Source organism: Medicago sativa, chromosome 7, assembly GCF_051527215.1.
Source record: "Medicago sativa cultivar Bolivia chromosome 7, Bolivia_mono, whole genome shotgun sequence".
In the NCBI taxonomy this organism is placed as follows: domain Eukaryota; kingdom Viridiplantae; phylum Streptophyta; class Magnoliopsida; order Fabales; family Fabaceae; genus Medicago; species Medicago sativa.
In genome coordinates, this window is record NC_140755.1 from 61707005 (window position 1) to 61851183 (window position 144179).

The window sequence follows — 144179 nt, forward strand, 5'->3', positions numbered from 1 at the left end:
CTTCTTGGCAAGTACATATATATATATGAAGCTTTGAATTGTTGTATCCTACCACACACATTTATTTATATGTTATATAATGTTCTAGCCTACTTATTAGCTATTTAAGTCTTTGAAATTACATAAATAAACCACAATTAATTAAGTGAGTACCGTAAACCTATAGTGTTTATTCATATATTATAAATTTATTCTATCGGTCCGATTGTTATGATGAAAAATTTGTTACAAGGTGTGTTGGGGCATTGTATTTCGTGGTGTAAACTAAATGGCACCTTTCATCTAATCACTTTTGCTCAAAAATACTAATATTCTGTTGTTAATATTTTTAACAAACAACTATACATTTCTATTACTTTCTATTACTCCTAACACCACGAAATTTTTCTATTCCTTTATATTTCTATCACTTTTTTATATAATCATAATAAAAAACTATAAAAAGTTGTATTCTTGATGTGTCATATTAACTATTGTACGTTGTTAACTAATGTCATCTCATCAGGTCATTATATGAAACTAAATTCATTGTGGTTGAAAAATCTCCTATTACATTATTTCATTATAAGTAGTTTTCCAAATCAATTATATTAACCACGAAACGTACGTGAACAACATGTGCTATCATCAAGTTATATATCAAACTAAATTAATTGCTGTTCATGAGTCTCTAATTACATTATTTAATTCTAAACAAATTAAGGGCTTCAAACGTGACTACTTATATTTAGTCTCATTATTCTAATATTCTAATTTAGTATTGACTAATATATTATTTATAGAATACACTACTTGCTGTTTGACATGACTTTTGGGGTTTGGAAGATGTACTGTATCTGTCATGCATTAAATGAACAAATAGTGCTTTTTGTATATCAACTGCACGCTTCTACAACACAGCCTACTTCTTTCTATCATGTTCTTTCATATGTCAGTATGAGACTTTCTTTTTCTTCAAGTCTAATTGTTTTGTACTTACACACCTTAAAACACTATAATTTATTATTAATTTCATTTTAAACCTTCTGTTACCTTTTTAGTTTATATCCAACAGGAATCCAACCAGGAAACTACAAAAAGCTTTTTTAAAGTTATTAGACCTCTATCACCATTGCCTAAGTTTCGATATTGGTTTTTATCATAAGGTTGTCATGTTTGTTTCTAAATTAATATTTCATTTGTCAATGAACAAATAACCAAAACATTACTGCAAAGCTTTCATTCGCTTGCAAAACTTACCATCATATTGTGGTGTCTGGTGCAACTTCATCTATTCAATATACTTTGTTGAGTGAGATTACACACCAGGTAATATCAAACTACATTCAGAACCATATTTAGTTTAGTAAATTTACATGCATTATGATGAGTGTTAGGTATTAGTAGTCTGTTTGCCATTATAATATTCCAATTGCCACTTTTGAGAGTTATTGAACATCTTACCAGCAATCTGGAATGTTATATGCCATAGTTACATTGCCTCATGAAAACAGCGGTAAATATGATTCTTTCTGTTCCAGTGACAGTCTCCAAATTTTGTAAATCCATTCTGCTTCATTACAGGAAGTCATTATATTTTTTTTAATGGGAATCATTCTAGACAAAGCATGAATGATATTATTTTGAGCTTCATAACAAACCCTCAACTGTATAATATATGTATATGCAGGAAATGGATAAACAAACCTTATCACCTACCACTAAGTCTGCAGAAGCTAGACAAAAGAGGAAGTTAAGTTGCAATAACAAAAAACATGTTCCAAAAAGGAGCACTGGATCAAAACCACTTGCTGATATAACCTCATCCACACTTAACACCCAGAGTAATACTTCAACACATAATTCTACTCATATATCATCTGTTGTCAATCATACCCAGTTTTCACAACTTCAAAATAATATCAGAAACGCCCCTACATATGGAAGAAGATGTGTACCTGGGTTAAATCTTCTTCACAAGTTCGATGCAAGTATGCAACCTGAACCAACTGGTGACCAATCTGCTAATGTTGCCAATAATCCCAACACACCTGCTATACCTAATGTTCATAACTTATCTTCTTCGTCCAGCTCAGTTATTAATAAGACGATGCTCTCCAACTCAGTAACATTGATAACTTCATCAAACCCTCTTGCTGATATCACCTCATCCAAGGTTAACACCCAGATTCATCCAAGTTCAAGACTCAATTCAACTGATATATCATATGTTAGCAATCATAACCAGTTTTCACAACTACAACAAAATATCCAAACCCCCCATGCCTATGGTAGAAGATATGTACCTGGATTAAATCTTCTGCACAAGTTTGATGCGACTCTGCAGCCTGGAACAAGTGTTTCCCAATCTACTCATGTTGGCATTAAGCGCAAAACACCTGAGATCTCTAATGTGATGAAAATCACTTCTGCTTCCAGTACACACATCAGCAAGAGGATACTTCCCACATCACTAACTAATTCTTCAAAGACACAAGCTACTAAGTTTGATTCTACTATGCAACCTGGAGCAAATGGTTCCCAATATGATAATGTTGGCAATAAGCGCAATATACATGATGTCCCTAATGTGATTAACTTCTCTTCTCCATCCAGTGGACATCTCAGCAAGAGGATACTTCCCACATCACTAACTAACTCTTCAAAGACTCATGCTACTCTGTTTGATTCAACTATGCAACCTGGAGAAAGATGTTCACAATCTCACAATGTTGGCAATAAGCCCAAGACATCTGATATCCCCCATGTGATGAATTTATCTTCTGCATCCACTACACATATCACCAAGAGGATACTTCCCACATCACTAACTAAGTCTTCAAATGCGCGTGTTACTCTTAACAAATCCCCCAGATTGTCACAACGTCAAACACGTAAATCTTCAACTTCTAATGTTGGAACAATCCCCAAACCTGCTTCATCAAACACTGATTGCTTCACAAAAGGTTTCTTATGTAGAAACAACAGAAGTGCCCAAGCATCAGACAGTAATCCTACTTCTAAGACAGTACATCAATTCAGTGGATCAATGGTGGATTACTCTTCAACAACATTCACAGCTGCGAACAACACCAAAAACCTCCCAATTGCAAATACAACTAGAGGTTCAAAATCGGTGCATACTAATACATATAATGCTAGAATACCCAACTCTGATTTACGGCATCATAGTCAATCTTCCAATTTTCATGTCGGAGAAAGTTCTAATTCAACTGCTCAAGTTCCATCTAGGAGAACAATTATTGCCAATGATGCAGAATACTTCAATAGGATGTCTGTTCATTGTAACACTGCAACACAAACAAATGATAATGGTAATGATACATCATCTGAATCTGATTCAGATCAAAGTGACCACAGCAGTAGCTCAGGAAATAGTACAGATGAAGAATTTGAGAATGAACCAGAAATTGATGTTGAAGGTATGTTATAATCTCCAAACTTAAAATCATTTAGATATAGAAAAGACTGAACATTTTGTTATCAATAATTCATTAAACATCATCTTCATATGCTTTCTATCCAAACAGGGTACTATGATATAGGTGATCCAGTTTGGGAGTGTCAATTTTGTGGTTCTTTAATGTGGTATCAAGAGAGGAAAGATAAATCAAGAAACACAACACAACCAAAATTTACCTTATGTTGTGGAAGTGGTAATGTTCAACTACCACTACTGGAACAACCTCTTCTTATACTTCAATATCTGTTATTTGATCGTCATAGCAGAGACAGTAAGAATTATCAGGCAAATGCAAGAGTATACAATGTTATGTTTTCTTTTACTTCACCTGGTATGAGTATGGACACGGACCTTCGAAAAGCCCACCCACCTTGAGACTGCATGGACAGACATGTCATAGAATTGGCAGCATGTTACCCTTGGCGGGAAAAAGACCAAAATTTGCACAGCTATATATCTATGATACAGATAATGAAATTAGTAACAGAATCCCCACTTTCAAGTTAGTACAAATGAAAATGTCAATATAGTTTTACAATTTACATATGAATATTGTACAAATCATATCTTACCAAATATTTGGACAAATAAAGTATGTTATGTTTTTGATGACAGGAACAACAAAGAGCTTGACCCCAACATTGTGCAACAATTGAAGACAATGCTAGATCAGAATAATGTACATGCTAAAGCTTTTCGAATGGCAAGAGATATACTCAAAGATGGCCCTGTTCAAGATGTTAAGTTGAAACTCATTTCTGAAAGGAAGAGTGATGGTCGGGTGTATAACAAATCAACTGTTTCAGAGGTGGCAGCACTGATTCTTGGTGACATTGATTCAGCTGCAAAGAGAGACATTATAATGCAAGGTCAAGGTGGGAATCTACAAAGAATTTATGAGTTTCATGCAAGCTATCTAGGTTTTCAATATCCACTTATTTTCCCTTATGGTGAAGATGGATACCGTCCAGAAATCTTGCTAAGGTACAAAGATGATACAGTTGTGACCGGAAGGAATCGACTAACTATTAAAGGATGACTCTCATATCGTATCATGGTGAGGAAATTTGATGCACATACTTTAATATGTTCTAAAAGACTTTTCCAGTAATTTTTGGTTGATGGTTACACAATGATGGAAACTGAAAGACTTACTTGGTTAAGAAAAAACCAAACCAAATTAAGAGTAGGTAAATACAGGAAACTGACTGAATCCACTAGTGCTGGCAATCAAGGCACCAAAACAATCAAATGAACAAGAGTAATATTGCCATCAACCTTTGTAGGAAGCAAGAGATACATGATTCAGCTGTATTTTGATGGGATTGCTATTTCAAGTATGGTTGGATTCCCAGACTTTTTTATTACATTTACATGTAACCCTAATTGGCCTGAGATTACTAGAGAACTTGAAAAATTCAATTTGAAGCCTCCGGATCGTCCTGATATCATTGCTAGGGTATTCAAAATCAAGTTTGATGAGCTGATGAAAGACCTGTGATAAGTGCTAAAAAGTGTTAATTTCATGTTATATTTTAAGCACTTTTTGTTGCTTGCTTTGCAAGTAATTGAAGGAAAAGCCGAGAAATAAGCGTTAAATGCCTTATTACGCTTTACTTATCATTATTCTATCCTTTTGTGCAGGAATTAGCCCAAGACATTGATCAAAGAAGCAAAATCATGAAAAAGTACTATTTGGGCAGAAGCTGTCCCTGGAAGCAAGCAGCTCGCACCCAAACTCGCATCTGCGAGTTCCAAATGCGAGTAACTCGCAACTGCGAGTTCCCTAACTCGCAACTGCGAGTTAGGGCGGTTTGATCCCTTCATTTATGACGTGGCAGCTTATTATTGGGCCAGAGAAGCAACTCGCATCTGCGAGTGGTGTAGCTCGCATCTGCGAGTTGAGGCAGGGCAGAAGTCTTTATATAGCCTCTTGCTACTCTTTGGAGAGGATCTTATCATATCTTAGCTTGATATTTTCTTAGCTTCTCTTAGGTTTTAGTTTAGATATTTTCATAGGGAGAAGTAAGGTAGTTCTTCATTGAGTAAGATTGGTTTTGGAAGTTGGATCTTAATACTTTGTTGAGACATCACAAGTGTAATGAATCCTTCCTTTTCAATCCATCCTTGCATGGCTTCCATGATGATGAGTAGCTAAATACCCTTTGTTGGGATGAGAGGTACTTGATCTTGCTAAACATGTAATCCTTTTTATCTTGCAATATATGGTTCTAGCAATTTATATTCAATATTGTTGTTATTCTTGTGTTAATGCTTTCAATGAGATTCAAGATGCTTTGGACACAAACTCTTGAATCTTGAGCTAGAGTAGCAATATATCTTAGGTTAACTTACTTGACATCTTTGTTAATCTTGTGATAATCACCATAATCAAGAGTGAAATGCTTTCGGATACTTAATCAGGCTGGACACGGTCGATTAAGTCATCCGATCGACTTTGTTATCGTTTAAGGAATTTGGACACGAATGTTTAAACGATAACTTAGAAATAATTATATCACTTTGGACACGAAGGATAGTTTAGAATTGATTGTGATAATGTTGTTTATAAAGCTAGAATTCGTATGGATCATTAGGTTACGTGTGACGCTTGGTTAAGGAACGCTACTCCTAACAAGTTTCAATCCTTATTTATCTCAACTTTTACTTTTTGCAATTAGTTTAGCTAGATACATTTCAATTCAAACAAACAAGTACTCTTAATACTTTGAATGATAATCGATGTTAAACTGTCATTGATAACGCACTATTCCCTGTGGAGACGATACACAAATACTTACCTCGTTTGATGCGAAATATACTTTCATCAAAATGGCGCCGTTGCCGGGGAATGGTGTTTAGTTATCATAGATAGTACGATTGATTTATCGTTTTAAGTATTTGTATATAATCCGTAAATAGTTTTCTTTATTTGATCGTTGTTTGTGCTAACCCCTTGTTGATAAACAAAGAAAAGTTTCTTGTTAGTTGTTTCCGTTTTAGGATCACCACCTAGCCAAAATCATGGCTGATCATGGTTACTTCAACTTCTATACTCCACCCGAGTATGAATCCTATCCTCAGTATCAGCAACATTCTTATGAAGATGAGAGATACAAGGTGATTGAAAATACTTTGAATGTCTTCATGCAACAATCCATGATAAACATGCAAGATACCAACCAAAGATTGAAGACTTTATCACTTCAAATTGGGTTGATTCAAGCACAAATCATGGATAATCAAGCCAACAATCAATCCACTCTTAGAGAACAAGAAAATAATCCAAACATGTTAGAGAGAGTCGGAGAGATTGTTGAAGAAATTGTTGTTCACAATGAGGTAGTTACAGCTGTTGATATTGAAGAAGCAATGGTGGTTGAGAAAAAGGAACGGTTACTAATCAAGGAAGATTTAATGGTAACAAGAGGGAAGAAGATGAACAAGGTTGAAATCGATCGAATCATTGATGAAATTAACGCCTTGTTCAAACAAAAGCTAGGGAGGTCATGGACTCCAAATCATTTGTTCCTAAAGTTCATGGAATTCCTACCAAAACGTAGGGTGTCGAAAGATGATGTGCTATCCGTTTCATTTTGGCCACCCTAACGAAAAAGGTGTCGAGCTAACGACGTTAAACAAGCGCTTGTTGGGAGGCAACCCAATTTTGTAAGTCCATTTAGTGTTTTAATGCATAATTAGATATTAGAGTCATGTGCATGCATTACACCATCCAAAAACAGAATTCAAACAGAGAGCAAAAGTTTGAACCAAAAGCACTCGCAACTGCGAGTAAATAGCTCGCAACTGCGAGCTAATGACCTTTGACCATGTTGACTGCCAATTCACGCGCATCTGCGAGTAAGGCTGCTCGCATCTGCGAGTAGCAGCAGTTTTTGGGCAGTTACGAAAATCAATGCCACTAACTCTCCTCACCCACTCATTATCTCCTTCATTTTTCGGTTTTGTTTCTCTCACCACAAAAAAAAAAAAATTCCAAAACTTTCTTCTCTCATCATACACCTTTGGCAACACAAACCCTAAATCATTCAAAGTTTCATTCAAGTCAAAGCAAGTCACATTGTTCTTTTTATTCTTTCTGCACTTGCATCTCAATTCATTCAGGTTTGTGATCCATGTTATTCATTGTTCTTAAAGCTTTATGATATGACTTTTGAATGCATGTGAAACCCTAGGGTAGTTGATTGTTCTATTGATTTTTAATCTGTAAAATTGATACCCACATGAAGGAGAGGAACAAAAATCATGCACAGAATCATTATACTTTCAGTTGCATCCACAATTTTTGATTACCCATTTTGTAAAAATTTTCAAATAAAATTAGGGTTTGTGGACCAATTCGAATTACAAGCTTAATGCATGATTTTTCGCATCTCTCTATCAATTCAAGGGTTGAAAATGCTTAGTTAATGATTAGAACACATTGGTACTGAGAAGAGTTGAAAAAGATGCGTTTTTGCCAAATTCTGGGCAACTCGCATCTGCGAGTAAACCAACTCGCATCTGCGAGTATCTTCATATAGCTCGCAACTGCGAGTGCTTCTGCTCGCATCTGCGAGTTGCAGCAGAACTTGCTGCATGTTTCTGTGATTCAACCTGTAATTTGTGTAATTTTATTCCATACTGGTATTAATTGTATATTCCATTGTGGTGTGGTATTTTTCTGGTTGTTTTGCAGGCATGGCATCTAAGAGAGTTAACTCCGGTAAACGAAAGCAAGGTGAAACATCCGTACCCCAACCCCCACTTAGAAACCAGTCTTATGATCAAGAGAGATTTAGGACTAGGTACCACCAAAATAGGTACAACACCTTGCTTAAACAGTCCTTATGGACTGAAAGAGTTGTTCAAATAAAACCCGAGGGACCTTATGGCCACTTTCACAAACTTTTCCTTGACCAAGGGTGGACTAGACTCCTAAACCCCATAACCAAAATCAACGAAGAGTTGGTTCGTGAGTTCTATGCCAATGCTCTTCCTCAAAACCCCCAAACCGATCCATTCACTTTTCAAACTTTTGTGAGGGGTAGGACAATCAAGTTTGACCGTGATGCCATTAACACATTCCTAGGAAATCCTTTTGACCTAGATGTGGAAACTGAGAATGGGATTGATGACTTTCACAACAAGCAAAACCTAGGTCATTTTCTCCTTGACGAGCAACACGAAGAAATTAAAAAGTTCATTATGCTAGAGGGGGAAAACTATGACAAGAGTGGTGCGGGTAGAGAACACATTGCCCAATATAAAAAGATGACACCGCCAGCCAAACTGATGTTTAGATTTATCCTCCATAATGTCAAGCCTAATAGTCATATGCTTGATTGCACCATTGATGTCTGCCCTTTAATCTTTTACATTCTTAAAGGCATCAAGGTGGATATAGCACGCACTATTGCTTGGCAGCTGAGAAAGGTGGTACTCCAAGGCCATGGGGAACCAAAAACCCGTCTATCATTTCCGGGGTTAATCATGGGGTTGATCAAAGACACCCACATGCGGATGCCCACTGATTATCATGAAATCATAAAAAACCCCATTGATGATGCCTTCATTACCCGTTACATCATGGGTGAATCGAAAAAGGGTAAGGGTAAGAAAGGTACGGGAGCTTCCTCATCATCACACCAACCTCAAGCTCCAACATCAGCTGATGATTTCTCACGCATGGACCCAGCCCAGAGGCAGTGCTTTACTTACACATGGGACTACCTCGATGCTAACAAGAGGGCGATGACTTCATTGCATGATTCTTTGTACCGGATGCAGCTACATGCCGGTTACCCGCAGTTAGCAGACCATCAGGTTCCTTTGCCAGAGGCTTTTCAGGCTTATTGTGCTTGGCCTGGGGACAGGCCATTTGTCTATGGAGGGGGTGGTTCTTCAGATATGCATGTTGATGATCTAGGTGGTGATAATGAGCAGGATGATCCAGAGATGGTCCACAGTGCTACTTCAACCCCCCATGGGTCTGATGATGATGGCATGCAGTCTTGAGGAGGAAGAAAAGACTTGAAAGCTAGTTCTTTTTGAATGATTTTTTTTATATATCAAGCTTTCAGTCAATTCTTGCTGTCTTCCTTAGTTGTTATTTCTTTTCTCTTTTGCTACTTTGTGAACAATATTCTGTTGGTTTTTATTTTAGCACATGTACTCGTATTTTGCTACTTTGTTAAGTATTTCGGTTATTGATGTTTGGTAACTTTTATTTCGTTTTAATTAGTATTATTAAGTTCGTATTTATATTAGTATGGTTTAATTTTATTTTGTAGAATAATAATGTGTTAGCATGTTTCGAGTACTTCATTTGGTTTTAATTTAAAAATTGTGGAAGTTTCTTGCGTATCACTCTTGCTTAATTTCAAATCTCAGATGATTGATAACAATTCATAGTTGTGATTAAAGCGCAAAGCCAAGGTACAAGTTTCCAGTTTTTCTAGGTTTTTACTCGAATATGGAACGAGTACTTTGCACAAATTTCATTTCATTTAGTTCTTTACAATAATTTTTTTGTTTGTGAACCACGTAGTACTAGCCTAAAGTGAGGAAACCTCAAATATTTGTACATATGCAAGGAGACCGGATTCATTGTTTAACTCGATTGTGTTATTTTAAATCCAATAATTGTTTTAAATTGTGTGAAGGCATGGAAGTGATCAAGGCACATTTTTTGTTATTGAGTGAAACTTACTTGACCACAAATAGCCTACCTTGTGAGAAGAGCGAGTATTTGCTAACCCACTTGAGCCAAATGAATCGGAGTCATCAATTATGAACTGTCAATTCATAAGCACAATGCTTGATGAAGTTGCCTTTAAATTTTTCAAAATTCAGTTCATTCTTGACGCACTTTAGGACTCTGATATGTTTTTAATTGTTGAGCCCTTAAATTTCAATGTTATTTGTCCCTTTTGCCTTAGAGTAGAGGAACATTCAATTAGGGTATTTGTTGATTCAAGTTGGGGAGAGAAGGTAGATGTAAATCTTATGTCAAGTACTATGGTGTAAATTTATCTTTGATCAAGACAACATGTTGTTGTAAATACAAAAGAAAAGAAAAACAATGTGTACATGAAAAGAAAAAGAAAAAGAGAAAAAGAAAGAAAAATCCAAAAAGAAAATAAGTTGTCAAGATCAAAGTGCTTCATGTTAAAGCACCAAGGGTTTGTAATGATTGGTAGGAAAAATTGTGAATTTTAATGGTTGATACAAGGAATGCTCCTCTTTGATAGGCTTTTTGATTTCAATTGCCCCACATATGACATTTCTTTTGTAGCCAAGCCAAGTTATAACCATCAAAGACCTTTTGATCCATGTTTTTATGCCTTTTGAAACGATTTTTGGATGGACACATAACTTGATTGGAATGTTAACTTGATTGCCGGATGTGTGTTCATAACCCTCATTCATTTGATTTCAATTGTTTATCTACTTTCATAGAAGTGTGTTAGGTGTGGTCCGTAAATAAATATATTATTGTTTTGAAATGTTTGACATGAACTTTGTACTCAGGACTCATCTCATATTAGTAGTAGAATTTTAGATTAGTTGGAAACTTAGACTTGCCCGCGCATTCACTTTTAAATCATTCATCTGAAGATGTTTTCAAAGCCTTTTGTACTTGTGTCTTATTATTAACTTGTTTGATTTTCAATCTTTTGTTTGAGGACAAACAAAGAGTTAAGTTGGGGAGAGTTTGATAAGTGCTAAAAAGTGTTAATTTCATGTTATATTTTAAGCACTTTTTGTTGCTTGCTTTGCAAGTAATTGAAGGAAAAGCCGAGAAATAAGCGTTAAATGCCTTATTACGCTTTACTTATCATTATTCTATCCTTTTGTGCAGGAATTAGCCCAAGACATTGATCAAAGAAGCAAAATCATGAAAAAGTACTATTTGGGCAGAAGCTGTCCCTGGAAGCAAGCAGCTCGCACCCAAACTCGCATCTGCGAGTTCCAAATGCGAGTAACTCGCAACTGCGAGTTCCCTAACTCGCAACTGCGAGTTAGGGCGGTTTGATCCCTTCATTTATGACGTGGCAGCTTATTATTGGGCCAGAGAAGCAACTCGCATCTGCGAGTGGTGTAGCTCGCATCTGCGAGTTGAGGCAGGGCAGAAGTCTTTATATAGCCTCTTGCTACTCTTTGGAGAGGATCTTATCATATCTTAGCTTGATATTTTCTTAGCTTCTCTTAGGTTTTAGTTTAGATATTTTCATAGGGAGAAGTAAGGTAGTTCTTCATTGAGTAAGATTGGTTTTGGAAGTTGGATCTTAATACTTTGTTGAGACATCACAAGTGTAATGAATCCTTCCTTTTCAATCCATCCTTGCATGGCTTCCATGATGATGAGTAGCTAAATACCCTTTGTTGGGATGAGAGGTACTTGATCTTGCTAAACATGTAATCCTTTTTATCTTGCAATATATGGTTCTAGCAATTTATATTCAATATTGTTGTTATTCTTGTGTTAATGCTTTCAATGAGATTCAAGATGCTTTGGACACAAACTCTTGAATCTTGAGCTAGAGTAGCAATATATCTTAGGTTAACTTACTTGACATCTTTGTTAATCTTGTGATAATCACCATAATCAAGAGTGAAATGCTTTCGGATACTTAATCAGGCTGGACACGGTCGATTAAGTCATCCGATCGACTTTGTTATCGTTTAAGGAATTTGGACACGAATGTTTAAACGATAACTTAGAAATAATTATATCACTTTGGACACGAAGGATAGTTTAGAATTGATTGTGATAATGTTGTTTATAAAGCTAGAATTCGTATGGATCATTAGGTTACGTGTGACGCTTGGTTAAGGAACGCTACTCCTAACAAGTTTCAATCCTTATTTATCTCAACTTTTACTTTTTGCAATTAGTTTAGCTAGATACATTTCAATTCAAACAAACAAGTACTCTTAATACTTTGAATGATAATCGATGTTAAACTGTCATTGATAACGCACTATTCCCTGTGGAGACGATACACAAATACTTACCTCGTTTGATGCGAAATATACTTTCATCAACCTGACAAAGAGACATGTCCTTGGTAAAGTTGTTGCATGTAAGTTAATTACTACAAACATTATTACTTATTTCATTATTATAAAACAATAATAAGTTGTTGTCATCTTAACTTTTTTACCTTCATCTTTGTCATACAGTTATGTACACTATTGAATTCCAAAAAAGAGGTCTGCCACATGTTCACATTCTTCTATTTTTACATCCTTTAAGCAAGTACCCAACACCTGCACATATTGACTCCATCATATCTACCGAGATCCCTGATCCTGAAAAAGATGTCGTTTTGTATAATCTGGTCAAAAGTCACATGATACATGGTCCCTGTGAGAAGGCTAAGTTGACCTCACCGTGTATGAGAAACAACAAAAGTACCAAGTTCTTTCCCAAAAAGTTTACTGAACACACGGTTGTTGATCAAGATGGATACCGTGTATACAAAAGAAGTGAGACAAGTTACACAGTGGTTAAAAATGGTATTACAATGGATAACAGAAATGTTGTGCCATATAATAGAAGATTGTTGCTCAAGTATCAAGCTCATATCAACATGGAATGGTGCAATCAAAGTACATCGATAAAATACTTATTCAAGTATATCCACAAAGGATACGATCGTATTAGAGCTTCAATTGTTCCATCAAAGCAACATCCAAAAACTTCACAGCCTCCGCTGGATGAAATCAAACATTATTTGGATTGTAGATATATCTCACCAAGTGAGGCATGTTGGAGGATTTTCTCATTCAAAATTCATGGCTGGAAACCAATTGTTGAACGTATATTTTTCCATTTGGTAGGAGAAAAGTTCATATACTTTACTGATCATGCAAGAATGGAAAATGTTCTTGAAAAAGCTAGTGTTACCGAATCCATGTTCACTGTTTGGTTACAGGCAAACCAAGTTTTTGTAGCTGCAAGAGAGCTCACATATTCTCAATTTGTATCCAAGTTTGTTTATAGAAAAAAGGACAGAGTCTGGACTCCAAGGAAAAGAGGTTATACTATAGGGAGACTGATATGGGTTCCACCAACAACTGGAGAGTTGTTCCATTTGAGGATGATGTTGACCGTTTGTTTTATCTTGGTTTTTCGGGTGTCAAACATTGATTAAGTTTGAACCTTTTTAACCTTTGATATCTCATTTTTTCTTGGGAAGGGAAAAATAAGAAAAACCCTTGAGAATCGAGGTCCGGGAGTTGTTTTCGTTACAGGAAGGTGTTAGGCACCCATAACGACTATAGTATCCTATAGGAATCGTCTTTACTTTCTACGCGCGCGCTTTATTTTTAAATGCTATTTGAAAAATGATATTTACACCTAAGAGTTTACTAAGTCAAGAATTGGAGGGAGAAGAAGGTGTTTGAATTTTTGTTTTATTGGACTTGGAGAAGTTTTGACTTCTTGCCTACATACCCTTTTAAGGGATCAAACTCCATGTAGTTCTCTTCCAAAAAATATTTTTGTTTTTGTTGGTTGATTTTAATTTTGAAAATGGAATTTTGAAGAATAAGAGAGGGAGGCCTCAAGGGCATAAGATTTGGAAAATGTGAGGTGGAATTAGTTATTTTGCAAAATGAAGTCTAAGTATGATTAAAAATTCATCAAGGTTTTTTGTTTAAGAAAATAAAGGGAAAATTCAATGGGATTTTGATCCCAAGGTTTCTTTAGAAAATTATTTGAGTGAAGTTGTTCATGTTTTTTTGGAAAAGAGAATTTTTCTAAGTATCGTGATTCCTAAGCATACATCTAAAGCATACATTCCCTAGGCATACATCTAAAGTATCCATGTGATGTGTGTGCATGTGTCGGTGCTTGTGTCGGTGTACATCATTAGAGTCCATTGTCCTTTACATATGCCCTAGTTTACATTCTATGGTATTGCAAGAATTTGAAAGCATAAAGAAAATTACACAATCCCTAAGTTTTTACATGCTAAGTCTTAGCAAAATTTAAAGTGCAAGAAACAAAAGCTAAGAATATAAGATGGAGGATGAGATGCTTCTGGATGAATGAAACATGAAATAAAGGGTTAGTAGTATAGGGCATAATAGAATAGAAATTATAGGCAAGAAGAAACACTAAAAAAGCTTTGACAAAAGGTCACAAAATCTTAACATAAAAGTGGCAAAGATATGCCTAAAATTCATCATAAAACCTAAACAAGTATATGACCTATAATTCTCTCATCATAGCACTTTTCTAAAGATCTTATTGCAGCCACAATGTGGGGATTATAGGAACATATCCAAGCCAAGAGTTATGACACACTTTTAGGTACATTTGACACTTTATCTTCACACGCAAATATTTACATGACTTGTAAAACAAGAAACTAACAACATTCATCACAAACAGTACCAAATACCCTAAACTAAGGACAAACACATCACAAAATTTATTCATCAAGTATCAATCATTATGAGACCAAATATTGGAATCAAATCATGCAAAAAACTTCACAAACATTGACAAAAGGCACCAAAACAACACAAGGAAATTCACCTATGTTTTTACCCACTCTTCATCATGTAAAATCATCACAAAACATCACACATACATCAAGAAACACATAGCAATTATTTTTAGCAATTTTCACAAAGTTTTAACAAAAATAGAGAATATTAAACTAACAAGAGACAAAAACATTTTCACATATTTCTCAAGTCAGCATTAACATGTAAAAAGCATTAAAAAACAACTAAAAACATCAAGAAATGCACTGGTAATTTTCTTGGATTTTTTGCATGAAAATTAAACAAAATAGGGGTTCAGATAGCAAGATACAGGTGTACATAGCAAGAAAAATAAAGGAAAACGAAGAAAGAAGCCCAGGCCCAAAGGGAAATGGATCTGGATCATCCAAACGCATCAGGAGCGTTGGATTGATCCAGATCAACCTTAACCTAGATCTAAAGGTGGAAAACGAAGGAGAAGTGAACCGGAAATGAACCAGATCGGTTCAAAGAGCTTATAAAAGGGATGGACTGCCGGTCCAGTTTATTTCCTTGTCTTCTTTCTCTCTCTAACTCTAAAACTCTTTTCCCTCTCTCTAAAACGCCGGTCATCTTCTCCGGCGGGTTTGACCACTGCCGGTGAAGATTCCGGTGTCGGAAACCTAACCGCCACCTTTTTAGTTCAGAAAAATTTGATCTAACCATCTTTCTACTCGTCTCTTTACACTGAACACGAATCCACAACCAAAAAACACAAAGAAACCACAAAACGACGTAGATCTACTCCTAACTTCTTCAGTTTAAACTCTTTTCAAAAGATTTCAATGAAACTCGTAACTAAACGCTTTAAACACTGTAGATCTACATCGTTTCGTGAGGAAATCATACTCATGCGAAGGAAACTGTGAAATAGAGAAGGATTAACGAATTACGTCGTTGTAGTTCGGAGATTCGAGCGAAGAAACGACGAGAAGGATCCTGATGCCTTGCTTTTGCTTCTGGTAAGTGTTTTGGTTCAATCTTCGAAAATAAATCGGAGATTCTTCGTCTTCTTCACAAACCTTCGAACTTTTCTGGTGTTTTTTGAGTCTGTGATGATTCTGTGATGTCGAATTCGATGAGAATTGATGAATCTATGGTGGATTTTGAGGTTTGGTTGTGAAATTGGTTCGGTTAGGGTTTAGACTTGGGGATGAAGTTCTACTTCTTCTTCTCTGGTTTGATTCTTCTTCGTTTTCACTTCGATCCTCTTCTTCTCTCCTCAAAACCCTCTGTGATCGTGCTTGAATTCACCGTTAACAATGGTGAATTTGCACTTGAATTGCAGAGAAGATGATTCGATGATGAAGATTCTTCAATGAATCACTGAGAATCATCACGAATTTGTTGAATTTAGTCTCGAATTTTTGATTCTGGAAATCTAGGGTTTTGAGTTATTCTTCATGTTCTTGGTGTTCTTGGAAAATGGTTACGGTTTTGATCTTTGGGAGAAGAGAGAGAGATGGGAAATGCGTTTGTTGAGTTGGCACACTGTGAATGATTGATTCTGTTGCAGTCAGTGATGTGGCCTTATATAGGCTGCAATGTGTACTTGAGACCCAATGGAATGTTGCCATGTGTTCCTGGACTGTAACTAACTCGGCCTTGGACTAATTTGGACTTTAGGGACCTTTCTGCAATTTTTGGAAATTGAAGGACTGACCTGCAAGATTGGAAAAAAGACAAAAACAAACTTGATACAAAATAAGGACTATTCTGCAATTATTAGAAATAACAGGACTGGACTGCAATTAAGAAAAAGGACTAAAATGCAATTATTAGAAAATTGAAGGACTAAAAAGAAAAATAACAAAAAGGACTAAAAATGAAAATAAAAGAAAAATAGGGACTAAAATGAAAATAATAAGTAAAATTTGGTAAAAAATGTAAATTGAAAATAACGTAAAGTGAAACCAATAAAAAACACAAAAAGGACTAAAATGAACCAACTACATAAATGAGGTACTTCAAAGTAACCTCTCTCTGTCAAAATTTTGTGTGAAATGACCAAAATGCCCCTAGGGACTAAAATGACCCAAAATGACTCAGATGCAATCTTTGGAATGGATTATAACATGGAATTAAAACAAGAGTTTATACAGGCAAATTAAAAAGACTCAGAGCCAATTTTTAGGGATTAAAAGAGTTTTAACACAGGAAATGACTAAAATGCCCTCAGGGACTAAACTGACTCAAAATGACTCAAATGCAATTTTTGAGATGGGTTTTGACATGGAATTGAAACAAGGATTTATACAAACAATCTTGAAATGACTCAGAGACAATTTTCAGGGATTAAAATGAGTTTGAATGCAGGAAATGACTAAAATACCCTTTTTCATGAATTTTGCAAATAACATTGAAATAAAATGCAGAGAAAGATGCAATTGATCAGAGACAATTTCAAATGACTTGGAATGCAAGAAAGACCCTTTGGATGGTTTAAAATGCAGGAAACATAGACAAAGTTACAATTGAAAATGTTTTTAAACATAGACAGTAGAAATATGCAGATAAAGCAGAGTAAAATATCAGTGTAAAACATTGGCAAATTGACAATCTCTCAATAATAATTGACACATATCAAAGAAAAAACATTTTTGAGCAAGTATTTTTAGGTCCAAAATTAGGGTATAACACCGTTGTTAAAGGTCCAAAATCATATGAAGAAATAAGACAAGTAGGGGGAGTTCAATATCTAACTTTTAGAGAAGCATGTTTTGCAATGGGATTCCTTAATGATGATATGGAATTCATTGGAGCTATTAGAGAAGCTAACCAATGGGGTTCAGGTTATTTTTTAAGAAGATTGTTTGTGGTGTTGTTGCTAGCTGGATCCATGAATAGACCACTGCATGTATGGAATAATACTGTACAATGGCTGTCAGATGACATTTTACGCGAACAACGTATATTAGCAACAATCCAGGTATATTTCAATATCATCATACTCTTAAGCATTTCAAACATTTTTACATGATTATATCATTAAGTCTTTATACATGATGTTTTACAGGATTACTTCTTACTGATGATCAGCTGCACAATTTGACTCTGATTGAGATAGAAAAATTATTACAATCAAGTAGAAGATCATTGAAAGAATTTAAGACGTTGCCTTATCCAAATGGTTATATTCTTGAACAATTGGGCAATAGGCTTATTTACGATGAACGTAATTACGATACTCCCACTCTCAAAGCTGAATTCCAACAACTGTTTTCACAACTTACAGGTAGTTTTACAGTTCAAGTCTTTATTGTATTTTATTTACACTTCCGAACAACAGTGCATAATGATACGCTGAACAATACCTATTTTTTCACTCCATTAGATGAACAGAGATCAATATATGACAAAATCATGATGTCAGTTGCAAATCAAAAAGGAGGAGTTTTCTTTTTACATGGTTATGGAGGTACAGGTAAAACTTTCATGTGGCGAACCCTAGCAAGTGCATTACGGTCAAAGCATGATATCGTTTTAACTGTGGCCACCAGTGGTATTGCCTCTCTTCTTCTACCTGGAGGAAGAACTGCACATTCTAAATTCAAAATACCAGTCCCAACGTTTGAGAACTCCACTTGCAAAATTGAACATGATAGTGATATGGCAAACCTTCTTCGTCAAACCAAGTTGATTATATGGGATGAAGCACCAATGGCTCATAGGTATACATTTGAGTGTTTAGATAGAACACTTAGAGATATTATGGGAGACCAGGATAACAAATTTGATAAGATTTTTGGAGGGAAAGTTATAGTGTTTGGAGGTGATTTTAGACAGATACTGCCAGTTATACCAAGGGCTGGCTGATCTGATATTGTCCACGCTACAATTAATGCTTCATATATTTGGGATCATTGTGAGGTCCTCACTTTGACCAAGAACATGAGATTAAAAGTTGGATCTAATTCTCATGAAAATAATGAAATAGAAGAATTTTCAAATTGGTTGTTAAGTGTTGGTGAGGGTAAGGTTTCTGAACCTAATGATGGTTTTGCTGAAATTCCAATTCCGAAGGATATGTTGATATTGGATTTTCAGGATCCACTTCATGCAATTGTGCAGAGTACATATCCTGATTTCCTCCAAAATTATCAGTCCTATGAATACTTGAAGAGTGGAGCAATTTTATCTTCAACAATTGAAGTTGTTGATCAAATTAACGATTATGTTCTAGGATTAATGTCAGGTACATTTTTAATATCCTATACTATTATTGCAAACATGATCCACTATTAATTTGTATGAGAAAAAAGGCCACTAACTCAATTTCTTTACAGGTGATGAAAGAATTTACTATAGTTGCAACTCGGTTGATAGATCTGAAATTCATGACAACAACATTGTTGATGTATTAACACCGGAATTTCTGAGTACGCTGCGTACCTCAGGACTGCCTAACCATCAGATCAAATTAAAGGTTGGTTGTCCCATTATGCTTCTTCGAAATATAGATCAGTCAGAAGGGTTGTGCAATGGGACACGATTGAAAGTAATCAAGTTAGCAAACCATGTGATTGAAGCTAAAATCATGGGTGGCAAACATCATGGAAATATAATTTATATTCCACGTATGGATATGTCACCATCTCAATCTCCATGGCAATTCAAGTTGTGTAGAAGACAGTTTCCAATTGTTGTTTCTTATGCAATGACAATTAACAAGTCACAAGGTCAATCTTTAGACTGGGTTGGTCTTTATTTACCCAAAGATGTTTTTAGTCATGGGCAAATATATGTTGCAATTTCAAGAGTGACAAGCAAAAAAGGTATTAAGATTTTGATACATGATGAAAATAAACAACCAAAGGAAACAACAACAAATGTGGTCTACAAAGAAGTCTTCCAAAATGTTTACTAAGTGAGTATCAGAGTTTTTACATCCATATATACCATATTTGTTGTTCTATATTATGCATATTATAAAAATTCTGCTAATTTACCTTTGATTTTACTTACATCACAGGTCAGAAGAAGAAGTTGGATCAAGCTTAAGATGTCTTCATTAGTCAGATCAAAACACTCCAAAATCACCAGGTTCTTCCTGAAACATTGAACAAGAATTTGTTACAAGTTTTCTCTATGAATTCTACTTCAGTACTTAAATTGTTGATATGTATCTAAGTTTAGATCTTTATCTTTTAACTGTCCATGTCCAAAAACTTCTAGATCTTAGCTCAATTATTTGCATATCATATCCTAAAAAATATGTTCTTGCTGATTTGGTTTAACGGATCATAACTCAATTTCACATACATGCATGAGCTATCATATCATTGATAATAATGCATCATAGGATATCAGTTTGATAATCTAAGTTTTAACTACTTCTACAATATTTAAACAAACCAAATTGGGTAGGCAAAAAAATTCACTTATATTACAGCTTGAAGGGTTTTCATAACATTTGAAACAGTTCAAGTTGAAACTCATCAAAGCAACCAATTTGAGTTAAAGAGAAATTGTAATAATTACCTGCCACACATGTTCGATCTCAAGTTACAAGTTGTACTGTTTTTGGAGGAGTTGTTGTTTGATCGTTTTATCTTTTCTTATAATGCTTTTGCACTACTACTTTTCCTAAATTGTCTTTACATTTTACCATAAGTTATATAAATTTAGTAAAATATATAGTATGAACGAATTTGCATAAATATACACTATGCTTTTTCCAAACAAACTGACCATACTTTAAATGTAAGAGTGAATGTCGTACCTAATTTTTCAAATAATTAAGACACAGTTATTAATGATTCTCTACCTTTATTTAGTCAATAAAGTGGAAAAAGCAAATTATTCCTGCATGCATTTCGGTGATTTCGAATCTTACTATTCAAATTTCAGATCAACTTATTTTTTTATGTAGCACCCATTACAAAATAATTTCGTTTACACATTTTTTATTCACCATTCACCGTTATTAAATAATTTCTGCAATATGGCCCTCTAACTAAATAAATTTATCAAATTGGTCACTTCATATTTTTTAAGTTATACTCTTACTATATCACTAATTGCTTTACTACTTACAAATTTTATTTATGTTTAATTCAATACCATAAAAAATGGCGGAGATTTTAAGAATGAATTTTTCATGACATTAAAAATTAAATTTAATTTTAAATAAACGTTGTACAACTGCACACATGCATGTGTATACCTCATACAGCCAATGCTTTCTTTTCAGTACTTTACACATGGTTTGATTAGTGTTTTGTCCTTTTGCATTTGGATTTTTCCTCTTCTCAATTCATACCAACGTGTAAACACAGTTTACTACACAACACACTGCCAATTGTTCTTTCTTGCGTGACTTATTGCCTAAATTGCATAAATTGCACACTAACAAATACTATTGTCCTTTTTCACATACCTGACATTATTTGTACATTACAATACAGTGGAGATAATCAACGCGTGATTCAACAGTTGTTATTCTGATTTTTTGTAGATGCTTTTAACATGCATCTATGCTTATGTATAATGTATACTATACATGTCAAACATAAATATTTAACTCAACCATGTACTTTATTTGAAATAAATAAATAAATCAATGGATGATTTTATATAAATATATAACAAATTAGGCGTATAAACAACTAATATCTCAAGTTAAATACCTACATATAAGGTATTGGTTAGCAGTATGGCTGTATAAATGACCGCAATTAGTATTTGATAGCGTGTGATCATTTATTATTAGGTGAGATACGATAAAGCAACAATGAATACGATATCAAAATTCTTTATATATCTACCAAGTTGAGGCAAAAATTATAATCTATCTATCTCAACACTCTCAAGTTACCCTACACCAGAATCTATCAATACTTCAAAGTTTATCTAAATGGGTTCAACTCGACCTTATTTCATAACAGTTTGCAAAAAAAATCAGGTACAATCTATTAATTCTTCAAATCTTTCCAACTTTTTCCAAAACTAAAAATTATCCAACATATTAGTTATTTGTATCTTTTGTGTTTAAATTCTTTTTGACAGGTCATTTGCGAATTGGACCCTTTTTTTATTGCGGAGTATTTTTCTGAACTACAACGCAATTGGACCTTGATAGATGGCATCGGCAATCAACATCATGTTGAATTCAACCAAGTTTTAACTTGGCCTCATCTCGGTCCGGGCTGGGGCCAATTGGTTGAATTTTATGAAATTCAAGCAGATGGTCTAATCTCCTTTACATATATAGGGGAAAATGTATTTCAAATCAATATTTTTCATGGACCCATTTCAACTAATGAATTTCCACGCTTCCATACAAAAACAACTTCTATAACAAGAAATCCAGGTTTCCAAGTTACAATGCCGAACAATAGTTGGATGGAGAGAAGGGTGATTAGTTATATTTATTTTCCTTTCATCATTTATTTACACAACTATGGCCATTCTTTGATTAAGGTCTACCTTTTTTTATTTCAGGCCTTGCCTATTGAATTTGGAAAGTTTTTGACAAAGACAGAGCATAAAGAATTAATACTATGTGGCCCATCAAACAATATCACAATTTGCAAAGTAGAGTATCCAGATGATGTAGAACACCAACCATATGTTGTCAAGATTACAAAAGGTTGGAAGAGATTTGTCCATATTAATGATTATCTTCCAAAAGATAAACTACTGTTCAAATGTGACTCAATTATGGCGACCAATGTTGTTATTGTCTTCAAAATTTATTAACCTACCAAATATTATGTCTAACTTTGTTTATTGTAATTATCTGGCACAATGTTGTGAATATTATTACCAACAAATCAGTTATTTATTTTGGACCTTTAAATATAACATGTTGTAATAATCAACTCTTTTATTTAAAACCCACGAAACCATACAACAGAGACAAATTCATTTAGTACTCTAACATCACATATGAAACTTACCACTTCATCTTTTACACAACACTTATACTAATTTCCAGTAACTTTGGATACAATAAGATGTTTTCCATTGTTTTTGACCATCAACTCATATATTTCGCCAACTGTCATATTCTTTGCTGCAACATACTTTTTCCATTCACTTCCAATATATTTTTCACTACAATCCATCTCACCTTCTTCTATCTCACAGCTCGAAGAAAATCCAAGCTCATTATCTATTAACTTAAGAAACCTTTGACTTGGATACAAACATTCATCGACAATGTCGGTTGGAATAATCTGAAAAACATCAATTGTAAGTAACATCAAATTTAATATATTCATATTTTATAATAACTCATCCTATATACCAGGTCAACATATTAAATTATGTTTTAGATTATAACTTACTAGGTTACTATTCCCATTAAGAGTTGATTCATTAATAGTCAACTGCCATGATAAACTCTTCAAATTATACTCATGTTGTCTTGCATAAACAATGCACTCAGGATGACTTTTACAGAAATGCTCTTCAAATTCAGCTGGACTATATGTTGCAAGAAAACTTGCATAATCCGGGTCGATTTCTTCACTGCATTGTTAATATACAATTAATATCAGTTCAATAAATAACCTTTTACACTTTTAATTTTCAATAAAAATTTAAAGTTATACCCTGAATGATACTAACTGACTTTAAGACATAATAACCAACTAACCTTGAAGAAGATGACATATTGGTTTGAGCCTTTGATAGATATTCTATTACACTGACAACAATATGGAAACTAAGTAAATTGTGAGTACCTAAATTACTAATTCTGTCATCGCCTTATATAAGATCATATATTTACCTCAACTGTTATCAAACGGTTAATGTATATTAAATATATATATATATATATATATATATATATATATATATATATCCGCAAAGAAAAACAGTAAATGCAATAAAAGACAAAAAACAACTGTCAAACCCAAAATATATTGATTGTATTATCCATGGTGAGTTACTCTTTTATCAAATCAATGTAGCAATCTTACAATTAAATGGTTTCTAATAACGGCAAATTTAACTATGTATGTTTGTAAATGTTAAAGTTTGCCCGTTTTTAAAAAAGGTTTCTAATATTAGCTTCAATATATTTATAATTATAGTCCCTTTTAATTTTAAAATATATAGTATCCTAAATATTTCAAATACATCATTTTGTTAAGTTTTTTGGCCTTATTATATTTTAAATATACAAATGCCATAAAATAATCCGGGAAGGTTTATATATCAATATTTTCATTTTTACTTAAGCCCAATTACAATTTAACTTAGGCCCAAATTCATTTATGGAGGTCACTGTCTTTGTCTTCTTACCCGATCCATCTTAAACAATACTATTAGGGCAAATTAGACTTTCATCTAAAACAAGTCCCTATCACAGCAACGGCAGCCAAGCTCAAAATGATGGAAGAAATGGTCCCTACCGGAAACCAAGCTAGGTGTGTATCTCTACTTATGCCCATATTCGTTTTGTCCATAGTTTTTTATTGTAAGTCTATCCATTATGTTTCGCATTTTTCTACTATACAATTGTTTAAATTATTCCATTATGATTATATACATGAAATTGGTTCCCTAAATTACTAGATCTGTTAAAAAATCTATACTATATCTATGTTGGTTGTTCCAATGATTCATAAGATTCAAATATCTCAATAAAATATATGTAAGCATGTTGTTTTCTCAACTTTTAGGGCCGACATACACTTTTTTATAGGTGGCATTTCACATGGGAAAGGTCAATCTTTTCCCACCACGGGAAAGTTTTTTTGGACCAATAGATCAAGTAAGGAACATAACATTATCATACTCTCTCAACACTACATTATTTTTACACTATTCCACCACTATTGTCTCTCTTCCATGTTCCCACTCACCCACCAACAATATCAACTACACAAACACAACCAGCACGACCCCCTACTGCATCCACCCTATAAATCTATTATTCAACAATTTGAACCTAATATTACAACAAAACACTAAAAGTTGTCTGATATAATGTCCCCGGCGCCGACATCATGTAAACATACTGATCCCTATCAACGGAAAACCGTCACCGGAGAATTGCTTTTTCGGCCAGTAACTGCGGGATTATGAACTGTTACTGGCGAATTAGAGCGGCCACGGCGTAACCTCTGGTGATGCCATCTCCACTTCTGCGATAGAAACAACCTGCAAACACTGCATCTGCCTCTGAATATCAACCCTCTATGTAACTCATAATTTCATAAACCGGATCTGACATCGGATTCGATTCCAAATAAAAAACAGTTCCATAATAAACAAATCTGACATTGGTGTCATGTAATCTCCCTTAATTGGTTTTGTGGGTTTGAGATTGGAAAGAGAAAGGGGGAAACTAATTAAATGATTTAATTGGTATTTCTTGTTAATTTTTGTTTGAGTGTTATAATTAAATGATGGTAGAATGATGAATCAGATTCATGAATTAAAAAACGATGTATACTTTGTCACTAATGAGGTTCCGGCGGGATTGAGTTTGTTGCAAATGGCTGAAGAAAAATAGAAGAAGAGTAGGATGGTGGTGGAAGATGGTGTGAAAAATTATAGTGTTGAGAGACTATGATAATATTATGTTCCTTATTTAATCTAATGGTCCAAAAAAACTTTCCCATGGTGGGAAAAGATTGGCCTTTCCCATGTGAAATGCCACCTTTTTTATATACGTTCTTTTATTCACCCAGTATTCTGACATTAGTTTCTATTTTTGTGATATTTTCGGTTATCAATTAGTAAAAAACATTTTGTACAAATAACTTTTGTTGGTAAACAACAACTAATTTTCTTAAGTATGTCTCAACTTAGTCTTTTGCAAAATAAATTGGATCATATACTATAACTTATGTTTTGTCCTATCCATTATTTACTTATCATGTTTTCTACTATTATTTGATTAGACCATTCGATAACTTACATACTGATTTAATAATAAACTATAGTCTACACCAAATGTTGATAATCAGCAGTTATTATTTACAACAAAACAGTTCAACTTTAGGTCCACTTTCATGTCCACATTTTTATTTACTTTTCCTTATCGATACTGAACTTCCCAAATGGTTGGTTGGGATAATCATGTAAAGTAGGGGTGGACAAACGGTCGGGTTGGACGGTTTCGGGTCTGAAATCTCCAATCCGAACAATACCGTGGGTGTAGGAACTCAACCCATTCCCGTCCGTAAGTGTCTCTGGTTAGGTCGGTTAACGGTTTAATCGGTGTCGGTTTTGATGGGTGGATTCAAATGGTTAGTGAATCATTCAAAAGCTAGAACTTGAAAGGGAAAAAAATCCAAAGCAAAACTGAAACACTATCAAACCCAGAATAATCACAACAACAACAAACACTTCTTTTATTCTTGATTCTTACAACTATTGCTTTGTAATGGTAAAGATGGGGAAGCGCTTGTGAGAGACAGGAGGTTGAAATAGACAAGGTGAAGAGAAGAACAAGAGGAGATTGAGATTGAGAGATGCATTAGATTGTAGTTTTTAGAGAGGACTTTTGGACTCTGGTGAGAAGAAATGAAAGTAGATCTCAGTAACTTATGAGTTTTAATAGTTAACTAGTAAAAATTAAAATACACAAAGAAAATGGTAAAGAATTGAGATGGGATAGGTGAGTTTATCATCTCACGAAGAAAGAGAATTTGTGACAGCCTGTGTGTTATATATATTTTGTTAATATGATAATTATATATGGATTGGTCGGTCGGCATTGAGTTCCGCTGGGCTTACAAACAAGAACCGAACCAATCCACTCTTGTCCATCTCAATCCAATTCTTTAACCCATATGACCCGCCCAATCCGTTTCACCCGCCCGCTTCGATTTACACTGGGCCGGATTGCTCAGTTTGGATCGGTTACGGTTAATTTGTCCAGCCCTAATGTAAAGCTCATACTTTGATACAACCATTTCAAAGTACAAAATAGTCTATAGGCAATTAATTTCATTCATTCACTACAATAATGACCACATTAAATTTTTTTTCTCTTACATGTAGTTATTATTGAAACAATTACATTAACATTTTATTAACAACTAAATTAACTTCCCTATATTACTTTTCAAACCAAATACTACCTCCGTCCCTAATTATAAGACCCTTTTGAGAATTTTTTTTGTCCCTTTTTATAAGACCCTTTTGCTATTTCTAACTACATTAATTATTTCTTTACATACATGCCCCTATTTATTATACATCTTTTTCTTCAATAAGCAATAAATAACATGTTGAAAACATAAATCAACCCTCTCTCTTAAAGGATAAAATTGTAAAACCAATAGTAATTACAAACATATTTAATACAAATATCCACTATCTTAATTCCCGTTATTTTTTCAAAAGGGTCCTATAATTAGGGACGGAGGTAGTAACATATATAAACAAGAATAAAGTATCAAATCAAGTATTTCTTTAATCTGACAAAGTGCTAAAGTAGAATATTCCTTACACCCTGCTTTTACTGAATTGGAGTTGTTGCTGTTTAAACACGCCATTCTCAATTATATTTAAAATATTATAAATTACATTCTTCTTTTTTTGTACTCAATAATGCCAACCTATGTACAAACAAAACTACACATTAACTAAGACATTGTATTATTAAAATGAATAAAAATTGTAATCATGGTTCCAAATTTACAGTATAAATACATCTTCAACAATTGATACATACACCATCTCCCATTAACTATGGAATCCAGTTCTTCATCAATTAGTGAAATACCGAGAAATCAACGATCGGTGAATTGCAGTGTTGCTCCATTGAATACATCTGAAACTAATAGACTATTTTTCGTAGCTGTTTGCACAGAGGTATTCCTCCATTAAAGATTAGTTTGTTTTCCTTCCATTTTCTTTTGTCATAAAACTAACTTTCTATTAATTGTATTACAGATAATTTGCGAATTCAACCCTCTTATTATTGCTGAAATTTATGATGAACTCCATGAAAAATGGACGTTAATAGATGGTTATGGAAATAACCATGAAGTTGAGTTTAACAAATCTCTACTTATGCCAATACTTACACATGGTTGGCACGAATTAAGAATTTTTTATCATATCACATCAAATCCACTTATGTCGTACACATATTTAGGTAATAGTACATTTCTTTTCAAAATCTTCAATGGTTCTACACCAACAAGTGAATATCCGCGTTACCATCGATTGACTACTTCCAGTCTTAGAGATGTGACATTTGAGGTCAACATGCCAGACAATGATCCAATTTCATCAAAATTGGTACATTTTATCTTATATTTTACATTATACTCTTTCTTAATTTTTTGAATATTATTTTCATAAATAAGTATTTTGCTTACTACTTTTATTACATTTCAGATTCTACCACCTGAACTTGAAATTTTTTTAACCGTTATCAACCATGACAACTTGCGATTATGTGGCATATCAAACACGATAACTGTTTGCAAACTGATATTCAAAAAAGACGCTGAAAGCAACCAAACAACTGTTATAATTGGACGTGGATGGAAATCATTTTGCTTGACCAATCGGATTTATCCAAACAGTCTACTACAGTTTAGGTGCGACTCCATCATGGCAAAAAACATTGCCTCAGTTAGCAAAGTTTCAAGAAGTTATTAATTGCTAATATATTTTTAACATTTTACGATTATGAATCCTTTGTACTATACTCATTCAATTATGTTTCTATCATCTTTATCTTTCCATATGCTTCAAAATATTAGAGATTTATCCTATATACCCGGTAAGGTAAATTTCTAATTATTGTACACTTTTATAACGTTAATGTAATTTATTAAAACTTGCTACCAAAATTATAGACTATATTTCAGAAAGAAACGATTAAGAAAAATCAAATCCTGACTTACACTTTTTGATAAATACAATACCATAAATGTCATTTGGCCTAAATTGGAATATTATAAAATATATATCGAATCTATTTTTTTGTACTATGTCTGCAATATATAGACCTATAAGTACATTTCCATTACAACAAGTTATTCAATTACCACCACATATTTTTGGTTCAATCAACTACTCAATGGTCTGTTGCATGAACGCCAACTGTGTTCATTTTGGTACTATTTTGTACTTTATTAATGACCCCATACTTATTTTATTCTTACATACTTATTTTATTCTTACATATGAAGACTCAAAATTTAGAGAAAATATATATTAACATCTATTTGGTGGTAACTTTTGCAACAATTTCTCTCTCATACTCACATTTTTTTTCTCTATTCATATGGTTTTCGTGCCAATACCAGTTTTTTCTTTCTAAAATATGATTGTTAAATAGAATTTCACCAAATTGGTTGTTCAAATAACACTTCTCCACACTTTATTATCCAATTACTCTTACACCAAACCCCTATATATTTCAATACTTGAGTTTGCTAGATGACAAAACAATTTCATATATACTGCACCGGTACACATTCAATTCATGTATTTTTTCATGTACAAAAAGTAACTAAAACAAGGTTCCATTCTTTCAACTAACTAATTGTTATATTCTCACTACTACAATTATTGAAGATTGCCTTTATACAATACAACATTCATATTAAAAAAATATGGACTGCTAACTATACAGTATACGGTACACATTTTATTTTCAATCCACAAAAATATTATAAATAACAGCAACTTAACAAAAACTTCAACATTATTCCAAACTTAATTTTTACTATATTGCATCAAACAAACAAAACATGTCCATGACAAACATTCAAGCTCACCTCCAAAGAGAACCAATTTGTGATGTTTGTGTCGTCCGATTGCACTATCAGGTAATATATACTATGCTATAATATTACCAACTACAACTATAATTATATCATTTATTTTAATATCTGTTACTTACTAATAAATCTCATTTTTTTACTTTAATAGAACCATGCAGAAATATATCCATCTTTTGTGGAAGAATATGGAAATCGTTTCCAGAATAATTGGAACATTATTAACGAAGATGGAACTATTAACCAAGTATCTATTAGGAAAAATAACTTTAATCCTACAATAACAAATGGTTGGGACCAACTCAAACGCCGATACAACTTTCCTGATACTGCTGAAGTTCACTTTAACTATTTTGGATATAATGTTTTCAAAGTCTTAAACTTTCGAGCAATAGAATGTATTACTACAATTCCTTCATTCCACACAAGAAGTTGTAATCCAAATGAAACTAAATACTTTGACATTCATATCATGAAAAAGGATTTGGAACGTTCGTATATGGTTAGTACCAACTAAAATTTTATAATTATTTTTTTTTTATTATCTTTCTTTATATTATCACTAACTTCAATAATTATTGTTTTAGGATTTGCTCGTAGAACTTGGAAATTGTTTCACCTACAATCTATTTGACAGTGTTCTACTATGTGGAGATTATGGCTATAACCAAAATATCAACATCCTTCATAACAACAATGGTAATGGCAAAGTGCACTTGGGACCTAACTGGAATGTTTTTTGTCGCAGAAATCATTTTACCCCCGGTGGTTACGTCAGATTTAAATTTACCTTAAATGATTATTATGTAGCTCAAGTTTTCAAATTATCCGATACAAATTTTCCTTAAATGTTGTTATTCTAACTACGTTGTAAAAAAAATGTTATGCTTGGTTGTTGTGCTTTTGGATATATTAATGTAACTTTATGTAATATTATGTTCAGTTCCTTTATTCTCTCCAATGTATTGTATAATTAATGTAACTTTATGTAATATTATGTTCTGATCCTTTATTCTCTCCAATGTATTGTATAATTAGTGTGAACTATATTACTTTCATCGTATTTGTAATTTGTAATGTACTGAAATATTTACTCTAATGGTTTAGTTATGTGATTTCTCCCCAACTATTACACATATTAATCCTATATCATGTTTACATTTCATAACTAAATTTAATCATATTTAATAATTATAGCATTTATATTATAATGGTAAACACAACTTATGTGTTTTATTAGTCATAATGAACTTATATGCTTTATTCCTACCTATCAAATGTAAGGTAGTTTTAATATTAAAATCAATTCTCATTCATTTGGATCAGATCCGATATGCCCATGGTTTATAACTTCTTTTATTGCACTGACATCTTTTCTGCTCTACATTACAAACCTTCAACTACATCAACATTTTACTTCATTTTTTTCCAATCCGGCCACAAACATAACCATGGAAAAAATCAGATCTTTGCTTCAAAGAGACCCGCTTGAATATGTCTCAGTTGTCAAGGTTGCAGAGCAGGTTTGTGCACTAAAGTTTGTTCGTTCTTTAAAATTTTAATTTTTTTTTGCTTTCTTCTTAATTTATGTTAAATTAATTACTTTTATATGAAACATTTCTCATTTCTTTAGATGCATCGTGAGATCGAACCAGCTTTTGTGAAGACAAATTTAGCTAATCTATCACGTTCATGGCATCTTCTCAATACAGAAAACACAGGTCACATTTTAACTTTCAACAAAAGCTTGGTTAACCCCATGTTAACACATGGTTGGACTGAGTTTAAGGATTTTAATGATCTTCCTGACAATGTTGAAATTGTTTTTGGTTACTACGGTAATAATATGTTCTCGGTGTATATGTTAAAAACAATATATACACCTCATGACTTACATACATGGCACAGTCGCTGCACAATCTCCAATCACACTGCGTATTTTGATTCTCTCCTTACCGAGGATGACTTTCTCAGCCCAATGAAGGTTTTTTATTTTATTTTCCTTTTTTCACTTCTTTTAAAATATTACCATTCCTTCTTCATTTAACATTTATCCGATTGGTATTGTTTTATACAGCAAGTTGATGACGAATTTAGAATGTATCTCAAGCAATATGGTTTCCAGGATATAAAACTTTGTGCTGATAATGGCAATGAAGAGAAATTTAAGGTGTATTTACTTAATGATGGAAAACTTACAACACAATTTGGAATCCTGTGGGATCATTTCTGCAAGACCAACAACTTCAGAGTTGGCCAAACAATACGCTTCAAATTGATGCTTTAAGATAATGTCATGTGTATAAAGTCAATCCCCCTGCTTCATCTTCTATTGCTTCTGCTTAGTGAAGTCAACTAATATCAAAACTTTATATCTACTTCATGTGCCATATGATAAACTGTATTCGCTCCCCCATCCATGTGTTTTTATTTTTGTATTTTTATTACTGTTGTAGTACTCTGCTACTTATATTTAATGCATTGTTTGTAACATATATACTTTTTAGTTTCCCTTCAATTTTAATTATTTGTTTTATTATTCTATACTCCGTGTATTAAATTATTATATTGTATTAAATTATTATATTGCTTTAACCATTACATTTTTCATTTATTAAACCCAAATTTTATATTTATATTCAATATTGACATATGTTAGTCAATGGCATTAAAATATGTTTTACCATATCCCGTATTCTATTATTTTTAAAAATTACATATTTATTTTTCTATACATCAATATTTTACATTATTATACATTTTTTAACAATGTATTTTTTAACTACATATTAATGTTTTTTATATTCTAATTATTTTATTTTATTAATTTCACATTAACACACCATCCCCAATGTAATTCACTCACCGTCCACCTCTCCGTTTTGGTTCCAAGAGCTGCCACACTCATCTTCAATATTTTGATCTTGTTTGTTCTTTTAGCGGAACAACAAAAATGCGTTCTCTCCTTCCCTCCCACAACCACCACCACCGATTCTCCTCCACCATCTCCGCCGCAATCGCCGCTAACACAACAACCACACCTTCCCTCCCACAGTCCTACAAAATCCAACCACCAATCAAACCCTGGCCCCACCGCCTCAACCCCAAACTCCTCTCATCTCTCATTTCCCGCCAACACGACCCTCATCTCTCCCTTCAAATCTTCCTTCACGCCCAACACCATCACAAACCTCCCTTCTCCCATAACCCCCAAACCTACCAAGCCATCTTCCTTAAACTCTCTAAATTCCGCTGCTTCGGCGAAATTGAGTCCCTCTTATCCAGCCTCCGCAGTTCTCCCCCGCACTGCTGCGGGGAAGAACCACTTGTAACCGTTATTCGCGGTTATGGATTAGCTGGAAAGCCTGTACGGGCTCTCAAGACTTTTTTGAGGATCGAATCGTTTGGGATTCGACCCTCGGTTAGATCAGTTAATGCATTGTTGAATTCTTTGGTTCAGAATAAGCGTTATAGATTGGCTTTTTTGGTGTTTAAGAATTGTGGTGAGAGGTTTAAGGTTTTGCCGAATGTTGTTAGTTGTAATATTTTGCTTAAGGCGTTATGTAAAGGGAATGAGGTTGAGGTTGCTGTTAAGGTTTTGGATGAGATGCCTGGGATGGGTTTGGTTCCTAATGTTGTTAGTTATACTACTGTTTTGGGTGGGTTTGTTTGGAGGGGTGATATGGAAGGTGCTATGAGGGTTTTTCGTGAGGTTTTGGATCGAGGGTGGAGTCCGGATGTGACTAGTTATACTGTTTTGGTGGATGGGTTTTGTAGGTTAGGGAAATTGGTGGATGCGATTAGGGTGATGGATATTATGGAGGATAATGGGGTTGAGCCTAATGAGGTTACTTATGGTGTTATGATTCAGGCTTATTGTAAGGAGAAGAAATCCGGAGAAGCGGTTAACTTGATTGAGGATATGATTGCGAAGGATTTGGTTGTGGGTTCGGAGTTGTGTTGTAAGGTTATTGATGTGTTGTGTGAGGAAGGGAATGTTGAGAAGGCTTGTGAGGTGTGGAGGATGGTTTCGAGGAAGAATTGTGGCCTCAATGGGGCTGTTGTTGTGAGTACGCTTATACATTGGCTTTGCAAGAAGGGGAAGGTGTTAGAAGCAAGGAATGTGTTTGATGAGTTTGGGAAGGGATCGGTTGCGAGTCTGTTGACGTATAATTCATTGATTGCTGGATTGTGTGAGGGAGGAGAGCTTTGTGAGGCGGCGAGGCTGTGGGATGACATGGTGGAAAAGAGTGTTGCTCCTAATGCTTTTACATATAACATGTTGATTAAAGGGTTTTGTAAGGTTGGAAATGCTAAGGAGGGTATCAGAGTTCTGGAGGAGATGTTGGAAAATAGGTGTTTGCCCAACAAATCAACCTACACAATATTGATTGACGGGATTTTGCTTTCAGGCGGACTGAAACAAGAAATCAACAAGGTAGTTTCACTGGCCATGTCCTCTGGAGTTGATGTTGACTTGTGGAATATTTTTGTAAAACCTGTTGTGGTTAATTTAGAGTGCAGCGCAGCTGAACTTGATAGGATTTTGTAGAGAATGCAGTGTGATAAACTGATAATACTATGAGGTATGCTGTTGAATTTTTTTTTAACGGCGTATGCTGTTGAATATGATCTTTGGAAGGTGGTGGCAAAAGGGGATTAAATGTTTGTAACTATCTATCCATTGCCGAGGCATTCTCTTAGCTGGTATACTCTATACTGACCGTTAGTTAACTTGAAAGTTTTTGTCTATTCATTGGGAACCACTTCGTTGTTGGATTTTTTTCATTTTGGTGTTGGCAGGCGAAGACCAAGATATCAAAGATTGGCCAATAGCAGGTTTTTTATAATCTATCTCTTGCTATATCAACTATATACATTTTCAGTGTCAGGAATTGAATTTTCAATTAATAATAACTTGTTCACACTTTCATCAAAAGTTTATAAAAATTACTAAGAGTTAAAGTTTGGAAGTAATGTTCCCAAGGAGTTTTTTGTTTTTCTCTTTTCTAAACAACATAAAGCTAAAGATATAAAGGAATCTTTCCTTGATCAAACAGAAGAAAGATAGTTTATGCTACATTTAGATAAAAAGCACTGTTTCATGAAGCGATTACTTGAAGATGATCACAATGTTGCTAAAGAGTTGGCTATAGCATAGCGGAAGTTTGATAAGTTGTTCTTGTTTCGAGATATGCTATTTAATACAAACATTGTCAAATGGCGGCTATAGTGCCGCTATAGCAGTGTTGCACGGAATTTGAACAAACTCTGCTATTTTCCGTGATCCTCGAATGGCAACAATGAATCAGCATAAATCTTGTACACACTTTTTCACAATTCTGTCAATATGAGGTAGAACTTAAGAGATAGAGGAAAAAAATTCAACGCGGTTGATATAAATTTACTTGTTATGTAGCTTTTCTGATCTTCAAAATGCACAATACGAACTTGATGGCAAAGCATGTGCCGCTGTGGGGCAGAGTAGTCTCATGGCTCTCTATGATATCATGTTTAGTTAGGTGAACTCACAATTAAGTTGCTGATTCAATATGCTGCAAATCTTATATATGTATACATTGCTCTAACACATGAACTATTGTTTTATTAATCTAGCTGATTCCTTCTTATTGTTGTGGTTTTCCTTGATGCAGCTGGATGTGACTTCATCTCAGCTTGATGTGAATAAACTAATTCTATTTAAGTCCTTCATTGTGCAGTCCTTTTAGAACAGTTGATCCCATATTTAAAGCATATTGATAAATAACCGATAATTGATACAACAGCCTACTGTTAAATGATTTTTCCGGTTCCACTTCGTGTTTTCGTAATTCATGCTTTGGGTGATTTGGTTAGTACATAGCTAAACCCCCAATGGCAGTCCAAATCGTGATCCAACTCATAGGATCGTGTGATTTTGAAAGGGCTGAGCAGTCTTGTGCTGGTGAATACTCAGAATTTGGCGGTGACAGTGGGGTAGCCTTGCAAACACAGTGGGATTGTTCTACTTTGATATCTTTGTCTTCAAATCATTCCCCTACGGATTGAGTCTCCTCTGCTTTGCCTTTGGGGCTGAGGAATTTGCTTTCTCTCTTAAAATCCTGTCAAAACCCTCTTGTTTAAAGTGGTTCATGCATACCCTACTCAGATCTATAACATGTGTACGTCTGCTCCACATTTCCAGTTTTTTGTCTAATTTTTTGTGTAAGCATCAACCAAATTGGACAAAAAAAAAAAGCATTTGTTTACTTTTTGTGCGTTTTCTTGTGCATAAAATGCTACTTATTTCTTGCGCTTAGTCTTACGTCCCAGGGGACATTTTCTTTGCCTGCAGATTCGTCTTTTCAAAAGCAGTATCCTAAATTTTGGGACTCTAAAGAGGGCATGTACCAAATTGATGAAAATTTTAGTTTCCATTCAGGGCAGTCATCCTTACTCCTTTGGGGATAGATTTGTGCTTTCATCAGTCATGGACTTCTGTTTGAATAGAATAACAGATCCCAAGCCAAATCTACTGTCATTGAACTGTTTCTCGTTCAATGTATGGTGATGATTAAGAATATTCCAGAATGTAAGGAATACATGCCGAGTCTTACTGGTCGGGTGGTGGATGAAAAAGGAGTTACACTGGAATGTAAGGAATACAAGCCTAGTCTCTTACTGGTCGGATGGTGGATGAAAAAGGAGTTACTTACACTGGAGCAGATGAAGAATATTTCTAGTGCATATGGTGGTGTTAACCACCCTTCTCCCCAATGAGCAGATAGTCCTTTTGTGTAATGTATTAACAAGGTATTCACTTCACAAGCTCTTCTTGGATTGTTTATTTGACCTGCATATGTCTTATTTTCGTAGCCGAGTAAGGTCTAAAGGTGTGCCATATGTTTGTTTATACACAATCGTCAAATTCGAAAGTCTATGAAAGATTGTGAAGGGTCTGTGGACTTGACCTCTGAACACACGAGTTTACCAAAAATAAATAACACACACTTACACATTAGTAATTCAACATTCCTAATATAACTCTAGGATTTGGATCCTCTAAAGTGCATAGTGAGTACATCAAGGGTTTTTATTTGAACAAACCCGTGATTTCTTATGATCTGCCTACAATATCTTGCCTGAAGCTTCAATAACTCATTTTCCTATTTTCATTTCTAATGCAGCATTCGATTCTGGTATAGATTCCTTTTACGAATGCACGGGATACAGTCTTCGGATTGAGGTTTTGCTTATAAGAAATTTCAATTGTTTCAAGAATTGAATCACAGAAACAAAAAATGCTGGGTTTGTCCTTTCGCTCTAGAGTTTGCCACAGATATGGTCCTTCACCCGCTCCCCAAGAGCTTTAACCAATTCATAATGCATTATAACATGAGTTAAATGGCTAGGCATCTTGCTGAGCCAGCTGGCTTGCTCAAGACCGTTGAAAGCAATCTTGGAAAGGGAAAGGCCAAAATGATTGTCCAATCTGGGAAAAGCAAGGGCGAGAAACCTGAATCAAAGAAGATGAACAAAGGCAAGGCTTAGGTCAAGCAAGGTTCTTCAAACCTAAACCCTAAAGAAAGAGTGACAAAGGATGGTAATTGCATCCATTGCGGTATGATCGACCATTGGAGGAGAAATCGCTCAAAATATCTAGAGAGCAAGAAGATGAAGGTGACAGGCTTCCAATTCAGGTATGTTATGAAAATTAATTTGACTATTTCATCGTCACGGGTATTCGATATCGAATGTGGTTCTCACATTTGTAAAAATGTGCAGGCAGTAACTGATAGCAGGGTGTTGACTAAGGGTGAAGTTGACCTACACGTGGGAAATGAAGCAAGAGTTGTTGCATTAGCTGCAGGAACTTCTTTTATTGACTTTTCTAAGTGAGCTTGTATTAGAACTTAAAAATTGTTTTTATGTTCCAGTTATATGTATTGGACAACACAAGTTATAAACAATGACAATCATTTGCAAGTGTATTACGCTAATTTTTATTGGGTGATGAATAAACAAGGTTGTAATTATTTAATTTAGTTTGGAGGTTAAAATATGGTTATCCGTTATATCTCGGTTTGAAAGTGTTGTAGACTTTGTATGAAAGGATAGTAGTACTGGTACTAAGATAATGTAGTGTAATAGTCATTTTGTTTGCTGAAAGTATAATGAATAACCATAATAATTTTTTAATATATAAAAATAGTTTTTGATTAAACATTTTGTTAGTCAATATAAACTCTTACTTTAGAATGCTTCATTAATTTTGTCATGTTAATCTCTTATTTACTTATTTACATTCATACCAATATTCGTCTTTATACTTATTTACTTACTGTCATATTAAGTTCATATATGGAAAAAGTTAATATTAACATTGATGGACTATTTTGACTACTCAAATCTAACTATTTTAAAATTTCGATATATTACAAAACATGGTTACTTACTACATACTCCCTCCGATCCTTTTTATAAAAAAAAATAGACGTGTCAATAAAAATTGATGTGTTTGGTCTATATTTTTATTTTTTTTGTTTATTTTCTAAGACTTGTACATCCCTGCGTTGACGCTCTTAATAAACAGAGACACATAATTATTCACATTTCAATTTTTGCCGAAGCATCCCGCATTATGCCTTTGTCGTCTCACAGTTCCATAACCAACAACCTTCGTCTTCGCAATGTTATAATTTTGTTAAAAAAATGGAGCACAAAGGAATACACAATCGCACTTTTCACCATAATCCTCTTCTTCTCTCTCATTTTCCTCAACCGATTTAATCAATCTCACTCCAACAACTCTCACTCTAACTCCCTCCTCAATCTCATTCCATTCACTCCTCTCACTAACTTCAAACAACTTGGCGCACGTAAGTTCAACTTACTCACAATTCATTCTTCTTAATTTAATACATTAACTCTAATCAATTTCTTTTTGTTCAGTTTGCTTGGATGGCACTGCTCCTGGTTATCATTTCCAAAAAGGTTTTGGATCCGGATCTCGTAATTGGTTACTCCACCTTGAGGGAGGAGGGTGGTGCAATTCAATATCTTCTTGTTCTTATAGAAAAACGACTGCTTTGGGCTCATCTAACTATATGGATACACCCGTTCCTTTTTCAGGGATTCTAAGCTCCGTTCCTTCACAAAATCCTGGTTGGTAAATTTACCTATAATGCTGCCTTCATAATGTTCTACTAACAATCCTTCAATACTTTACTGTTCGCTACTAACTTGGTCTTTGTTCCGATGCTGTACTAGCAATTTACACAATAACTGTGTTTTCAAATCCGGGTCGTTTGTTATTGTATCATTATTACATAAGTTGAGGTGCATTTGGATGACTTTATTTGGATATTGCACAAGTGCTTGTACGATTTTATAAAACTAACTATTGATATGTAGTTTTAATTAAGCTTGATATCCAAACATCCCCCTAGACTCTGTTTGCATAAACAACTTTTTTTTTAAGAAGCTAAATTAGCCCACCCAAATTGGCACCGGTGAGAATCGAACCTGAGACCTTAAGGAGGAGCACACTCCCAGGTCCCAAGCCAATACCACTAGGCCAACCCAAGTGGGTTTTGTTTGCATAAACAGCTTAATTAAGCACTTATCATATAAGTGCTTATGCATAAGATATTTTTATAACAAAAGATAAAATAAAATCAAATTTTTTTATTTAAGTTATAAGATGTTTTTATAAGCTATCCTAGAGAGCTTATGGAAATAAGCTTAAAACAAATTATAGACATGTCATAAGCAGTTTCCATAAGCTATCACAGTCTTACAACTTCACAAGTGTTTATGCCTTTAGATAAGCTCAAATAAGTCAACTCTACATAGTAGATCGTCAGTGGCTTATTTTTGATTGGTCTGGGAAGATATTCTCTCTAACCTGACCAAGATGTTTCGACTTTCAACTTCAAGCTCAACCTTAGATATGCATGGTTTGTGCTGTTGGAATCTGTGTGTGTGTGTGTGTTGAACAAGTAATGTTACTAAGTTGGATCTGCCAAACTTATTCAGATTTCTTTAACTGGAACAAGGTGAAGATACGCTATTGTGATGGTGCATCCTTTGCTGGTCACCCAGAAAGTGAGGTTAGGATTGGTTTCTCTTTGCAATTTTTAAATTTTAGGAGTTTATTTATAATTTTGCATTGGTTGTTGATGGTTCTGTGTGTTGCATATCAAGATTCAAATGAGGAATTCTTCCTTGTTACATCTGGGTTTATTTGATGTGAGTTTTTTTTCTTCTCAAAACACTTATTATGTACAGCCGAAAGGAAGTGGGTTGTTCTTCAGAGGCCAGATCATATGGGAAGCTATTATGAATGAACTCTTATCGATTGGCATGTCGAAAGCAAAACAGGTTATACTTGTACTGCAATCCATCATAACCTATTTTTCTGGTATCTTTATTACTACAAGTACTGCTGATAATATTGCTTCTTAAAATTGATAAAATAATAGCTGGCTGCCAGTTTCCTATTTTACCACTTGCATTGTCATATATGAAGATTAAAACAATTAGCAGGTGATGCATATTAGAAAGTCGTAACATGTCATTAATCTTTTTGTGGTCATAATCCAAGAACTTATCTTTATTTTTATTGTGATTTGAGTTACGTAAAATGACAAAGTGATTCTCCATTACAATGAGTTAATATTACTTAAGCGAAAAGCTAAATAAGTTTCCTTGTTTTTATTATCTTATATCAAACAACAGTTTTAGTAGCCAATAAGCCTTGCATGCGGTAATTGTTTTCGTCTTATATTTGATTTGAGCTAAACTCTTATAGCCAAATTTTTGGTTATAACCATTATTTATATATATATATATGTCAAAAAAAATAAAAAAATAAAAAAAATATATATATGTATAAACCCAAGCATTCTACAACTTTTAATTCTCATAATTTTATTTAGAATTGTGAGGACACAAAGATGCAGAATTCAAAGTTCCAATACCATAACTAGAAGAATAAATAGACACACCACTAATTTTGTATTATAACAAAATTCAATTATGTCCAGGTGGAGCACCGTTGTGTCTCGGGTTATCTCCTGATGGCGGAACACGTTCACCTTTTGCTAACATTTTAAAATTCAAATGTCGATAATCTAGTGGAGATGGAGGAGTAATCGATTTTGGGTTGAATCCTGATGTCGGAACATGCACATCTTTTCGCAACATTTCAAAATTCAAATTTGTGTGATATGCTCGAGCAAGTGGAAGTGAATGTAGAGGAACATTTGGTTTTTTGTTAGGCACTGATGGGGGAGTAGAGACACCTTTTGATAACATTTTAAAGCTATGATCACCCAAAACAAGAGAAAAAAACAAGCAAAACAAAGTGCAAACCCAATAAACCTTTGAAAATTCCATCTCTCCAATTTGAGATTTAGGTGTGGAAAAACATCATATAAATGAAGGTTTATGTTTCAGATCCTTATTATAGTAATATTTTTTTACTGACTTTTAATGTGATGTTTATTTGCATATTAATTTTTTTATTGACTTTTAATGTGATGTTTATTTGCATATTAATTTTTTTATTGACTTTTAATGTGATGTTTATTTGCATATTAATTTTTTTATTGACTTTTAATGTGATGTTTAATGGAGATGCTCTGATATAGAGATAATAATGTAAGAATAATCCAATCCTATCACACGCGATAAATTAATGCTACATCCTCTCAAAGAAAGTTTTTTTTAAATTTTTTTTTAGGGAACCTCTCAAAGAAAGTTAATATTTTACATGAAAAAATAATTACTTTTTTTTTAGGAAAGAAAAAATAATTACATATATTATCTATGTAAATCTTCCCTAATATATATATATATATATATATATATATATATATATATATATATATATATATATATATATATATATATATATATATATATATCTGTGTGTGTAATTTTTTTTGTTGACCCTTGCAAAATTTTGTTGACCTGTGTGTGTGTAAATCTATTATTACTTAAACTGTACCACAAAATATTAATATGAGATTAAATATTTGACGAAGAAATGATTATTCCTCCGTTCAAAAAAAATAAGAAAAAATTATTATTCCCTAAATTTGCATATGGATAATTTTTTAATATAAAGAAGCGCATTGTACAATACCCTAAATTTCTATTTAATTAATTTTATGAGGTTAAATAGGTAGAGTTGTAATTATTATGATTATAATGATGCATGTTGCTTGAGTATTATGTTATGTACGAGGAAATAGAGTTTTGATGATGAATGATGTGCTATGAGGATTAATATGATGAAGAGAAGAATTGATTAAAATAATATACAGGTGAGAGGTGTATAATAGAAGTAATAAATAAGTGGGGGAGGGGAAAGTATAAATAATAGAAGGTGGAGGAGAAGAAAATAATAATAAGTGAATGACTCAAGTATAAATATAAAGTTAAGAATCATAATTGATACTTTTGCTGAACGTAAAAACCGGAGAAAAGAAGAGAAGGAGAAAACCCTAGCTGCGGAGAAGAGAGTCAAAAGTTGTGATTCCAGAGATTCGAGGTAAGGGGGTGAATCCTTTCAGTTTATGATATCTTAAACTATGATAGGGGGTTGTTTAATCTTAAGAAGTCATTGATGTTATGATGCAAATTTTGATGAAAGAATGATGATGAATGGATGTAATGTTGGTCGAAAGATTAAAATTGAGGGAACTTAGTTTAGGGCTTTGAGTTGAGAATTTGACCTTAAAAAAAGAATGCAATCCGGTAGGTTAAGCGAGAATTAGTGTTTGAATGATAAGACAATCATGGGGTGATGATTGGGGTGTTGGAACAAAATGAGTTTAAACAATGTCTCTTAAGTTTTGATGATAACAAGGCATTAAAAGTTTAATTGGATATGTTAATATTGTTAAAGTATGCAGGACCATAGACTGAAATTTTATGTCTTAAAACAAAGTATTGGTTCTGGAGAAACAAATTAGAGCAAATGAATTTTCAAGAGACTGAAATTTTATGTCTTAAAACAAAGTATTGGTTCTGGAGAAACAAATTAGAGCAAATGAATTTTCAAGAGAAGCCAAGTTGCAAGTCAGAGTCTGAGGGTCATCCAGAAGTTGATTGATCATTGTCTGAAGATCACCTAGAGTCTAAAGTTTATCAGAAGCTGAAGTGCAGACCCTGAAGTCTGTTATTATCGTTATTTAAAGACACAAAGATGCAGAAGGGATTAGAAGACTGAAGCAACGATGGTTTTGAAGAATTAGAATGTTTTGGATGCTTATTCTCAGAGAAAAGGATAGGGAAGGACAAATAGTACAATTGTACAACCACTACCTCCACTACTCCAACATTTCCTGCGCATAGTACAAGCTACAATTGTGTCTCTACTGGATTGGAACGGATAATTCCCAATCAAGGAATGGTTTTCAAATTATTCCTTCCTAGGACATCAAACAAATCAAGCAACAATTCAATGTTGATTGATCACGGATCTCTAACAACCATTTGATGCGTTGACACCTCTACAATATCTCTTTCCTACCTCTATATAAAGGAATGAAGACTTGAAGATATGCAGAGACTGCAATATTTTACAAGTGCCAAAACTCTATCAAATTTACTAAGCATCAAAAACTTAGAATTTCTTATAAACTTTCATATCTTAGAAATTCTTAAGTCTTAGAGTCTTAACTGTTTTGTATTATGAATACCACTGATTGTATATCAAGTGTTCAACCAAACAACTATTTCTTTGTAATTTTTGTTGTTTGAAGTCTTTTGCTTGTGTGCTTGAGCATAGGAAGTCTCTTGCTTGTGTGTTTGAGCAATTGTAATCTTGTGTGATTATAGTGAAAAATTTCCTGTAAGTGAAGGGGGACTGGACTACTTCCGGATTGTGGAAGGAACCAGGATAATTGTCTGTGTATCTCTCTCTCTCTCTCTCTCTCTCTCTCTCTCTCTCTCTCTCTCTCTTTATTATCCGCTACACTTAACTTTGAACTCTACTTCAGACTCTGAACTTTATCAGAGGTTGATCATTGGACTTAGTTAAATAGAAGAAAAAGCTAACACAATTTAACCCGTCCTTCTTGTGTTTTTCTCACCTTCATGGGGACGATTTGGGTAAGTTAAAGGTCCAAAAATGGGGGGTTTGGAGCGATTTAAGAATGATCTCGAAGTTGAAAACTCTATTTTCCTGGTCACTGATTCGAATCAAATATATGTGATTCATATCAATCTTCATTTGAGGATTTTTGAATCCTTGAATCGATTCACACATATGTGATTCGAATCTGGTTTAGGTGTCTTGATGAAAGTTGTAGATATGGATGTTAGCTTTCAATTGCCTTTGGTTTGACTTCATTTGGACATTTACAACTTGAGATATGATCAAAATACTGCACATGGATCACATTGCGTTTTCGTGAAATTCCAACACAATATTTTGCGTTGACTAAAAAACCATTTTTGAAAACAATAATGAGGTTAAGAAAGTCATTAGAAGTGAAAAGTAAAAGTAAGGGTCCTAAACTAGTATACCTTGTAAGAATTAAATCATCAAGATCGAGTTATTATATGAAATTAAAACACACTTACTTGGAAACCATGGTGACCGGATTCGCCGAGATTGAAGACAAAGTCTTCCTTTGCCTTTCACATGCTCCAAACTTAGGGTTTTCAATGGGGCAAACCACTAATGAGCAGAATAGTCAGAGTGATGGCAAAGGGGACCTAGCCTCTCTATTTATAACCGTGCAACCCTAGGCATCACCCATCATGGGCCTAGTGTTTGGGCCTACACTATGTTTCTACACAAATCAGATTAAGTGTCCAAAAGCCCATTATTTATTGATCACTTTTATTAGGGCCTAAGCATCATCAAATGGATCACAACATCAGTCCGTTTTTATTAAAACCAAAACCAACAATTGATTGTAGCCCACAAAATATTAGAAGAAATTCTAACATTCTCCCACTTGGGCAAAATCAATTGTGTATTTTAAAAATAAAATAAAAATGAAAATTTAAAAATAATTTTTGAAAACGACTCTCGGACTGATAACAAACTTCCTAACGTGGCCACTACATGATCCCATGATGCAACACTTAATAAAGACTCTGTCCAACTAAGAACTGAATGATATCGAATCATGGCGGTAGTTATATCCTTAATTGATACAACACCTTCCATGGTTACAAATATCACCAATTCCGTCGACTAGTCATCTGTGTAGAGTGTAGCAAGAAATGATATGTCAACGTGATCATCGACCATACTATCATTTTCATTGTCGGTCCTCAATTTCTCTCAATGCCTTAAAGCCAGAGAAATTATGTGATTTCTCTCAAATGCTTAAAGCCAAAGAAATTATGTGATTTCTCTCAAATGTCTTAAAGCCAAAGAAATTATTTGATTTAGATCCCAACGACACTGAGCTCTATTTTTCACACATAATACATCAGCTCCAAAATAATGTTAACAGCCGACATAAAGATCCTGTCAACATTGAGCTCAAATTTTTCACATGTAATGCCTCAGCTCCAAAATAGTGTCGATCACCGGCATAGTGATCCCTTCAACACTGAGCTATAATTTTTCACATTTGATATTTGATATATACAAGAATTCATCTCATCATCAATAATTAAATTGAATGGAAATTCACATCAATATATCAAAGAAAATAAGTCAAAAGAAAAATTCATCATCAAAAATTAATAATGTAAAATTCAAACTCCCACTAACCAAATGCATCAAAAGAATTCACAATATTCATGTTATTCAAAATGACTCTTGAAAACAATGAACCTAAGTCATTTGGTTAAAAGAACAATTAATGTTAAGGTTAGGAAGCCAATAAATGTAATAAATGATTCATTACCATAAATTATAGGAGTTGGGAGCCACTAATTTCATTTTCGACAATTTCAAAGGGTTCAAAAATGCTATGTGTAACCTTTGGTTTTAGTAAATTTGCTTCTAATGCAATCCACACAAGTACCTGGATCATCAAACTTTAAGAAAGGTAGAATATTTACTTTGATTAATTTCTCAGCCCTTTCCCCAATAAATATAATCCAAGTGCTTATGTCATAAAGTAAAGGATGTCTTCCTCAACATTAGACCTTATAGCAACAAAAGTTTTGACAATGAAAGACGAAGCAAGGTTATGTGAAGTCAAAGACAACTTAAATAAACGATCAACAAAAGATCCAGGGAGTCATGAACCATCTACTAGAGACAATTCATATAGATGAATAAAGGATGAAGCAAGGTTATGTGAGTTTACTCTCAAACTTAGTTTTCTACCTCCTAGAGTAAAACTAAAACAAAGTTGCTCCAACAAGAAAACACAAATAGGATTCATCCTAAATGAAGGTTACGTGAAAGATATTTTTCAAAACAAGTTAAAAACTAGAAAACAAGTTAAATCATGGTGACAACTCCCACTGACTTCACAATTACTCCTAGATCATATTAATTTGAAATTAAGTTGACATCTCCCACTGACCAAAAGGTTATTTCAGTTCATGCATGTTCTCCTAGAGGCAACTCCAAATCTTACTTCCATTTCTTACAGTTTGACTTGTTTAACATCTCAATGGAAGCAGAATCACAAAGAAAATCATTGGTTCAAAACATGAATTCATTAAAATATGTCATAAGACAAGATTCAGCTCAAAATAAATAAGCTATCATAACGAGACCAATATAATTGTACAATCACCTTTGGGCAGAATGCACAAACTAAGGTCGAAACCCAAGCCAAAACCTCGATTGAGTTAATCAATGAGGATACATTGAACTTGGGAAATTGTCACCTTTGGGCAGACAAATTCTTTGGTTCAACATATACTCCAATAACTCAATCTTATATAAGTTAATCAATGAGCATGCATAATAAAAGCATAACAATTATCCTTTGAGGAAATATATGAGACAAAACATGAATGCATCAAAATATATCATTTGACAAGATATAGCTCAAAATAAACAAGCTATCACAATGAGGCCAATATAATTGTACAATCACCTTTGGGCAGAATGTACAAACTAAGGTTATAACCCTAGTCAAAACCTCAGGTAAGTTAATCAATGAACATGTATTGAATTCAGAAATTTGTCACCTTTGGGCAGACAAATTCCTTAGTTCAAATCATTCTCCAATAACTTATCCCAAATAAATTTTTAATTGTAAAATGCAATAACCACCTTTGGGCAGGAAACTACATGTTACGATTAAAAACATTCCTCAAGCAACAAAAAGAAATTTCATCAATCAATCAATAAAGGTGGTCCCACTTTGGTGGTAACGACCTATATCAACGCAAGAAATTCTTTTTGCATAGGAATCAACAACTCTTGTCAAAATACGACACAGAAAAAATATGCATTATTTAAATGCATCTAAACTGGTCAATATCGTCTCAATTTGCATTCATCATAATTTTGTTTGATACAATGCGGTAGAAAAGTACGTTAAAAGCACATAAAAGAAAATCAACATGTAATCATGTGCTATCTTTTGGAAGAGTAACTATTACCGCTAAACTCATAATCTCATCAACAAGTAAATATTTAAATCAATTACCAACGCAGCGGAAATATGTGAGACTTAAATTTCACCACCATTGAGGATAAAAGACAAAATAGTCATAAAAAAATATTTAAGAAAAAACTATAATATCCTCAATGTAAGTCTTGATAATAAACAAAAGAGTATTCATCAACAAAGGATGTTTGTTTCTCAATTATATATAATTGACATGTAAGATTCTCCCACTTGATAGAGAATGATAGTTAGATTTTCAATCCAAGACTTTAAAATATTTAAACAAATATTCAGCTATATTCTCTATCACACAATGGTCATGTCAATTAATATTACACCAATAAGATATCCACATCCCTTATATAATAAGGGAACAAGTGTAATCAAAGTGTAATCAAATTCAATAAAAAGAATTTAAATTAACTAAACCTTGACTAACCTCAAAAGGTGTAATGAATTCTCCTTGTATGTAGAGTCATTAAGCTTCGATGACTTAGAGAAAATTCCGCACAATTTGGCATATTGTCATCTCAATTGGTTCATAATTCAACAACAAACCAATATAGCAAAAGAAAGACTCTCATAATACATCAATAAAATACAAGGATAACATTTTTTGATTACCTTCAGAATTGCTCGAAAATTATCTTTTACGATCTTCCACAATTGAGCATTCAAATAAGAACAAGGCAACATATAATTAAATAATTATAAAATCATATACATTGATATTTGGTGCTATGATTGATAAAATTGAGTGTAAATAATTTCACAAATACAATACTTTAATAGAATAATTCACTTCTATAAAAGAGAATTTCACAAATAATATTTTAGACTCATCCATGGGAATATATATCTCACAAAAAAAATTTTTTTTTTACATATTTCACAAAATAAAATTTATTCCCATAAATAAAAATGTGAAAACAATGTTTGGAAATTATTTCCAATCAAATTACTCAATTTTAAAAACAAATCAATCCACCAAAATCAAATCAAATCCTTTTGAAAATGCAAAATTTGATTCATAAAATATTAATCATGGTGTTTCCTTCCGGATTTGAGATAAAATAAAATTATGCATAAAACAAATCAATCCACCAAAATCAAATCAAATCCTTTTGAAAATGCAAAATTTGATTCATAAAATATTAATCATGGTGTTTCCTTCCGGATTTGAGATAAAATAAAATTATGCATGATGGAATATTAATATAATAATCATGCCAATATTTATTCACATTAGATGCACATGCACAATGAATCACAACATGTGAAATTTGTTTCAAAAACCGCAAACCTTATGGCAACAGAAACAAATATAACATCAATTTTTTTTTTAGTGACAAAAACAACATCAAAAGGAGTAGCACAAAAACACATGGTCTTAATTTGAACATGACTACTCAAAATTGTCTCTGGATCCACACATGCAATTGTAATTCAATCATGATAAACATATTTTTAAAGCAACTTCAATCTATGCATAAACCAAATCTCAAATCCACTCAAATAATAGAATAGAAACTATAGTCTTGTATAAAGGAAACTATCCATAAACTTAACAGAAGAAGTAGCCACACAAAATGGATCAATTTACCAATTTCACATGTATTAATACATCTTTGACACATGTAAAAATAATAATAATTAAGCAAACAATTATTAAACTCAAACCATCTTTCATATTGATCAAGAAAATTTTCCAAAATTCCACAAAGAAAACAATCAAAACTCTTGTTCAAGTAATTTCAATGAAAATTGTTTGCATATTCAAAGACCGAGCACATACAACAATAGGAAATATTTTATTTTAGTATGAGTCACATAATTTTGAACATGAAAAACCAAATCTTTCAATTCAAAGCTTCAAACTGAATGCTCAAAACAAGAACAAATTCTTGAAAGCAAAGTTGAACTTTTTAAACAAATATGCAAATTCATCATGAAGTACAGACCATATATAAAAATATATCAGCCCAAAAAATACCAAGGTGAAAAGAATATCAAATTCCAAGATATGACAACGATGTTAGAGAAGAAGAAAAAAAAAATGAGACAAAGTGAAAAGATTTAATTCTAAATCTTTAGAAACAAATCACTCAAAAATTAATCGATATCCATATCCACTTTAAGAACTTGAATTCAATCGCATGATGAGAAGCATATCTTTTCCGGTCCATATTTATATAAACTAAATTAATATCCACAAAAAATATCACTTTTGTAATATATAGATTCAATCCAAAATATGAACATAAATTCTGTCCAAATTAAAACATAAAATTGAAAATGATTATCACTCTGTGGTTCACAAAAATTCCATAAAATTGAATTTGTGTAAAAGCATAAATGCCCCTATCAGTACATAGGCATATGTATACATAGGCATATACACATTGTTTAACTACCTTTGTGAATTAGTGCGGAAATCAAGTAGCAATATCAGGTGCCCTTAACCCTTTATAATTATTGCAACAATTGAAAATAGTTAAGGCAACGGAAACAAAATAAAAAATAAAAAAATATTCGGAAGTCCTTAATTTTGTTGTGAAATAATTTTGCGTTCAAATTGATTCTTTGAGATATCAATTCTCATCCAATAAAATTGCAGAAATCCATGTTCAATAACAATTTTAGATCCGATTCCCACCGAAAAAGATAATAATAATAATATTAATAATAATAATAATAATTCTAGTTCACTTCACTTTGATAATAAAGTGGAACCGAAAGAAAAAATTTGATCAGGATGAATAGTGAGGGAACCCAAAGGATCAAAATTGCCGAAGCCGTAACAAACAATTTAATTTTTTGTTTTCTTTCTCAAAATTAATTGGTGAAGCAATCGACATAACTCACATGATCTCAAAATTAAACCAATTACAGTTTGAAATTGAAACCGTGAGGAAATTTTTAGAAATTAAATGCGAGCCGAAAACATTGAATACTATCTCAATCCCAATAATATTAGGGTTCTAAATCATATAAAATTAGGCTCTGATACCACATGTAAGAATTAAATCATCAAGATCGAGTTATTATATGAAATTAAAACACACTTACTTGGAAACCATGGTGACCGGATTCGCCGAGATTGAAGACAAAGTCTTCCTTTGCCTTTCACATGCTCCAAACTTAGGGTTTTCAATGGGGCAAACCACTAATGAGCAGAATAGTCAGAGTGATGGCAAAGGGGACCTAGCCTCTCTATTTATAACCGTGCAACCCTAGGCATCACCCATCATGGGCCTAGTGTTTGGGCCTACACTATGTTTCTACACAAATCAGATTAAGTGTCCAAAAGCCCATTATTTATTGATCACTTTTATTAGGGCCTAAGCATCATCAAATGGATCACAACATCAGTCCGTTTTTATTAAAACCAAAACCAACAATTGATTGTAGCCCACAAAATATTAGAAGAAATTCTAACATACCTAAATTAGCGGGTGTGTTTAAGCATAATTAGAAGTGATTACCTCAAAATAATAACAAGTCTAAAACATGAACTGGTGATAGTGGCCTATGAGAATAAATGATGTTAAAGATGACTTGGCAATAGGAAGTGAAAAACAATTATAGGAGAAGACATAGAGGAGTTGTTTAAGATAGATGACTATGATAAACATAAGTTCCTCAAATTAGCGATGAGCCAAAAATGTGAAGTAGTTTAAGCAGTAGAAGGTAAAGCCAAGAGAGATCCAGACGTGTAGTTCATGGTGGATTGACAACGACGAGAGTAATCCTTGGAGTAGTTAAAGAGTCTAATGTTGTAAGTTAATTAAGAGGGTATGGATTAGAATAAACCAAGAATACGGTGGTAGTAGTTACAATGATCGATGGTATAAAAAGTGATTGAAAATACGAAGATAGAGCATAAAATATGAATGAGTTAAAGAAGTGAAAAAGATGATGATACGAGGGGATATTGAGTAGGTGTTTTCGGGTAACTGATGAGGTTAAATATAATCTCCTTAAGTCAAAATTTGCTTAGGAAGATTGTTGGGTTGAAAAGTAAAAGAGTCAAGATAAATGGTAATGTTAAAAAAGCGATGAAGCATTCAAGCATATGTAAGCGACGATAAGGAGAGGTGGGTTGAATAAATAGATGTGGTGAGAAATAATCGTGGTAAGGATAAATAGCGAGTTACTTAAGACTAATAAGACGAGACTACAACGGTGTGAATAACGTGGTCACCTTGTGAGTCTAAAAACATAAATTAAGTTGAAAGAGAATAAGACGATTAAAAAAGGGGTTATATAATGATGGGTTGATGAATCAAAGGTAACCAAGTAATTTTCTCAAGGTAATTAAAATAGCCTAAGATGATTGTTAGACATGAATATATAAGGTAACGAAGTAATTTCCCCAAAATATTGTTTGTATTTGTGTTCCTTGTTATTTTCTTGTCATCGTAAGAGTTTTTGGTTTAGGATCTTTATGCATCCGATTGTACAAAATCGATGAGCAACACACTGATCTTTTCAGTTATAAGCTACTCCCTCCGATCATTAATATAAATAAAACTTAACTTTTTAAATACCTTGAATAATCAATGTATCTAACTTATGATAAAGACTAGATACATTAATTATGTCTCCCTCTCCGTTTTGGTTCCAAGAGCTGCCACACTCATCTTCAATATTTTGATCCTGTTTGTTCTTTTAGTTTGTCAACTCGCTTCTTCCTTCTTCGCAAAGGATATTCGCGGAACAACATCAAAAATGCGCTCTCTCCTTCCCTCTCACCACCACCACCGCAACCCATTCTCCACCGCAATCTCCGCCGCCATCGCCGCCAACACAACAACCACACCTTCGCTCCCAGATTCCTACAAAATCCAACCACCAATCAAACCCTGGCCCCACCGCCTCAACCCTAAACTCCTCTCATCTCTCATTTCCCGCCAACACGACCCTCATCTCTCCCTTCAAATCTTCCTCCACGCCCAACACCATCACAAACCTCCCTTCTCTCATAACCCCCAAACCTACCAAGCAATCTTCCTTAAACTCTCTAAATTCCGCTGCTTCGGCGAAATTGAGTCCCTCTTATCCAGCCTCCGCAGTTCTCCCCCGCACTGCTGCGGGGAAGAACCACTTGTAACCGTTATTCGCGGTTATGGATTAGCTGGAAAGCCTGTACGGGCTCTCAAGACTTTTTTGAGGATCGAATCGTTTGGGATTCGACCCTCGGTTAGATCAGTTAATGCATTGTTGAATTCTTTGGTTCAGAATAAGCGTTATAGATTGGCTTTTTTGGTGTTTAAGAATTGTGGTGAGAGGTTTAAGGTTTTGCCGAATGTTGTTAGTTGTAATATTTTGCTTAAGGCGTTATGTAAAGGGAATGAGGTTGAGGGGGCTGTTAAGGTTTTGGATGAGATGCCTGGGATGGGTTTGGTTCCTAATGTTGTTAGTTATACTACTGTTTTGGGTGGGTTTGTTTGGAGGGGTGATATGGAGGGTGCTATGAGGGTTTTTCGTGAGGTTTTGGATCGAGGGTGGAGTCCGGATGTGACTAGTTATACTGTTTTGGTGGATGGGTTTTGTAGGTTAGGGAAATTAGTGGATGCGATTAGGGTGATGGATATTATGGAGGAGAACGGGGTTGAGCCTAATGAGGTTACTTATGGTGTTATGATTCAGGCTTATTGTAAGGAGAAGAAATCCGGAGAAGCGGTTAACTTGATTGAGGATATGATTGCGAAGGATTTGGTTGTGGGTTCGGAGTTGTGTTGTAAGGTTGTTGATGTGTTGTGTGAGGAAGGGAATGTTGAGAAGGCTTGTGAGGTGTGGAGGATGGTTTCGAGAAAGAATTGTGGCCTCAACGGGGCTGTTGTTGTGAGTACGCTTATACATTGGCTTTGCAAGAAGGGGAAGGTGTTGGAAGCAAGGAATGTGTTTGATGAGTTTGGGAAGGGATCGGTTGCGAGTCTGTTGACGTATAATTCATTGATTGCTGGATTGTGTGAGGGAGGAGAGCTTTGTGAGGCGGCGAGGCTGTGGGATGACATGGTGGAAAAGAGTGTTGCTCCTAATGCTTTTACATATAACATGTTGATTAAAGGGTTTTGTAAGGTTGGAAATGCTAAGGAGGGTATCAGAGTTCTGGAGGAGATGTTGGAAAATAGGTGTTTGCCCAACAAATCAACCTACACAATATTGATTGACGGGATTTTGCTTTCAGGCGGACTGAAACAAGAAATCAACAAGGTAGTTTCACTGGCCATGTCCTCTGGAGTTGATGTTGACTTGTGGAATATTTTTGTAAAACCTGTTGTGGTTAATTTAGAGTGCAGCGCAGCTGAACTTGATAGGATTTTGTAGAGAATGCAGTGTGATAAACTGATAATACTATGAGGTATGCTGTTGAATTTTTTTTTAACGGCGTATGCTGTTGAATATGATCTTTGGAAGGTGGTGGCAAAAGGGGATTAAATGTTTGTAACTATCTATCCATTGCCGAGGCATTCTCTTAGCTGGTATACTCTATACTGACCGTTAGTTAACTTGAAAGTTTTTGTCTATTCATTGGGAACCACTTCGTTGTTGGATTTTTTTCATTTTGGTGTTGGCAGGCGAAGACCAAGATATCAAAGATTGGCCAATAGAAGGTTTTTTATAATCTATCTCTTGCTATATCAACTATATACATTTTCAGTGTCAGGAATTGAATTTTCAATTAATAATAACTTGTTCACACTTTCATCAAAAGTTTATAAAAATTACTAAGAGTTAAAGTTTGGAAGTAATGTTCCCAAGGAGTTTTTTGTTTTTCTCTTTTCTAAACAACATAAAGCTAAAGATATAAAGGAATCTTTCCTTGATCAAACAGAAGAAAGATAGTTTATGCTACATTTAGATAAAAAGCACTGTTTCATGAAGCGATTACTTGAAGATGATCACAATGTTGCTAAAGAGTTGGCTATAGCATAGCGGAAGTTTGATAAGTTGTTCTTGTTTCGAGATATGCTATTTAATACAAACATTGTCAAATGGCGGCTATAGTGCCGCTATAGCAGTGTTGCACGGAATTTGAACAAACTCTGCTATTTTCCGTGATCCTCGAATGGCAACAATGAATCAGCATAAATCTTGTACACACTTTTTCACAATTCTGTCAATATGAGGTAGAACTTGAGAGATAGAGGAAAAAAATTCAACGCGGTTGATATAAATTTACTTGTTATGTAGCTTTTCTGATCTTCAAAATGCACAATACGAACTTGATGGCAAAGCATGTGCCGCTGTGGGGCATCAGTCTCATGGCTCTCTATGATATCATGTTTAGTTAGGTGAACTCACAATTAAGTTGCTGATTCAATATGCTGCAAATCTTATATATGTATACATTGCTCTAACACATGAACTATTGTTTTATTAATCTAGCTGATTCCTTCTTATTGTTGTGGTTTTCCTTGATGCAGCTGGATGTGACTTCATCTCAGCTTGATGTGAATAAACTAATTCTATTTAAGTCCTTCATTGTGCAGTCCTTTTAGAACAGTTGATCCCATATTTAAAGCATATTGATAAATAACCGATAATTGATACAACAGCCTACTGTTAAATGATTTTTCCGGTTCCACTTCGTGTTTTCATAATTCATGCTTTGGGTGATTTGGTTAGTACATAGCTAAACCCCCATGGCAGTCCAAATCGTGATCCAACTCATAGGATCGTGTGATTTTGTGATTTTGAAAGGGCTGAGCAGTCTTGTGCTGGTGAATACTCAGAATTTGGCGGTGACAGTAGGGTCGCCTTGCAAACACAGTGGGATTGTTCTACTTTGATATCTTTGTCTTCAAATCATTCCCCTACGGATTGAGTCTCCTCTGCTTTGCCTTTGGGGCTGAGGAATTTGCTTTCTCTCTTAAAATCCTGTCAAAACCCTCTTGTTTAAAGTGGTTCATGCATACCCTACTCAGATCTATAACATGTGTACGTCTGCTCCACATTTCCAGTTTTTTGTCTAATTTTTTGTGTAAGCATCAACCAAATTGGACAAAAAAAAAAGCATTTGTTTACTTTTTGTGCGTTTTCTTGTGCATAAAATGCTACTTATTTCTTGCGCTTAGTCTTACGTCCCAGGGGACATTTTCTTTGCCTGCAGATTCGTCTTTTCAAAAGCAGTATCCTAAATTTTGGGACTCTAAAGAGGGCATGTACCAAATTGATGAAAATTTTAGTTTCCATTCAGGGCAGTCATCCTTACTCCTTTGGGGATAGATTTGTGCTTTCATCAGTCATGGACTTCTGTTTGAATAGAATAACAGATCCCAAGCCAAATCTACTGTCATTGAACTGTTTCTCGTTCAATGTATGGTGATGATTAAGAATATTCCAGAATGTAAGGAATACATGCCGAGTCTTACTGGTCGGGTGGTGGATGAAAAAGGAGTTACACTGGAATGTAAGGAATACAAGCCTAGTCTCTTACTGGTCGGATGGTGGATGAAAAAGGAGTTACTTACACTGGAGCAGATGAAGAATATTTCTAGTGCATATGGTGGTGTTAACCACCCTTCTCCCCAATGAGCAGATAGTCCTTTTGTGTAATGTATTAACAAGGTATTCACTTCACAAGCTCTTCTTGGATTGTTTATTTGACCTGCATATGTCTTATTTTCGTAGCCGAGTAAGGTCTAAAGGTGTGCCATATGTTTGTTTATACACAATCGTCAAATTCGAAAGTCTATGAAAGATTGTGAAGGGTCTGTGGACTTGACCTCTGAACACACGAGTTTACCAAAAATAAATAACACACACTTACACATTAGTAATTCAACATTCCTAATATAACTCTAGGATTTGGATCCTCTAAAGTGCATAGTGAGTACATCAAGGGTTTTTATTTGAACAAACCCGTGATTTCTTATGATCTGCCTACAATATCTTGCCTGAAGCTTCAATAACTCATTTTCCTATTTTCATTTCTAATGCAGCATTCGATTCTGGTATAGATTCCTTTTACGAATGCACGGGATACAGTCTTCGGATTGAGGTTTTGCTTATAAGAAATTTCAATTGTTTCAAGAATTGAATCACAGAAACAAAAAATGCTGGGTTTGTCCTTTCGCTCTAGAGTTTGCCACAGATATGGTCCTTCACCCGCTCCCCAAGAGCTTTAACCAATTCATAATGCATTATAACATGAGTTAAATGGCTAGGCATCTTGCTGAGCCAGCTGGCTTGCTCAAGACCGTTGAAAGCAATCTTGGAAAGGGAAAGGCCAAAATGATTGTCCAATCTGGGAAAAGCAAGGGCGAGAAACCTGAATCAAAGAAGATGAACAAAGGCAAGGCTTAGGTCAAGCAAGGTTCTTCAAACCTAAACCCTAAAGAAAGAGTGACAAAGGATGGTAATTGCATCCATTGCGGTATGATCGACCATTGGAGGAGAAATCGCTCAAAATATCTAGAGAGCAAGAAGATGAAGGTGACAGGCTTCCAATTCAGGTATGTTATGAAAATTAATTTGACTATTTCATCGTCACGGGTATTCGATATCGAATGTGGTTCTCACATTTGTAAAAATGTGCAGGCAGTAACTGATAGCAGGGTGTTGACTAAGGGTGAAGTTGACCTACACGTGGGAAATGAAGCAAGAGTTGTTGCATTAGCTGCAGGAACTTCTTTTATTGACTTTTCTAAGTGAGCTTGTATTAGAACTTAAAAATTGTTTTTATGTTCCAGTTATATGTATTGGACAACACAAGTTATAAACAATGACAATCATTTGCAAGTGTATTACGCTAATTTTTATTGGGTGATGAATAAACAAGGTTGTAATTATTTAATTTAGTTTGGAGGTTAAAATATGGTTATCCGTTATATCTCGGTTTGAAAGTGTTGTAGACTTTGTATGAAAGGATAGTAGTACTGGTACTAAGATAATGTAGTGTAATAGTCATTTTGTTTGCTGAAAGTATAATGAATAACCATAATAATTTTTTAATATATAAAAATAGTTTTTGATTAAACATTTTGTTAGTCAATATAAACTCTTACTTTAGAATGCTTCATTAATTTTGTCATGTTAATCTCTTATTTACTTATTTACATTCATACCAATATTCGTCTTTATACTTATTTACTTACTGTCATATTAAGTTCATATATGGAAAAAGTTAATATTAACATTGATGGACTATTTTGACTACTCAAATCTAACTATTTTAAAATTTCGATATATTACAAAACATGGTTACTTACTACATACTCCCTCCGATCCTTTTTATAAAAAAAAATAGACGTGTCAATAAAAATTGATGTGTTTGGTCTATATTTTTATTTTTTTTGTTTATTTTCTAAGACTTGTACATCCCTGCGTTGACGCTCTTAATAAACAGAGACACATAATTATTCACATTTCAATTTTTGCCGAAGCATCCCGCATTATGCCTTTGTCGTCTCACAGTTCCATAACCAACAACCTTCGTCTTCGCAATGTTATAATTTTGTTAAAAAAATGGAGCACAAAGGAATACACAATCGCACTTTTCACCATAATCCTCTTCTTCTCTCTCATTTTCCTCAACCGATTTAATCAATCTCACTCCAACAACTCTCACTCTAACTCCCTCCTCAATCTCATTCCATTCACTCCTCTCACTAACTTCAAACAACTTGGCGCACGTAAGTTCAACTTACTCACAATTCATTCTTCTTAATTTAATACATTAACTCTACTAATCAATTTCTTTTTCTAAAGTTTGCTTGGATGGCACTGCTCCTGGTTATCATTTCCAAAAAGGTTTTGGATCCGGATCTCGTAATTGGATACTCCATCTTGAGGGAGGAGGGTGGTGCAATTCAATATCTTCATGTTCTTATAGAAAAACGACTGCTTTGGGCTCATCTAACTATATGGATACACCCGTTCCTTTTTCAGGGATTCTAAGCTCTGTTCCTTCTCAAAATCCTGGTGAGTAATTTTACCTATAACATTTACCTATTGCGTCTCTGTTCTCATGTTTTATGCCCACATCACTGTGTTTTTGTATCATCATTATTATTGTACAAGTTGAGGGGGATTTTGATGATCTTATTTGCAATTCGCGTAACTGCTCGAAATTTCACGATCAAATAAGACAATCCAAACAAGCCCTGTATAATATGTTTTAGCTTTCAAGCTCAACCTTAGATATGCATGATTTGTGCTGCTGGAACAAGTGATTTTACTTAGTTGGTTCTGCTAAACTTATTCAGATTTCTTTAACTGGAACAAGGTCAAGATACGCTATTGTGATGGTGCATCATTTGCTGGTCATGCAGAGAGTGAGGTCAGGGTTCGTTTATCTATGCAATTTTTAAACTTTAGGAGTTTATTTAATATTTGGCATTGGTTACTGCTGGTTCTATATTTTGCATATCAAGATTCAAATAGGGAATTCTTCATTTTTACATATGGGTTTATTTTGATGTGAGTTTTGTTTTCCTTTTCCCAAAACAATAATTCTATACAGCAGAAAGGAACTGGGTTGTTCTTTAGAGGTCAGATCATATGGGAAGCTATTATGAATGAACTCTTATCAATTGGCATGTCGAAAGCAAAACAGGTTATACTCTTACTGCAATCCATTATATCCTTTTTTTCTGGTATTTTTATTACTACTAGTACTACCAATAATATTGCTTCTTAAAATTGATAAAATAATATCTGCCAGTTCCTTATTTTACACCACTTGCATTGTCATATTTGAAGATTAAAACGATTTGCAGGTAATGCATAATTTGCATATTAGAAAGTCATAAATGTCATTGATCTTTTTGTAGTCATAATCCAAGAACTTATCTTTATTTTTATTGTGACTTGAGTTGCGTAACATGACAAAGCGATTCTCTGTTAGACTGTTTTGTTAGGTATCGGGTGGTATTGATAGGGTAATTGCTGATGCAGTCAGTTATTTTAATATACGGTTATTTAGGAGCAGTTAACAGTTAGTATCATATGTTGTATTTGTATTGATTATGAGCAGTTAGGCAGTTTATGCAGTTATTTGAATTGATTAGAAGCAGTTACAGACAGTTTATGCCCTTAGTTTGTATAAATAAGGCCATTTGGCCACAGCAGTAGGATGGATTCAAAATCATTCAGTTAGGAACCTTATTGTTTTTGGGCAGAGAGAGAGAAATGTCTCTTCTCTGAGGAGCTTTTGCTCTGGGATTACAGAGGCATAATCTTCTGTAATATTTTCTTTTCAATCTATAATACTATTTCTATTGTTTCTCTTTAATTCGGGTTCCTATCACTGTTGCAATGAGTTAATATTAAGCAAAAAGCTAAAATAGTTTCCTTGTTTTCATCATCTTCATATATCAAACAACAGTTTAAGTAGCAAATTGCATGCAGTAATTTTTTTTTTTGTCTTCAATTTGATTTGATCTGAACTCTGAATATCAAAATTTAGTTCACACAGAAGAGTATGAGCTATCATAACAAACTGCTTATCTGTTATGATGCATTGTCCCTGACCGAAAACTTATTAGAATTTGATGATAGATTAGGCTACTTTTGTAGGCTCTGTTGTCCGGATGTTCTGCTGGAGGATTGGCAACTCTTATACATTGTGATAGCTTCCGACAACTACTTCCGAAGAAGGCCACTGTCAAGTGTCTCGCGGATGCAGGCTTCTTCCTTGATGAGTAGGTTTTCTTAAGCCCTAGATGAATAGGGTTATCTTAACATGTCATTCCCTTTTCCTACTATGATATTTTCTGGCAAAATTTAAACTGAGATTTGCCAGAACTACTTGTTTCTTATTACATTTTGGTGATCCTAGGACAATTTGAGTTTTATTAACTGCTATTGGTATTTGAAAATCCTTGAAACTAGTGCAGTGACTACTGACTATACCTGTATGTTGCATGTTAAGTTGTTAGCTTCAATGCATTATGTTACCAAGTAAATTAAATTGGTATATCCGTGTTACATAAAAATTTCAGGAAGGATATTGTTGGAAATAGCACCATGAAATCTTTCTATCATGATGTTGTCCAGCTCCAGGTAATGCTGTGTTAGCCTATATCTAACACAATCTGTTGAGCGTGATAACTATTTATCTATGAAGTTAAATAAAAATCATAAAAAATGGGTCCGCTAACGTAAGTTGTCTAAATTACACTTATCTTTTTGCCAGGGTGTTGCAAAAAGTTTGCACAAAGAGTGCCTTGCTAAAATGGAACCATCTAAGGCAGGTTTTTAGTTTCTTAAACTTGTTACAGAACCTTTTGGTATATGGTTTGTAACTGTAAATTTGAGTCACATGTTTAAGCTAAGAATAACCAATTGTTGATATGTAATGCAGTGTCTCTTTCCATCAGAAATTCTGAAAAACATAAAGACTCCTGTTTTCCTTGTTCACCCAGCTTATGATTTTTGGCAGGTAAGCTACCTCAGGACACATGCTTCCTTGTTGTAAAACATTTTATTTATCTATGACAAACATATGATGCAATTATATTGTACTTAGATACACAATATTTTGGTACCTGAAGGATCAGATCCCCATCGTCGCTGGAAAAGCTGCAGATTAAACATTCAAAATTGTGATGCTAACATGATTGCTATACTCAACAGTAAGTAAACAGAAAATGTCTTTTTTTTTTTTTTTTTTTTTTTTTTTTTTTTTTTAGTTTTTTGAAGAAGCTAAATTAGCCCACTCAAATTGGCATCAGAGAGAATCGAACCTGAGACCTTGAGAAGGAACACACTCCTAGATCTCAAGCCAATACCACTAGGCCAACCCAAGTGGGTTAAATTTTTTTATTTTAAAAATCAATTAATTTTTGTAACCTCTCAATGTGATTTGGCGTAGCAAAGAAATGATTATTGACATGATACCTGAATTTAGTATCCATGTTGAGGCCTTGATCATCTAGGAAATTATCATTGTCAGGTTTCCGTAGTTCTTTGCTGAAGGCTGTGAACGAGTTCCAGCAACGAAAGGATATTGGAATGTTTATTGATTCCTGCTTTATTCATTGTCAAACTTGGATGGGGGAGACATGGCATTCAACTCATTCTCCAAAAATAAACGATAAGGTAACTGTTATTTTGGCTCTTTTCATATGTAATCTGGATCATATAAACTACTCATGTCATGGCATTAACCGATTTTCATCGTTGTGCTAGCTTAAAAATGATGAAGTTCTATCTCTACTTAACAAATCCATTTTCTTACTTTGAAATTGCAGTGCTAAGATTGTTTATATGCTTACCTTATGTGTTTGGTTTATATGACTGGGGCGTTATAAAAACGACTTTATTGTATTGTATTGTATTGTATTGAATTTTACATGTTTCATATTCTTAACAAATTCCATTTGTTATATATATGCTGAACACTATAAGTTTAAGAAGTTATAATCTTGGAAAGATGTGCATTTAAAAAGTATAATATAACTCCATAAATACTATGACCTATGCTTGTAATCTTCAATGTTAAAGTCTTAAGAAAACTACAATCCATGTTTGTTTTACATTCTAGTTTTCGTACTTCACTGTTATTGTAACTACCCTTTACTATTGTTATCTCTGGAACAGACAATTGCTGAATCTGTTGCTGATTGGTTCTTTGACCGACAAGTGGTAAAGCTCATTGACTGCCCTTATCCATGTAATCCTACTTGCCATAATATGGATTTCACCAGAGTATAGCAAAGCTAAGCATCCCAATTTTCATTGCCTGTTTCATCATGGATCCACATTTGTAAAAAATCATGGACAAATACCTCCACATCTTCATAATTTTTTTAATAGAGACCGAGAGGTAGAAAAGATGGAGATAGATGTAAAATGAAGTGAAGTTCCAAATCCGTCATAGATCTTCCAATTTTTGTCCTTTCTTACCTCCGTTGATTATTGAGTTAGAGAATATGCTGGGTTGTTCACCTTATTCATCTGCATGAAACGGTTTCTACTTTCAGTCAATAGACATTATGTGCAGCATGAAGTTGCTCCTTGATGAAATAACTCCTCTCCACCACTGTTGTAAAACTCAATTCCATAAATGCCAATATCAATTGTATACACTATTTTGTTTTCCCTCTGAATGCTTTATTGATTATTTTTATCATTAATTGTGTTGTAAAGGTTGAGTTGTTTTTGTTTCTGAAATATATATCAATTGCCACACAACTTCAAAGTACAAATAAAAATATTTACAATCTCTGGCCCTGTTGCAAGTTGTCTCCAAATATAATTTCTATATAGTTTTACGTGATACTATTTGGTGTACTCCTGCACGAATATTTGATGGCCAAATAACACTGTCAGTTTTTATTTTGTTAAAAAATCTGCACTATCATTCCTCTACCATTTGATTCACACCAAGGCATAGCCATATACATCAACTCGGATATGCATCTTTGATTATGTCAAGAGTCTAAAATGAATGTATTGTTAACAAATACAACTACCATAATCACAGGTTCACAGCTTATAGCTTCCATGAATTTCCTTTGATGACATTTTTACTTTGCATTAGTCTAATTTTTCTGCACAAAGTTATCAAAAACTCGCTGGTTAAAATTTTACTAGAGCGTATATTCACTATATTGTGTAATTGAAGTTTCTCTCTTCTAGACTGCTTCTTGAATTGTCCTGCATGATTTATACTAGATTTGCTGACTAATTGGCTAATAAACAATTAGAAGATAACATATTGGTTTACTTTCCTCAGAGATTAAATTTTTCAAAATCAAGTAGCTATGTATTCTATCTAAAGAACAAAAACAATTGATTTCCACAATGATGAACTTGAATTAAAAAGGATAAGTCCTTTGACATCAACCTATAATCCAAATCTACATCCCACTCTTTATAAGATTTGACCATGCATTTTAAATTGCTAGTACTTTAAATATCTTGGTCCGCTTTTACTTTTTTATAGTTTGATATTAACAATACAAATCCTTGATGACTTTGGCACACAAAATATTAATCTTTTATCAACTGCATGCCTTTTTTGATATCATTAGAGGATCAAATTTAAGGCTTTGACTTCATAATCAAGTCATGACACAATTTTTAAATTCAAAAGTCACATGGAATATTTCCCTCACAACATGAATATGCCATTAATTGAAAAAAAACAAAATATTGAAGAGCTATCAAAACAGAATTGGTCCTCTCATATTACAATTTTCTAAGTAAATATTAAATTGTATCTCTTGTGTGTCCCTATAAGCCTAATTTTGTATATCATACAAAGTATGGTAAAATGAGATATCAAAAAGAGAAAGCAAATAAAAAAAAGGAAAAAAAGAAAAGAAAAGAAAAGAAGGGAAGTTAGACCACTTTAATTAGTTGTTATATCACACATGGATACATTTACACTAATGAACGCCATATCTTTCCCTCCAAGGATATTATGACAATGGAAATGTCATCATGGTATAGCCTTCTTTCCCCTTGTGGTATATCAAGCAACTCATGGAACTCAATACCTACAAAACAACAATGAAATCAAACTTACAAAGATTGCTTTAACATACGAAGCATTGCACTACAAGAATTTTCCTTATTACTGGTGGAAATAATCCCCCAGTAATGCAAAAAATCCTTCAGTAATACGCATTACTGGCGGATTATATCCCTCAGTAATAATTCGTAGGTTCTTTATTGAAAATACTGACGGATTTATCCGTCAGTAATGTAACTCACTAAATTATTGTGGGATTTTTCCGTCAGTAACTTTATTGAGGGTTTTTTGGATGTTACTGAAGGTTTATTCCGCCAGTAATTACTGAGGGCCTAAATCCCTCAGTAATGCAATTTTGTATTGGTTAGTAGATTGGGGAATTCTTGTAGTGTTGATACGGGCATGGGCACCAGACACAACTGAGAGAATGACACATCCACACTAGTCATAATTTGAAAAAAAGGAAATCTTTGAATGTAACCATGTGTGTCGATGTTGCATCGGTATCAAACACTAACACGTGTCGGGCACCAGACACGCCTTTAATCTGAAGTCTCATTGATATTTGATACATATGTATGCGTTTTTTCACAATATCAAAGATCAATGTAACTGCGCAACTATTTAAACAAATGTTAAAAGTAAGTGCTTTATACCAGCTTTTTCGGCTGCATGACTTAGTGCTTCTTCAGTGAGAAGTTGTGCAGGATTTTTATCTGGAAACATGGTGATGAATGACTCTACTCTGGCCACTGCTTCTTCATTGGTGAAGTATTGGTAAAGTCCATCAGAAGACAGTATAAGAAATTTGTCACTTGAGTTGAGCCTGTGATGATATAGTGAAGGGGAGCATGTGATATATGGAGATTCCCCTATGTAGTTAACTTTGAAAGTTTCCAACATTGCATCATTTTGTTTAGGCTGCAAAATAGACCAAGATGATTATGTTGTTAGCAAATAATTGAAAAACATTGAGAAAATGAAGTAAACTAAACTAAACTGACCTATCAACAAAAAATGTGGGACAAAACACTCCTTGAATTCAATAAAACAGTTAAAAAGCAAGCTTTTTTTGGTAGTAATATAAGCAATTAGGTATAAACTATCACATTACATGCTTAAGGAACCCTGCTCCAAAAGCCCTTGTGACATTTAAGTAACCTTTTACTCGTCCTTTCGTTATTGCAGATGGATCATCCGGATGCTCCTGTCTGATTCTATAAACTTCCTGAGATTCAAGAAAAAATGTATAAGGTATTTAACATGAACATAACAATTTTCATTGAGTAAATACTCACATTAGTCTCTGAAATGTAGAACCGTATCAACTTAGTCCCCACGTCATCAATATTTCAAAATAGATTTAAAATTGCAAAATTTAGATCAAGATCATCCTTTTGTATAGATTTATAATCAATGCATCTCTGATATTATTCACTTAGTGTCTGATTCATTCCTGACATTATCAACTTAATATCATCACAGTGTCCGCAAATATCAATGAAGGAACCAACATAAATAATATTTTACAATTTTCGAGTTTATTTTAGAATTCGGATAACATGGAAGACTAAGTTGGTACAATACAGGTCTTCATTTTCAATGACAAAAAATTAGGTATTAACTCAATTTTAACAAGTTGCAAAAACTACCTCTTTCACATGAGTGCTATGATCCATTGTGAGCTGACGAGAATTCCCAATCTGAGTAGCTAAAACAGCACGACTGTCGCCAACATTCATCAAATAAACATCTTGACCTTTCATCAACATAACCAAAACACAAGATCCCATCATAGCCAAAACAGGATTATGAGTAATCATCTCATCAATTATCTTCAAAAATGCATCCTCAGTTTTCCTCATTATCTCAGAAAGTGCTTCCAACACCTCAGAGTGACTAAAACCTTCTTCACTTTTCACTATATTACAATTTTGTTTACATAGAAACCCTTTAAGCTCATCATGAACGGCATAAAACATATTATGAAGAAGATAATCAGTTGCGTCAGGACCGTTAAATCCATCATAAATTCCAACATAAACCCATCCATGATCTTCACATATCACAATATGCATACGATCTTCACCGCCTTTTCCTTGAGCCATATGAAGATTCTCACATACCATTAACAAATCATCATCATCGTCCAAATAGTTATTATCATGCAATCTCAATTCATCACTCAAACTAGTACTACTACTCACTCTTGCACTTGCATTAGCATTAACATTATCACTTTTCTTAAAAATTGAACCTTTTCCAAAAGATACTGCATTAGAAAAAACCCTACTAAGAATCTTCTTCAAGGTGATCTTATTAGGCTTGTTCATCTTCACTTGTTGTAAACATTTCTCAATGGAATTAGCATTAAACACACGATCGAAAGGACTCGAAGATAACCCTTCTTCAATGGAGGTACACACAGAAGAGCTACGAGGATCATGCTGATTTTGATATTGAGAATGTTGAGGATGCATCATTGGGGAAGTAAATGAACCAAAACTTTCAAAAGAAGCAGATGAATCCAAAATAGTGCTGTGTTGTAGAGAGTCATCAAGGGAAATGGAAGGTGTTGATGAGGAGTTTGCACTAACGGTGGCGCCGGCCACTGATCGGAAAGTCATGAGGGCGGCATCATCGTCCTCAGAGAATGTATCGCCGGAGATTTGAGGTGGGTTCGGTCTGACATAGCTGATGGAGTTGCAAATAGCTTTGTCATGTTTCTTGGACAACAAGTTAAAGGAGTTTTGTAACCTGCCGGAGATATCTCCGGTGCCGGCGGAACAGAGGCACAAATTGCTGATTTTGTTACCCATTGGATAGTGTAATGCAATTCAAAGTTGTTTTGAACTTTATGTGTAACAATGTTGCAATCTTATTCAAAGTTCAAAAATGAATAGAGTTGACTTTTTGCATAGGAGTTGACTATCACTTATTTTAGTAACTGTTGACTATTTTATTTTGTTTTGATTATTGAATTTATATGAATTTAATGAGGATTTCTTCGGCGGGGGGGAATCACGTGTACTCCTAATATCAAAAATAGAAATAGCAATAACTTAATTTTAATACTTTTGACTTTGCTAAGGGGTAAGCATTAAAAACACTATGGGAGGAATTTATGAAGCCTAGTCTTATTTACTATCCTCTATTTCTATACGGTGTAACAATAAATTTTCACCATCAACAAATAACAAACAATTACTAGTACCTCTTTTTTATCATGTTGTAGGTATAAAAGTTTCTATCTTCGTTTGGTGGATGACAATGTCGAAATTGTTAGATTGGATATCTTCATCTGTATTCGAACTCGAAACATCGTAATTTTATTTGAGTTTTAGTTGGTGTTTGTCACTTCTTATACGAAAAAATGAGGAGAGAAGAAGGTTAAGGCAAGAAATCATATTAAAATTAGTATACCACAAAATCATATATACTAATCCCCCTCGCATGGTGTTGCCGTGATCATCTCAAGTTGAATATATAGAAAATAGAGATTTCCTATGTTTTGTCAATTTGTGTATGCTATCAGTATCAATTCTTTTTATATTTCTGTAAGCTTGAACATAAATTTTTTTCTACATTTTGTCAAAGCAATTTATACTTATTATACTCATATATAAAGGTGATGTCTAGTTTTGGTTGGACTTTTTTTTCTTTTAATTTTATAATTTATTTTGACAATTTTATTTATACTTTTATCATTCATTACCTAATCAAATAATTGATTTCTTTCTAAAATAACTGCATAAATTTTGTAACTTCGATTATACTTTAAGTATTTACCACTTAATTAAAAACAATAATATTGGGTGATTAGATATAGTCATAGTAGTTTGTAAGATATATCTCAACCGAAAATGTTGATATTGTTAGATTGCACACTTTCACCCGGTTTTAACTCTGAACCTTGCAGTTATGCATATAAGTTTCAGGTGGTAATTGTCACTCCGTCTAAAAAAAATATAGCCATAATATCCGGAGAGAAGTAAAATATAAGACGAGGAAAAGGAAAAGGAAAAAAGGAAAAAAAAAAGAAGATGAAACAATTAAAGACTGTTTGCAGATGAACATGAACTATAAGATTCCTCAATTTCATGTACACCACCAAAGATAAAACCGAGTTCAATTTAATCTTGTGAAATACAGAATCTATGTACTTGAATTTATTGGTAAGTTGTATCTTTCAGCATGCCATTTTTATGTATGATGACCGGTTGGTGATCCATTTCTATAAGTAGAGAGATATATAATTAAGGTGATCCTAGTTTATATTGTAATAGTTATTTTTTGTTTGACTTAATTTGCAGAGGTAGTTATTAATTCAATGGCAGGCCTTATGATTTTTTAAAGGAAGTATGTCATTAATATATTAATATTTTGTAATGTTTAATTTTTATATATACATTCAACACTTCATTTTTTTCTTTATATATCTTTCTATCACATCACTAACATATCATATCTATCACATCATCCTCTTTATTAATTTATTTTAAGGTGTGGACTAATTAAGTTTTTTTTTTTAATCTATAAAATATTTTCTTTATTATTATAGTTTTTGACACGGGCCAATAGTATTTTGTACCCCATGTATTTTACTTCGATTCCTACAAATGTCGTAAAAGTCAAATTTGTCTCTGAGATTGTTAAGAAACAAAAATCTCCCACCCGAGAAACACTTGTGTGGACCAGGACCAAGAATTTTGGTTTGGTCACACACACAAGTTTTTCCCTTCTCTCTCTTCTCTTCTCTCTTCTCCATTTTCTCTCTCTTCTCTCTTCTCTCTCTTCTCTTTTTTCTCTTTGTGTGACCAAAGACCACTTGTGTGGACCAGGACCACACAAGATTTTCTCCTCCCACCCTCATTGTGTTTTGGCAAAGTTGAATTTGAGTTTCCATTCTCACAAATACAAACTTAGGTTCCAACAAACTTAAAGATTGAGTTTTCCGAAACACAAAAAAGTTGATATATATACTTTTTACAATTAGGAAGAAGAATATTTTAAGTTTGTAAACATTTTCAATTTAGGTCCCGTTTGGTTTGAGCTTATTTTGAGCTTATGAAAAATAGCTTATGTAAATAAATAAGTTTTTATTTTAATTTATAAGCTCTCACTAACGAAAATTGTATCTTCATAAACTACCTTAAAAACTTATAAATAATACATAAAAACTTATTTATTTGCATAAGCTGTTTTACATAAACTCTAAAATAAGCTAATTCAAACGGGCCTTAAATATCCCTTAATCAAACGTTACAAAACGATTATGTGGCAATTAAGTGTATGTTACAAACGTCAACCTTAAAGATCCAATGATGTCATTTAGCCAAAAAAAAAAAAAAGCTTAAACTCATAATTTCAAGATTATAATTCTGTCCTTCCAAAGGAAACCCTAATCTTCCTTCAAAAACAAAAAACGAAACTATAATCTCTTATTCATGCTTCCAGACGCCAGCTAAATTATACACAGTGCTGCTCTAATGAATCTCTTATCAGCGAAGCTGCTGAAGCGTTCTCCTAACTCGGTGTTGGCGCCGATAATCCTTCCTGAAGAACTTATCACAGAACTGCTTTCTTTTCTTCCCGTCAAATCTCTGATGCGATTTAAGTGCTGTTGTAAGTCATGGGAAACCCTATTTTCCGACCCTTCCTTCGTCAAATTGCACCTTCAGAGATCTATAGGAAACCCACAATTTGTACTCGCACGGATATATGAAGATTCACCGTATAAAAACAACACCAGTGTTTTACCTATCTCCTTGAGTCATTTTCTGGAAAGTACGTCGAAGTCGATAACCCATACCAAGGATCCTTACCATTGTTTGAAGGAAAAGGATTGTACTGTTGTTGTTGGTTCTTGCAATGGATTGCTATGTTTGTCCGGTTGTTCTAATAATGAGATGTGGTTCCGTGTCTGGAACCTTGCTACCAGGACAATATCTGATAAATTAGGGCATGCTGACCGAACACAGTTTGGCCTACCGAAGTTTACATTTGGTTATGATAATTCAACTGATACTTATAAGGTAGTGGTTTTAGAAGACGCAGCAGCGAGAGTTTTTAGTTTTGGCGATAATGTTTGGAGAAATATTCATCTTCCCGTCTATTGTTACCTATATAATGGTGTGCATTTGAATGGCAGTGTTAATTTGTTGGCAATTCGTGATTACATAGCTGATGATTATTTGCCCTGGTATATTACTGTTGAGCAAGTTTCAATCATTTCGCTTGATTTGGGTACAGAGACATACAAAGAGTTTATTCCCCCTCGAGGATTTGATCAAAAGCCATATGTCGAGCCATCACTATTTGTGTTGATGGATTGCCTTTGTTTTTCTGAAGTTGTCAAGGAAACCCATTTTGTTATATGGAAAATGACGGATTATGGAGTTGTAGACTCTTGGACTGAATTACTTAAGATTAGTTTTCAAAGTATGAACATTTTAGAGTATGAGTGGTTTCCATGCTTTCCATTGCTGCACCTTTCTAAAAATCACGATACATTGATATTGGAAGGCTATTATGGAAACCGACCAATTGTCTTTAATTTAAGAGATGGCAGTGTAGAGCAAATTAAAATTACTAATGGCCAAAATGATAGACTCTATACGATGAATTATGTTGAAAGCTTAGTTTTGTGTCATTGAAAGTAAGTTCCTCTTTGTCGATTTATTTGAATTTCTGTTTATTCTTCCATGTTGTGTGACTATTTTCTATGGTGGATTTTATTTGATTATATATGTTGGCTATTATAATTGGTAACGGTTTGATAATCCCTCCATGTTATGTAAATCACCCAAAAGAAATTCCTTCTCTTTTGAGTATTGTTGATTGAGTTGGTTATTAGAACTTTAAACAAAGCAAAATAATCAAATGGTCTATCAGTTTGGTTGGAGGATAATATCTAATACTATATGCTAATTTGTTGTGCAAGAATGGTTTAATTTATTAATATTTTTGTTCTTGATTACGATGCTGCTATAGAATCTAGTTTTCAATATACATTCACAGTGTGGAATGTGGTACATCCTCATATTCTTTGTTCTTAGTGGGATATATGGCTGCCTTCCCTTTTGAGCATTGTGCAACATTTTGCTTTTGATTTATTTGTGCATTGCTATTTCACTTTGCAATCTGACACATATAATGTTAAAATATTTTTGAATTGTAGATCTGCAATTTCAACTTCAAAGAGATCCAATGTTGTTGATGGTTCATGGCTGGATGATGAAATGATAGGAACTAGGAAGAAAAAAAGAAAGAAAAGAAGAAAGTGGCTTATGCTAGTTACAATTGCTTCAGTTATAGTACTCATTTTATTTTGTCAGAAGTATTTTATATCCATCTTTTATGTTTCTTTGAGATTATTTATGGTAACTTGAACTTACTGCTTAATAAGCTATGATCTACAACTCTACTCTGTTGAACTTAGTCTACGCTTTTATTCTTACATCTCAAGTACGTCCATTTAAGTGCACTTTATAGAACCATTTGGATAAGAACAAGAAACACTTTTGATCAAAGTGTGTCCGTTGTTCGACACATGTCGGTGTCAAACACTAGCTGTCATATGTGATTACATTCAATATTTTCATTTTACTAAATTATTACCGTTGTCTGTCGACGTGTCAATGTTTTGCGGCATAAGAAGTTGGTGCTCGTGTCTTGGTCAACGCTTCATAAGAAGTTGAAACAAAATTGAGAGGGTGGTCCTTCCTCCTGGTTTACATGTTCTGAGTTTTCTCACGTGTACGATGAGTTTCGCGGTAAGATATAACTATCTGGGTTCAACTTTGTCACCTGTTAATTTGCTTTGGGATTTTGTTATTTTCTTGGTATCTTTTGTAAACTTTGTCACCTCTTGAAAATTACTTACTTCATTCCTTTGGTTTTCATCTTTCCTAAACCTTTTGCTTTCCCCTTACTGGAAAATTCCGACTGATCATTTCATACTTTTTTTCCCCTTGTTTCTTTTATGCGTTTACTCTTGAAGTAGAAACTTTTATCATTTTAAGTTAAGTATATAGCTTTTTGTCTCATTTGTGACGGGAAAATCAAACAGTACATGATTATGAACACACGGAAAGAAGAAGCTAAAGGACTATAAATGTTCCGGAGACATGGTTAAACCTTGGTTGGCCGGTCTAAGGTTACGATCCGTCGGGTTGGTCAAGCAACCAGGATCCTCTTTCCCCCCAAGAGCCCTACCGATTGGATCTCTCACGGAAATGGTGAGGCCAAATAATAAATCTTAACTCAGTGCAAGACAATTAGTACAGCGCAAGACTATGTTAAAAACTTAATACACTCATTCCTCAATTTCATCTAGCATGAACCCAAGGCCAACTATGTTAAAAACAAACAAGTACTAAAATTCAGCACAAGACAATTAGATATGTTAATTAATTTTTCTATAATAAGTCAAAGACTAATTTATTGTCCGTATAAAAATGTTATCGACTAATTTAACTATTACTTTTTCTCAAAAATTAAATTGGACTACGAGAACATCGCGAGGAACGAAATTGGGTCTTTGATTGATTTTCAAATTATAATTTTTTTTAGTTATGAGTGGTGGCCATGCTTTCCATTGCACCTTTCTAAACAATATGATACAATGATATTGGAAGGCGAATATAATGACCTATCAATTGTCAATAATTTGAGAGATGGTAATGTAGAGAGAATTAGAATTATCAACGGCCAATGCTATAGGCTCTATATCAAGAATTATGTTTAAAGCTTGGTTTTGTGTTATAGAAAGCAAGTTCCGATTTGTTTGAATTGCTGTTCATTTTCCTATGTTGTGTGATTATCTTATCTTGGTTATCTATGTATATCTTAGGCATACTGGTGTTTTTGCCTGCACGTGTTTTTTTTTTCATCCTGTTTTGTCTGCATGTTCGTTGCTGTTTTTTATCTTGCAGGGTACATTGAAGATGATTGGTTTGGGTAAATTGCACAATGGACTCTACTATTTGGAGGTTAAAGAATTTGACCACAGAGTTCCTCTATTAGGTATAACTTATAAGTATTGTGCCTTATGTCTAAGGAAAGGAATATTTCTCATTCTTCGTTCGAAGGAAATAGTTCATTACAACCAATTAAATCAAGGCGTTGAGTAATATGACTGAATTATTTTGCCAATTCTCGCAAATTACAAAATGAGTCTGTGTTTGATTTAACAAAAAGTCTTCTAAGATGATAGTTTTTAATCAGTTATAACTCTCAGTTATAAAGTTCAATAATGATTAATTACCATAAAATTATATAAAGTTTAGTACTTGATCGTATATCCGTTTTTTATTGAGGTATTTAAAGGACGTTTCCTAGAATGATGAACCATTGTTTTTTTTCTTTTCTCCTTGGAGAAATCATAATTTGGTTATTAAATCAAGTTGGAGTTCAGGACAAATTTGTCATTGGAGATGCTCTTGATAATAATAATAATAATAAATTTAATTTATTAATATCAACTTCTTTTTTTCTTTTTACCAAAATTGTTTTACTCACTTCACGTTAAATTCATACTCCCTCCGGTCTCAAATATAAGAAAAGATTCTTTTTTTAGGTTCATTGAGTAGTTAATGTATCTGGCCTACATTGTAAAGCAAATACATTAATTATTCAATGAACCTGAAAAAGGAATCTTTTCTTATATTTGAGACCGGAGGGACTAATTTCCAAATTATAATCAACTTCTTTTTATCTTCTTCTTCTCATTCATGCTTCCCGACGGCAGCTAATTTAATTTACACAATTCTTCGTGTATAATCTCTCAATTGTGTTCATTGATCACAAAATTACTCTTTTACGCTTTGCGGTAACATAATTTACCGCTCTCATGAATCTCTCACCACCGAAGTCGCAGCAGTGTTCGTCCAGCTTGGAATCATTGCCGATAATTCTCCCTGATGAGATTATCACAGAACTGCTTTCTTTCCTTCCTATGAAATCTCTGATGCGAATGAAGTGCGTTTGTAAGTCATGGAAAATAATAATATCCGATTCTTCCTTTGTCGAATTGCACCTTCAGCGATCTATGCGAAACCCTCAACTCACAATGGTATATCTCCCAGAAGATACAGATAAGGCATTTGTTTGACCAATCTCCTTGAGTCATTTGTTGGAGAGTCCATCGAAGCCCATAACCCTTACCGACGATCCATACTATCTTTTGAATGATAAGGATTGTCACTCGGTTGCAGGTTCTTGCAATGGATCGCTTTGTTTGTACGGTTATTCTGACGAATCTAGAGAGATGTGGCTCCGTTTCTGGAACCCGGCTACTAGGACAATATCTGATAAATTAGGGCACTCTCCTGATGCTGTCTCAAGTTACCAGATGGAATTTGGGTATGATAATTCAACCGATACTTACAAGGTAGTGTACTTACATAAAGGGGCGAGAGTATTTAGTTTAGGTGATAATGTTTGGAGAAATATTGAAAGTTTTCCTATTAGTTATTACCTAAATAATGGTGTGCATTTGAGAGGTAGTGTTAATTGGTTGGCAATCGACAATTACATGGATGATTATGATTATGATGATGATGATGATGGCGGTGTTTTTTATTATGATGGCGGTGTTTCACTTGATCTTGGTACAGAGACATGCAAAGAGTTGCTTCTCACTCGAGGTTTTGATGAAGTCCCAAGTTTTGAGCCATCTCTATGTATATTGATGAATTTCATTTGTTTTTCTCATCTTGCCAAGAAAACCCATTTGGCTATCTGGCAGATGATGGATTATGGAGTTGAAGAGTCTTGGACTCAATTACTTAAAATTAATCTTCAAATTCTGAAACCAATTGATGAGTGGTCGGCATGGGTGCCATTGCACCTCTCTAAAAATTATGATACACTGATATTGGAAAACAAGGTTGATGATGTAACAGTTGTATATAATTTGAGAGATGGTAGTGTTGAGAAAACTATAATTACCAATGGTGAATGCTCGTGGATCTATATCAAGAAATATGTTGAAAGCTTAGTTTTGTGTCATTGAAAGTAAGTTCCTCTTTAAATTTATTTTATTTTCTGTTAATTCTCGTATGTTATGTGATTATTTTCTATGATGGCTTTTACATGATTATTTCCGCTATTGGTAACGGTTTGACAATCTTTGCATTGAATGAATTTCTTTTGCTTTTATACATAAGCTAAATAATCATATGTTCGTTGAGTTTGGAGGGAGGATGTGAAAGCAAAATTCCGCTTGCAAGTAGAGGTGTTCAAGATAGTCAGTTAATTGAACCAAACAACTAACTGAATTCTATTGAACCATACGTTAACTGCACCGCTTCACACAGTTTTGAACTGAACCACTTTTTTAAAACCGACACTAACAAGCTGGATGTTAAACACAATAGTCAATAGTGGCGCTATAGCTGCCGCGCGTAACTTAGGCCGTAGCGGTGATGAACTCTTCCTCTATGTTCACACGATCCCTTCCTCTCTTCCACTATTCAGATTCATTTTGTTCTCTTCCTCTGTTCTTTCTTTATTTGTTTCTCTGTATTTTGTTTGATGGTTTCTCTGATATTTTTTCCTCGGTTATTTATTTATTCATTTATTCCTCTGTTTTATGGTTTCTCTCTTCTATTTTTCTTTCTCTGTTTTCTTTTGTTTCATGGTTTCTCCTGTTTTATGATTATTATCTTTTTATTTGTTCTTATGTCTTTTGTTTTTTTTGGTGTTTTGATTTATGAATGTTTCATGAGATTTGAGTGATATATTTAATTTTATATTAAATATATGTTTGTTTATAATTTATAGTATCATTCATGAAGATGTCCAAAGAACAATCTACCTCTATACGATATCCCGCTACGCACCGCTATCTGGGATTCACATATGCTATACTTTATAGTATTTTTTATGTTTTACTATTTCACTCTCCAATCTAACAAGAGTCCATTTTGAATTGTAGATCTGCAATACAAACTTCAAAGATGTAAACATTATTGATGGTACATGGCTGGCTGGTATTCTACAACTCTACTCCTTCATCTTGTTTTCCCTTTTATTTGGTTTGTCTGTCATATTAATGTCATATTTTCATGTAAGAATAAGAATAAGAAGTCTTTGTGTTTAATGGGCAAATTTGAGGGGATATTAAATTGTATTTCTTACATGCATCAGGGAATTTGTTATTTTGGTTTGAAAGAGTCTAGTGGAGTTTCTTATACAAAAAGTGAGGAATTGTTGTTTCGAACCCACACCTCAGCATATGAAATGTTGTTGCAGTCTTTTATCATATGACTTGTACTTACGCAACAAACCTTAGGGATATGATTCAACTTTTACATTAATTCTCAAGTTTGAATTTTGGATCTATTTCAAGATCTTTTAGTGCATGTGCTATACATTTATATCTTAGTTTTTCAATTTTATTGTCGATGCGTGGTAGTTTATGGATAAAATCCAACAACCTGACAAAAAATGAAGTTTGACATATGACTGTAACACACATACAGAAGGAAATTTTTGTTGTAGATTCTGAGCAAGAGTAAGTTAAGTAACCCACCTTCTGGAAAAGACATGGACTTATAATTATTTTTTTACCATCTGAATCATTCCTTGCCAATAAAAGTGGAAAGACATCAGACGTTAGGATAATATTTTTTTTTTGGTACATGGACAAAACTACAAAAAAAATGAAAAGAAAAAAAATCTAGGTTACATCCTTAAGAACTGCACTCTAGACGCATCAACAAGGAGTAGATCTTCCAAGTCCGGGAGGGGGTTCTCTAAGCTGCACCAAGAAGAATTGTGATTGGCATCATGCTTACCTAAAAAATTCGCACAAAATTTGCCTCTTTGTAGGGTGTGAGTCAGATGCACATTTCAAAGGAGATTAAGGAGATCGTTGATATTTCTAATGATAGTTGGATAAACATGTCAAGCATTCACAAAAGCTTGAATTAAGTTTATAGCATGTAGGGAATCAGAGTAGCAAATCACAATCCGGTGTCCTTTATCCCATGACAACTTCAAACCATGCATGATAAAAAAAAATAATCATATTATAATATAGAATATATATATATATATATATATATATATATATATATATATATATATATATATATATACATACATATATTATATTTTTCTTTTGAAATAGATATATAGTCTATATATGAGAAATGATAAGTATACAAAAAATATTGACGCAAAAATGACATTAGGGGAAATTTTGTAATTTCCGTCAAAGTTCAATGGCATAATTAAGATTTTAAGCGAAAATGAGGGGTATTTTGGTTAATTTTTCCATCTCTTATCTCTATATCCGAACTACCACCACCATCCACCTTACCACCCTCCCACCATCATCGTCACTACCAGCCATCCGTTCACATAACCCCACCTTCGTCCTCGGTACCACGGTCCTCATCTTCACCACACACCGTCTCCGTTCTACAGCCACCGTCTCCGTTTTCTTCGGCTACAACCACCATTCCATATGTGCAACCACCGCCTACTGAAAATCATATTCTACCGCTGAAGAACAGATTTGAGCGAGCGCGCGCGAGAAAACAATGAGAGAGAGAGAGAGAGTTGTGAGATTAGTAGAGTGACACTGGCGACTGGTCGCCAGTGAGTGGTACAGAAGACGAAGAGGAGAGTGTTTGGAAATGAGAGAGAGAGAGAGAGAGAGAGAGAGAGAGAGAGAGGATTTTTATACGTGAGAGTCTCACAGGAGGAAAAAAATTAGAGTACAAGTGCACAGTAGAAACGGTGGTGTCGTATTTGTGTCTGTTCTTTTTGTGTGAAGTTATCATCTCTCTCTCTCTATATATATATATATATATAGAGAGAGAGAGAAAGAGAGAGAGAGAGAGAGAGAGAGAGTCAGGATCCATTGACATCAGGTGCAAGTCAAAAGACATACACCAAATCTCAACCGTTAAATCTAACAACCAATGGCTTATGATGTTGTGCGTCGTACTTATGATGCACCATTTCTCCTCTTTCACATACGATTAAACAAATTATTGGAGCTAGCGGAAGGTGTGGCCACTTCCATTCTATACTTTGCCGGTCACCGACTCAAGGTCATTAACGACATCTTGTCTTGATTTTGTCGATTAACCCAAAGAACTAAAAATCATCCACGGCTATTGCTAGTGGGTTTTGACTAATAAAATTGGAAAAATTGGATTTTTAAATTTATAAAGTATTGCTTTATCTACCAATTGGCTATGAGAGTAGGTGAATCCTTATGATTCTGTTATCTTAATAAGAGCAATAATCATAACAAAAAATTAGAATAGGAAGAATCGAGAGATTTAAGGTAGGATATGAGACACACCAATGAATTAGGGTGAAGTAAAATTAGAAAAGAGAAAGAAGATGAGATTGTATCCATCACGTTTTTTTTTTAATTTGTCGTGTGGAGTATTATGAACCATTTGATTTATTCGATTTAATGGTTGAGATTTGGTGTGAGACTATATATACTCTCCTTTTTTAAATTGAGAGGTGCTATATGTCGCGAGAAATAATTTCCCAGTAACATCACGAGCGCATGATTTCTCACACACCGCTTGCATTTTAAGTCTGGATTTTACCACACCTATGATGTAGTATTTTTCTATCAATCAAAAGTAAGTATTTTTGTGTATATCGTCTTCACAGGGACTAGCGCGATATTCAAGTCATTCAACAATCAATATTGTTTTAAGTGTATGGATTTAAAATGTGTGTTTGTGTAAACTATATAAACTATTTGACATAAAATAAATAGAGAATGGATAGGACCATTTCGCTCGGGGTCAGAAACACTCAACCAAGCGTAACAACTGCAATCTCACGATCAAATAACAGATTCTAGCTTTTTAAACTATATTATCACAATCACTCGACAATATCATTCGTGTCCAAATGATATCGTTATTTCTAAGGGATCGTTTAAATGTCGATTTCCCAAACATTAAAACAATCACAAAATCGATTGGATCATTTAATCGACGATTTCCCAACCGAGAGAAATGACTCTAAATTAAATACTAAATAAATAAAAATAGAATTAAAACTTAATTAAAAAGACTCTAAATATGTGATATGACGGTCTGTCATCACAACCCCAAACTTGAATCATTCCTTGTCCTCAAGGAATTCACTTGTAATATTGACAATCGACAATAAAATAACAATTATCTAATCAAGCGATAGTACACAAAATTTCATCTCCCTACTAGCTAAAAATGAGCTAGTTTGACTTGCTTGCATCCACCATACACAACTCCACTCAACAATTTGATAAGGGTTCACACACAGTCGACATGCAGGTCTACATATTACCATACACTTGAAAAGTTTCTAAACGTCAATCAAAATCAATGTCATTACACACTTTGAGGTCTTTAAGGGTTATAACGGGGCTTAGGTGAAGGTGGGATAATATTTGGATAAGTAGGCTACACAAAATTTGAGTTAGGGACTCCTACGGAAATTAAAGCAAAGATTCAAGAGCAAATTGCACTTACCTCCCCTCAGGTTTTATCAAAAGACACTCACACCCCATTTAGTTTGGAAAAAACATTAACCTCCCTTAATTGTTTAATGAGTGAGGCACTTTCCCCCTTCCACACTAACCTCTGTCACTCTTCTGTTAGTTTTCACAGTGCCCACCAAAATCTTTCCCTTCATCTTCATTTACGGTTTTTAATTTTTTCCTTCATTTTCATTCTTTCTTAATCAAACAAAAAGGAACGTCCCATTATAAAATGCAGATCGATTTGCAAGTTAATATGTACTCATGACATAGTTTTGTTTATTATCCTCACTAAAAATTCGCAAATTAAAAGGAATGTCCATTTTGTTTGTTATCCTGACTAAAAATTTGGCCAATTTATAGATACTCATGGCATAAATATGTTTGGTACCTGACTAAAAAAATGGCTAATTGAGAGGAATGTCCATTTGGTTAGTTATCGGCATAACAAGCAATTATACAATAGGAATAAGCATGACGAAGTTGCTATCTGTAGAACAAAAGTATTGTAACTAAAGTCATTGATAAAAATTCAAACATATCCAAAACTCATTATCATCATATGTGACTCTACACATTCTTCTAGCTAACTTGATGATATTGGACAGCAAAAAAAAACAAATAGATTTGACTCAAACATATCAACAAACACTTTATGTTCCAAATTCATAAGGAGAAAACGAAAATTGGAGAAGAATATCACAACAAGAAAATAAATGAATTATGAAGTTTCAATACTTAATAAAAGAATTATGTCACCTAAACTTTATAGAGCTTTGAAGAGATGGTGTAGGAAACACGACAAAGAGAGAGGACTACTAAATGGGGAAAACATATAAATGGTTGTGCACTGTGAAAATTGTGAATGAAGATGAAAGGAAAGATTTTGGTGTGCATTGTGAAAACTAAACGTTGGAAAGTGCCTCACTCATTAAACAATTAAAGGAGGTTAATGTTTTTTCCAAACTAGAGGGGGTGTGAGTGTCTTTTACTAAAACCTCAGGGGAGGTTAGTGCAATTTGCTCAAGATTCAATCCCTCATTCCCCGGCAACGGCGCCATTTTGATGTAGTATTTTTGCATCAAACAAGATAAGTATTTATAAATTGTCTCCTCAGGGACTAGTGCGATATCAAGGACCGTTCGACACCAAATATCATTCTAAGTTAAAAGATAAGTTGTTTGGTTGTTTATAAACTAAATTAACTATTTTGCAAATGATAAAATGGAGATTAATAAGGCTTGAAACTTGTTAGGATTAGAGTTCCTTGACCAAGTGTCACATATAACCTAATGTTCATATACAGATTCTAGCTTTTCTTTGATATTATCACATATCCCTCAACAACATCATTCGTGTCCAAACAATATCGTGAGATCTCTTGTATTGTTCAATCGTCGATGTCTCAAACTATTGAACAATCCAAGAGTCATTCTTATCGTTTAATCGATGATTTCTCAATCTATTAAATGATAAGGAAGCATTAAGTTTGGATACAAAAGGTGATTATCAAAACATCCATTCCATGTCTAGAATCTATGTTTTGATAGATGATTATTCTAGATCTAGATTCAAAAGTATTTTTCAATCACTAATAAATCAAATAGAAAGATTAAAGTGCAAGAACAACATCAATATCAAATCAAATGCTAGAACCATATATTTATTGATCAAAAGATTACATGTTAGCTTAAATCAAGTACCTCTAATCCCAACAAAGGAGATTTAGCTACTCATTGTCATGGAAGCCTTGCAAGAATGAATTGAAGAGGAAAGATTCATTACAAATTGTGATCTCTCAACAAATGAGGAAGAATCCACCTTCTATCACTCTCACTCTATATGCTCTAGCCCTATTTCTCTCTCTAAAATGTCTACAAGTAAAAGCTTTGAAAGAACTAAGATAAAAACTCCGATCCCATAATGAAATGATCAAGGGCTATTTATAGAAAACTTCTGTCCTGCATCAACTCACCTCGCGAGTAACTTTACTTGCAACGGCAAGTTGAGGTTGCTTCACCAGTAAGTCTTTGCCACGTCACCTCTGGGGGGTTAGACCGCCCTTACTCGTCTCGCGAGCAAATGAACTCGCCATTGCGAGTTGCTCGCTTTTGCTACTCGCCACTGCGAGTTCAGTGCGAGTGAATGTTGCCTTCTGTTCCAGCTTGCTCGCCATTGCGAGTTGGATGCGAGTGAGTTGGTGCTTCTGCCACTTTTGCACTTTTTCATGATTTTTCTTCTTTGCTCAGTGTCTTGAGGCTAATTCCTGCACACAAGGGTAGGGTAAAATATATAAAGCGTAATAAGGCATTTAACGCTTATCTCTCGGCTTTTCCTTCAATAACTTGCAAAGCAAGCAACAAAAAGTGCCTAAAATACAACATGAATTTAACACTTCTTGGCACTTATCAACCTACCAGGTATATATATCATTAGCCACATTTACACTCAAATGTTTCTTAACTATATATTACAATTGCATCTTTTAGATTCACCTTACGTTTATACATGTGGCTCAATTACAGAGAGACAACTCTTCCATTCCATGATTTGGAGTATATAATTTTTAACAATCATCGTAAGTTTTATTAAAGTGCCTATTAACTTTTTACCAAAAAAAAAAGTGCCTATTAACTTTGTTGATGCACGGAAAAAAAGAGAGAGAAATAATCTATTTTGTTTTTTATAAGTATATACATAGTTTTAAAACTCGGCTCGGTCATCGACTCGGCAGGGGTACTGAGTCACTGCGTTAATGGTCGAACCACTGAGTCGTTGGTTGAACCACAAGACTGAACCGGATTAAACCGGATAACTCGGTAAGATGACTCGGTTTTAAGATTAAATTTTTATAAGTATTTAACTAGATTAAATCGGATTGAACCGATGACTCGGCCACTAAAAAAACTAAAAAACTAACATGTAATATGTGTATTAATACATGTATAGCTATATTTTTTTAAAGAGTATAGCTATATTTTTTTTAAAGAGTACATCTATATTTGTTTGCATAAAATAAATTTTGTTTTGCATATCAATTAATATTAACATAATATATAGATTTTCTAAAATAAACATACAATGTATATTTTTTTTAGTGGAGAGATATTATTATTGTTGTTGTTGTTATATGTTACTGGCACGTGAATATAGAAAGAAAAAGAAGATACATGTGTGCTGGATTAACAAAAGCAAATGGGCTTTTGACTCATGGTTGTATGCTGACCCAAAAACAACAACATGAAGGAGTAGGTCTTGCAGTGTGCCGCCGTCCCTCTCTTCTTCCCATCTCCATCTCACATACTTCTTACTCATTCTTTAAGTTTCTCTCATTAAATTTCTACCCATCTCGTCACCTCTTTAATATTTTCGATTGAGTTGCTTCCATTAAATTTGATGTTATCAAACAAATTCACACAACTGCTTCAGATCTACTGCTGATTTGCTCTTCATTGTCTCCCTTTCTTCTATTTTTTAGATTTTTTTTTTTTAAATCAAGACTGATGCATTGACCCGGTCCGGTTCACCAAACTGGCCGAGTCACCGATTTTGACCGGTTTTGGCCGAGCCGCACCGGTTCTCACCGGGTTAAATGCATGTCCGATCCATCATGTAGCTTGAACCGGCCACACCACCGGTTCACGGTCGGACCAGTTCGACCGGCCGGTCCGGTCCGGTTTTTAAAACTATGAGTATATAATTCTTTTTCATTAAAGTAAAAAAAGTCATGGGTAGTTAACCGCTTTGCCACTTGTGAATGCATAAAAAAGCGCTGCATATCAAAATATCTTCTTTATTGTCATTCGTGAACTTTTCGGAAAAATGCATGTCGCGAGATTAAGCATTTTCCTTTTAAATTTATCAAACTAAATAAAAGAATCTCATTTTAATTTACCATAGTCATTTTTAATTTAAACTATCTTTTTTTGTCCAAAAAAAAAACTTAAACTCATAATTTGATCCATATTATATAATTCTGTCCCTTCCAAAGAAACCCTAATCTTCTTTCAAAAATCAATAATCTCTTATTCATGCTTGCAGCCGCCAGGTAAATTATACACAGCGCTGCTGTCATGAATCTCTTATCAGCGAAGCCGCTGAAGCGTCCTCCCAACTCGGCGTTAGGGCCGATAATCCTTCCTGAAGAACTTATCACAGAACTTCTTTCTTTCCTTCCTGTCAAATCTCTGATGCGATTCAAGTGCTTTGTAAGTCATGGGAACCCCTATTTTCCGACCCTTTCTTCATCAAATTGCACCTTCAGCGATCTACACGAAACCCACAACTTGCACTCGCATGGTTATATAAAAAGAATGAGAGTGTTTTACCAGTCTCCTTGAGTCGTTTCCTGGAATGTCCGTCTAAGTCGATCACCCATACAACTGATCCTTACTATAGTTTGAAGGAAAAGGATTGTACTATGGTTGTTGGTTCTTGCAATGGATTGCTATGTTTGTTCGGTTGTTCTATTATGAATAATGAGATGTGGTTCCGTGTCTGGAATCCTGCTACCAGGACAATATCTGATAAATTAGGGCACGCTAACCTCACTGACCTCATCACACAGTCCCTTTTGAAGTTTACATTTGGTTATGATAATTCAACTGATACTTACAAGGTAGTGGCTTTAGAAAAGGCGGCAGCGAGAGTTTTTAGTTTGGGCGATAATGTTTGGAGAAATATTCATCTTCCGGTCTATTTTTACCTATATAAGGGTGTGCATTTGAATGGTAGCATTAATTTCATGGCAATTCGCGATTACATAGCTGATTATTATGAGCCCGAGTTTACTACGGTTGAGCAAGTTACAATCATTTCGCTAGATCTGGGTAAAGAGACATACAAAGAGTTTATTCCGCCTCGAGAATTTGATCAAAAACCATATGTCGAGCCATCACTATTTGTATTGATGGATTGCCTTTGTTTTTCTGAAGTTGTCAAGGAAACCCATTTTGTTATATGGAAAATGACGGATTATGGAGTTGAAGAGTCTTGGACTCAATTAGTTAAGATTAATTTTCAAATTATGAAAATTTTTGATTATGAGTGGTTGCCATGCTTTCCATTGTACCTTTCTGAAAATCACGATACACTGATATTGGAAAGCTATCTTGGAAAGCAACCAATTGTCTTTAATTTAAGAGATGGTAGCGTAGAGAGAATTCAAATTACTAATCGCCAAAGTGATGGGCTCTATATCAAAAATTATGTTGAAAGCTTGGTTTTGTGTCATTGAAAAGTAAGTTCCTCTACGTCGATTTATTTGAATTTTGTTTATTCTTCCATGTTGTGTGACTATTTTCTATGGTGGCTTTTAATTGGTAACGGCTCCATCAAATGAATTTCTTTTGATTCAATATTATGTACGTCACGCAAAAGAAATTCCTTCTCTCTTGAATATTCTTGAATGAGTTGGTCATTAGAGCTTTAAACAAAGCTAAATAATCAAATGGTCCTTCAATTTGGTTGGAGGATAATATCTAATACTATTTGTTGTGCAAGAATGGTTGAATTTATTAATATTTTTGTTCTTGATAACGATGCTTTTTTATTTCTTTGTTCCTAGTGGGATATATGGCTGCCTTCCCTTTTGAGCATTGTGTAACCTTTTGCTTTTGATTTATTTGTTTATTTCTATTTCACTCTCCATATATGATAAAATCTTTTTGAATTGTAGATCTGCAATTTCAACTTCAAAGATATCAATGTTGTTGATGGTTCATGGATGGATGATGAAATGATAGGAACTAGAAAGAAAGAAAAAAAGAAAGTGGCTTATGCTAGCTACAATTGCTTCAGTTATAGTACTCATTTTATTTTGTCAGAAGAAATTTATAGCCCTTTTTATATTCATCTTAGCTTTTGTGTTTCTTTGAGATTATTTATGGCAGCTTTCATTTACTGCTTAATAACCTATGATCTACAACTCTACTCTGTTGAACTTAGTTTACTCTTTTATAAGTACATCTTAAGTACGTCCATTTAAATGCACTTTATAGAACCATTTGGCTATGAACAAGAACCACTTTTAAGCGAACGTGTGTCCGTTGTTCGACACATGCCGGTGTCAAACACTAGCTGACATATGTGATTTCCTTCAATATTTTCATTTTACTAAATTATTAAAGTTGTTGATGTGTCAATGTTTTGCCTGGTGCCCGTGTCTGGGTCAGTGCTTCATAGGAAGTTGAAACAAAACTGAGATGGTGGTCCTTCCTCCTGGTTTACTTGTTCAAATTGTGTGTTGAAATCCTTTTCCGCATGTAGTTAATAATGTGTTGTAAAAAGTATTGAGCAAGGTTTTCCTTGCTTCTTACATGTAGAAGAATTTGAAAGTGTTTGCATAGTTTATAGGATAGCTTTGTTTTTATAAGCTTAGGCTTTTATGATTATGATATTTTCCAGAGATGAATTGGAATGAAGTAAATTATAATCTTAGGCTTTTAAATACATGAGCCTTTGTTTACCTCTTTTACATGTTTTGGTTCAATTGTCAACAAGAATTTTGAATCGACATTCTTGTTCAAAATCTGTTCTTTCCATTTTATCAAGTTATTAGATTTTTTGAATTTTCTCACGTGTACTATGAATTTTGCGGTTAGATTTAACTATCTGGATTCAATTTTGTCACCTGTTAATTTGCGTTGTGACTGTGTTGTTTTCTTGGCATCATTTGTAAACTTTGTTACGTCTTGAAATTTACTTGCTGCATACCCTTTTTTCCCTGGCTTCTTTTCTCCGTTTATCCATGAAGTGTAAACTTTTATCGCTTTTCCCTCATCTTCATCTATGACGCGAAAATCTGACAATTGAGGGTAATTGTGATTTTTGCTGGATGATTATGCAATCGCACCACCATATTCCTAAAAATATGTTAATCAAACTAGAATCAAGGAATACAATCCGTATAAAAATGTTATGGACTAATTTAACTATTATTTATTGTCGAAATGGGATTCTAGTGCTGAAGGTGGATACTGAATGGGTTTTTAATGTTAATGACTAAGTTAACTACTATTTTTCTTTCTCTGTTTTCTTTTGTTTCATGGTTTCTCCTGTTTTATGATTATTATCTTTTTATTTGTTCTTATGTCTTTTGTTTTTTTTGGTGTTTTGATTTATGAATGTTTCATGAGATTTGAGTGATATATTTAATTTTATATTAAATATATGTTTGTTTATAATTTATAGTATCATTCATGAAGATGTCCAAAGAACAATCTACCTCTATACGATATCCCGCTACGCACCGCTATCTGGGATTCACATATGCTATACTTTATAGTATTTTTTATGTTTTACTATTTCACTCTCCAATCTAACAAGAGTCCATTTTGAATTGTAGATCTGCAATACAAACTTCAAAGATGTAAACATTATTGATGGTACATGGCTGGCTGGTATTCTACAACTCTACTCCTTCATCTTGTTTTCCCTTTTATTTGGTTTGTCTGTCATATTAATGTCATATTTTCATGTAAGAATAAGAATAAGAAGTCTTTGTGTTTAATGGGCAAATTTGAGGGGATATTAAATTGTATTTCTTACATGCATCAGGGAATTTGTTATTTTGGTTTGAAAGAGTCTAGTGGAGTTTCTTATACAAAAAGTGAGGAATTGTTGTTTCGAACCCACACCTCAGCATATGAAATGTTGTTGCAGTCTTTTATCATATGACTTGTACTTACGCAACAAACCTTAGGGATATGATTCAACTTTTACATTAATTCTCAAGTTTGAATTTTGGATCTATTTCAAGATCTTTTAGTGCATGTGCTATACATTTATATCTTAGTTTTTCAATTTTATTGTCGATGCGTGGTAGTTTATGGATAAAATCCAACAACCTGACAAAAAATGAAGTTTGACATATGACTGTAACACACATACAGAAGGAAATTTTTGTTGTAGATTCTGAGCAAGAGTAAGTTAAGTAACCCACCTTCTGGAAAAGACATGGACTTATAATTATTTTTTTACCATCTGAATCATTCCTTGCCAATAAAAGTGGAAAGACATCAGACGTTAGGATAATATTTTTTTTTGGTACATGGACAAAACTACAAAAAAAACGAAAAGAAAAAAAATCTAGGTTACATCCTTAAGAACTGCACTCTAGACGCATCAACAAGGAGTAGATCTTCCAAGTCCGGGAGGGGGTTCTCTAAGCTGCACCAAGAAGAATTGTGATTGGCATCATGCTTAGCTAAAAAATTCGCACAAAATTTGCCTCTTTGTAGGGTGTGAGTCAGATGCACATTTCAAAGGAGATTAAGGAGATCATTGATATTTCTAATGATAGTTGGATAAACATGTCAAGCATTCACAAAAGCTTGAATTAAGTTTATAGCATGTAGGGAATCAGAGTAGCAAATCACAATCCGGTGTCCTTTATCCCATGACAACTTCAAACCATGCATGATAAAAAAAAAATAATAATCATATTATAATATAGAATATATATATATATATATATATATATATATATATATATATATATATATATATATATACACACACACACACACACATATAGGGGAATGCTAATACACACCCACCTTAATTTTAGAAGGTGTGCATTAGCATCCTACACCTATCTACTTTTGACAAAAAATACCCCTTTTCTCTATTTTTATTGTCACTAAAGACATGTCCTTTTAAGTAATTTCTTATCACATTAATAGTTTCTCTCTCTTTCTCTCAAAGATTCCTCTCACGCGCCCACTCCATTGAAGTAACGCACAACACAGGTTCCAAATCTCCAGCTACGCGCCGCCGTTGTCAATGAAATTTTGTGCCGCCGTTGTCCATTTCAGAGCGGTGCTGAAACAGAGGATGGAAGGCCGGAACCGCGTGCCAGCAGAACGAAGTTGTTCCAACCGTTGTTGACGGTGTGGTGGGAGTTTTTGATAATAACATCAGGACCATCATGTTGTTTTGATACAAGAATATGAAGATCTGTTATTGTTAATGATTGATTAAATTTGGAACTTGGTTGGTTTCAATTGCTTAATGTCGGTTTCCATGGCTTATCCACCTTCTTCTCCAACAAACCAATCACGTGAAGTTTTTTTTTTTTTTTTGGGAAAAAGAGAGAAAAAAATATGTGTGGTGAGAAATTACTTAAAAGGGCATATATTTATTGACAGTTAAAAAAATGAAAGGGGTATTTTTTGTCAAAAGTGGATAGGTGTAGGATGCTAATGCACACCTTCTAAAATTAAGGTGGGTGTGTATTAGCATTCCCCATATATATATATATATATATATATTATATTTTTCTTTTGAAATAGATATATAGTCTATATATGAGAAATGATAAGTAAACAAAAAATATTGACGCAAAAATGACATTAGGGGAAATTTTGTAATTTCCGTCAAAGTTCAATGGCATAATTAAGATTTTAAGCGAAAATGAGGGGTATTTTGGTTAATTTTTCCATCTCTTATCTCTATATCCGAACAACCACCACCATCCACCTTACCACCCTCCCACCATCATCGTCACTACCAGCCATCCGTTCACATAACCCCACCTTCGTCCTCGGTACCACGGTCCTCATCTTCACCACACACCGTCTCCGTTCTACAGCCACCGTCTCCGTTTTCTTCGGCTACAACCACCATTCCATATGTGCGACCACCGCCTACTGAAAATCGTATTCTACCGCTGAAGAACAGATTTGAGCGAGCGCGCGCGAGAAAACAATGAGAGAGAGAGAGAGTTGAGAGATTAGTAGAGTGACACTGGCGACTGGTCGCCAGTGAGTGGTACAGAAGACGAAGAGGAGAGTGTTTGGAAATGAGAGAGAGAGTGAGAGGATTTTTATACGTGAGAGTCTCACAGGAGGAAAAAAATTAGAGTACAAGTGCACAGTAAAATACGGTGGTGTCGTATTTGTGTCTGTTCTTTTTGTGTCAAGTTATCATCTCTCTCTCTCTCTCTCTCTCTCTCTCTCTATATATATATATATATATATATATATATATATATATATATATATATATATATATATATATATATATAGTCAGGATCCATTGACATCAAGTGCAAGTCAAAAGACATACACCAAATCTCAACCGTTAAATCTAACAACCAATGGCTTTTGATGTTGTGCGTCGTACCTATGATGCACCATTTCTCCTCTTTCACATACGATTAAACAAATTATTGGAGCCAGCGGAAGGTGTGGCCACTTCCATTCTATACTTTGCCGGTCACCGATTCAAGGTCATTAACGACATCTTGTCTTGATTTTGTCGATTAACCCAAAGAACTAAAAATCATCCACGGCTATTGCTAGTGGGTTTTGACTAATAAAATTGGAAAAATTGGATTTTTAAATTTATAAAGTATTGCTTTATCTACCAATTGGCTATGAGAGTAGGTGAATCCTTATGATTCTATTATCTTAATAAGAGCAATAATCATAACCAAAAATTAGAATAGGAAGAGTCGAGAGATTTAGGGTAGGATATGAGACACACCAATGAATTAGGGTGAAATAAAATTAGAAAAGAGAAAGAAGATGAGATTGTATCCATCACGTTTTTTTTAATTTGTCGTGTGGAGTATTATGAACCATTTGATATATTCGATTTAATGGTTGAGATTTGGTGTGAGACTATATATACTCTCCTTTTTTAAATTGAGAGGTGCTATATGTCGCGAGAAATAATTTCCCAACAACATCACGAGCGCATGATTTCTCACACACCGCTTGCATTTTAAGTCTGGATTTTACCACACCTATGATGTAGTATTTTTCTATCAATCAAAAGTAAGTATTTTTGTGTATATCGTCTTCACAGGGACTAGCGTGATATTCAAGTCATTCAACAATCAATATTGTTCTAAGTGTATGGATTTAAAATGTGTGTTTGTGTAAACTATATAAACTATTTGACATAAAATAAATAGAGAAGGGATAGGACCATTTCGCTCGAGGTCAGAAACACTTAACCAAGCGTAACAACTGCAATCTCACGATCAAATAACAGATTCTAGCTTTTTAAACTATATTATCACAATCACTCGACAATATCATTCGTGTCCAAATGATATCGTTATTTCTAAGGGATCGTTTAAATGTCGATTTCCCAAACATTAAAACAATCACAAAGTCGATTGGATCATTTAATCGACGATTTCCCAACCGATTAAATGACCCAAAAGCATTAAGTTCTAGATTAAAAGTGATTATCAAATATTAACATCTATGTCTAGAGTGATAACGATAGATTGTTATTCTATTTCTTAAATCCAAAAGTATTTGTCAATATCATTTTGAATCTCAATAAAACATTAAACACAAGAATAACAACAATATTGAATAAATAGCTAGAATCGTGTATTAAAAGATCAAGAGTTTACATAATGGCTTGTTTGAATACCTCAAACCCACAAGGGTAGATGTAGCTACATATGTCTATGATAGCTTTGCAAAGGATGAAGAAAAGAGATGAAGATTTCATACCTAGATTCATGATGTCTCAACAAATCTTGGGTAGAATCTACTCCTAACACCTTGCTTTGTGTTTCTCTATGGAATTGCATCTTTCTCTAAGAACCCAAATCTTCAAAAACGGTTTTTAATTTTTTCCTTCATTTTCATTCTTTCTTAATCAAACAAAAAGGAACATCCCATTATAAAATGCAGATCGATTTGCAAGTTAATATGTACTCATGACACAGTTTTGTTTATTATCCTCACTAAAAATTCGCAAATTAAAAGGAACGTCCATTTTGTTTGTTATCCTGACTAAAAATTTGGCCAATTTATAGATACTCATGGCATAAATATGTTTGGTACCTGACTAAAAAAATGGCTAATTGAGAGGAATGTCCATTTGGTTAGTTATCGGCATAACAAGCAATTATACAATAGGAATAAGCATGACGAAGTTGCTATCTGTAGAACAAAAGTATTGTAACTAAAGTCATTGATAAAAATTCAAACATATCCAAAACTCATTATCATCATATGTGACTCTACACATTCTTCTAGCTAACTTGATGATATTGGACAGAAAAAAAAACAAATAGATTTGACTCAAACATATCAACAAACACTTTATGTTCCAAATTCATAAGGAGAAAACGAAAATTGGAGAAGAATATCACAACAAGAAAATAAATGAATTATGAAGTTTCAATACTTAATAAAAGAATTCTGTCACCTAAACTTTATAGAGCTTTGAAGAGATGGTGTAGGAAACACGACAAAGAGAGAGGACTACTAAATGGGGAAAACATATAAATGGTTGTGCACTGTGAAAATTGTGAATGAGATGAAAGGAAAGATTTTGGTGTGCACTGTGAAAACTAAACGTTGGAAAGTGCCTCACTCATTAAACAATTAAGGGAGGTTAATGTTTTTTCCAAACTAGAGGGGGTGTGAGTGTCTTTTACTAAAACCTCAGGGGAGGTTAGTGCAATTTGCTCAAGATTCAATCCCTCATTCCCCGGCAACGGCGCCATTTTGATGTAGTATTTTTGCATCAAACAAGATAAGTATTTATAAATCGTCTCCTCAGGGACTAGTGCGATATCAAGGACCGTTCGACACCAAATATCATTCTAAGTTAAAAGATATGTTTGGTTGTTTATAAACTAAATTAACTATTTTGCAAATGATAAAATGGAGATTAATAAGGCGTGAAACTTGTTAGGATTAGAGTTCCTTGACCAAGCGTCACATATAACCTAATGTTCATATACAGATTCTAGCTTTTCTTTGATATTATCACGTATCCCTCAACAACATCATTCGTGTCCAAACAATATCGTGAAATTTCTTGTATTGTTCAATCGTCGATGTCTCAAACTATTGAACAATCCAAGAGTCGTTCTTATCGTTTAATCGATGATTTCTCAATCTATTAAATGATAAGGAAGCATTAAGTTTGGATACAAAAGGTGATTATCAAAACATCCATTCCATGTCTAGAATCTATGTTTTGATAGATGATTATTCTAGATCTAGATTCAAAAGTATTTTTTGTTGGAACGAAATGTGTTTAACAATGAACCTTAAAGAGTTTTGATGATAACAAGGTATTAAAAATTGTAAATTGGACTAGCTAATATTTGTTCAAGTGTATAGGACCATAATTAAAAAGTTACATCATTTATTGGTTCTGAATGAGCAAATAAAGAGCAAAAGGAATCAACAAAATTGAAGCTTAGACGCTCCTGAAGGCAACTTGCTCCTGAAGAGAAAAAGCGCTCCTGAAGTAAAGCCGCTTCTGAAGAAAGTAAAGTGCTCCTGAAGACAAGAGGTCCAGAAGCGCCACATCATCAGAAGTTGCGTTATCAGAAGCTGCATCATCAGAAGCTGCGATTATCAGAAGGTGCCTCATCAGAAGCCATTTCACCAGAAGCTGAAGATCAACTGAATTTCAGAAATTCAAGGATTCACGAGCCGTGTCATGGATCAAAATTCATCAAAGGACAACAAAAGATCAGTGGAATTTTGCAACGGTCATTTCAAAGGTGTTTGAAGACATGCGCTTGCAATTTTGGAAGAAAGCGTTAACATTGTACTTTGTACGAACTGTACAGCCACCTTCTCCACTACTCTGTTTTATGTCCATGCTACAAGACAAGAAAACAGCTCCAGAATACGGCTTCGCCTGCATAGATGTTCCTTTGGATAAGGAATGGATTTCAAATTGGTTCTTCATAGGACAACAACCAAATCAGGCAAAAGATCATTGGTGAAAGATCAAGCTTCAACAACGACTCTTTGATGTGCTGGCAATTTCACAACGTCTCTTTCACACCTCTATATAAAGGAGTGAAGACTTAGAGATTTGGTAATGCTGAACGAAAGACTCACAACATTTTTACAAGTGCCAAACCTCTGCTGAAATTGTTCTGCATTCACTTAGAATTTCTGTTTCTCAAAGTTTCATCTTAGAAATTCCTAAGTTATTGAGTATGTATCTGATTTGTATTGAGCACCTTTGATTGTATATCAAGTGTTCAACCTTAAACAATTTTCTGTGTAATTTTGTTTAGTTAGAAGTCTCTTGCAGTTGTGCTTGAGCAGGGAAGTCTCTTGATTGTGTTCTTGAGCAAAGGAAGACTCTTGCAAAGTGTGCTTGAGCAAAGGAAGTCTCTTGCAGGTGTGCTTGAGCAATTGTAATCAGATATTACTCTTAGTGAAATCTCCTTGGAAGTGCAAGGGGGACTGGACTACTTCCGGATTGTGGAAGGAACCATTATAATTGCTTTGTGTCGTTCTTCTTCTCTCTCTGTTTTATTCCACTGCGTTCAAATTCTGATTATCACTTCAGAAGCTGTTTCACTTAGCTTCTGATCAGTGTGTTCAGTTTTAGGAGAAACGAAGAATTTTTCAAAACACAATTCAACCCCCCTTCTTGTGTTTTTCTCACCTTCAATTGGTATCTAGAGCCTTGGTTCTGTTGATAACACCTAACAGTGTAACAGTCCAAGATCAGAGAAAAACATGTTTGACGAATCTGTTTCTGGAAATGGATCTGGCAATAACAACAAAAGTGTTGCATATGATTACAATGTTGACAAGAAATCCAGTGTTGGAAAGATTCCAAAGTTCAACGGAGATGCTGAAGAATTTTCTTGGTGGAAAACCAACTTCTATAGTTATATCATGAGCTTAGATGAAGAACTATGGGATATTCTAGAAGATGGTCTTAGTGGCTTAGACCTTGATGAAGAAGGAGCTGCTGTGGATAGAAAGAAACATACTCCTGAGTTGAAGAAACTCTACAAGAAGCATCACATTATCAGAGGAGCTCTTGTCACTGCCATACCCAAAGCAGAGTACATGAAGATGAGTGACAAATCCACTGCTAAAGCTATGTTTGCTTCTCTCTGTTCTAACTATGAAGGCAGCAAGAAGGTCAAAGAAGCTAAAGCTCTCATGCTTGTACATCAGTACGAGTTATTCAAGATGAAGGATGAAGAAACTATTGAGGAGATGTACTCAAGGTTTCAAACTTTAGTCTCTGGGCTACAAATTCTAAAGAAGAGCTATGTTGCTTCTGATCATGTGAGCAAGATACTCAAAAGCTTGCCTGCAAGATGGAGACCAAAGGTGACTGCCATTGAGGAAGCTAAAGATTTAAACACTTTAAGTGTCGAAGATCTTGTTAGTTCTCTCAAAGTTCATGGGTTAAGTCTTAATGAACATGAGTCTACTAAGAAGAGTAAATCAATAGCTCTTCCATCCAAAGGCAAGTCATCAAAAGCTCTCAAAGTGGTTGAATCTGAAGAGGAAGAACAATCAAGTTCAGATTCTGAACCAGATGCTGCTGAAATGGCCATGCTCTCCAACAGACTTCAGTATCTGGCCAAGAAGAACAGAAAGTTTCTAGCCAGAAGGAGTAACTCCAGAAGCTCAAGGAAAGAAGATCAGAAGGGATGCTTCAACTGTAAGAAGCCCGAACACTTCATTGCTGAATGCCCTGATCTTTAGAAGGAAAACTCAAAGGACAAGTCAAAGAAGTCAACGTTCAAACCAAGCAAATTCAAGAAGCAGATCAAGCAGAGTTTAATGGCAACCTGGGATGATTTGGGAAGTGAATCTGGATCTGATAAAGAGGAAGCTGATGAAGATGCAAAGGTAACAGTTGGGTTAGTTGCCACAGCAACTTCAGAGGCTGGATCAGAATCAGATTCTGAAGATGAAAATGAGGTATATTCTAAGATTCCCAGAGATGAACTTGTTGAGTCACTTAAAGAACTTCTTACACATTTTGAAGTAAGAACCAATGAGTTGAAGGATTTAAAAGAAAAATATGCTGATTTGCTAAAACAGCAAAAATCAACTCTATTGGATCTGAAAGCTTCTGAACAAGGACTTAGGGGCTTTGACTTCATGTGTAAAACTTATGAAGATCAACTCAAGTTCTTATGTCAGAAGCTACAAGAAAAGTGTAATGAAAAACCTTTAAGCAACCATGAAATTGCTCTTGAAGATTTTATCATATATGGCATTGACAGAAGCAGAGTGGCTTCTATGATTTATAACATTTACAAGAACAATGGCAGAGAATTGGTTCTCCAGAAGTTAAACTTAAGAAAACCAATCTTAAATCTTGTTGTGAATGCATCAAGGAAGGTCTGAAAACCTTCTTTGTACCTGAAGGTGCTGAGTTGGAAACTGTTGTTCAATCAGAACCTGAAGCTTCTGGCTCTAAGGCTAAGATTACTTCAAAGCCAAAGAACTCTAAGCCAAAGGCTATGATCAAATCTGAATCCAAGACTTCAAAGATCAGGATCCTGAAAAGATCAGAACCTGTTCCTCAGAGTCTGGTGAAACCAAAATCTGAGGTTCTGAATTCTAAGTTTCAAAAGAAGACAGTTACTGCTTCTGAAGTACCAAAACCTAAGGTGATGGTTAATCAGAAGCAATCCAACTCATAACACAAGGTACATGAAGTGAAGAGTAAAGCCTCAAGTACTAACCTTTCAGGACCCATAGGACAATGGGTACCTAAATCTGAAAATGTCAATGATACAGGTATGTTTAAGAGCAGCACCAGAGCAAAAATCATGGTACCTAGACAGCGGTTGGTCAAGACACATGACAGGAGAAAAGTCCAGCTTCCTTAGCCTAACAATGAAGGAAGGAGGAAGTGTGAAATTTGGAGGCAACCAAACTGGCAAGATCATAGGTACAGGAACTATTGGTAATTCCTCTACCTCAATTAATAATGTATGGTTGGTAGATGGTCTTGAACATAACCTTTTGAGCATTAGTCAATTTTGTGATAATGGTTATGATGTGCTTATTGAGAAAACCAACTGTACTGTAATCAACAAGGAAGACAAATCCATTGTGTTCAAGGGAAAGAGAGTTGATAATGTCTACAAAATCAATTTTTCTGAACTGGCTGATCAGAAGGTGATTTGCCTTCTATCAGTGAATGATAAGAAATGGATGTGGCACAGAAGGTTGGGACATGCTAACTGGAGATTAATCTCTAAGCTTAGTAAGTTACAACTTGTCAAAGGGCTACCAGACATTGACTATCATTCAGATGCACTCTGTGGTGCATGTCAGAGAGGGAAAATTGTGAAATCATCTTTTAAAACCAAAGACATTGTTTCAACCTCCAGACCCTTAGAACTACTCTGATTTATTTGGACCAGTAAGTACTGCATTTTTATATGGAAGTAAATATGGATTAGTCATTGTTGATGATTATAGCAGATGGACTTGGGTGAAATTCATAAAGAGTAAAGATGTTGCTTGTGATGTATTCAGTAGTTTCTGCACTCAAATTCAATTTGAAAAAGAATCAAAGATTTTGAAAGTCAGAAGTGATCATGGTGGAGAGTTTGAAAATGAGCCATTTGAAGCTTTTTGTGAAAAACATGGAATTGTCCATGAATTCTCTTCTCCTAGAACTCCACAACAAAATGGGGTTGTAGAGAGAAAGAATAGAACTTTACAAGAAATGGCCAGAACCATGATCCATGAAAACAATTTACCAAAACATTTTTGGGCAGAAGCAGTGAATACAACATGTTATGTCCAGAACAAGATCTATATCAGACCTATTTGGAGAAAACAGCATATGAACTCTTTAAAGGAAAGAAACCCAATATCTCTTACTTTCATCAATTTGGATGTACATGTTACATTCTAAATAACAAGCTCTACCTAAAGAAATTTGATGCCAAGGCCCAAAGAGGAATCTTCCTAGGTTACTCTGAAAGGTCAAAGGCATACAAAGTGTATAATTCAGAGACACTCTGTGTTGAAGAATCTATGCACGTTAAATTTGATGACAAAGAGCTTGAAGATAAAACTTCAAAGCAAGGTGAAAGTGTTGCAGAGATACAGGTTCCTGAAGCTACCCCAGAACCTGATCAGATAGCTGAATCTGAAGAAAGTCCAGAAGCTGAACCCACATCAGAAGCGCAAGATGAAGCAGCTTCTGATGAAGCACAAGATGGCTCACATCAAACAGATCCTCCCAGAAACACATTCAAGCACAAGTCTTCACATCCTGAGGAATTAATCATTGGAAACAAAGATAGTCCAAGAAGAACAAGATCATACTTCAGACAAGAAGAATCAATGATTGGACTGATTTCAATGATTGAACCTACAACAATTGATGAAGCACTTTCAGATGATGGATGGATCTTAGCTATGCAAGAAGAGCTGAATCAATTTCAAAGAAATGATGTGTGGGATCTGGTACCCAAACCTCAGCACAAGAACATTATTGGAACAAAATGGGTATTCAGAAACAAATTGAATGAGCAAGGAGAAGTAACAAAAAACAAAGCCAGACTTGTTGCACAAGGGTATAGTCAACGAGAAGGCATTGATTACACTGAAGCGTTTGCTCCAGTTGCAAGATTGGAAGCAATCAGGTTACTTCTGTCCTATGCAGTTAATCATGGCATAATATTATATCAGATGGATGTCAAGAGTGCATTTCTTAATGGTGTTATTGAAGAAGAAGTGTATGTCAAACAACCTCCTGGATTTGAGGATATTAAATATCCTGACCATGTTTTTAAACTAAAGAAATCACTATATGGCTTGAAAGAAGCTCCCAGAGCTTGGTATGATAGACTGAGTAATTTCTTAATCAAAAATGATTTTAAAAGAGGACAGGTTGATACAACACTCTTCAGAAGGACACTTGGGAAAGATATTCTTGTTGTGCAAATATATGTTGATGATATAATATTTGGTTATACTAATACATCTCTTTGCAAGGAATTTTCTAAGTTAATGCAGGATGAATTTGAAATGAGCATGATGGGAGAGCTGAAGTTTTTCCTGGGCATTCAAATTAATCAATGCAAAGATGGAGTCTATGTTAATCAATCAAAGTATACAAAGGAGCTTCTGAAGAAGTTCAAGCTTGAAGATTGTAAAGTGATGAACACTCCAATGCACCCTACGTGCACCTTAAGCAAAAAAGATGAAGGAGCTAAAATAGATCAGAAGCTGTACAGAGGTATGATTGGTTCTTTGTTATACCTCACCGCATCTAGGCCAGATATTTTATTTAGTGTATGCTTGTGTGCAAGATTCCAATCAGATCCTAGAGAATCTCATATGACTGCTGTCAAGAGAATCTTCAGGTATTTGAAAGGAACAATTAATCTTGGACTCCTTTATAGGAAATCCTTAGATTATAAGCTAATTGGATTCTGTGATGATGATTATGCTGGTGATAGGATTGAAAGAAAGTCAACCAGTGGAAATTGTCAATTTCTGGGTGATAATCTTATATCCTGGGCTAGCAAAAGACAAACAACTATTGCTATGTCTACAACAGAAGCAGAATACATTTCAGCTGGAAGTTGTTGTACACAACTACTTTGGATGAAACATCAGTTGGAAGACTATCAGATAATTGCTAACAATATTCCCATTTATTGTGATAATACTGCTGCTATTTGTTTGTCTAAAAATCCAATTTCGCATTCAAGAGCAAAGCACATTGAAATCAAACACCATTTTATCAGAGACTATGTTCAAAAAGGAATTTTAGATATACAATTCATTGATACTGAAAATCAATGGGCTGATATATTTACTACGCCTTTAACCGTTGAAAGGTTTGATTTTATAAAGAAAAGTTTGAACATGCACTTTGTGTCTGATTAAATGTTTGCTTGCTCCTGAATATGATTTTAGGTTCTGAAGTTAGTTCAGAAGCAGTAGTCCATCAGAAGCTCTTTATTGAGGTTCTGAGGAAAACTCGCTTCTGATGATGACGTCAGCATCTGAAGTCCAGAAGCTGGATTTTATGCTTCTGAATAGTAGAGTTAGTGGAAACGTTGGGAGTTACTTTTTATGGTAACCTCTGGCCCACTAACTTGGTAGTTACTCTTAAAGTTTCTGACGTGGCCTGTCTGTATTGGTGTATAACTAAAAAGGGCAATGATGAGTTAATAGCTTTGAAAAGTACTTTCACGCGCCCCCAATTTGTCATTAATGTTATGTTTGTTTGTCTCTTTTGAATTGCAATCGTTTTTACTCTTAACACTTTGTCAATTCACACACTACTCACTTACAACAAACACATTTGCTTTCAAACCTGTACTTGCGAAGTAAGCGCATTCTCTCAACCTTAGAACCCTAAAATCATCATCTTCTTCAAATCTTCTTCAATCAATCAAATGGCATCATCAAGCTCAAAAGTTTCAGAATCTACTTCAAGCATGCAAGGCGCATCAGAATCTGGGTCAGTTTTCAAAGAAAAGACTATGACTATTCCAATCAACTCTCTGATTGTCCAAATAGAATCACCAGTGGACTTTGCTTCACTTATGAAGTACGATGTGGACATGAAAGGTTTGGTAGATACTCAGAAGCTATCTGAGTACTTCGAGATGCTGAATGGGCCAACTTATGTGAACTTGGTCAAAGACTTCTGGTTAAGGGCTGAGGTCTTCAATGGAAAGCCTGCGAAGGTCGTAGGTAAACAAGCTAGGTCGAAGAAAGGGAAGATCACGGTGGAAAAGAATCCCACCTCCTTCAGTAGCTTAGAAATAAGGTCAGAAGTGATGGGAATTCCTATAACCATCACTGAGGATGTTATAGCTAAAGCATGCAGAGTGGATGCTGAAGGCAGGTTCCAAGAAATTGTAAAGAAAGATGACATCCTGCTGCAAAGCTACTTCAACTTGCTTCTGGGTGGAGACTCAGATGGCAAGCCTTCAGAAATGGAAATTCACAACAGGATGTTGGTGAAATTCTGCACTGATTGCTTCTTTCAAAGAGCAGGAGGGTCTGATCAACCCAACAACCAACAGAAGCTAGCAGTCTATTTCATGGCTATGCTTGAAAAGATAAATTTCCCAAGATATGTCATGGATCATCTCTGCTGGGCTATTAATGAAGGCACTGTCAAAGGAAGGAAGCAAGTGTCTTATGGAAGATTATTGTCTGAGATCTTTCATCAGGGAAGAGTGCTGGAATTCTTGAAAAAGACAAGGGACACTTCTGATAAATGCTTCGAAGTTTCTACTGCTGAAAGGACCATCAGTAGTAAGAGCTTATTTTCTATGAAGTTTATCAAGAAAACCCCTGAAGATGAGAAGTGGATAGAGATGACCACAGAAGAAACTGAGATTATCAGGGACTTTCCTTCCATCTTTAAGGAAAGTAATCCTGAAATCTTAGCTAAATCAGTAGCTGAGTATGTCTTGGAGAAAGATGCAAGCTCTTAGAAGGAAGCTGCTCATGCTAAAGGAAAGAAAGTCAAGGGTGCTACTGATAAGGGCAAGCAACAGAAGGTTGCTAAGAGAAATAGAGAAGAATCTGATGCTGCCAAGGATAAAGGAAAGAGGCAAAAAATTGGTGTTGCTTCTATTCCCACAAAAAGAGGTAACGAAGCAAAAGCAGAACAAGGCAAGCCTAAGAAAAGAAGAGGAAAGGGAGAGCGGTTTATCACCAAAGAGCAGCTGAATGAAGCTTTTGAAGCAATAGAAAAGGAAGAGCATGAGCCCAAAAAGAAGAAGGCTCCCCTTCAAATTGAGAGTCCTATGATTGAAGTGACTCGAAGATTGAAGAGAATGGCTAATGAACGTGCTTCTGACTTTATAGTAGACAGAAAGGAGTTGAAATTACAATACATTCAACAAAGAGATAAGAAGCTCAAAGCTTTGGGTATGGAAAACTGTGATGAGTTCTACCAAGAAAAATTGGCTGAAGTCAGGGAAATTGCTGGTAAGGCTGCTGAAGATGACAAAGAAGAAGAAATGATGATCGTTGTGGAAGAAATTGGAACTCCAGAAGCAGTTCCACAAGCTGAAGGTCCACAGCCCAATGCTGTAGAGTTCACTTCTGAAGCTAGCACTACAACTCAAGTATGTCAGATTCCAGTCACCTCTACCCCCATCTCACCCTCTTCACCACCAGCACCTGAGCAAGAAGAAGACACTTCTGTCTTGGATAATCTTGTTCAACACTACTCAGGTGAATTACATCTGGTCAAACCTACCTCAGAGAAAGCCTCTGAGACAACTCCAGAAGCAGCTGCTTCTGAAAAAGTTGTTTCAGAAAGCCCCCATCAACAAACACCTGAACCACACAAACCCACATCACCCCCACAACAACAATCACCATTAGCTGACATTGACCCCCAACCTAACATTCAAACACAACAAACTTCACCACAACAACCACCTCAATCTAACCCACAACCAGAGCATAATGAACCACAAGAAGAACAAACTTTACCCACTCCCATGGATATTGACAATCATCAAGTCAATCTTCAAGCCTCAACCTCAACCTCACACATTGCTTCTGACCAACCATCATCTTCAACTCCATCTCAACAAATCACCATTTCAGAATCCCACCCTGTTCAAGACCTTATCCTTAGTGATTCTGACCTTGAAACCCTTGAACAACCACCCATGGACATCCTGGAATCTGATTATATTGATGTAGAGCTACTCAAGATCCTCTCTAAAATGCATGATCTGGTAGATTAAAGAAGGACAATTGATCTCACTAATGCATATGAAGAAGAATTGGCATCACTTCAGAAGAGAGCTACTAAGATGATAGAGGCGGTGAAGGACAAATGCATCAGAATCAAGGGAGCTACTGTCAGAAGATTGCTAAAGGATCTGAAGCAAAGGCTTAAAGCTGGAGGTCCTGGATTGCTTTTGGCAAACAAGCCATTCTTCTCAGAAGCTGAATACTTGACCAGAGAGGCAAGGATGTTCAAGCTACTAAGACAGAGGATGGCACAGCAACAGCAGGAAGCTAAATCAAGGGAATTAGAACTTCTTCAGAGGCAACAAGCTCTTGAAGAACTGGTGAAGAAGCAAGTAGCAGAATTAGAGAAGATGAAGAAACAACAACAAACCAACCCTTAGTTGCACACCTTAGTGTTAATATTTTGTTTGTTGTTTGTTTTAGTTACTTTAGTTCTTGCTTCTGAACATTCCTTGTTTTATCTTTTTACTGCTTCTGTTGCTTAGTTGATTCTGACTCATGCAATGCCTGGATATTTTCTTTATTTTACTCAGTTTTTTTTGTTTATTTTTTTTGCTCTGATTATATTTTGGATGAGATTATAGGTTCTAATGTTAGTTATACTCTCTTCTTGTTTGAGTTTTTTCTCAAATCTTTTTGTTGTTACTGCTTATTTGCTTTTTGCTAATGACAAAAGGGGGAGTATAGTGATAGTATTTAAAGGCTCTGAGCCCCATTAATGATATTTGAAAATTTTGAAAAACTTCTATTTTTTTTGTTTTACCTAAAGAGGGGTGCATCAAAAATGAGGGAGTATCAAATTTCAAATAAAAATTAATTGAACCACTCTTCTCATCTATAATTCATTTCATTTAAAGCTCTGATGTTATTATTGTGCGTTAAATGAATTTAATTAACCTGGATAGAACTTAGGGGGAGCTTACAAACCTCACCTTAAAGACTATCAGACTCAGGGGGAGTTTGAGCTTACAAACCTCAGATTCTGAGCTTACAAACCTCAGAACCCCAAAGTCAACTCTATTGTTTGTCATCATCAAAAAGGGGGAGATTGTTGGAACAAAATGTGTTTAACAATGAACCTTAAAGAGTTTTGATGATAACAAGGTATTAAAAATTGTAAATTGGACTAGCTAATATTTTTTCAAGTGTACAGGACCATAATTAAAAAGTTACATCATTTATTGGTTCTGAATGAGCAAATAAAGAGCAAAAGGAATCAACAAAATTGAAGCTTACACGCTCCTGAAGGCAACTTGCTCCTGAAGAGAAAAAGCGCTCCTGAAGTAAAGCCGCTCCTGAAGAAAGTAAAGTGCTCCTGAAGAATAGTGCTCCTGAAGACAAGAGGTCCAGAAGCGCCACATCATCAGAAGCTGCGTTATCAGAAGATGCATCATCAGAAGCTGCGATTATCAGAAGCTGCCTCATCAGAAGCCATTTCACCAGAAGCTGAAGATCAACTGAATTTGAGAAATTCAAGGATTCGCGAGCTGTGTCATGGATCGAAATTCATCAAAGGACAACAAAAGATCAGTGGAATTTTGCAACGGTCATTTCAAAGGTGTTTGAAGACATGCGCTTGCAATTTTGGACGAAAGCGTTGACATTGTACTTTGTACGAACTGTACAACCACCTTCTCCACTACTCTGTTTTGTGTCCACGCTACAAGACAAGAAAACAGCTCCAGAATATGGCTTTGCCTGCATAGATGTTCCTTTGGATAAGGAATGGATTTCAAATTGGTTCTTCATAGGACAACAACCAAATCAGGCAAAAGATCATTGGTGAAAGATCAAGCTTCAACAACGACTCTTTGATGTGCTGGCAATTTCACAACGTCTCTTTCACACCTCTATATAAAGGAGTGAAGACTTAGAGATTTGGTAATGCTAAACGAGAGACTCACAACATTTTTACAAGTGCCAAACCTCTGCTGAAATTGTTCTGCATTCACTTAGAATTTCTGTGTCTCAAAGTTTCATCTTAGAAATTCCTAAGTTATTGAGTCTGTATCTGATTTGTATTGTGAGCACCTCTGATTGTATATCAAGTGTTCAACCTTAAACAATTTTCTGTGTAATTTTGTTTAGTTAGAAGTCTCTTGCAGTTGTGCTTGAGCAGGGAAGTCTCTTGATTGTGTTCTTGAGCAAAGGAAGACTCTTGCAAAGTGTGCTTGAGCAAAGGAAGTCTCTTGCAGGTGTGCTTGAGCAATTGTAATCAGATATTACTCTTAGTGAAATCTCCTTGGAAGTGCAAAGGGGGACTGGACTACTTCCGGATTGTGGAAGGAACCAGTATAATTGCTTTGTGTCGTTCTTCTTCTCTCTCTCTGTTTTATTCCGCTGCGTTCAGATTCTGATTATCACTTCAGAAGCTGTTTCACTTAGCTTCTGATCATTGTGTTCAGTTTTAAGAGAAACGAAGAATTTTTCAAAACACAATTCAACCCCCTTTCTTGTGTTTTTCTCACCTTCATTTTTCATTCACTAATAAATGAAATAGAAAGATTAAAGTGCAAGAACAACATCTATATCAAATAAAATTCTAGAACCATATATTTATTGATCAAAAGATTACATGTTACCTTAAATCAAGTACCTCTAATCCCAACAAAGGAGATTTTGCTACTCATTTTCATGGAAGCCTTGCAAGAATAAATTGAATAGGAAAGATTCATTACAAATTGTGATCTCTCAACAAATGAGGAAGAATCCACCTTCTATCACTCTCACTCTATATGCTCTAGCCCAATTTCTCTCTCTAAAATGTCTACAAGTAAAAGCTTTGAAAGAACTAAGATAAAAACTCCGATCCCATAATGAAATGATCAAGGGCTATTTATAGAAAACTTCTGTCCTGCATCAACTCGCCTCGCGAGTAACTTTACTCGCAACGGCGAGTTGAGGTTGCTTCACCAGTAAGTCTTTGCCACGTCACCTCTGGGGGTTAGACCGCCCTTACTCGCCTTGCGAGAAAATGAACTCGCCATTGCGAGTTGCTCGCTTTTGCTACTCGCCACTGCTAGTTGAGTGCGAGTGAATGCTGCCTTCTGTTCCAGCTTGCTTGCCATTGCGAGTTGGATGCGAGTGAGTTGGTGCTTCTGCCACTTTTGCACTTTTTCATGATTTTTCTTCTTTGCTCAGTGTCTTGAGGCTAATTCCTGCACACAAGGGTAGAGTAAGATATATAAAGCGTAATAAGGCATTTAACGCTTATCTCTCGGCTTTTCCTTCAATAACTTGCAAAGCAAGCAACAAAAAGTGCCTAAAATACAACATGGATTTAACACTTCTTGGCACTTATCAACCTACTAGGTATATATATCATTAGCCACATTTACACTCAAATGTTTCTTCAACTATATATTACAATTGCATCTTTTAGATCCATCTTACGTTTATACATGTGGCTCAATTACAGAGAGACAACTCTTCCAATCCATGATTTGGAGTATATAATTTTTATTTATTAACAATCATCGTAAGTTTTATTAAAGTGCCTATTAACTTTTTACCAAAAAAAAAGTGCCTATTAACTTTGTTGATGCACGGAAAAAGAGAGAGAAATAATCTATTTTGTTTTTTATAAGTATATACATAGTTTTAAAACTCGGCTCGGTCATCGACTCGGCAGGGGTACTGAGTCACTGGGTTAATGGTCGAACCACTGAGTCGTTGGTTGAACCGCAAGACTGAACCGGATTAAACCGGATAACTCGGTCTTAAGATTAAATTTTTATAAGTATTTAACTAGATTAAATCGGATTGAACCGATGACTCGGCCACTAAAAAACTAAAAAACTAACATGTAATATGTGTATTAATACATGTATAGCTATATTTTTTTAAAGAGTATAGCTATATTTTTTTTAAAGAGTACAACTATATTTGTTTGCATAAAATAAATTTTGTTTTGCATATCAATTAATATTAAAATAATATATAGATTTTCTAAAATAAACATACAATGTATATTTTTTAGTGGAGAGATATCATTATTGTTGTTGTTGTTGTTGTTATTATTATTATTATTATATGTTAGTGGTACGTGAATATAGAAAGAAAAAGAAGATACATGTGTGATGGATTAACAAAAGCAAATGGGCTTTTGACTCATGGTTGTATGCTGACCCGAAAACAACAACATGAAGGAGTAGGTCTTGCAGTGTGCCGCCGTCCCTCTCTTCTTCCCATCTCCATCTCACATACTTCTTACTCATTCTTTAAGTTTCTCTCATTAAATTTCTACCCATCTCATCACCTCTTTAATATTTTCGATTGAGTTGCTTCCATTAAATTTGATGTTATCAAACAAATTCACACAACTGCTTCAGATCTACTGCTGCACTGCTCTTCATTGTCTCCCTTTCTTCTATTTTTCAGATTTTTTTTTTTTAAATCAAGACTGATGCATTGACCCGGTCCGTTTCACCAAACCGGCCGAGTCACCGATTTTGACCGGTTTTGGCCGAGCCGCACTGGTTCTCACCGGGTTAAATGCATGTCCGATCCATCATGTAGCTCGAACCGGCCACACCATCGGTTCACGGTCGGACCAGTTCGACTGGCCGGTCCGGTCCGGTTTTTAAAACTATGAGTATATAATTCTTTTTCATTAAAGTAAAAAAAGTCATGGGTAGTTAACCGCTTTGCCACTTGTGAATGCATAAAAAAGCGGTGCATATCAAAATATCTTCTTTATTGTCATTCATGAACTTTTCAGAAAAATGCATGTCGCGAGATTAAGCATTTTCCTTTTAAATTTATCAAACTAAATAAAAGAATCTCATTTTAATTTACCACAGTCATTTTTAATTTAAACTATCTTTTTTTGTCCAAAAAAAAAAACTTAAACTCATAATTTCCATATTATATAATTCTGTCCCTTCCAAAGAAACCCAAATCTTCTTTCAAAAATCAATAATCTCTTATTCATGCTTGCAGCCGCCAGGTAAATTATACACAGCGCTGCTGTCATGAATCTCTTATCAGCGAAGCTGCTGAAGCGTCCTCCCAACTCGGCGTCTGGGCCGATAATCCTTCCTGAAGAACTTATCACAGAACTTCTTTCTTTCCTTCCTGTCAAATCTCTGATGCGATTCAAGTGCTGTTGTAAGTCATCGGAACCCCTATTTTCCGACCCTTTCTTCATCAAATTGCACCTTCAGTGATCTACACGAAACCCACAACTTGCACTCGCATGGTTATATAAAAAGAATGAGAGTGTTTTACCAGTCTCCTTGAGTCGTTTGCTGGAATGTCCGTCGAAGTCGATCACCCATACAACTGATCCTTACTATAGTTTGATGGAAAAGGATTGTACTATGGTTGTTGGTTCTTGCAATGGATTGCTATGTTTGTTCGGTTGTTCTATTATGAATAATGAGATGTGGTTCCGTGTCTGGAATACTGCTACCAGGACAATATCTGATAAATTAGGGCACGCTAACCTCGCTGACCTCATCACACAGTCTTGTTTGAAGTTTACATTTGGTTATGATAATTCAACTGATACTTACAAGGTAGTGACTTTAGAAAAGGAGGCAGCGAGAGTTTTTAGTTTGGGTGATAATGTTTGGAGAAATATTCATCTTCCGGTCTATTTTTACCTATATAAGGGTGTGCATTTGAATGGTAGCGTTAATTTCTTGGCAATTCGCGATTACATAGCTGATTATTATGAGCCCGAGTTTACTACGGTTGAGCAAGTTACAATCATTTCGCTAGATCTGGGTAAAGAGACATACAAAGAGTTTATTCCGCCTCGAGAATTTGATCAAAAACCATATGTCGAGCCATCACTATTTGTATTGATGGATTGCCTTTGTTTTTCTGAAGTTGTCAAGGAAACCCATTTTGTTATATGGAAAATGACGGATTATGGAGTTGAAGAGTCTTGGACTCAATTAGTTAAGATTAATTTTCAAATTATGAAAAATTTTGATTATGAGTGGTTGCCATGCTTTCCATTGTACCTTTCTGAAAATCACGATACACTGATATTGGAAAGCTATCTTGGAAAGCAACCAATTGTCTTTAATTTAAGAGATGGTAGCGTAGAGAGAATTCAAATTACTAATCGCCAAAGTGATAGGCTCTATATCAAAAATTATGTTGAAAGCTTGGTTTTGTGTCATTGAAAAGTAAGTTCCTCTACGTCGATTTATTTGAATTTTGTTTATTCTTCCATGTTGTGTGACTATTTTCTATGGTGGCTTTTAATTGGTAACGGCTCCATCAAATGAATTTCTTTTGATTCAATATTATGTACGTCACGCAAAAGAAATTCCTTCTCTCTTGAATATTCTTGAATGAGTTGGTCATTAGACCTTTAAACAAAGCTAAATAATCAAATGGTCCTTCAATTTGGTTGGAGGATAATATCTAATACTATTTGTTGTGCAAGAATGGTTGAATTTATTAATATTTTTGTTCTTGATAACGATGCTTTTTTATTTCTTTGTTCTTAGTGGGATATATGGCTGCCTTCCCTTTTGAGCATTGTGTAACCTTTTGCTTTTGATTTATTTGTTTATTTCTATTTCACTCTCCATATATGATAAAATCTTTTTGAATTGTAGATCTGCAATTTCAACTTCAAAGATATCAATGTTGTTGATGGTTCATGGCTGGATGATGAAATGATAGGAACTAGAAAGAAAGAAAAAAAGAAAGTGGCTTATGCTAGCTACAATTGCTTCAGTTATAGTACTCATTTTATTTTGTCAGAAGAAATTTATAGCCCTTTTTATATTCATCTTAGCTTTTGTGTTTCTTTGAGATTATTTATGGCAGCTTTCATTTACTGCTTAATAACCTATGATCTACAACTCTACTCTGTTGAACTTAGTTTACTCTTTTATAAGTACATCTTAAGTACGTCCATTTAAATGCACTTTATAGAACCATTTGGCTATGAACAAGAACCACTTTTAAGCGAACGTGTGTCCGTTGTTCGACACATGCCGGCGTCAAACACTAGCTGACATATGTGATTTCCTTCAATATTTTCATTTTACTAAATTATTAAAGTTGTTGATGTGTCAATGTTTTGCCTGGTGCCCGTGTCTGGGTCAGTGCTTCATAGGAAGTTGAAACAAAACTGAGATGGTGGTCCTTCCTCCTGGTTTACTTGTTCAAATTGTGTGTTGAAATCCTTTTCCGCATGTAGTTAATAATGTGTTGTAAAAAGTATTGAGCAAGGTTTTCCTTGCTTCTTACATGTAGAAGAATTTGAAAGTGTTTGCATAGTTTATAGGATAGCTTTGTTTTTATAAGCTTAGGCTTTTATGATTATGATATTTTCCAGAGATGAATTGGAATGAAGTAAATTATAATCTTAGGCTTTTAAATACATGAGCCTTTGTTTACCTCTTTTACATGTTTTGGTTCAATTGTCAACAAGAATTTTGAATCGACATTCTTGTTCAAAATCTGTTCTTTCCATTTTATCAAGTTATTAGATTTTTTGAATTTTCTCACGTGTACTATGAATTTTGCGGTTAGATTTAACTATCTGGATTCAATTTTGTCACCTATTTATTTGCGTTGTGACTGTGTTGTTTTCTTGGCATCATTTGTAAACTTTGTCACGTCTTGAAATTTACTTGCTGCATACCCTTTTTTCCCTGGCTTCTTTTCTCCGTTTATCCATGAAGTGTAAACTTTTATCGCTTTTCCCTCATCTTCATCTATGACGCGAAAATCTGACAATTGAGGGTAATTGTGATTTTTGCTGGATGATTATGCAATCGCACCACCATATTCCTAAAAATATGTTAATCAAACTAGAATCAAGGAATACAATCCGTATAAAAATGTTATGGACTAATTTAACTATTATTTATTGTCGAAATGGGATTCTAGCGCTGAAGGTGGATACTGAATGGGTTTTTAATGTTAATGACATAAGGAGAGTGGTGGTTAACTACTTTAAAGGTCATGTGGCGAGTTCGGAGTGGGAAAGACCGAAGTTGGATGGGGTGATGTTTGCTTCGATTTTTGATGATGACAACTGCCTCTCTTATTGTTCCTTTTTCGATTCCAGGTCCCTATGGTTTCAACTTTGCTTTCTTCAAGCAATTTTGGTACCTTATTAAAAATGAGATGAGATTTTTTTCCGACCAATTTCATGGCAACGAAGTGTTTCCAAAGCGTCTTCTTTCCTACTTTGTTACTCTTATACCGAAGGTAAAATTCCATGTATCTCTTAAAGAGTTTCGTCCAATCTCTTTGTTGGGTAGTTTGTTTAAACTTCTTGCTAAGGCTTTGGCTCAAAGGTTATCAAAGGTGATGAATTAGGTTATATCGAAATACCAATATGCATTCTTGAAAGGTAGGCATTTGGTGGATGGAGTGTTGATTGTGAATGAGATGGCGGAAGTGGTGATTTACGGTACCGAGAGTGTCTAATTCTAACAAAATAATTCTAACAAAACAAACACTCTACACGTGCGCAGCCCAGCAAACCCGCGTACGGGTGTGAAACCGGATTACATAAAAGACGAAGCGTGAGTTGCCGTAGGGTAAAAGAGAGTTTTAAGTTCGTGAATGGATCTATCGCCAACACGGTAACAAGATCCACGTACCATCAACCTCCTAAACAAAGCAGCACACATAAAGCTCTATCGAGCATAGCAGTCTGAGAAAAGTCACAAGGACTTAGACGGATAAGAAGACGATACCGGACTGGAGACTGACCTGACGCATGAATACCTGTAGATCTCAACAATCATGTAAATATATCAGAGAATCAAGAGCAAGAACACCAACTCCATCGACTCAGGAACACGTTTGAACCCAAATCGAGAAATGAGTGCAAAACCAAACAACTTTTAGATGTGTTTTTTAAGTAGTTTATTTCGAGCATATAGAGGGAGAAGATTGATAAACTATCAAACTAACTAACATTGAAAATGGTGGATTTGAACTATATTAAAGTGCAAAGAACGGACGCTACTTTGTAGATTGTTGTGCGATTTTACGTGATACCAAAATGATCCTTAAGTCGATTCAATGTTTCCCCTTTATTTGAGATGGACTTTTTGCTTTCCAATTTTACCCCTTTATTTAAACAAATTTGTCAGTTTTACTATTTTCAATTAAATTATCAATTTCAAAAGGGCAATGCTAACGAGTGCCCTAAAGACACTCTTTAAAGATCTAAAATAGCAAATTGGACTGTTTGACTCTTTAATTTCCTAATTAAAAAATGGCTAAACTACAATTTTGGCCCTCTAAGTTTGTCAATGTTGCGATTTTGGCCCCCTAATAAAAAAAATGAATATTTTGACCCCTAAGTTTTATCCCCTTTGCAATAGTGACCTTTTGGTCAATTTTGACCGGGTCAACGCTTAGGTGTCACTTCATTAATGGATGTGGCAGGCCAGCTGTGTATTTTTCCATTTTTTTTTTAAAACAAAACGCCACCTGTGTAATTACTTAAATAAAAAAAATTTGGAAAGGCTTGGCACGTGACTAACACCTCTTTCAAACCCTTCTTTCTCTCTACCAACACTAACCAGCTATCAACAACACCCTTCATCAAACCCACCAACACCACCGTAACTGAACTTGAACAAGAAGAATTGCTTGAGAAATTAGAAGTCTTCAAAATCAATTGCAGAGATAAGCATGGCCGCAAGATCCTCCGGATCAACGGAAAATTCTTCCATGCGCGATTGGTTAGTGTGTAGGTTCTGAAGAAGTTTTTGAGAAGAGGATTTTCCCGAAGCTAGAGAAGAAGAAATTTGCGGTGTTGTATATTCACACCGGCGTTCAGAGGAGCAAAAATTTTGCCGAAATTTCTTCTCTCCGATCGGTTTACCAATAACTGTAAAAACTTACTAGTATTTGTTTCACTTTCACACACTCACTCATTCTCTTTTCGGGAAATTTCTTCTTCTTTGGTTTACACATTCACTCTACTTTTCACTACCATCAGTGAAAACATCTCTTTCAACAATGAGATATCTGGATTGCAGAAAGAAAAAAAAAGTGATTTAGATCTGGATTGAAGTTTGTGTTTGATTGTAAATTACCCAAACTCTTAAAATTAATTTTTGGAGATTAGTTGGGTTTGAATGAAAACCCAGAAATTGTTTAAGGATTTAATTTGGTTTCTAGATTGATTTTAAGTTTTTGGTTTGATTTTGTGAATAGACAAGAAGAGAGGATGATCAAGAAAATTGGTTTGCTGTGTTTATTATGAAGATTTCATATTTTGGAAAAAAAAAAATTCTTTTGGGTTTTTTGAAGTTGATAGGTGAAGAAGATGAAGGAGAAGAATTGATGGATGTAGTTGCTGGGTTTTTTTTCTTGGTTACAAGTTGCTGGGTTTATCTTTACGTGCTCCCTCCTTTTTTTCTTTCCTTTTTTATTTTTTTTTAATTCAACAATAAACATGTGGCTTTTTTCCTTTTTTTTAAACTTTAATTACACACGTGGCACGCCACTTAAACAAGTGAGCTGCCACGTAGGTGTTGACCTGGTCAAAATTGACCAAAATGTCACTATTGCAAAGGGGCTAAATCTTAGGGGGTCAAAATATTCATTTTTTTTATTAGGGGGCCAAAATCTCAACATTGGCAAACTTAGGGGGCCAAAACTGTAGTTTAGCCTTAAAAAATTTGATAGATCCCATTAAAATAGAAATAATCCACTATAATAGGAGGAACAATCCAAACAATACGGACAATATTGAAAACTATAAAAAAGATTATTTTGAATTTATATAAAAATATAAAGTTACACTAAAACACTATTAACAGTGTTTTCGTGTAACATTTTTTCTTCTATATATATATACACACATATATATAGTGTATATATATTTTCCTTTTATAAATTTATCAAGCTAAATTAAAGAATCTCATTTTGCTCCAAAATGAATAATCTCAATTTCTTAGGCTTAAATGCAGTTCCCCCATATGTTTCAATATGTTGCGATTTTGACCCCTTTATAAAAAAATTAAAATTTTTCCATCTATCTTTAGGGTATTATGCTATTTTAACCCCCTAACTTTAGGCAAATAAGCTCTTTTGACCCTCTATCTTTAGGGAATTAAGTTCTTTTGGCCCTTTATCATAACAAAAAGTTGCGATTTTGACAATCTGTATTGAAACATGCGTTGTCTTCTCAACAAGTTTGCAACATTTTGTAAAATTAAAGGGTAAAATTGTTATTTTTTTTCGTTAGGGAACCGAAATTGCAACATTTTATAAGTTAACGGCCACAAATACATTTAAGCCTTTTTCTTTTATTGCAAGAAAATCAAAGTGTCACACTTTCCATAAGGAATCAATCTCAAAAGGAACAAAGCTCTTGTTAGGAAAACCGTCATCAATTGGCGGATTGAGGTATCGTATTCGAATCGACTACCATGGGAGGAAATACGGTCTGATCTACACTACACAACTCCCAGAAGTCTCCGTCGTCGTGATTCAAGCCGAAACCATCGGTCGTGGCTCTGCTCAAATCACCGACCACAACCGTATAATTCCCAGAAGTCTCCATCGTCGATGATGTATTGTCGCAAACAAAGAAGGGAGAAGTGGGTCAAAGAGAAATTGACAGTAACATAACAAAACACATTATTTAACGTGTTAATATGGGTGGTATGTTTGTACACGTGTCAAGTTCTGGTTAGAGAACAACAAAAATAGCAACATCAGTTTTTAATTTTTTAATAGTAGTTAATTTAATTTATAATTTCAACTTAAACTATCTTTCAAAATATAAAAAACTTAAACTCACAATTTCCGTATTATAATTCTGTCCCTTCCAAAGAAACCCTAATCAAAAATATCAGTGCCAGCAAAACCCTATAATCTAACTAGTTAAATTTGGGTTGTACTTAGGGTTGTATCATTAGTTTTCTTTTTTCTTTTATCTAGATTATTACAACCCTAATTTAACTATATAAAAAAGAAAAAAGAAAACTAATGATACTATATAAATTAGTGTTGTAAGTTTTTAATTTTTGGGAAATGTTAACTTGTGCCCTCAAGGCACAAGTTTAGAAGCTAAATGTAGAAACTTAATTTTGGAAATCGTGCATTCAATGTCTTGAAAGTTTAAAAACTTATTTTTTCAATACAAACTTTATGTTTTAATTCCTTTTTTAGATTCTTAACTTGTGCCCTTGGGGCACAAGTTAACATGACCCTTAATTTTTTTATTAGTTTTTCTTTTTTATATAGTTAAACTAGAATAAAAAAGAAACTATAATCTCTTATATATGCTTCCAGCCGCCGGTTGAATTATATACAGTGCCGCTCTCATGAATCTCTTATCAGCGAAACATCTGAAGTGTCCGTCCAACGTGGCGTCGTCGCCAATAATCCTTCCTGAAGAACTTATCACAGAATTGCTTTCTTTCCTTCCTGTCAAATCTCTGACGCATTCAAATGCTGTTGTAAGTCGTGGGAAACCCTAATCTCTAATCCTTTCTTCGTCAAACTTCACCTTCAGCGATCTATGCGAAACCCCCAACTTGCAATCACCTAGGTATATCGAGATTCACCAACCACAACGAATAAGAGTGTTTTACCAATCTCATTAAGTTTGCTGGAGAGTCCGTCCAAGTTAATTACCCATACAAACGATCCTTACTATCGTTTGAAGGAAAAGGAATGTAGTATGGTTGTTGGTTCTTGCAATGGATTGCTATGTTTGTCAGGTTATTCTTCAATGAATAGAGAGATGTGGCTTCGTTTTTGGAACCCGGCTACTAGGACAATATCTGATAATTTAGGGCATTATCATGTTGACATCACATCTTCCCTTTGTAAAATGACATTTGGTTATGATAATTCAACTGATACATATAAGGTGGTGGCCTTCCAAGAGGCGAGAGTTTTTAGATTGGGCGATAATGTTTGGAGAAACATTCATCTTCCCGTCGGTTGTTACCTAAATGATGGTGTGCATTTGAGTGGTAGTGTTAATTGCTTGGCAATACACGATTACATCAATTATCATTATGATCCCGGGTATATTACCATTGAGCAGTTTATGATCATTTCACTTGATTTGAGTACAGAGACATACAAAGAGTTGATTCTTCCTCAAGGATTTGATACACTATCTATAGATATAGATTTATACATGCATGAGGAAAGGAAAAATCAAAGCATAATTTGTTTCTTCAAACTTATAATAATCTGAACTGCTTCAAAACTTTTGCATAGCTAACTCATTGAATGCACTAAGAGATGATATTATGATGTTTAGAACATGGTTATCTATGTATATCTTAAGCATTCCCTCAAAAAAAAAAAAGTATATCTTAAGCATGCCGGTGTTGTTGCAACTACATATATATTGTACCTTACTCTATTTTGTTTAAATAGTCTGCGCACGTCTACGCTATTTGTTGAGCTAGATTCATTTTAATTTGTTAAAACTAAGAATCTTTAGATATACCTTTAATTGTACAGGTTCCTAGTCTATTGCTTACTCATTAAGAATTTACATCGAGTTTACATTTTTTAAATAATTTTTTTGTTGTGTTTCTGATAACGATGCTGCTATAGAATCTAGTTTTTATTATACATTCACAGAGTGGCATGTGCTACATGCTCATATTGATGCACATCATTGTTGAAGCTAATTTCTTTGTTCATAGTGGGATATGGCTTCCTGCTTTTTTGAGTATTATGCAACTTTTTGTTTTTGATTTATTTGTGTTTTGGGATTTCACTCTCCAATCTGAGACATCACACAAGTTCTTTTTGAATTGTAGATCTGCAATTCCAACTTCAAATATATCAATGTTATCGATGGTTCATGGTTGGATGAAGAAATTACAGGAAGGAAGAAAGAAAGAGGCTTATCGTAACTACAAGTGCTTCAATTATAGTACTCATTTTTATTGTGTTAGAGGAAATTTATATCCCTTTTGATAATGCATTTTTGGTCTGTTTTGCTTTGCTGCGGTATTTTGTTCCCTTAGCGCACTTGTTCGTCTTGTGCGTAGGTTGATTAAGACAAATAATTTATTAGAATAGGGTTTAATAATTATGATTTTTTCAGGAGATGAATTGGAACTAAGTAAATTTCAGATGTACTGTTTGCAATTTAATACATGCGCCTTTGTTTACTTATTTTACATGTCTTGGTTCAATTGTCAACTAGATTTTTGTTTTGTTCTTGTTCAAAATATGTTCTTTCTCTTTTATCAAGTTATAAGATGTTCAGAATTTTATCATGTGCACTATGAGTTTTGTGGTAAGATTTAACTATCCGGATTCAAATTTTGTCACCTCTTGAAATTTATTTCCTGCATCCCTTTGGTTTGCCTTTCCTTGAAATTCATGAAGAATAAACTTTTATCATTTTAAGTTAAGTATATCGCTTTTTCTCTCATTTAGGGCGTGAAAATCAAACAATTGAGTGGACAATGCGATTATTGCTGGATGGTTACGCTTTTGCGACTACTAAATTTGTCAAACAGTACATGGTAAATCCTTGGTTGGGAGGTCCCCCTAAGGTTCATCCAGTGAGCTAAAACACTCAGATCAAATATTTGACATGGCCATATAGTGAATAGAAATTCAAAATGAATTGCAAAATTAGTTCATTTAAAATGGGCAAGTTGATTTAGGGACTGACGAAGGAGGTAATAGCAGCACAACTTCCTTTGTCTCAGTGGGATCAGACAAGAAGAAAAAGCACAAAACTAAATAACAAAGAAACTTAATAACAATTTGAATCATACAATGCAATATATGCAAAAGATAGTAGTGAGAGAGAAAGATTATCAGTTTGGTGTCATCCTTTGCTGGAATGAAAGAATGTTTGATTTAATATTGTGAACAAGTATTGTTGTTCATTGTTTCTGTATCGTTGTCAACAGAATTGCTTGCAGACGCCTCTTTCTTGCCACTGAAATGTTCCAAAACATTTAGGAGAAATTCTTGTGAAGATACGCACCTAACACTTGTCATTTACAAACAACGAATAAGAGTGTGACACATCATTAACTTAAAAAAAAAGTAAAATAAATTTACTAAAAATTAGAGTCCTCTTTTCTCTTTCTTCCACGGTTGTTTCTCTCCAACCATTGTTTTCCTGCTCAAGATCATTGCTGCTATCAATGAACAGACTGCTGCTTAGAATAAGAAAAAATCTTCATCTTCTTCCTATTAAGACTATCCTTAAATCCAACCCAAAAATTCATCTCTTTCACCATTGTTCACTTCATAGTTCATAACGACAAGTGACTACCGCTATGGCTACACATGCAAAGGGTACCCAAAACCTTACCCATCGATGGATCAAACTTTAGCCCACATAAGCATTATTCTGCATTGTTGCTATAATTTACTTTAGCCATTACTTACTTACAAATTTATTTATTCATTTGTTCTAAATTTCAGTTTTTTGTTTTATTTCTTTTACCCCGTTTTGCTAAAGAAAACATCAGTATTTTTATTTTCTCTTTTGAATGGCAAGATAACATAATAGTATTTTCAAATTAAAAAACAAGATGGGTTATCAGGCTGCATTAACAAGATGAATTTGCCTTAGAAGCATGGTAATTCCGAAGAAAAAATAGCAGTATGGTTGGGAACCATATATGCCAGAAAAAGTGGATGATGGGAGAGAGAAGGAACGGTTTTTCATTTTTTTACTAAACAATTATTTATTTTTCAATTTTTAATGACGTGTCTGTTTTAATTATGTGTCACACTCTCAATCGTTGTTTGTAAATGACAAGTGTTAAGTGTGTTTCTACACAAGAATTTCTCAACATTTAGTTCAGAGCAATTATGTGGTTATATATATATATATATATATATATATATATATATATATATATATATATATATATATATATAGAGTCAGGATCCGTTGACACCAGGTGTCAACGGATTCGTTGACACCAAATCCTAATCCTCCATTTCAGTTTAATCAAAGGCTCGTAATTACTCACTAGAAACATACTGTGATCTCCAACTCTTCTAGTGTGTGTAATCTTGCTCTATTATTGTGTGTTTTTTCAACGGATCCTGGACTGTATAATATTTAATGCTGAAAATTGGATTCATTATTGTATTGCCAAAGGTGAACGGAGGCAATCAAGAAGATATCTTTATTTATTTATTTCAATCACAGACATATCATATATCATGACAATGGAGGTTTAATATTATTTTTTTTCGATTTCACAGACATATCATATATCACAGACATATCATATATCATGACAATGGAGGTTTAATGATAGTTATTTTATAGTAGAAATTAATCTCAGATCACTTGACAAAAAATAAAAAATTGATAAAATCAACATTTAATAGAAATAATCAAATCGACACTTGTTCATTCTTGTTTTCTATTAAGTATACGGAAATTTCATCCATTGACATGGAAAAATTGCTTCCAGATTTTGTTTATCCCAAAAAATGCTTGCTCTTTTTTTAATTTCATTTTTTGTTATGACTTCGTCAATCACAGGTTTTTTTTTTTTGACAAAATCAATCACAGGTTTTTAATAAGGGGACTGCTATGGTGCAGTTGTTTTTATGACTTTTCTGGAAAAGTCGCTTATGTGGCTTAATGGGAGAGTGCCACGTGGATGTCTTTTTAAATCGGTTATTTGGAAATACGATTTTAAAAAGCTTTTGTTTTATATAAAAAATATTTTTTAATTTCTTTTTTATTTTTATTTTCATGTTTATCCCTTAGGACTGTGTTTCCGGCTCTGATACCAGGTTTGAAATGGGGTTTTCAGCGGAATTTTTTCGAACTTCGTTTAACATTTGTTCGATTTTAGTTAATCCTTGAAAAGGTTTTAAGAGTGTTTTAGCTCTTTGTTTTTGTATCTGAGTAAGATTTTCTAAATCTTCTGTCTCTCTTAATAGATCTTCAATATATTCTATATGATATATAACAAATTCTCTAGAATTGTAAAGAGTTTGTTTAAAAACAATTCTTTCATAATACAATTCTATTTCAGAGACTATGTCTTCTAGCCTTTTCTTGAAGAGTCTTAATTCTGTTATAAGATCTAGTCCAGGCATATCTAATTGTTGATTCTCCAGCGGAGGTTTTCTTGTTCTAACATTTGATCAGTTTTTATTTGTTTTAACATTTTTTCGATTTTTTCTAAACCTTGAAAGGGTTCTAAAAGTCTTTTTGCTTTTTCTTGCTGAATACTTGTAAGAGTATTCGAATCTTCTATTTCTTCTAATAAATTAGAAATATAACCTACATGGTAGATTATTAAATCTTGTGAAGCAAAAAGAATTTGTTTTAATATAATTCTTGTATTTTGATAATTTATTTCAGAAATTATTTCTTCTAGTCTTTGCTTATAGAGTTGTAACTCTGTTTTTAGATTTAATCCAGGCATTATAGATTTTCAGCAGAATTACCAGCGGAATTTTTTCGAATTTCATCTTTTTCTCGAGCTTCGTTTATAAGGTGTTCAATTCCTTCTAAGCCCCAAAAAGGTTCTAAAAGAGTTTTTGCTCTTTTCATTTGAATCTCTGTGAGATTTTTCTCTGTGAGATTTTCTTGCATTTCTTCTACCAGATCTTCAATTAAATCTATATGAGATCTCATTAAAGTTTGAGCTTTATATATTATTTGTTTGTATGATATTAGATCATAATACCATTCTATATCACTTACTAGATGTTGTAATCTAGTTTTAAAAAGTATTAATTCTGATTTAAGAGTTAGACCAGGCATTTTGACCTTTTATAGTCTTTGATTAATCTTATTAACCTGTATCGATAGAGTTTTTATAGAATCATGCAGATCCTTAAGCTCTTTTTCTCTGCTTATTTCGAAATCCTTTCTAGGTGGTTCGAATGAGGATGAAGTATCATCTTCAAATATGGTTTGAGAACTTAATGATTTGCTAAAATCTTTTTGATCTTTGTTCGGTGATGTTAATCGAAGACTTTGGCTTCTAAACAACGGTTTTTCTGTTTCTTCAAACATATTCTTTTCTGCTTCTATCAGAGAAAAACTATTTCTCGTGATATCTTTAAATATTGGTGTTTCCAAAGTAATTAATGGTGTAAATAATTCATCAATATGAATTGTTTCTTTTCCTATAAATTCTATGCTATGATGTGAATTACTCAAAGCATAATTAATTCTGTAGTATATTGTAAAAGGATGATTACCTTCTTTCATAAATGTTGAATCTTTTAGCTTATAATGAAAAACTATAGATTTATTCAAATCTATATCTTTTAGGGATAATCCCATCTGTAAATTTATATCAAATTTTATCTTTCCATATTTTAGATTACAATTTCCTTTTGCAATTACTGCTTGTTTTTTATTTCTAATTCTAGAATCTTCTAGAGCTATTTCTAGAGGTGAATCAATACCTTTCATGAAGGTACTTTTGATTAGAATTTGAATGGTTGATATATGAATATAACCAATCTTTTTTCTCTCGTTTTCAGAAAATTTTCCAAGTCTTTTATCGATTTGTTGTTTATCTATAGTTGATATAACTATTTTTCCATTAGTTGTTTCAATTGGAATTGCTTCCTCTCCTACCATTATTCCGAATTTTAGAATATTTTTTCTTGACAGAAATTCCTTAAGTTTACTAAACTTTCTTTTAAAATTTTCTTCAGCAGTTAAAGACAAATCTGCTTCTTCAATTTTATTATCTATTATGCTATCAGCATGATAACTAGATGTTCCTTCAAAATATGAAACTTCAGACATATTTTATAATAATTTTGATAAATTCATACCTGATTTTTCTTCAGAAATATGGGTTGTTTTGCTTCAGCAATCTGATCTTCAGCAGTTTTTTCTGCTTGTATTGAGTTTATCCCAACTCAGGGCGAATTCCTCCAGAGTATTATCTCAAGAATTCTCAACTATAGTGTTTTACCACTATAGGACCACTAGTTCTTAAAACTAAGAGGCAAGCTCATATCAAACGATATAACTTATATTGCTTCAAAACATGGTGAATACAAATGAGCTTCAAGGCTCTTATTTATAGAGACTTACAGATAGGTACTACGTCTCCATCCTTACAGCTGGCTACAGCTTACTATATGATAAAAGAAATAAAGAAAATACAGAAAAGTAGATTACATAATTGCCTTAGAGATAAGGCTTATCTCTAAATGGGTCCCATGCTTACTAACTTTCTACATTTTCTTCGTTATTTGGTGATATGTCGCTATCATACAACGATTCTTTGTCGGCCACGTTTTTCATGTCCTTTGCGCACCACTTGCATTGGTGTCCTTTGTATTTTTGAAAGTGTCGGCAGCACTCCTGTTGGATTGGGTCGGGTAGATGGCCCAAGTCTGCTTCAAGCCCACTAAAGTTTTCTTCAAACTTTAGGATTTGCTGAAGATGCTCTTCTTTTGCTTGTTTCCTTGAATCACTATAGACTAGAAAACTTTCTTTTGCAGTAATTACCCTGAAGTTTGGTAATTTTACTCCAAATCTGATGAGAGCATCATAGAATTTTTCCATTTGATGCAGAAAACATTCTGGTCTTGGATCTACATCTCTTCCATCATTTGTTGGATATGAATGATTTGAAATGCCAATCTTGATTAAGTGTCTGGCTTTAATAACTTCATCGTCTTCAAACCATGGATAAGTTGAAGTAAAAGATAAAAAGAACTCTTTACCTTTTGCGAAGCTATTGTTGAACTTATAAGCGATTTCGCCTATATCTTTTGGAAGAAGTTCTAGTTCATGAATTTTTCTTCCTGCATCTTCTTGAAGATACATTGTTTTAATCATTCCACAATCATAGAATGATCTGACTAATTCTTTTCCTACGCCTGGGACTGTTACAGCTTTTACTTCTATCCCGTTGTTGCTAGGATAAAAACATTCTGTTTTTAACTCTTCTGAGTAGTTGGTTAACCATCTCCAGTTTTTGTAGTAGTCTCCAATGGTGACTTCTTTAACAAATTTGCTTTCTCCATAGATAATTCTATCTACAGATATTTTCTTCTTAGTCTCCATTTTTGATGGCTGGACTATATTGTTTGCTGTTGCAACTTCTTTGTAAACAGCGTTGTAGGCTGTTTTTGCTTCTTCAAGGGTCTCATACCCTTTGTATCTGACATTTTTGCCGTTTGTATGTAACTTTGTGGTTTCCCAGTTTTGGTAGATACCTTTCATAGGTCCATCAAAAATTACATAAGCTTTCTTTTTGCCTCCAAGTTGACTGTCAATCTTTTGGCTTGTTTGTTGATCAATGGGTTCTTTTTCTTTTCCATTTTTTCTTTCATCTTCTTCGACTTTATCAGCCCAAGATGTTTTTGGTAAATCTGCAAGGACAGTTGTTTGGGATTTCCATCCTTTTGGTTCTATTGACTCAATTGGGATGTTTGACTCTTTTGGAGCTGAGTATTTTGCATAGTAGTTGAACTTTCCAGAATCTTGACCAAGCAGATCCCAGTTTTCACTATTTTTAGATTCTGAAACTGTTGATGTTTCTTTTTTACAAAGTTTTTCAAGGTTTTGAATTGTTAATATCATCTCCCCCTCTTCAGAAAGAAGAGTTTCTAGACGATTTTTTGCAGAGGCAATTTGCTCCTGTTTTTGTCTGAGAGAATTCTGTAGCGTCTTTATAGCTGCTTCCATTCTCTTGTCAGTGCATCTGCAAAGCAATTCTTTTCAGATTTTATATATTCAATATATGGGTGAAACGGTTGAAGTTTCATCTGCCATCTTACAAGTCTTCCATATTTATAATTGACACGAAGGTCATATTTCCAAAATCCAGTTACATATTTGGAATCTGTTCTTAATAAAAATCTGGTTGGAATTAATTCCATTTGCCATTTTGTTAAAACTTTAACACAACTCAATGTTTCTAATTCATGAATTGGATATCTTGTTTCGGTATCTGTAAATGATCCTGAAACATATTTACAAAGTAAAAGATCTTCATCTTTTATCTTATTTTTAATATTTTCATAAGAATAATCAATCTTAGTATCTCTTGATACTAATTTTTCTGATGAATCAGAGAGTTTGTCTAATTTCTCTTTCGAGCTACTAGACTTAGCGTACTGGGTTGCTCCAGTATCTTTCATTCCTTGTTGATGGGTTACATCACCAACATAGTTTCCCGAATCATCAAGATTCAGTATCGCTTTACCATTAGGTAGAGCTCTCATACAACCTGCCCAGGTTGTTTTATCAGCATCAATCTCAACAATTAAAAAATCGTTTTCTGTTGGATTGTATAAGCTGGGTAAAACTTTAATTTTTCTTTTAATAGTTTTTACAGTTAGAGTATCTTGTTCAGTCCATGACCATGGAACTTTCTCAGATATCTTTTTCTGTAAAATCTTTCTTTCAGTTGCCAGGTTTTTGAAAAATCCTTCATTGACAATATAATTCAAACATCCTAAAAATCTTTGAATTTGTTTTCGATCTTTCAATTCATCAGGGAAAGCTTGAATCTTTTCCTGAACATGTGGAGATAAATCGAGGGTGCCATTTTCTTTAAAAATAAGGCCTAAATACTCGATTTCCTTTTTGGCTAATTGTGATTTCTTTTTTGAAATAACAATTCCCTTTTCTGAAATTCTATTTAAAACAATTTCTACATCTTTAAGATGTTGTTCTTTAGTTCCTTTTGTAAAAACTAAAATATCATCAATATATGCCAAACATGTATGTTCTAATCCTCTAAGAGCATTATCCATAAATCTTTGGTATATAGATGGTGCTTGTTTTAGTCCAAACGGAAGGACATTCCATTGGTAATGACCTTGTGGACATGAAAAAGCTGTTAAAGGCTTAGTTTCTTCTGAAAGTCTGATTTGATAGTATCCTGATTTTGCATCAAAAGATGAAAACCAATCACATCCTTTTATTTTTTGCAAAATATAATCCTTTCGTGGTAATTTATAAGAATCTCCGATTGTAGCATCATTGAGTTTCTTATAATTTATCACCATTCTAGCTTTTCCTCTTTTTATTTCATTGTGATTTGTCACATAAAAAGCGGGTGCCGAATGTGGACTTGCAGATGGAGTAATTAACTTCTTTTCTTGAAGTTCTTTTATATCCTTTTGAAATTCTAATTTATCTTGCACTGAATAAGGCATTTTATACTTTACATTAATCTCCTTATTAGGGTCTCGCAATTTAATGGTAACAAGTTCATGATTTGTATTTTTCAGATTATCTAAAGGATCTTCTGAACATACAGCATCAAGTTTTTGTTCTATTTCTTCAAGATTTAAAAATAATTTTCCTTCTTCCCAAATACTCTTTAGGTTTATAAGATTTTCAGAAATTAATTGAATAATCTCATTTCTAGTTATAATTTTTGTTGTTATAACTTTTGTCTTTTCTTTGGGGTTTGCTAAATTTTTCCAAAGTAAAGAAATAGTTTTAACATTTTGCACAAACGGTGCATATAACTTTAAAAAGTTATTTCCAATGATTAAATCTAATCCTGAATCATGGAGATAAATTGTTGGTATGAAAAATTCATGACCTTCTATAGTAATTGAGATATTTTTCAAAACAAACCATATTTGATGTTTTGACTTATCTGCAACAATTATTTCTTTGGGTTTTCCTAATCTTTCCCAATTTCTTGATATGTTTTGTTTTCCAAAACATAATGTTGCGCCTGTATCTAAATAGGCTAAAATCTCCTTCTTACGAAGCTTTATTTTAATAAAGGTAGCACTAGGGTTTCCTTTACTCAAAATCTTGGTTTTGCTCATCTTCGGAATCTGTACAAAGTTCATAGAAACTTTGTCGCTCCCAATCAGAATCTGAGTCTGATTCTACTGGTTCATAACCTATTCTATAGATCATGTTTAAAACTTGTTTCTTTTCTTTAGAAACTTTCTTTGGACATTCATTGGCATAATGTCCTATTTCATGGCATAGCCAACATGTGCATGATTTTTTTACCTTTAGGACAGGTTTTATTTTTTCTAGGGTACTCCCTTTTTCTTCTATAGAATCTTTTCTTCCTATGTTTCTTTTTATCATAGGAAAATCTTTTAAATTTCTTTCTTCTAGGATATTTTCTTCTTTTCCTAGTTTTTTCACAACCATATGCTCCAATTTTTCCTTGGATTCTATCGCAGCACAAACCTATTCGTGCATCTCGTTTTGATTGTTTCTTTAGGCATTGTTCTTGCATCCAATTTCTAAGGATAGAAATTCTAGCTCCTAAAGTATCTTTAACCGTTCCTGAGGATACTGCACTTTTAAATTCGTTTTGAATTATTTGGGACATAGACATAGGTAATTTTTGGTAAAATAATTCGACAATCTTTTGGTTTTCTCTAGTGTCTTTATTTAAATCATAATATAATTGTGAAAATTCACAAATATAATTTTCTATGTAACAAGGGTTACATATGGATAAATTCATTATTCTCCATAATTTTTCAGTGTTAAAGGCGGTATTTGAATCTACCGTATCTTGCCATCCTTTGAATTCATTTAAAAGCCATTCAAAGATTTTATTAATCATTCCCATACTGTTTTCTGCAGTTTGTTCTTCTTCAGGTTTTTCGGCCAGAAATTTATATGCATTACCTTCTGTTCTACACAAAAGATAATTAAAAATTTGTTTTGGGCTTAGACCTTTTAAGTCACTATCTAACTGTATCTGGATAGTATTTTTATTATACCAACTTCTTATGGCTTGGACAAGATTGTCAACACAATCAATATTTAAAATTCCACTTCCATCGTTTACACTATGTTTGGGAATATAATTCATAGGAATTTTTTGATATTTGGCTTGGGAAAATTCCCTATGGAATTCTGCATTCCAATTATAAGAGGGTCCTCTTTTTGTTCCTGAGCTTTCGCCCATTTCTAATTGTTCTATTTTAACGAAATTTCCGTCGTCTTTTGAATCATCATCGGAACTAAAGTCGTAGATAATATCTTCTAGATCTTTAGGTTCAGGTTCTTCCTTAATGGAATCTTTTTCACTTATGTCTAAAGTAGCCATAAGTTGATCTAATTTTTCGAGTTGATACTCTATATTTTCTTCTATACTCATTTCTTATAGTTAGAAAATAGAGTTTTTTCAATTTCTTCAATCTTTTCCTTATTCTTCCCCCCTTCTTGAAGAGAAAGATGTTGTTTACAACAGTTTTTTATCAGATAATTAATCATATCAGTGATATTATTTAACTGAGGATTAAAAGAATGATATATATGAGGATATTTATTATTCTCATTTTTATTGTAACACGGAAAATCTTTTTCCATATTTTCCCAAGTTTCATGGGGTCTTTCTAATCCTTGCTCATAATCTTTTGTAAACAAATTATTTTGTTTATAGATTTGAGGTAAGGTTTCGAGAAAAGAAATATGTCTTTCAAATTTCTCATTTAATTTCTCGGTTTCGTCAAGCAAAGCTCTGACTCTGGTTGTGAGTGTATTATTTTCTTCACTCATCTAGCTATTTCTTTAAGTTTATTCCTTAAATCTTGAGCTAATCCTTTATATTCATTATATAAAAAATGATCTATATTTTCATGGCTTTCATATAAATATTTGTCTAAAAAATATTCAGCCGTTGTATCACACCATCTAATTTGTGCTTTAACTAGTGTAATATCTTGATAATTTGGACATAATATAAAGGGTTGTAAAATACATTTCCCTGTTGGTCCTTTAATAAATTCCATTTTTATTTAGACTTTTAAAGCCGGTTTTCCACAAACTGATTTAAAATGTTTGACTTTATTGGAAAAGTCATTTGGGTGACTGTACCGTAGAATTCTCCTTTTAATAAATGGATGAAATAAGTGTTTTCTTAATCCATTCATATGGTAAAAAGAAAGGATATCTTTTTTAATGGTAAAATTAGTATGTGGTGAGAATCAAAAGGAAACGAGCGCATGACATCTGAGTCATTGATTAAACTGAAACGGAAGGTTAGGATTTGGTGTCAACGAATCCGTTGACACCAGGTGTCAACGGATCCTAACTCATATATATATATATATATATATATATATATATATATATATATATATATATATATATAGAGGACATATCTAGTGAGAATGAGTTTGTTATGTGAGAATGTGAGAATGGTTTATCAGCCATTAGATTAAAAATAGATGGTTGAGATTAAAAAATATCATTTAATTACCCATGTGTCTTTCCATAGTCTATTATATTTTCAAAATCCAATTACCTTTCTTCTTCACCGCATCTGCAATTCATTCAGTTTATGCAAGACCTGGGTTTTCTAATCTCCACATTAAAAATTGGCCCATTTACGATTGAACTCAATCACTACCCAAATGAAATTCCTTTCCCTACTCTCCGACGTGATTCTCAATTTTCATTTTTTTCAAAGAAATTGTGTTTATATAGATCCAAAATAAACAAACATAATTGAATTCAAAGGATTTGAATCAAAAGAATTTGGGGGTGAAGGAATTCTTTTCTGGAATGACCGTGAATGGGTTTGGGTATGACTTGAAAAACAGACATTAAGTAGACACTGGATTTGGAATGGTTTTCTTTTATGGGGTCGCCGACCGTGAATGGGTGTAGGAAGGTGGCGGCGGCGGTTTTCTGACTGCGAATCGACGGTGGAATCTGATTGTTTGTGTTGGATTTAATAGATTCAATGATCGAAGCTTTTTCTGTTTGTGTCGGCAAAGCGCACAACAACCACCGTCTTTGCCGTCGCCGGTGTTTCCGACGTCGGTTGTTCCATGAAAACAATAAAATAAAATTGTATCCAAGAGAGAGATAATCATTAATTAGATAACATGAGATGACTTTCACTTCTGATGTCGTGAATCTGAATTGCAAGTGTGGAACACAGAGAAACCAATTAAGGATGGTGGGTTGGAGAAGATAGAGGGTTGAATGTATTTATGAGAATTGATAGAATATGGTAATATTTTAATTGAGCATTTAAATCTCAACCATTTAATTTTAATCTAAAGGTTGAGATTCATTCTCATCATTCTCATATAAGATACTCATTCTTATATGATACATCCTCATATATATATATATATATATATATATATATATATATATATATATATATATATATATAAAGGATAAAAGGAATAAAATTGGAAAAGGATAATAGGATAAATGTTCCTATTATATATAAAAAGAGATCTATCTTGGAAAAACAATTTAAATCAAACTAGAATCAAGGAATAAAATCCAAATGATAAAAGGACGATGGAGACTTTAGATATGTTAATTAGTCTTTCTATTATAATAAGTCAAAGACTAATTTATTTTCCGTATAAAAATGTTATGGACTAATTTAACTTTAATTTTTTGTCAGAAACTAAATTGGACTGCAAGAAAATCGCGAGGAACCAAATTGGGTCTTTATATACATCGAGCTCGAGTTACCAATACATGTATTATAAAAGACCACAACATTTGATATTGGTGTTGTGCATGTAGTTCAACAGTACTAAAGTACTAAATGATGTGCTATATTTAACATCAATCATATGCACATGCTCATTTTCTGATGAGAAGTGTTTGATTCAGGCACAAGCTTGCGCACAATGGACTCTACTATTTGGAGTTTAATGATATTAGTTTTGATAAAGATGTTGTTTTTGACATTTGCCATGATATTTCTTACTTAGCAAAGGACTATGGGGTGCTGATAGGATTTCTATTGATTCAAAGATATAGAATGAAGGAGTAGCAAAAAAAAAAACACCAAGACATTTAGTAACTGCTAGATCCCTTTTGATTCAGTCAAAAATCAAAATAGTTACCTGCAACTTATTGGGGTCATGCATTGCAGTGATACATGCATTTTTCCTCATTACGATTAAAGGTTGTAGGAGACGACATACCGGATTTTTCATATTTAAGAGTGTTTGGTTGCTTATGTTATCTCGTATGCTACATTAACCAAGAAAGACACATTTCGTGACCCTTCTATCAATCTTTAGAGTATTTAGATGGGCTATGAAATGCGTCTTGCTTGAATTTTAACATGGAATGAAGAGTTATATCGCCATATTGGATCTTAATACTAGGAAAATTATAGTTTCTAGGGGTGTACAGTTTCATGCGACTGTGTTTCCTTATTCCATTAAGGACTACTAAAAGTGGACTAATTATGTATATGTCAATTCTAAGCAGGGGACAAAGACAATAGCTCCTCCAAATTTGCCCTTAAAAAAAGTTACAGATGATATTCAAAATTCTAACACACCAAATATCACCAATGACACTTTTGACATTACTAACTCTATTGATACTCTTGACGCAATGACTATTCCCAACACTATCACATCTCCTCCTAATTATTTGAGGAAAACATTTTGTTTCTTGAAACTTCTATTAATTCCAATTAATTCATGATGGATGGAACAAGTCCTTCATGTTTTTACCCAACTTCTTTAACGTTAGAAGTAACATAACATTTAAGACAACACTACCATCTACCAAGACACAGATGAACACTTTGTCATTATTAGATATATTGATAAAAAAAAACTATTTAAATTACATTTGTCATGGTATGAAAAATGATACTCAATCAAGCAATTACTTAAAATTTAGTTTTTAGTCCATTCAACATTACGGTTCTAAAATTTAGTATAATCAAGCGGTTGTGGAGTTAAATCACTAGAAGCGCAGTCTCTATATTATTTTAAAAAAAATGAAGGCTTGTATTGCTTATCAAAACCCATTGTACAATCTATAATCTTCTGAATAATTTGGCTTAGTTAAGTCAAGTCATTGAGAAATCAAACAACTACAAGTATAATTAATATCTAGTCTTCTCAGCAATCTGGCTTAGTACAGTTAAGCTGTTTGATTGGAAAGTGATTCGACCAGTGCTTTATGGAATATGAAATGCTTCTCTAGTGCCTATCAATGTTATAACTGTTTGGCATTTAACCGGTGATAAAACTATCCAGTCTGAATTTCTTTCTGGTGCTCCCATTAAACTTAAAAGTAAACGTGATAATCATGTTTTGGCCTCTCCTTTCAAAACTAAACTTGAAAATGAACCTAGAAACTCAAGTGATATTCAAAATCTTATTGAACAATCTAATTATACAAATAAATACCTTCAAGCTTTAGGAATAATTTTAGGAACGAATCAAATAACAAACACGTCTAATATAAGGCCTCAGCATCCCCTTCTACCCTAATAGAGAAACCTTTATTTAAACCTTTTAAATTGTCTAAAAAAAATAGAGTTCAAGACTCTAACCCAATACTAAAATTATATGAAGTTAAAAATAACTTCTCCACATGGTTAACGACAAACTAAATGAAGAATTTAAAAATGAAATTAATAACCTTTATTTTTCCTTTCAGCCTGCAGTATTTGCTAAGATGGCCAGGCTTTCCACAATTTTAGTAACCAGCTCTAGTAGGTTTCATAGGGACATTATTAAAAGGGAGGCTTGAGTCAGGATGCTTATTTGGCTCAGAATTAGAAGATTTATTATACGGTTTATTATAACCTTTATTGTAAGGTTTATTATGACTTTTGTTATAAAAATTTGGTTTTGGCAAATTCTTCTTTGGTTTGCGGGTGAGAAAAACACAGGGGGGGGGGGGGGGGGGGGTTGTGTTAGCTTTTTCTTCTTTTTAAAACTAAATCCAGTGTTCAGAGTCTTATGCAGCGAATAATGCAAAGAGATAGAGAGAACAGAAAGACACAAACCAATTATACAAGTTCCTTCCACAATCCGGAAGTAGTCTTGCAACTCTTTTTTTTTATTTGTTTAGATAATTTAAAAGGTTTAAATAAAATTTTCTCTATCAGGGTAGAAGATGATGTTGAGGCCTGATTAGAAAGGTTTGTTATTTGGTTCTTTCCTAAAAAAAAATCCTATAGCTTGAAGATATTTAATTGTATAATTAGATTGTTCAATAAGATTTGTAATATCACTTGAGTTTATAGGTTCAATTTCCAGTTTAGTTTTTAAAGGAGAGGCAAAAACAAGATTATCATCTTTACTTTTAAGTTTAAATGGAGCATCATGAGGAAATTCAGACTGGATAGTTTTATCATCCCTCAAATGTCAAACAGTTATAACATTTGTAGTTCTATTGCCTATTAAATGAGTTTGAAAAGGATAATCAACATAGTTTTTTAGTATAATTATGGTCGGATTAGGCAAGTGTACCAAATCGTTTACCAAGTAATAAAAGAGATAAGAGTTAGAGATTACAATTTTTATTTGTTTGAAATAGAGCAAGTTATCTCTTTTAATTTGGTTGCAGAAAAGTAAGCAGCGGATAGGACTCTTTGATTTCCACCTATATATTTTGTTGGATATTAAATATTTATGTCGCGTTTAGTTATCTTTAGTAGACTATACAAGTGATGAGGTCGTTGAGACGTTCTAACCTAGCCAGTTTTCAAGCTGTACCTAGTGACCGCACAGTGATCCTTAGGTGTGGGGTCTATACTATCTCAGTTGATCTAGGTTTTTCCCTCTGAATGCTAACTGCACCTGCTGATCTCACGGTGATCCTTATGTGAGGGGTATTACTAATTCAAAGGTAATTGAAACATAAACTTAAATTGGCGTTCTTCTTAGGTTTCCAAAGGCAATGAAGGTCAATATCCCTGAAGGTCTTCTCATCTATTAATTAGGACACTCATAGCACACTCTCCACTAGTGTAAACCAATTTAAAGTAAGGGATAGTTTAGTAAATATCCCTCAAACTATTTGTTATAAAATAAAAGTGGGTCTACGTTAGCAAATTAGTGCAAGTTAACAAATATATTTTAATGAAAATTAATAAAGTAACCTTCAAGCTATTAGTTTTAAATAATAAAGATGAAGGATATTTTTGTCCAAATGAAAATGTGCACTTTTGCTAACTTGGACCTTCATGTTTTTTGTTGGTCTAAGTTAGCAAACCCACACACACACACACACACACACACACACACACACACACACACACACACACACACACACACACACACATATATATATATATATATATCAATTAGGATCCATTGACACCAGGTGACAATGGATTCGTTGACACCAAATCTTAACCGTTGATTTCTTTTGATCTGAAGGCTTATATTTGTTGATTTAGGATATCATGTGAACCACTCTCACATGATTATCCTTCTTACGTTTTTGGTCTTTTCTCAAAATATAAAGGTAGTGCTTATGTGCATTTCTTATCCATGAAAGTCATGAATATATGCAATTGCATCTTTTGTGCCATTAACAAAAAATCTAACGGCATTGTTTTGTAAAATCTTCCAGCACGGTTTCAACGAATCTCTTCTCTGGAACTTGGAACCACAATAACATTAGATTTAATTTATATTACAAAATTTGAACCATGAATTTTAGGTTAGATGGTATCATATTAGGAAAAAATTGATTTAGGATGAAGATTTTCGTCGCACAATAGTGTAAATTTCTGTCACAATTGAAATCTGGGACAAAATTTACGACAAGTTGTTTTTGTTTGTCGCACATTTGGGACGGAATCTAAAACAAAATGTAACTTTTTGTTTTTGCTTCCTAGAGCGGATGGGGGTGTGTACCTGCAGGCACTCCGACGCTCAAGTCAGTAAAGATTCAGAGAGTGAGGGTTTGAGAGGAAGAAAGAGTTCTACCTTGGGGACTGCATTGAGTCTCCTATTTATAGAGGTGGAGGGCTGCAGAGCCGTTGTAGTGCCACACCTGGCTCTGGCAGTTACGAAATCCTGGGAAGTGTAACCGCCAGAGAGTTTATTGCGGGAACGTGCAGAATGTGCAAAGAGACGTTGGAGTTCTTTTGAACCGGTCTCGTTTGCTTCGTGCACCCTCCTCGCGGGGAGGAGGTATGTTGCAAGCAATGCTACCAAACGTGGAGTTTGGGCTTTAGAAGATATAGGGCCTAAGTTAATGGGCCAAAGATCCTTTGGGTCGGTCCAAAACAGTAGCCCCTCAAGTCGTTGCTCTTGATTAAGAGTGATGACTTTCGTGCGGGCGTTTGATCATTGGCAACCGACCGCTGAAGGTATTTTTTTGTCGAGCATCTTTCCCATTGGAGGGTAAATAGAGTCTTGCTCGCCAGACTTAGAGACTTTTTTGATTCAGAGGGTAGTTTGCGAGGGTGGTCCAGAGCGTTAAGAGGGTTAGACGAGCAGACTCGTTTTTCCCTAGCCCTGTTCGCCCTGTACTTGAATGAATTCGCCAGTTTTGATGAGTCATGCTCATCATCCTGATGTTCAGAACGGAGGATCGGACAGAAAGATTTCCTCGCTAGAGAGTTTGGTCGAATGTCATTCCGCAATTAATGCTCCAGTTTCGAGGGAAAAATTGAAGAGACATGACCTTTGGCATCTGTATGACACGTGTAAAGGCTATTGTAGTACTTGAGTACCTATAGTCTGTAGAGTGTTCTCGGTTTGTGTTTCTAAGGTGTCATCATAACCGTTGATTCAATCCTGACGTTCTATGAACCTCTACCAAAGATCAGGACCCTGGGATGAATGGTTTGATCAGATCTGGACCGTAGGAATGCTACAGGGAAGTAGAGTTGTATGTGAAGGGCTGTATTGGATAGAAAGTCGTGACTTTTGAGTGGTTTATGAAGCGAGTATAAATAACCGAAACGTTGTTTGGAATATTACTTCGTTTCATTTTCTCAGAGAGTTAGAAGCTTTCTCCGGAGTTTCTCAAAGGCGAAATCTTTCCAGTCTTTCAACTTTCTACTTCAAGTCCAAACCATCCATCGTAACAGGTAACATTCCGATGACTTCATCTCTTTGCTTTTGTGTTTGTAATTTCTTTAGTTTCTGTTCTTTCTTAGAAACCGTAGGGATGCATTCCCTTAGGGCAAAAGTGTTTTCGACTCGATGGTTACCGTCATTGGTTACATTGGTTTCCACCGTGCATCGGAAAGACTTTGGAAATATTTGCTGTCTATTTTCTACTAGTGTTTAGAAGAACATTGGCGACAGGCTTAAGCTTCATCCATAAGCTTTCAGGTCTATTCGCCGGGAGTAGGTCTCCCCGATGTGTGAGTTGATCCTGTAGTTCCTCTTATTTTCTGGTGGTAGTGTTTTGATCCCTTCTTTGCTGTGACTGACCTGATGGGTGAAGGAAGGGTGGATCTGAGTGTTGGATTCACTTTTTCCCTTGCTTTTTCAGGTCTATCATGGCAAGCGAGGGAGTTGCCATGTCTGCTGTTTCGCGGCCTGGAGAGGAGCCCTTAGAAACGGAGTCTGTTTTTGCTACTGATGGCGTGGGTGAAGCCCCCTTTGGTACCATCGGAGAAGTGGGAGATTGGGAGCTGGTTCTGCCGAGCATGTCTGACAGGGTGTGTTCGCAGTATGAAAATTATGTCTTTCCCATGTATGAAGTGGTTTTCAAAGACATGGGTTTCCGGCTCCCATTCTCTAACTTCCAGTGGGACGTGCTTCGTTGGACCAAACTATCTCCCACCCAGATCCATCCCAACTCCTACGCCTTTATGAAGGCCTTTGAGTTGTTATGCGACTATCTTCGCATCCCTGCCTCCAAAAATGTCTTCTTCTCTTTCTTCACCGTGCAACGGGGCGCGGATTGGGTTTCTTTTCGTCAGACCCAGAAGATGTTTGAGATTTTTGCAGGAAAGGTTCGTAGTTTCAAAGAATGCTTCTTTCTGGTTCGACCAAAGAGTGTGGCCGCTCTGGATAACCTTTTGGAGGTCGCGAAGGATGGCGTTCATGAGCGTCATCCTTTCTTTCATTTATACTGGTCTCAAGACCATTTTGTCTATGAACTGAGGGATTTCGGACGTACCGTTTCCAATCTGACTGATGAAGAGAAAAGCCTGCGTCAACAACTTTGGCCTTTTATTGAGTCTCTTCCGCAGAGGGTTAAGACTGATAGACGGGGGAACCCTTTGATGAGTGTGGATGGGACTCCAGTAACAGAGCCCCGCCTCATCAACACCCATAAGTTGTTGACTTCTGAGGATTTTGAAGTTTGCCTCGATAGTTTATTTTTCTTTCGTTTTTCAGTTGCTTGCCTCTTTGTTCTGCTCCTGTTTTGTTTCCCATAACTGATAAAGTTTTTTTTATCTTCGTGTTGCAGGAAAAATGAAAGATTTGGGGGCAATGGTGAACGCGGAGAGTAAGAAAATCTCAGCCAAGAAGAAGCGCAAGAACGTTCAATTTCTGGAGCACCTCATAGCTGGTTCTGGCCTGGGCTCAACCTCTGGTCCTGTGGTGGACTTGGAAGGCGAGGAGCCTTCTGAGGAGCTGATGCAGGATTCTGCGAAGAGGCAGGGGGTGAGAGTGGCCTCCGAGGATCCAATCATGCCGATCAAGGCCGTTCCTGTCCGTTCTGAAAGAGGGGACTTCCTCCAGCTTCCAAAAGTGTGGTCTGAGCCAGAGCTGTGTGGCCCCCAGTCGACCCTTTTCTTGGATGACCCCGAGCTGAAGGTTATCCAGGATCTGGGCCCCGCTGGCCGGAGTAAGGCGATAACCGATGGGGTTATTGCCACTATGAAGGCTTTGGAGGTCGCTGCTGCCCTGAACAATGCTTCGCTTGAGGGTGAAGTTCGGGTCGACGCTTTGGTACGGGAGCGGGATGCTCTGACTGCTAAGGTTGCTGCCCTCGAGGAGGATCAAAGGAGCAAGAGGTCAATTGCGGAGGAGCGTGACAGTCAGCTTGCTGTTTTGAAGGAGCATTTGGCAGAGGCTCGCACTGCTCTTGAGCAGGCAACTGATTCCTCCCGGAAGCTGGCTGAGGAGAAGGCGTCTTTGGAGGAAGCTCTGAAGAAGGCGGACCTCCCTGGAGAGGATGAGGCGGAAGATCTTGCTGTCCTGCAGCGTGCTGGTCTTGTGGACATGATTGGTGAGCTGGAAGGAAGCTTGGTGGACGCCGTCAAGCTTGGTTTCGATCGGGCGGTGGCTCAGCTGAAGGTGGTGAACCCGGGCATCGAGCTGAACGTCGAAGGAATTCATCCCCTCAGTGAAGTGGAAGATGTGGTGATCACTCCTCCCCCCGATCCCGAGGAAGATAATGGGCATGTTGATGAAGCCCAGGCCTGATGAGGCCTTGTAATTAATTTCTTCAACAATTATGCTTGTAAAGACATTGTGCGCCCTTCGTGGTTTTAACACTTTTATAATATAATTGCTTCATTCTCAATTACACTTGTCTGAAATGTATGTTTTACTTTCAAGTATAATGTTTTGAATTTGATTGCTCGTTATGCCAGGCTTTTTAATACTGTTTGAAGTATTTATTGAGAGCGAATTATCTATCTTGTGTGTTTCACAGACTGCAATAATTCGTATGCTCTTAACTGTTCGACTTGTATTGTTGTTCGCTTTTGAAATGCGAAGCTTTTAAGCCGAGATTCGTTTTGTTGTGGCGGGATGGACTACCCCCCGCAGTCGTTATTTCGACGAAGTGATTTAATGACTGGAGAGTTTAGCATGTCCGCCTGGCTTTTTGCTACTTTGACTCGCTGAAATCAAAGTTTTGCCCCTTTCTTCCCAGGTAGCTAGTTACTTTGTGTGAAAAAGTTTTACCTTTGAGTTCTTTTGCAAGGAAGAGTTTGGGGCAGGAGGTTTCTAACTGTTTACGTAGTGTATTAGTTAGAAGTATTGCACATCCAAGAGATTGTTTATCTGAATGTGTGTCCAAAGTTATGGACGTGTAACAGCGGATGAACGAAGAAACCATTCTAAGTTCAACGCAATGAGGCGTGAATCACCCATCGCGAGCTGGGGTTCTACCTAACATGCCGAGCAGTGATGTCGCAGCGGTAAGCGTATATACTGAGGAGTAAGAGAATTTTTTGTGTAAATTTCTCTCATCCTTTTTCTTTTTGGATTCGGAGTGGCACGACTTTCCTCCTCCGTTTATTTGTTCGTTTGAGAGCGAAGAGTTCGTTGTATCGAACTGAGTATGTACACTAAAGTAAATTGGCGTTGTCTGCCATCTAAGTGTAATACTTTTTAAGTTTTTCTGCATTCCAAGTCCTTGGAATTGTGTTTTGGTGGAGGTCTTCGAGTCCGTAAGCCCCCGTCCCGGTCTTCACCCGGATCCTGTAGGGGCGGTCCCAGTTGACGGCGAGTTTCCCTTCTTTAGAATCCTTCTGGTTTCGCCGGAGGAAAAGGTCGCTCACTTCGAATTCTCTTTTTATGACCTTCTTGCTGTGGTGAGCGGCTATCTTTTGTTTCAGTGCTGCCTCACACAAGGTTGCTCCGATCCTGACTTCGTCAACAAATTCGAGCTCTTCACGTAGATTTGCCGTGTTGGCGTCGGTACGCCATGTGAGTTCGGTTAGCTCAATGGGTAAGACTGCCTCTGTCCCGTACGTGAGTCGAAAAGGTGACTCGCCAGTCGTGGAATGGGGAGTAGTTCTGTAGGCCCAAAGGACCGCGTGTAACTCTTCAGCCCACTGAGTTTTGGTCGTGTCTAGCCTTCTTCGTATCCCCCATAAAATGACCCTGTTTGCAGCCTCGGCGAGGCCGTTGGCTTGAGGGTGTTCGACGGAGGTGAAGCTTTGTTTGATGCTGATATTCCTTAGGTATTCCTGGAACCTTTGGTACGTGAACTGTGTACCATTGTCGGATATGACCAGAGCTGGTACTCCGAATCTTGCTAGGATGTTTCTCTTGAAGAAACGGAGTACGTTTTTAGCTGTGATTTTAGCCAGTGGTTCGGCTTCGATCCACTTTGTTGAGTAGTCGATGGCGACTACGAGGTATTTCAGCTGTCCGGCGGCTTTAGTTAATGGTCCCAGAAGGTCGATGCCCCACCATGCAAAAGGCCAAGGAGAAACCAAAGATGTTAGCTCAGCGGGAGGTGCTAGATGCATGTCCCCATGTCGCTGGCATTTATCGCAGAGGTTTACCTAATCTTGGGGGTCTTTTAACATGGTGGGCCAATAGTATCCTGCTCGTAGGACCTTTTTTGCGAGAGCTTTGGCGCCAAGGTGTTGTCCGCATATGCCGTCATGAACGTCGGCAAGGACTTCCTGGGTCTCGTTAGGTCCTAAACACTTGATTAGTGGAATGATGAAGTCTCTTTTGTATAAGGTTCCTTCCACCAAAGTGAATGAGCAGGCCCTTCGCTTCAACCTTGTCTTTTCTTGCGAGTCAGAAGGGAGTTCCCTGTTCTCTATGTATCGAGAGATGGGTCCCCTCCAGTCTTCCATTTCGATGATCGCATTGCTTTCTTGAGGTAGAGTTCCTCTATCCTGGATGCTTGGTTCGCTGAGAACCTCTTGTATTACTGTTTTGTTTCCGTTCGCAGTTCGTGTACTTGCGAGTTTTGAAAGAATGTCCTCCCGAGTATTCTGTTCGCGAGGAACGTGAGTTACGTCGACGGTTTCAAACTCTTTCATTTTCTCTAGTACCAACTGGACTTACTTTTGGAGGTGGTCCTCTTTTACCTGGAACTCTCCGGTGACTTGGGAAGCCACGAGTTGTGAGTCGGTAAAGATTTTCACCTTTCTGGCCCCCATGTGTTTGGCGGTTCGCAAGCCAGCCAAGAAGGCCTCATACTCTGCAGTGTTATTGGTAACAGGAAAAGACAAAGCAAGGGAGATCTCGACAATGATACCTTTGTTATCTTCTACCATTATTCCGGCTCCGCTTCCCTTGGAGTTGGATGATCCATCCACGAAGACGGTCCATTCCTCAGAGCTATCCTCATCTGGGAAAGGCATCTCGGCGAAAAAGTCCGCGAACACTTGTGCCTTCAGTGCCTTTCTGGATTCGTAATGTATGTCGAACTCGGATAATTCGAGTGACCATCATCCGACCGGCTACATCTGGGCGGCCCAAGATTTGTCTGATGGGTTGGTCCGTCCGGACCACCACCGTGTGAGCTAGAAAGTACTGCCTCAGCCTTCAGGCCGCTGTGAGGAGTGCGAGAGCTACCTTTTCGATTCTCTGGTACCTTATCTCTGGACCCAGCAATGCTTTGATGGTGAAGTAGACTGGCTTTTGTCCTTCTGTCGTTTCTCTGATGAGCACGGTGCTTACCGCGTCAGAAGAGACGGATAGGTACAAATACAACGTTTCACCTTGGTCGGGTTGCGAGAGTACGGGCGGTGCTGATAGGGTGTCTTTGAGGTGCCTCAGCGCATTCTCGCATTCCTCTGTCCAATCGAACTTTGTTTCTTTCCTCAAGAGTTTGAAGAAGGGAAGTGCGTATTGAGCGGACTTAGCTAAGAATCTGGAGAGGGCAATTAGCATTTCGTTGAGTTTTTGGATGCACTTCTTGGAGTGGGGTGTTGGAAGCTCAGTAAATGCGCGGCATTTGTCTGGATTCGCTTCGATTCCTCTTTCTTACAGATAGAAACCAAGGAATTTACCCGCTTGGACTCCAAAGGTGCATTTTTCTAGGTTGAGTCGCATGTTGTACTTTCGAGTTTGCTCGAACACTCTTTTGAGATGGGCGACATGATCCACCTCTTGTTGGGATTTTACGATCATATCGTCCATGTAAACCTCGAGAATGTCGCCCAAAAGTGTCTTGTCATAGACTTTGTTCATCATAAGTTGATAAGTAGCCCCCGCGTTTTGCAGACCGAAGGGCATTACGTTGTAGTAATAGTTCCCTGATTCGGTCATGAAGGTTGTTTTCATTTTATCTTCTTCAGCCATGGGTATCTGGTTGTACCCAAAATAGGCGTCCATGAAGGATAAAAGTTTGTAGCCGGAGGAATTATCTACGAGTTTATCGTTGTTAGGAAGAAGGTATGCGTCTTTAGGGTAGGCCCTATTAAGATCGGTATAGTCAACACACATACACCATTTTCCATTAGATTTCTTGACAAGTACAACATTGGAGAGCCAGGTGGTGTATTTGGCCCCAGAAATAAAGTTTGCCTCTAGAACGTCTTTTACAGCTTTTTCAGCAGCCTCTGATTTTTCAGGAGACTGTTTTCTACGTCGCTGGGCTACAACGCTAACTCCAGGATCTATTGTCAGTTGGTGACAAGCGACTCTAGGGTCGATTTTGGGCATGTCGGCCGCGCTCCATGCGAATAGGTCGGCGTTCTCCCTGAGGCAGGCGATCAGCTGGTTCTTGACAAGTTCGGGGAGATCCTTGCCAATTTTGAAATTTTTCGATGGGTCGCTTCCGAAGGGGACCACCTCGAAGTCACCATCAAGAATAGGTCTAAGAAGTTTCGCGTTGAACGGATCCTTCTTCTCCCATTTTTGTTCCTTCAGGTCTTCCTTGGTGAACTTGGGGTCAAGTTCGACCAAGTTGGCTTGCAGAGTGCTCGCAGCAGCTTTCCCTTTGTCTCCAGCAGGTTTGATGGATTGGGAATCCGAGCTTTGGGTTTTGTTGGCTTGGAGGAAACATCTTCTTGCAGCTTCGATGTCTCTGTTGAGAGGGGCGATGATGCCCTCTTTCGCATGGTACTTCAACTTCAGGTGAGCGGTTGAACATGCGACCCCTAGTTAGGCAAGCCCGGTTCTCCCTATAATGCAGTTGTAGAGAGAAGGGCAGTCGATCACCAAGAATGGGACCTTTATTGTTTTCTTGGCCTCCTTTTCGCCGAAGGTGACCAATAGTTCCACGTACCCCCATGGCTGAGTAGATGAGCCGTTGAAGCCGTAGAGTTCGTCCCCAACGTAGGGAGAAAGGTTTTTCTCCGTTAGTTGAAGAGTTTTGAACAGGCTGGTGTACATGATGTTGCACGAGGCCCCTGTGTCAATCAGGACTCGTCGGACGTCTGCATTGACCATCGATGCTCGCACGAGAAAAGGATTGGCGGAATTTGAAGCCCCACCAGGTAGTTCGGAATCATAGAACGCCAAAGGTGGCCTTCCTCCGCGATAGGAGGGGGCCATGGTATTGACGCTCATGAGCTCCTCGAATTTCCTCTTCATGCTTCCCATGGAAATGTTCAGCGCCCCTCCAGTGATGAAGTTGGCGGTGGGAAACAGTTCCCATGTGCATGAGTAGGGGGTGATTTCCTCGTTGTCAGGGAAATTTCCGAGGTGTTCCACGGACATGGCGATGGTTTTGCCCGATTCAGAACTGTCACCGATGAGTTCGAAGGTCTTTCTTTTCGCCTCCGAGTTCTTGATGAACTGTTTGAGCCTGCCTCTCTGAATGAGTAGCTCAATGGCATCCTTCAGATGGATGCATTCATCGGTGGTGTGGTCGTGGCATTTTTCGAATCGGCAGTACTTCGTCTTGTCGATCCCCTTCCTCTCCTGAGATGGAGCCTTTGGTGGCTTGATGCCAACTTCTGTCAGATCGGCTACGGCGATCTCGGCGAGGATTTTCTCCCTTGACATGGCCAAAGGAGTGTACTCGGTGAAGTGACCGTTGGGCCTCTTGCTTTCCCGAGCAGCTTTGCCTTCCTTTTTTTTCTCGTGGAAGGGCTTTTTGGAGGATTCAGCAGCAGGCTCCTCCTTCCGGTATTTATTGAGGCGGTCCGCATACAACTCCTCCTCATAGGCGATGTAGATCTCGGCGATCGCTAGGAACTCGTTGAGAGTCCTTGGGCGATCCAAGCGGAAAACCTTCTTGACGTCGGTGTCCTCACGCAGACCCTTGGCGATGAGGTACAATTTCATTGTTTCATTTGCACCTCGTAACTGGACAACTTCTTTGTTGAACCTCTCGATGTAGTCTCGGAGGGGTTCGCTCCTTCCTTAAACAATGGCTTCAAGGGACGCGACCGTTTTTGGTTGCATCCTTGAAGCTGTGAAGTGGGTTGTGAACTCGTTGCAGAGGTCGCTCCATGAGTCGATGGAGTTTCTCCTTAAGTTCTTAAACCATGTGACCGCTCCTCGTCTCAGAGTGGTGACAAAGAGCTTACATTTGACGACACCTCGCACCGACCTGTAAGTGAGAACCGCTTCGATGTTCTCGATTTGCTCGTCTGGATCAGTCGTCCCATCGTATGAGTCCATTTGCGGAGGTTTCTCCAGTCCGTGAGGGATAGGAGCTTCTCGGATGCATCGTGTGAACAGACCATAAGCGTTACGGTCGTAACGAGCATCGCGAGTGTCCTCGGACCCGGAGGGAGACCAAAAGCGCCCGTTTCTTCTAGGCAGGGATCTTCTTGGAGGAGATCTCCTCGGGGGAGATCGTCTGGGTGGAGATCGCCTGGGAGGAGATCGTCTTGGTGACCTCCTTGATGACCTCCTGGTGTAGCTCAGAGATCTGATGCTGACGGAACGCTGATGGGATCTAGAACGGGGCCTGTGAGGGCTCGTCCCCCTTCTGCTAACTGTTGAGGAAGGAGTTTGCCTGGTTGAGATGATGTGACGCGCTTTCTCTAGATCCATCAAGCGTCGGTTATGTTCCTCGATTAACGACGACTATCGTTGAACCGTGCGGATCAGGTTACCGACGAGGACACTGGTTAGTGTGGCATCCTTGGGTGTCTCCGTAGGTCGTGGGGGACCTTGTAAAGGCCTTTGTTGGAGAGGAATAATGTGAGTTGGTTCCTCCCTGTTTGTTTCCACAGGTGAAGGTGTAGATGTCATGCCATCCTGTTGAAGGACGTGCACCTCACTTTGTAACCGGGAATGAGCACCGTTGGTAGTCATGGTAGTTTTTTATGGAAAACTTTGGTTTTTAGGAGTATAAAGACGGGGGAGCTTATGTTTTTCCCACAGGCGGCGCCACTGATCGTACCTGATCAGAAGGTGACTACCGGTGCTTTGAATGCGATGGTTGCTACGGTGGTAGAATGTGTTGGAATGCTTCCTGGAGCGGATGGGGGGTGTGTACCTGCAGGCACTCCGACACTTATAGAGGTGGTGTCTTTTTTCAAGTCACACCTTAAGGTGTGATTTTCACTTTTTAGCTATAACTTTGCTAAAAGACACCTTCATAAAAGTAAGTTGGTGTCTTTTTGCAAATGCTCATAGAGTAACTTGATAAAAGACACCTTCATAAAAGGTGTCTTCTATCATAACTCATATATATATATATATATATATATATATATATATATATATATATATATATATATATATATTAGATAGTAGATAGAAGAATTAGATACAGAAGATAGCAGAAAAATAAATCATGTTATAACACTAAGTAAACGTGAATAAATGAATGGGTTTATTAGGAGGAGAAAATTGTGACTTGATAACAAAAACAATTATTAATTACTAGCGAAAACGTGTCCGTCTTTCCGCTATTTTTTTGCGCTAACGCTTAAAATTTATGAAAAGTATAAATTTTTTTTTTGACCATATGAAAAGTATAAATATAAATGCTTGTTACTTTCAAATTTAAAGAAACCAAACTAATCATGTTTATCTATTTCAATGACACCAACAACAATCTTTATTGCAGAAAAAATTGTTTACGGGATAATTGGGATAATGAAAAAGTATATATATATATATATATATATATATATATATATATATATATATATATATATATATATATATATATATATATATATATAGACACACACACACACACACACTAGCGTCCAGACAGGCACTCCCGTGCCCGTCTGTCCGCTTTTTCTACTGCGCTAATGTGTGAAATTATGAATAGTACTTTTTTAAATTTTAATTTTTTTTTCTTTTGTTCGTATTTAAACTCAGAACTTACAACTTTTTATCTCTTAACGTCGTAAGACCAATTGAACCGCCCAACCGTTCAAGTCTTAATGATAGTTGAAATCAATTGTGTGTTTTATGTAATTAAAAGTATCTAAGTGTTTCAATTTTTGGAGGTGTTTTTATTTGATAATGGAATGAATTTTTTTCTAAACAACAAAAGTAGTGCAACCATTGATATCTTTGCATAATAGTGAGAAGTAAGAAGCAAATAGTTTGAGAAATTAAAAAAATAAGTGAGAGAATTAGAGGTTGTACCTCAGCAATGCCACCACCGTTGTTGGCGTCGTCACAGGATTCGCAACCTATTTGTGCCAAAGTCGTCACCTCTTCTTCCTACCTTTTCCGCCTCTCCATATGTCTTGTCCTCAAATATGATTAATATCAAATGTGTGCTTGCCTTTCAGACTTTTTGCATAACGTGTGCCTTTCAGATTAAAACAAACGTGTGCATATATAACCATGTTAAAGAAAAAGGGTTAAAAGGTGAACTCACAATACAAAACATATTAGGGAAAATCAATTCACTCATATCCTATAGTCTTAAATTAATTCCCTTCCATTTCTCATATCAAACTTCTTAAATTAATCGGTCATATCCTAATACTCCTCTCATTTTGTTTGTCTCTCAATTATACTCTCCCCTTTATCTTGAACCAAGTTAATATGAACCTGTATTCCATGTTTTTTCCCGTCAATTAAACCTAATAATATCATATAACCTCTTTTAGTGCGGTTAAGTAAATCAAAAGATGAATAAAATAAAACAGGAAACATAATCACTGGGCAAAATGAATCAGCATTGCACAAAAAGAAACAATAAAAGATGAAAAATGCAAGAATGATAATAGAATGATGATATAAAAAAATGAATAAAATAAAACTATAATAGAAAACGACAAAGAATTATTCATGTGCAATTGACCTATTAGAGTGTAAATTAATAAAACCAAAAGCAGCAACTTGAGATTTGATAATAT

At 35.0% G+C, this 144179-nt stretch overlaps 11 protein-coding genes and 4 pseudogenes across 20 annotated transcripts; 13 read left to right on the forward strand and 2 right to left on the reverse strand.

Moving 5' to 3' along the window:
* The first annotated feature begins 12654 nt into the window (after nt 1-12654).
* On the forward strand, nt 12655-16512 carry LOC146907415 (uncharacterized). Its single transcript, XM_085729099.1, has 2 exons — nt 12655-13584; nt 16393-16512. Exons 1-2 carry the CDS (start codon nt 12655-12657, stop codon nt 16510-16512), a joined length of 1050 nt encoding a protein of 349 aa, XP_085585225.1.
* A 1220-nt stretch (nt 16513-17732) lies between these two features.
* LOC146907416 (uncharacterized) lies at nt 17733-18823 on the forward strand. The gene is made up of 3 exons (XM_085729100.1): nt 17733-17799; nt 18024-18242; nt 18342-18823. The coding sequence occupies exons 1-3, from the start codon at nt 17733-17735 to the stop codon at nt 18821-18823; spliced, it is 768 nt and encodes a 255-aa protein (XP_085585226.1).
* A 75-nt stretch (nt 18824-18898) lies between these two features.
* LOC146907417 (uncharacterized) lies at nt 18899-20268 on the forward strand. Its single transcript, XM_085729102.1, has 3 exons — nt 18899-19130; nt 19294-19874; nt 19980-20268. Exons 1-2 carry the CDS (start codon nt 18899-18901, stop codon nt 19872-19874), a joined length of 813 nt encoding a protein of 270 aa, XP_085585228.1. The 3' UTR covers nt 19980-20268.
* Nucleotides 20269-27667: 7399 nt separating this feature from the next.
* Nucleotides 27668-28588, forward strand: LOC146907418 (uncharacterized). The gene is made up of 3 exons (XM_085725933.1): nt 27668-27790; nt 27872-28222; nt 28322-28588. The coding sequence occupies exons 1-3, from the start codon at nt 27668-27670 to the stop codon at nt 28586-28588; spliced, it is 741 nt and encodes a 246-aa protein (XP_085582059.1).
* Nucleotides 28589-30762: 2174 nt separating this feature from the next.
* Nucleotides 30763-32260, forward strand: LOC146907419 (uncharacterized). The gene is made up of 3 exons (XM_085722351.1): nt 30763-31241; nt 31352-31702; nt 31796-32260. Exons 1-3 carry the CDS (start codon nt 31170-31172, stop codon nt 32003-32005), a joined length of 633 nt encoding a protein of 210 aa, XP_085578477.1. The 5' UTR covers nt 30763-31169; the 3' UTR covers nt 32006-32260.
* Nucleotides 32261-32529: 269 nt separating this feature from the next.
* On the forward strand, nt 32530-37738 carry LOC146907420 (uncharacterized). 6 transcript variants are annotated; one of them, XM_085722345.1, is made up of 5 exons: nt 32535-34156; nt 34236-34557; nt 36053-36510; nt 36885-37397; nt 37483-37738. In XM_085722345.1, exons 1-2 carry the CDS (start codon nt 32672-32674, stop codon nt 34290-34292), a joined length of 1542 nt encoding a protein of 513 aa, XP_085578471.1. In that variant the 5' UTR covers nt 32535-32671; the 3' UTR covers nt 34293-34557; nt 36053-36510; nt 36885-37397; nt 37483-37738. The 6 variants fall into 6 exon arrangements, with proteins under 6 accessions (XP_085578465.1, XP_085578466.1, XP_085578467.1 ...); XM_085722339.1 differs by lacking the exon at nt 34236-34557 and having other exon boundaries at nt 32530-34156; XM_085722340.1 differs by lacking the exon at nt 34236-34557 and having other exon boundaries at nt 32530-34156; nt 36903-37397.
* A 590-nt stretch (nt 37739-38328) lies between these two features.
* LOC146907421 (pectin acetylesterase 5-like) lies at nt 38329-62428 on the forward strand. 5 transcript variants are annotated; one of them, XM_085722347.1, is made up of 11 exons: nt 38329-38576; nt 38650-38862; nt 39736-39809; nt 39988-40080; nt 59781-59905; nt 60206-60266; nt 60400-60453; nt 60568-60645; nt 60733-60838; nt 61159-61304; nt 61806-62428. In XM_085722347.1, exons 1-11 carry the CDS (start codon nt 38339-38341, stop codon nt 61917-61919), a joined length of 1302 nt encoding a protein of 433 aa, XP_085578473.1. In that variant the 5' UTR covers nt 38329-38338; the 3' UTR covers nt 61920-62428. The 5 variants fall into 5 exon arrangements, with proteins under 5 accessions (XP_085578473.1, XP_085578474.1, XP_085578476.1 ...); XM_085722348.1 differs by lacking the exon at nt 39988-40080 and adding an exon at nt 58726-58818; XM_085722350.1 differs by lacking the exon at nt 39988-40080 and adding an exon at nt 58729-58818.
* On the forward strand, nt 51828-57061 carry LOC146907422 (uncharacterized). Its single transcript, XM_085724905.1, has 5 exons — nt 51828-53471; nt 53551-53872; nt 55372-55829; nt 56222-56716; nt 56802-57061. The coding sequence occupies exons 1-2, from the start codon at nt 51828-51830 to the stop codon at nt 53605-53607; spliced, it is 1701 nt and encodes a 566-aa protein (XP_085581031.1). The 3' UTR covers nt 53608-53872; nt 55372-55829; nt 56222-56716; nt 56802-57061.
* An 887-nt stretch (nt 62429-63315) lies between the features above and the next one.
* On the reverse strand, nt 63316-67019 carry LOC146907423 (putative protein phosphatase 2C 4). The gene is made up of 4 exons (XM_085722352.1): nt 65337-67019; nt 64799-64912; nt 64341-64605; nt 63316-63709 (listed from the first exon to the last, which is right to left on the reverse strand). The coding sequence occupies exons 1-4, from the start codon at nt 66501-66503 to the stop codon at nt 63594-63596; spliced, it is 1662 nt and encodes a 553-aa protein (XP_085578478.1). The 5' UTR covers nt 66504-67019; the 3' UTR covers nt 63316-63593.
* A 1713-nt stretch (nt 67020-68732) lies between these two features.
* On the forward strand, nt 68733-70448 carry LOC146907424 (F-box/kelch-repeat protein At3g23880-like). Its single transcript, XM_085726640.1, has one exon. The coding sequence runs from the start codon at nt 69174-69176 to the stop codon at nt 70338-70340; it is 1167 nt and encodes a 388-aa protein (XP_085582766.1). The 5' UTR covers nt 68733-69173; the 3' UTR covers nt 70341-70448.
* A 3089-nt stretch (nt 70449-73537) lies between these two features.
* LOC146907425 (F-box/kelch-repeat protein At3g23880-like) lies at nt 73538-74701 on the forward strand (annotated as a pseudogene).
* An 8567-nt stretch (nt 74702-83268) lies between these two features.
* LOC146907426 (F-box/kelch-repeat protein At3g23880-like) lies at nt 83269-84431 on the forward strand (annotated as a pseudogene).
* Nucleotides 84432-106634: 22203 nt separating this feature from the next.
* Nucleotides 106635-107813, forward strand: LOC146907427 (F-box/kelch-repeat protein At3g23880-like; annotated as a pseudogene).
* Nucleotides 107814-113954: 6141 nt separating this feature from the next.
* On the forward strand, nt 113955-114841 carry LOC146907428 (F-box/kelch-repeat protein At3g23880-like; annotated as a pseudogene).
* Nucleotides 114842-137489: 22648 nt separating this feature from the next.
* On the reverse strand, nt 137490-137981 carry LOC146907429 (uncharacterized). The gene has a single exon (XM_085729103.1). The coding sequence runs from the start codon at nt 137979-137981 to the stop codon at nt 137490-137492; it is 492 nt and encodes a 163-aa protein (XP_085585229.1).
* Between the last annotated feature and the right edge of the window lie 6198 nt (nt 137982-144179).

What these genes read in the sequence shown, in the direction of transcription:
- LOC146907419 (XM_085722351.1), top strand. Translation starts at nt 31,170, where the DNA reads ATGGAAAAAATCAGATCTTTGCTTCAAAGAGACCCGCTTGAATATGTC. An exon ending in TTGTCAAGGTTGCAGAGCAG is followed by an intron (nt 31,242 to 31,351) that starts GTTTGTGCACTA and finishes TCATTTCTTTAG; the next exon opens with ATGCATCGTGAGATCGAACC. An exon ending in ACTTTCTCAGCCCAATGAAG is followed by an intron (nt 31,703 to 31,795) that starts GTTTTTTATTTT and finishes TGTTTTATACAG; the next exon opens with CAAGTTGATGACGAATTTAG.
- LOC146907421 (XM_085722347.1), top strand. Translation starts at nt 38,339, where the DNA reads ATGCCTTTGTCGTCTCACAGTTCCATAACCAACAACCTTCGTCTTCGC. An exon ending in GCATGTCGAAAGCAAAACAG is followed by an intron (nt 40,081 to 59,780) that starts GTTATACTTGTA and finishes CTACTTTTGTAG; the next exon opens with GCTCTGTTGTCCGGATGTTC. An exon ending in CTCCAAAAATAAACGATAAG is followed by an intron (nt 61,305 to 61,805) that starts GTAACTGTTATT and finishes TCTCTGGAACAG; the next exon opens with ACAATTGCTGAATCTGTTGC.
- LOC146907415 (XM_085729099.1), top strand. Translation starts at nt 12,655, where the DNA reads ATGTACACTATTGAATTCCAAAAAAGAGGTCTGCCACATGTTCACATT. An exon ending in ATTTGAGGATGATGTTGACC is followed by an intron (nt 13,585 to 16,392) that starts GTTTGTTTTATC and finishes CTGGAAATCTAG; the next exon opens with GGTTTTGAGTTATTCTTCAT.
- LOC146907429 (XM_085729103.1), bottom strand. Translation starts at nt 137,981, where the DNA reads ATGAAAGAGTTTGAAACCGTCGACGTAACTCACGTTCCTCGCGAACAG.
- LOC146907424 (XM_085726640.1), top strand. Translation starts at nt 69,174, where the DNA reads ATGAATCTCTTATCAGCGAAGCTGCTGAAGCGTTCTCCTAACTCGGTG.
- LOC146907422 (XM_085724905.1), top strand. Translation starts at nt 51,828, where the DNA reads ATGATAAAGACTAGATACATTAATTATGTCTCCCTCTCCGTTTTGGTT. An exon ending in TGAAACAAGAAATCAACAAG is followed by an intron (nt 53,472 to 53,550) that starts GTAGTTTCACTG and finishes TGGTTAATTTAG; the next exon opens with AGTGCAGCGCAGCTGAACTT.
- LOC146907420 (XM_085722339.1), top strand. Translation starts at nt 32,672, where the DNA reads ATGCGTTCTCTCCTTCCCTCCCACAACCACCACCACCGATTCTCCTCC. An exon ending in TGAAACAAGAAATCAACAAG is followed by an intron (nt 34,157 to 36,052) that starts GTAGTTTCACTG and finishes CTTTGCCTGCAG; the next exon opens with ATTCGTCTTTTCAAAAGCAG.
- LOC146907423 (XM_085722352.1), bottom strand. Translation starts at nt 66,503, where the DNA reads ATGGGTAACAAAATCAGCAATTTGTGCCTCTGTTCCGCCGGCACCGGA. An exon ending in ATAGCACTCATGTGAAAGAG is followed by an intron (nt 64,913 to 65,336) that starts GTAGTTTTTGCA and finishes CTTGAATCTCAG; the next exon opens with GAAGTTTATAGAATCAGACA. An exon ending in GAGCAGGGTTCCTTAAGCAT is followed by an intron (nt 64,606 to 64,798) that starts GTAATGTGATAG and finishes TCTATTTTGCAG; the next exon opens with CCTAAACAAAATGATGCAAT.
- LOC146907416 (XM_085729100.1), top strand. Translation starts at nt 17,733, where the DNA reads ATGGGATTCCTTAATGATGATATGGAATTCATTGGAGCTATTAGAGAA. An exon ending in AGCTAACCAATGGGGTTCAG is followed by an intron (nt 17,800 to 18,023) that starts GTTATTTTTTAA and finishes GATGTTTTACAG; the next exon opens with GATTACTTCTTACTGATGAT. An exon ending in ACTGTTTTCACAACTTACAG is followed by an intron (nt 18,243 to 18,341) that starts GTAGTTTTACAG and finishes TCACTCCATTAG; the next exon opens with ATGAACAGAGATCAATATAT.
- LOC146907417 (XM_085729102.1), top strand. Translation starts at nt 18,899, where the DNA reads ATGAGATTAAAAGTTGGATCTAATTCTCATGAAAATAATGAAATAGAA. An exon ending in GTCCTATGAATACTTGAAGA is followed by an intron (nt 19,131 to 19,293) that starts GTGGAGCAATTT and finishes ATTTCTTTACAG; the next exon opens with GTGATGAAAGAATTTACTAT.
- LOC146907418 (XM_085725933.1), top strand. Translation starts at nt 27,668, where the DNA reads ATGGAATCCAGTTCTTCATCAATTAGTGAAATACCGAGAAATCAACGA. An exon ending in TCGTAGCTGTTTGCACAGAG is followed by an intron (nt 27,791 to 27,871) that starts GTATTCCTCCAT and finishes ATTGTATTACAG; the next exon opens with ATAATTTGCGAATTCAACCC. An exon ending in ATCCAATTTCATCAAAATTG is followed by an intron (nt 28,223 to 28,321) that starts GTACATTTTATC and finishes ATTACATTTCAG; the next exon opens with ATTCTACCACCTGAACTTGA.